The 121896-nt window shown below is 56.8% G+C and overlaps 3 protein-coding genes across 4 annotated transcripts; 1 reads left to right on the top strand and 2 right to left on the bottom strand.

Annotated features, from left to right (window-relative positions):
• Positions 1-236: 236 nt before the first annotated feature.
• On the bottom strand, positions 237-12921 carry CRAT (carnitine O-acetyltransferase). 2 transcript variants are annotated; one of them, XM_054584248.1, is made up of 15 exons: positions 12645-12921; positions 10941-11081; positions 9956-10219; positions 7739-7857; positions 6589-6642; positions 5881-6046; positions 5358-5532; positions 4709-4887; positions 4140-4240; positions 3627-3746; positions 3345-3467; positions 3113-3248; positions 2698-2760; positions 1798-1935; positions 237-1132 (listed from the first exon to the last, which is right to left on the bottom strand). In XM_054584248.1, the coding sequence occupies exons 2-15, from the start codon at positions 10965-10967 to the stop codon at positions 917-919; spliced, it is 1881 nt and encodes a 626-aa protein (XP_054440223.1). In that variant the 5' UTR covers positions 10968-11081; positions 12645-12921; the 3' UTR covers positions 237-916. The 2 variants fall into 2 exon arrangements, with proteins under 2 accessions (XP_054440223.1, XP_054440222.1); XM_054584247.1 differs by lacking the exon at positions 10941-11081.
• Positions 12922-13361: 440 nt separating this feature from the next.
• PTPA (protein phosphatase 2 phosphatase activator) lies at positions 13362-39038 on the top strand. Its single transcript, XM_054584249.1, has 10 exons — positions 13362-13668; positions 15999-16096; positions 18353-18439; positions 22761-22886; positions 24673-24790; positions 26646-26745; positions 27694-27818; positions 28777-28877; positions 33516-33623; positions 37520-39038. The coding sequence occupies exons 1-10, from the start codon at positions 13638-13640 to the stop codon at positions 37595-37597; spliced, it is 972 nt and encodes a 323-aa protein (XP_054440224.1). The 5' UTR covers positions 13362-13637; the 3' UTR covers positions 37598-39038.
• Positions 39039-59431: 20393 nt separating this feature from the next.
• Positions 59432-60986, bottom strand: IER5L (immediate early response 5 like). Its single transcript, XM_054584858.1, has one exon. It carries the CDS (start codon positions 60782-60784, stop codon positions 59570-59572), a length of 1215 nt encoding a protein of 404 aa, XP_054440833.1. The 5' UTR covers positions 60785-60986; the 3' UTR covers positions 59432-59569.
• Between the last annotated feature and the right edge of the window lie 60910 nt (positions 60987-121896).

Genomic DNA, 121896 nt, shown 5'->3' with positions numbered 1-121896 from the left:
GAGACGTCCCCATCCGCAGCCCAAGGTACTGAAGAGGCCCAAGTCACGGGTAGGTGGGAGCTGTCCTGGACTGGCCCACAGCTCCCTGGCCTAAGCCTGAGGGCTCTTCCTCGTCTCCTCTGGCCACTGGGGCCATTGGCCGCTGTGACACCAACTCCCAGACACAGGGAAAGCTGGGAGGAGGCCAGTTGTCCTCCCCCACCTGCCTGCTTCGTCGGCTGGAACATCTCTACCAACAAATTTTCCTTTTATTAATTACCTCGCATGTCACTATGATACAATCAGGAACATGGTTCAGGAAGCCAACCAAGTGGAAGCGAGTGAAGTGGGGCCCTTGAGCCGCATTCTTCAAAGAGTACAGCAGTGCCTTGGGAGATGGCCTCGTGGCGCCGGGTGGCTGACAGGCAGTCCTGGGCTTCCTCTCCCCAGTATACCTCGTGCCCCAGCCTCTCAGCCTTGGGGTGGCCCACAGTCCCTGTGCTCCAGACAGTCCTGTCTTGAGGTTTGTGGGAGTTTGAGGGCCGGGGTACAGATCTGGCCAGGCTGCGTAGCCGGCGGGGACTGGCCGGAGGTGAACCACTGAGAAAAGGATGTCCCCATCTCCCACCCTGACGTGGAGGGACTCAGCTGGTTCCTTTCCCTAGAGGAAGCCCTCTGTGGGGGATACGTGGGGCGCCCGGGCCTACGTCCTGCTCAGCCTCTGAACAGAGCCCAGGACACGGTCCCAGCAGATGCTGGGGGCAACCCACGGAAGGCACTTGGCTCGGGCCTGCTGGCCCCACTGAGAGCGTGGTGCTGGCCCTGGCTCAGTCAGATCTGCAGGGCCCAGGGGGACAAGGGACAAAGTGTGGAGCCCTGGCGGGCGACCCACCCGAAGGCGGTGCGGCGGTGGCACTGGCTGGCCCGAGCTGGGGGCTCAGAGCTTGGCCCGGGGGTGGCTCTGCAGCAGGGTGCGCATGTCCAGGAGCGCCTTCTCCAGGTAGTGCGCCAGGCGGGCGGCGTTGGTTTCGGCGCAGCTGTTGTAGGCTGATACGGAGAAGTTGATGTGGGCCTCCATGGGGTTATAGCAGATGCCGTAGCCGTCTGGGACCACGGGCCCAAAGGACATGACGCAGTCTGTCTTGGCAGGGACCTGGGGGTGGCATAGGACTAAGGCTCCCGCCCCTACCCCACCGGGTCCCCTCCAGCCCTCGGGGCACCAGCCTGCCTCCCCACATCTCTGCTCCTGCTGCGCTCTGCCTGAAATGCCCTTTCCTCTTCTCCATCAGACAGGTGACTCCCTCCGGTCCTTTGGGGTACAGTTCTGGTGTCACCCTTCCATGGAGCCTCGTTGACATTCCTGGGGGCTTTAGCTGTTCCTTCCTCGAGACTCTGCTGACCCCTCCCCCGCCCAGCACTTCCCAGGGACCATCACTAGCTCAGTCCCTGTGCTTCGGCCTATACTGTGAGCCCCTGGGGCAGGGACGCTGCTGTCCCTGCTGTGTCCCAGTACCCAGCACAGCCCGGCACGGACCAGGGGTCCCTTTGTGTCTGAGCGGGCATAAATGAAGCTGATTCTCCCCTGGGGGGCCCTGATGCCCTCACCTGCCTGCGCTGTAGTGAAGCCCCCCGCCGACCCCCTTTGCCAGAACTCGGCTGCTTTGGCGGTGGCCTGTGTGGGCCACAGCCCCACCGAGGTCTGACTGTGTCTAGACCTTGGCTCTAGTCAGCGCAGCCTTTGTCCCGCTCCTGCTCCGGGGGTTCTGCTCCGTCCTTCCCTGGGGCACCTGGGTAGGGGCCCAGAGGGCAGGGGCCCACCTGGCTGGTGGAGAGGTTGAAGTGCATGGCGATGGCGTAGGAGGTGTCCATGAAGAGATCGGGCATGCTCACCAGGTCCTCGATGGCCTGCTGCTTCAGGCCGAGCAGGTGCCGGTCGAAGGCCTCCCCGCGGATGGCCTATGGGAGGAGGTGCGGTCAGGAGCAGAGGCTGCTAGACCACAGCATGCCGCCGCCGCCCCCTTCCTCAGGGCCGTGTGGAGGCAACACATCTTTCCCTCACGGGCCTCTCGGGCCGATGAGACTAGAGCAGCCAGGCAGGAGAGCCCCCACTTCACAGATGGGGAAACTGAGACCCGGGGCCTGCCCAGGGAGGCAGCAGTGGAGGATTTAAGAGCGCAGGTCTGGAGCTGGGAGGCCTAGTCCCATCCTGGCTGTGGACCCCTGGCAGGTCATTTACATCTTGGAACCTCAGTGTCTTTATCTGTAAAATGGGGACGGTCGCTGGACTCGCCTGGTCGGGGATCTAAACAGTGCCTGTGTGCAATGCGGGCAGAGCGTGGTCCACAGGAGCTCGGATGCGGAGCCAGGAAGGGGGGCCCAGACCCCTGAGCCGCTGGCAGCAGCCTCAGCTGCCAGGTGGCAGGAGCGCTGTTGTCTGCCCGCTGTGTGTGCCCTCTGCACCCGGGGCTCTACGGCGCAGGGTGGGGCGGGCCTGACACAAGACCAGCAGCTCACCTGGGACCTGGGACCAGCGCAGTCACTGGGCCCCGCCTCAGTCTCTCTAACTTTAAAATGGGGGTGTTTAGCCTTGCTCCAGGTGCCCCACGGCTCAGGGGAGGGCTCGTTCAAGCTAAGGGTGAGCGGCCATTAGCTGTAGGGTGGACAGGCAGTGGGAGATGCCAAGGGCCAAGCGAGCAGGGACAGAAAGGCCTCGCTTACCCGGTCGGTGTAGGCTCGGTGGGTCTGCACGGCCTTCCTCAGCAGTTCCACCTTCTGGAGCTCCTGTGGGGGGAGAGGAAGAGGGAGCTGAAGCGCTGGCCCTTCCTGGCTCCTGCCACCCCTCTCAGTAGCCCAGTCCCTACTCAGTACTACATTTGTGAGGAGGAAGGGGAAATACCATCACTCTAGGGCAGCTGCTCACTGCTGCTGAGTGAAAAATGGACAAACATTCCCCCTTTCTCCTGGCCTGCCAGGAAACTCAGAGCTAAATTCCTGGCTCCACCTTCTATTACATTCCCAGTGCCCACCAAAGGGCTGGAATACAGTAGGTGCTCAATCAGCGTGTGCTGACAGAGTGAGCAGGAAGGGACACGGCTCACTCCCAGCTCACCCACCCTCACCCTGCACCCCTCACCGTCACGTTGGCGTCATCCATGGCTTGGACAAAGGCAAGCGAGTCCATGGAGGCTGAACGGATGGTGTCAGTGCGGCCCAGGTGAAACATGCGCAGGGAGGCGCTTTCGTATGTGGCACAGGCCTGCCCGTATATCCTGGAGGGACACGGGGCTGAGCACCGGCCCTGGGGCCATCCCCGCCTCTGCCCCCAGGGCCCCGCTCCCCGCAGGGGTAGGCGGGGGAGGGCACACCTGTAGTAGGCCAGCTGCAGTGCCATCTGGATGAAGGCATCCGGGCTCAGCTTCTCGGACTTGGGGAAGTCCTTCCCGAAGTGGTGGAACACTGCCACAATCATGTCCAGGTCCTGGACCATGCTGGGGGCGGGGAGGAGGGGGTGAGGGGCAGGCGCTTGGCGGCCCTGCCAACCCCCCAGGGAGGGCGGTCTCAGAACCAGCTGGGTACAAGGACGGACCTGGAACAAAAGCCGGCTGGACTCAAGGGGCCCGGGCCCCTGCCCCGCACCCGGCACTCACATGCTAAGGTTCTGCTTGGCCTTCTCGATGTCACTCTTGATTTCCGGGGTGATGTTGAACCGCAGCTTCTTGGGCATGGGCAGGGGCACCATGGGGGACCGCACGAGCTCGGCCTTCTTCCTGCACGGTTAGGCGGGCTTGGGCTCAGGCCAGTGCCCGGGGAGCCTGGGTCCACCCCCAGGGCGACGGCAGGAGGAAGGGTCCCTGGGGCTGGAGGGGGCCAGCCCAGGGACACTCTTGTGTTTACTCTTCTGAAACTACCTCCAGCTTTCAGAAGACCAAATGGAGGAGGACCGGACAGGGGACGGGACTCGACCAGGGTCGTGCGGCTGGGAAGCAGCAGGGCCAGGATCAAACCTGGTTTGTCTGGCTCTAAAGCCCATCCCCTCTTCAGGCTTCCTTTGAAGAAACAGACTCCCGGGCACAGGGAAAATGCCCTTCCCCCACAGGCTAGCCTGTCGCCTGTCTCCAAGAGCTGGGGAAACGGGCAGGGGCGGGGGGTGCCGCACTCACGTGTGCTCAATGACGTGGTCCACAAGGGTGACGATGGGGGGCCCCTCGGCGGCGGCGTGCTCATAAATGAGCCCGCAGGAGCCATCCTCTGCCACGATGAACTGCGGAGGGGAGTGGGGACGCGTCAGTCCCAGCTCCCTGGAGCCGCTCTTTGGTGGGGTCCCTCGGGAAGGGCCTGAAGTCACCTCGGGGCTCAGGTGACTTTTTACGGTTACTAATAAGAGCTGGCATACATCGGGGGCCTTGGGCCCATGCCAGGCCACACCAAGCACGTCCCATGCTCGTATACCCTGCTGCGTCCCTGCAACTATTCCAGTGGGGAGTCCTACCACGGACTCTATTTTACAGGCCCTGGGCTCCCTCTGATGTGCTGAAGGGCTGTTGGGGGTGACTGGTTTCTGGACCCCAGTAATGACAGGCTGACTGCCTGGTAATTACAGCCGCTCCCACCTACTGGCTTCCACCTGCTTTAGAAGCTGGGGTGCTGGAGGTGACTGGCAAAGGACAGGAAGTCCCGAGGCTGCAGGGGGCCAAGCGTGGGTGAGGAGGCAGCGGGGGCGGGTCCTCACCTGCAGTGTCTTGTCAAACCAGCGGTTGCCGCTGTTGAGCTTGCTGCCGCCCCCGTGCAGCATCTGCCCGGCCACCTGGCTGCGGTACTTGTCTTCCGATACTCGCGGCATGACTGCGTCCAGGCACACGGTGAAGATGCTCTTCTGGATGGAGCGCACCGAGTCCCGGTTCACCTTGTCTGCAGGCGGCATGGTGGGGAGGGGGCCCAAAATGGGGGTGTCAGGTCTGGGGTGGCCTGGGAGGCCTCCAGAACATTCGCCAAGGGCTGGGACAGGCTTTAGGGCCTTACACCCCACAGGGCACGCCCCACGCCTGGCTTGCTGGGCCCCGTTTAGAAATGAGGATGTGGAAGCCCAGGGTCTCACAGCCACAGTGGCAGTCAGGGATCCCACCCACACAGGGGTCTGACTCGGGGACAATGCCACTGACTGACACGGGGACTGTGGTGGGCTCCTCAGCCAGAGGGCTTAGGCTTTCATCCCACTGGCTACTTAACAGAGGGAAACAGATTTCGCCCAGCTGAGTTTCCTGAACTCGGGCTGACGACACCTGCTACGAGCTGAGAGGATGCAGTGAGAGCCCAGGGACCAGCGCGGGCAGAGGCCAGGCTGGGGGCCTCGCCTCGCCTGCCCCGCCCTCTGGAGGCACCTTTGATGAGGGTGTTGTACGCCTTGGCCCAGGAATTGCGGTGGTTGGAGGTGAGGATGCCCACAGGTTCTTTGTTGGTTTGCAGCGACGAGTTCCAGATCTTCTCCAGCTGCATGAAGATCTGGTCTGAGGTGAGCGGCGTCCCATCGCTGTGGTAAACGTCCAGCTCAAAAAACTGCGGGGGCAGGCAGGTGGCGGTGAGGACCTCAGATCAGCCGGAGTCACGTCCCACTCCAGCCTCCTCCTGGCCCCGGCAGCCCAGAGGTCACAGCGAGTGCCGTCCTGGGCCCAGCTGAGGGGACAGGGTCAGGCCAGCGGGGAGAGGCAGGGGAGGGTGTCCTTGTGTTTCTCTCCCAGGCTGGGCAGGCCCACAGCCCCTCTTGGCCTCCCTGAGGCTGGGGTCTAGCGGGTCGGCCCACAGTGGCGCCCGGGGCACGCCGGTTCCTGGGGTGCACGGGCCGGTGCGCTGGGGCAGCGGACTCCTGGCGCCATCCCCTTCCCCTGCTGCAGCGCGGGCCCCCACCTGGTAGTTGTGTACCACGGTGATGTGCATGGGCGGCTTCTTGGTCTTGCTGAAGTTGATGACCGTGTCCTGCTTGGGGCCCGGCACGCGGCAGGAGGACAGGATCTGATAGTACTGGTTCATGCACAGCGGCTTCCCCCCCAGGTACTCCACAGGCAGGGTCTCACTGTGGGGCAGGGGGACAGTGAGGGGCCACTGGGCAGGTCCCAGGGGAGAAGGGAAGAGGGAGCTGCTGGGTATGGCTGGGGGCTGGGCCAGGCCGAGTCAGGTTTCACGCAGGCAGTGCCTGTCACCCCCTCGTGTCCCTGCTTCCCCTTAGCCTGAGCAGGGGGCCTGGCAGAGCGGGGCTTGGGTCAGGAGGCCTGCCGTGAGTCACCCCGGAATCTCCCTTCCCTGCCCTGGGCTTTAGTTTGTGCGGGGGAGATAGAGCTGGCAGTCAACCTCTGCGGGCCTCTTTGGCTGGGACGCCAATTCCCGGGGCCTCGCGGGATAGTCACCAGGAGGAAGTCCCAACAGCTGGAGCAGAGAACGTAGGCGTCCCAATCCCCAGGCTCTGTCTCCCCAACCCCAACAGGGGCCAGGCAAACAGGAAGTGAAAGCACTGTGCTCTGGGCCAGCCCAGCACCCAGGGCTTGGGGTCAGGCTGGGCCAGGCCGGAGAGGTTGGGTTAACTAGGTAGGCAGGGCAGAGGCGGGCTGGACTGCTCACTTGTCAACCATGGCCTTGAAATCCAGCACGCCCTCGATGAATTTGGCAGCAAACCTGGAGGGACCAACGAGAGATCAGAAGCTGTGTGGACGCCCCAAGGAAGGGCACTGGGCCAGAGACACCTACAGGATGAGGGGGTGCCATTGCTTCACTGCTCACATGCCCTGCTGGCAGCTTGCCCTCCTGAGCCTGCCTTCTCAAAACCTCCAGGGCAAGACATGGAGGGGTTAGGGAGAACCTGCCGGCCAAGTGCCTGGCCAGAGTTCGGTGCTAAGGCAGGGGGCATGATTGCGGCCGGATTACGGGTCCGTGCGGCCAGTGCCACCCACCAAGGGCCCGCACCCCTGAACCGCGGGCTGGAATCTGGAAAGAGGGTGCCCTTCTCTCAGTCACCAGTTATGGAGGCACCCAGGACCGCGGGGAGCGGGCTGTGAATGTGGGGGGGCAGTGGCTTAGGGTGTTCCCTGCACTAGGTCCCCGCCCTCGTGTCTGGGCCCATCTCCCCCAGGCCCTCTTGCCGCCTCGCCTTGCTCCCCAGGCTGTCTGGGCTGCACTGACCATGTCCGAGGCCTGGGCTGCCCCTGGGCCCCAAAATGGGGATCATGAGCTGGAGCTCCTGGGCCTGAACCCCCAGACTGTCCCAGGGTGCCCTGGTGCCTTTAAAAGGAGCAGGTGGTAGCCGTGAGTGGCTGGTGCTTGGGCAGGAGATCTCTGTCACTGGTATTTTTATCTCTGGTAGGACTGGAACAGCAGCCAGGGCAAGTGACATGGACAAAAGTGGAAAAGGGAACTGTGTATAAAGGTCATCCCTATGGCCAGAGGAGAAAGGGAAGGATGGGTGGAGTGCCGAGACTGCCGTTGGGGGCGCTGGCTGGCTCAGGCTTAGGCCGAGGGCGGGGCCCGTCCACAGCGTGTCTGCGGACAGCTCTGACGCGCGGGAGCCCGGAAGACCCTGCTCCCTGCCCCAGCTCGGCCAACAGTGAAAGGTGATCTCGGGCAGTTCCCCTTGCTGCTCTGAGCCTCAGTTTTCCCATCTGTAAAATAGGGATGATGCTCCCTACTTCATAAGAAACATAACGAGCAGGGTTGGGGCCTGTCCGCCTCCAGGAGGAAGTGGCCTTCAGGGCCCTGCCCAGCCCCAGCCACTCACCGGAGCTGTCCCTGCAGATCCACGAAGTCCTGCCTGGGCAGCACTAGGGCAGGGCTGGAGTAGATGACCAGGGGCTGGCGGTACTGGAGGTAGGCCGTCTTGAGCCACCATTCGGACAGCTGGGGAAAGAACCAGAGCCTGTCAGGAGGGGTGGGTGGGGATGTGGTGACCCTTCCCCACAGGGCCAGGGGACCCTCTGTCCCCTTACACCCACCCGCAGTGCCCCATCATCTTCCCTTAACCTGAGCCACTCAGCAAGGGCAACCAGATGCCGCCACCATGGCAGAGATGTGGGGGAAAGAAGGCTGGCAGGGAGCCTAGGGCGTGGGACGGAACTGCAGAAATGGGAATCGAGTTTCTTTGTCTTACGAATTCCGGTCAATGATTTGTACTACCCTTAGTGTGCCTGATAGTAGGGAAAAGTAGAGAAAGATATAGAAAAAGAAAGTTCACTGAATGAGTTTTTGCTCATCCCAACTGAGCCCTCTCCAGGAAAGCAGGAGCCAGGGTTCCACGTAGAACTGGGGATGCTGGTCCCCTGTGGCCTGTTTTGTTGGTATCAGCCTGGGAAGTGGGCACTCCCTGGGGTCTCCAGGTCAGGGCGATCTAGGGGGAGCTGGCTGAGGATAAATCATTATATCGGTGACAAGATGTGGGCTAGATCCAGCGGGGGAGCATTGTCTCTCTGGGGACCTATCATGGACATGGTGAAGGCTCCGAGGTGACTGTCACCCTTGAGCCTGTGTGTTTGACTACAACATTGTCGGCTCTACACCGCTTCCAAGCACACGCCCAACAGGCCTCTCTCTGGCAGGTCCTTTAATCCCTGGAGACCCGGGCCCCCGCTGTGCTTCCTCATCCCCTCTCAATGGGTGCTGGGACATGCCTTTTCACCACGTCGGTCCCCCTGGGACACCGCGGGCACCGGCCATTGGCCTTGGACTGTTGGCAAGGGGTGCGGGATGTGGTGTGCCCAGGCTGCACAGCACGCCTGTGGGTGCCTTGCTGGCTGCTGACCCATAGCCTGTGTGATGGAGTTGCAGGCTCAACAAAGTCTGAACACTGCCAGACCCAGAATCCTTGTGCTCCTGACTCTGGAGTCCAAGGCCTGGACCCGTCCAGGCTCAGCGCAGCTGCCCACCAACTGCTGAGTCCCGCCTCCTCCGTGCGGCCTCCCCCTCCAAGCTGCCCCTCCTGCCCTATGGGGCCAGGCCCGGCTTTGGCTCTCTCTCACAGACCTGTCTCTCCCTCTGTCATCCCCTTCTCCGTAAGCCCCCTCTCCCTTCCTCCCCACAGTGGCTTTAGGTCAGGACTGTCCCTGCTCCCGGCATCCCCATCAGCAAGTACCACTGGCCCGAAAACGTCTTCTGGACTGAATGACTTCCCCGCCCCCTCCCTGCCAGCGTCTCCCTCAGGTGACAGTACCAGCCTTCCCACCCGTCTCTTGCTCCCACTCTTGCCTCCCCCACAGCGGCCAGGGTGGTCATTTTGAACTTTACGTTGAGGTATGAGACGCACACAGACAAGTGCACGGAGCATTGGTGTAGATACCTTGCCACAAGGTGAACGCATCTGCGTGGCAGGCTGAGACACAGAACCGGAGCAACCTGTCACTGAACGCAGATTCCCTGCTTGAAGCCACCCTGCAGCCCCCTCCCGCTGAGCTCAAGTCCCGGTTCCTTCTCCTTGCACGCCGCCTTCCACCCTTGCACTCCACTCCCGCCTCTGTCTGTTCCTGAACTCACCAGGCTGTTGCCGCCTTGGCCCGTGGCTGTCCCCTCTGTCTGTCACAGATCCAAGGCCACCTCCTGCCTGCCTTCCCTGAGCCTTCAGCATAAAGATGCTGCCATTCTCCACCCCTCTCTCATCGCTCTTTCTTATTTCTATGGAACTTCACTGCCTGAAGTGACCTCGACCCCTCACTGTGTCCTGTTGTCTCCCCTCTCCCTGCGCTATTGGAACATCAGCCCCACGAAGCCATCAGCTGTGTCTTTCTCGCTCATCCAGCACTCTGCCTGGAGCCAAGCCCAGAGGAAGGACTCCTGGAACTCTGTGCAAACAACACACCGGAGCAGCCAGCATTGGAAGGTCCTGTGTGTGGCAGGGACGGACCACACTGTGGGATGCTCACAACGACCCACGGCCTCCGGGCGGACGCCTGTCCCCCTCCTCCTCTGTGGGAACTGGGGGATTGGTGTACCCCCAGTTCTAACTCACCCAGTTCTCCATCTTCTTGGCCCTGCGTTCCAGCCCCTTCTGCAGGCGTTCTCCTACGCCCCCTGAGGCCTGAAACTCCTCCACCAGCTGCTTGGTGTGGGTCCACTCCTCCTCGCTCACGATGGGCTGCAGTGCCTTCAGGTAATGGTCCAGGGACTGCTGGAGTGAGGGCACGGGCAGCCGGGGCAGGGCATCCTGGTGCGCCTTGAAGCGGCTGACAGCCTTTGTCAAGGATGAGGGCTTGAGGAAGCCCACGGGCTTCACCTGCAGGCACCAGAACATCCTATTCATTCTCTCACCGGCTCTGGGAGGCCCTGGCAATCCCAAGGTGCAGTCCTGGGCACTTATATGTACATTTCTGGGGTCAGAGGTGGCCTCTTGGGCGGTGCCAGCCCTGGCTTCTCAGCCCTAGGGGAACAGGTGTCTCCACCTCTTCAGGGCCTAGAGATGCACGTAGGGATTAGGCAGGGCGGGGTGTGGCCACTGATCTTGGCAGGGCTCTTGGGTGAACCAAGTCAGGTCAAATGGCACCCGGCGGGGGCGGCAGAGGTGAGAGGGACCTCTTACCTGTCTCAGTGGACAGGGCCCCACCTTTCTCACCCTGGGACTATGAGCCAGCCCGCCAGCAGTGAGGCGACTGCCCCCTCCCAGAGGTCCCCACCTCCTTTTCTCCCACCCTGGCCAGGTTGACAAACAGGAGGGAAGAAGAGAAAATCAGAGTGAGCCAGATGATTACAGCATTTTTGGGTGAGGGTGAAGCCATAGGTTTTTTTCCTGTCTATGGGATGGCGATGGGGGTGGTGATGGGGGCGGCACAGGGGCAGTGCTGAGGCAAGAAAGAGCTGAGTGGCCTGGCAAGGAGGAGGAGACGGCAGAGAGAGAGAGAGAGTCCAGGAGACTCTGAGGGCGGCCAGAGAGAGACAGGAGAGCGTCCGAGGCTACTGGCAGCAGTAGGCAGGCAGGTGGCAGAGGCTCCGTTCCATACCTTCTCTTCCTGCTGCCCGTCCTCCATGGCAGGACTGAGGTTCTGAGCCCTGTCTGTCTCTGCCTTGGGCTGGATCTCTAAGCCTAACTGTGCTACCAAGTGGGTGAGCAGAGCCTAGCAAGAGGCAGCCACTTGCCTGGGCTGGAAAGAGAAGACAAGAGCCAAGATTCAGGGGGGAGGCAGAGGGGGCAGTGGCGGTGGCTGTGGTGGCACCTGGGGTTGTGGCTGTGGCAGGAGAAGCTGCTTCACCTGCCCTAGCTTCCAGAAGTGGGGTAATGGGGAACAGGTGAGAGAGTGGGAGTAGGTGGGCACTGGAGTAGGAGGAAACCTGAAAAATGTTCTCCTTTCTCCTCTGGATGGGCCCAGAGCCAGGGAGGAAGGCCAAGAGATATTAAAAAAATCCACCTGTTAGAATTTATGTGGGTCTGTTTAATGAAGGAAAACTTGGCTGGAGGGCAGAGGCTGCCCAGCTGCCAAGTACACCACATCCTGGGGATCGGTCTTGAAAACTGGGGCTGGTGCAAGGGAGCAGACACTGGGGGAGAAGAGAAGTGGACAGCGGCCACTAGGAGCCCCGATCTCCCTCTGTTTCTCTCTAGAACTCTTGGGAGTCCCTCGAGGCCACCCTTCCACCAAAGCGTGGTTCTCTCAAGTTGTGGCTCATTCAGCTGGGAGCCAAGAAGGAAGGACATCAGGCATTAAAAAAAAAAAAAAAACCCAAATGATGCTGGCTTTGACATTGGGCTAGATTCGAGTGACCACATCTAGAAGATTCTGGCCACGTCTGTCCTTGCCTCAGCTTCCCCAGCAGTAAAGTGATGATGCCGGGCCACCCAGCAGGTCCTGGAAGATGACAGCTCAGGTGGCAGTGGCAAGAGTGAGGTGGAGCCTTTGGATCGGGAAAGGTCTGGAAGAGCCTATCCACCAAAAGCCTGAGAACAGGTGCTTCTGATTTCTGTGCCTGGTATGTCTATTTGAATGTTTTTCTTGGCAAAGACAGAGAGAAATACAAACAGAAAAGCTTGGAGTAGAGAGTAAAGGAATCCAAATCAGGGTACCAGCACCTCTTGCTCCAGGCTGTCCTCTGGGGAGGACGGCAGGGGTGGTGGCTGTTATGGACCAGTTGGGGGAGGGCCTGGTGGAGAGGGAAGGCTTAGGGTCACCACCTCCTGCCAGTTCTCTGGACTTTCTGGACAGCCCAGCTTGATGCCTCCACGTGAATTTCTCTGGCCAAACACAATTCCCCAGGGACCATTTGATAAGTTCAAGGAGGCTGACCAACTGGTTGGAGTTGGAGAAGTGGCTCTAGCCTGAGCAGAGACGGCTCAGGATGAGTGTGCAAAGGGTGTGTCAGTCAGAGAATAACAGTGAGACACTCTACGTCTGCCTGCTCCCTGACTCCGAGTCTAGGGTGTGGTGCTGCCTGAAGCCGGGGTGCCACTGTTTGTTGCTGGTCGTTGAAGATTAGCGCTACAGGACATGGGTTTATCCAACCTCTGACCTTGAACCTCGGTTTCTTCCTCTGCCAAACCGGGGAAGCCCAGCTGCCATCCCCACCCCAGCGGCTTCAGTCCAGGCTGTACAGCGGCCTCCCGGCCTTGCAGCCTCATAGCCTGTTTGCCTGTTGACCCATTCGGGCGCAGTTGCGTGCGGCCCGCCCGCCCCGTCCAGGGCCCGCCAGGTCGGTTTCCCGGACGCACTTACCACTGTCCTGACCGCGAATGCCAACATCTCTTCGGCCAGCCCGAGGACACACAGTTTACTCTGCACCCCGTGCTGGGCAATGTCCGGGTCGCCGTTGCCACCGTGGGTGGATCCCCGCCAGAGCCTCCTAGCCAAGGTCGCCGAGTCACCGCCGCCAGCCGATATAACCGGCCCCGCGCCCACCCACCGGGCCGGGTGGTTGGCGGCCTGGGGGCCCAGGGAGGACTCTGGCGGCGGTCACCAGGCAGCGGCAAGGCCGAGGGGGCTAGCCGCGAGCGCTAGCCGCGAGCGCGGGGCGGAGCCACAGCGCGGGGCGTGGCCGGGGGCGCAGTTTTCAGTCCGGGGACGCCGCGAGGCGAGGGGACCCGAGAAGAGGGGCCAGGCACGCCACGCGGCCGCGGTCCAGCTGGCTCTCTCCCACCTCCAAGTGCCGTCCACGGGTTTGCAGGCACTGGTGTGCGCTCCTCTCCGTTTGGTGTTAGGTGTTCTTGAACACTACTCTTAAGAGTGGTAGTAACACAAAACTGTGTTGATAGGAGAATGTCTCCTAATATCCCTCAGGACAGGGTCAGAGCCACGCACAAAGATGACAGGTGCGAACCGCCCCGCAAAAGCATGGCTGCCTCAACAGCCCTCGCTCGTCCCGCAAAAGCATGGCGGCTGCGCTCCCAATGCCCAGCGGGGCCGTTGTCAGGTGGGGAGGCGAGCGGACCGTTGGTGCGCAGGCGCCGGGTGCCCCGCACCAACATGGCGGCGGCCTCCCAGTGAGCTCTGCTGTAGCGAGCCGACCGTTGCTGGGCATGCTCCCTGAGTGCCCCGCACAGACATGGCGGTCGTCTCCACTGGGGTGACTTTAATTCTTGGTTTTCGGTTATAGCCGGCCGGTGCTCATTTCTCTTCAGAAAGCTCTGAGCACGGGGAAAGGAAGGGTGGGTGCAGGAGTGAAAGGTGAGGGGCCTGCAGGCGTCGGGACCGGCTCCTGGCGGGAGGAAGATGGCTGAGGGCGAGCGGCAGTCGCCGCCAGGTAGGGCGCGCCGGCCCGGCGGGGCCAGGGTGGGGGTCGCGGGGGTGGTACCAGCAGTGGGGGCAGGGAAGGGGAGGGTCGGGCAATGGAGGAACTCGAGGGGGAGAGAGCTATTGAACCTTGAGGAGGAACTAGCGATAAGGGGGTCTGGGGGGAGGGCAAGAACCCGGGGCTGGTGGGTGGGGCGCAGCACCCGGACTTGGGAGCCCGGCCCGCCCGCCCGAGGGTCGGGTGGGCAGCTCAAGGCGGGAGGCCCTTGCCCGCGTCTGGGCTGCGCGCGCTGAAGTCCACTCATGATCTGAAGAGGAAAGTGTCGAGGACTGAGGCCGCCTTCTTCCTTAGACCCCGCGCAGGGTGCAGGGGCGCTACGTGGGGCGCGGCCGCCGGCCCCCAGCCCCGCCGCCTCCGCGCCCTGGCCGCCGCCCCCGGCCCCCCCCCCCGCACTGTCCCCCTCTCCGGGAAGCCAGCCCCTCCAGTTTCGGTGGTTGAGAATTAATTGCGAGAAACTGCCCTTGGTCGTCTAAACCCCTAATTTAAAAAGTCCGGTTGTGCAAGGAGATGAGAGAGTCTGCCTCAGGCATCACCGTCTCTGTAACTTTTGTTTACACCGTGGCCTGTTTTTAGTTCGTCCCAAACGCCTGGGACGGAGGTGCCAGGGACAGGATCATACAGAGAGACCTGTAACCTGGAGAACAGGAAGGCTGCTGACGCCCCGTCACCCGCCCTGAACTACGAAAACTTTAAAAATTGTGTCAGGAGCACATGGGTTGGCAAAACACAGCCGGTGCTTTGGCAGCGTCGGCGTGGGGGGCCGGCTGGGTGGAGGGGGCTCAGGGGGAAAATTGGGACAACTGTAATGGCATAAACAATAAAACATGAGAGAGAGAGAGAGAAAGGGAAAGAAAGAAAACAATGGCTATTCTTTCTGCCCTGCCTCACATGGGGTGATCCTTGGAATGTCGAAACCAGACGTTTATTTCATTATATACAGAACTTCTGTGCGTGTCCCCTTAGAGGTCTGGTAATGATGTCAGGAGATAGAAGGCCACCGGCCTCCTCAGTGAGGTGTCACCCTGATGGCAGGTGGTGGGCGCAGGGTGGGGAGAGAGCCTGGGCCCTGCGGGGGGCGGGGTGGGGGCTCAGACCTTGGTGTGGGGGTTTCTTCTCTGAAGTTGGAAGTGGGACATTTTGGGACAAGTGGAGGGAACTACTCAGCTCAGACAGGGAAGTGGTGAAAGCCTTGGATATTGGAGTCACACGGACCTGGCCCTGCCTGGCAAGTCACAGCCTCCGGGACCCTGTTCTTTTCTTTCTTAAAATGGGGCGCCTCGACCTTTGTCACAGAGCTGCAGCGTGTGGGGCGTAGGCGACTTGGGCCCGCATGGGACGTGGCAGTTCCGTCAGGGTCGAGAGCTGGTATCCTTCCCCAAGTGGGTACAAGGTAACTGCTCGGGCTGCTCCTCCACGCAATACCTTATACTCTCTGGGGCTTTTTAGGAACATGCCTAAAACTCTGCATGTTTCCATCTTATACTGAGAGGTTTCAGGGGATCCAGTTGTCTGGTGGTCCCGTTGTCAGAGGCAGAATCTGATGCTACAGAGACTGGGTCTGACTTCATTTATCACAGTCCTGAGTTTGAAGGCTTAGAAGAAAAATTCTTTTTTAAATTTAGGACTTTATGTTCTAGGGAGACCTGTGTGCTTCATCAGAGGTTGGCTGCTGACAGGGTAGGGTAACCTTTGCCCTGGAGGTTTTCCTCTGTGAAACAGCGGCAGGTGGCCTGTCCCCTTGGGGGACAGTTCTCTCCAACATGAAAAGGCTTGTGTTCAAAGAATATTTGCAAGTTGGGAAAACAGTGGTTTTCGCAATAAAAACAATGCAATAAAAACAATGCGGTTAAGTTACCAGCCTGACCTGCAAAGCTTTTTATTTTAACATCTTACTTAAAGTAGCAATTTACTGACAGTAGGGGGTTTTGGGTTCCTGAACGGGGCTTGCAGAACAGACAGGAGGAGGAAGAGAGTTGCTGGTCTCTTTCTCGGGCCTTGGTTTGAATTCTGAGTTAGAGGTTTGCCTGCCTCTTATCTCAGATGCTCTATCTTACCCCTTAGGTCTCCAGGTCTCCTGTCACTTCTCCCTTAACCCTTTTGCAGAGAAAGGAAGGGCAGGAGGCCCGGTGGATTTGGTTGGACAAGCCAATACTCTGTCCTGGGAGGCAGTGTTGGGTTTACACAGGGCTTGGGTGTTGGAGTCTTGGTTTAAAAGTGTGTGTGTGTTGAGAGGAGCGGAATTCTACTTATCTGTTTGCTTTTTCATTTTCTTTGTCAAGATTCTTCGGAGGACACCCCTCCAGCCACCCAGAACTTCATCATTCCAAAAAAGGAGATCCACACGGTTCCAGACATGGGCAAATGGAAGCGTTCTCAGGTACCAGTGGTGTCTGCACAGCAGGGTCAGAACTGGGAGGAGAAACTCAGGTTTTTTCAAAGACAGTGGTTTTCTAGGCGTGATGGGTTGAGAGTGCCTGACCCTTCTCGCCCTTGGAGCTCTTAGAAGCTAGGGAGAGAGGTGACAGAAGAGATGACTGTCCCTCCCTGTCAGGGTCAGCACTCAGGGATGCTTTAGTGGGAAGGGCTCTGGGCGCTGGGGCCAGGGTAACCCTGGAGAGTCGTGCTCCTGGTTCTCGTCCACCGTTGCGCCTTGAGCGCTGCACTGGCCGAGCACGAGCGCCCTAAAGGGTGGAGCGCGTCACTGTGATTCTTGGTTACAAGGAACTGCAAGGTGGGGAGCCAGCGTATCAAAGGGAGAAGAGGTTGTCTCATGGAAACCTAGGCCAGGGAAGTGGCTGAGCCTTAAAGCCCTGGGAACTGGAGCATGGTGGGGCAGGCCCGCTTTCTGTGCTGCTCAGGCCGCGCGGCGGGCGGAAGATAACTGCTTGTCCCCCTGGGCCGTGGTCAGGCTGTGGAAAGACTGCGACCAGGAAAAAGAGAGCCAATTTCAAATTCCCCAGGAAGATCTTGGGTCCAGCCTCAGCCAGGTGCCTATGCCTGGTCTGGTCAGCTGGGGTGCAGAGTGTCACTTGTAGAGAAGTCCTGGGAGGACTTCAGGGGTCCTGGCAAGTGTGTCAGGTTTTCTGCGAGGAGTCTGCTGTGCTTACGTTGGTCTAGGCCACAGGTCTGCAGGTGATTGCCGGCCTCAGGTGGCTCTGCCTGGTTTTGTAAATTCAGTGTTACTGGAACACAGCCATGCGCCTCTGTTTATTTGTTGTCCATGGCTGCTTTCACGCTACAAGCGCAGAGTTGAGAATATTTGAACCAGAGTGTGTGGTCCGTGGAGGCTAAAATACTTACCATCTGGCCCATTGTAGGCAAGTTTGCCAGTCCTGCTCTAGGCACCAGCACTTTTGGGGAAGCGTTGGTCACTTTCTCTTCTGATGTGCATGTTGGATGATACTTGCTACAAGCCTTTGACACTCCCTCTGAAGCTCACCAGTGAAGTCCGTGGACCTGCTGCGGCCAGAAAAGTGGCTCTGTGCTGTGGCCCACGGTGTTTCGCCAGGCAGCAGGGTGCTGTGGCCATGAGCGTGGGCTTGGGGGCAGATGGGGCAGGGCTTGAAACCCAGGCCACCGTTTTCTCTCCTTGTGACTTAGGCAAGTTGTCTAACCTGGCCAAGCCTTGGTTTTCTCCACTATGAAATGGGGTTATTTGGAGGCCTAAATGATTTAAAGCCCAAAAAGCACCTGGCCCAGTGCTAGGCATGTAGTGAGCCATGGGGAGCCTTAGTGAGCATTAGGTGTGTCTTTTACTGTTGTGACAGTGGCGATGATGACGGTGATGGCATCACTCGAGACTTTGCACACAGCCATGTTCAGAGGAATGTCCTCAGTTTTAGTCCCCAAGAGACCCAGAGCCACGTGGGAGTAGGGACTGTGGAGGGTAACACTGCCCCTTGCTGCCTCCTCTCCTTGCATCCCAGTGTATTTGCAAGGGTGACTGCAGACAGCGGCCCTAGTCAGGATGAGGGCTCGGGCTTGCCCTGGGCTTGGAGGGTTGTTCTGGGTGACCCTCTGGGTCAGCGGTGCAACCCTGCATTGCCGCGCGCCAGGGGCAGAGAACAGTCCCCGCCCCGGGGAGCAGGGCCTCTGCACTGGGGGCAGGCAGCCTGGCTTGTGTGGTGGGGAAACACCTGGAAGATTGCCTGCGGAGGGGCCCTTGCAGGCTTCCCTGGACTCTCGGGGCTACAGTGCGGTGGTCAAGTATACTCGGCCACTCTGCTTTGGAGTTTGGTTGGCTGGGTCCTACTCCACAGCTAAGGAGATCTTGGTCTTAAGAGATGTTGGGCAAATTACTTCTTCTGAAGCCTTGGTTTCCTCATCTGCAGAATGGGGACAGAGATAGTGTCTGGCTTGTGGGTTGTTGTGTTGTGTAAAGAGACGGTGGTACAATAGTGAGCACACGGTAAGCTCTGGCTGGAGGCCCAGGTGTCACTGGCTTGCCGTTGTGTTGAGTGAAGGTCCGGGTGGGGTGCTTGGCGTTATCTTTCCAGGGCTCCTGCTCCTGGGGTGGGAGTCAGGGCAGCTTGAAACAGTCTGGTAACGGGTGGAGTTGGGGGCTGGCTGGGGTGTAAAGGGTGGGGGTCTGACAGCCCTCTCCGCGTCTCACTTCCCTCCCCCCGTTTGGTAGGCATATGCCGACTACATTGGATTCATCCTTACCCTCAACGAAGGTGTGAAAGGGAAGAAGCTGACCTTGGAGTACAAAGTCTCTGAGGTAGGCCTGGGCTGGGAGCCTGCTGGGAAGGGCCTGTCCAAAAAGAGCTCCGGAGTCACATGGGCTCATTGCTCACAGCAGGGCTACTGCGGAAAGAAGATCACCCAAACACATGTGACATTTCGGTGTCTGTATTTCTAATTTTTTTTGTAATCTATGAATAGAAAATTGTAGTCAAGGTAAATATGCCATTTTATAGCATTCATTTTTGCTAACTGGCATTTTTATGTACGTTTTTAAATCAAAAGAGGTCACAAAAGAGGTAAACGTGCTCGCTGAAGAAGTTACCGATAGAAACATGTGTATCATTAGTGAAAAAGCTGCCCTCTCACTCGGTCCCCCCTTGTCCCCGACTGTTCCCAGCAGCTTGGGGAGTGCCGCCAGCCCTGCCCCGCCAGCTCCTGCGCTCGGCCCTGTGAACGGCTGCCTTGCGGAGCCGGCCCTCATTTGTTGAAACAGCCCCCAACTAGACTTTTAGGTTGTTGCCCTAAACATTGCTGCCCTGAATATCTTTGCACCTAGATCTGTGGGTGTTATTTCTTAAGGGTTCATCCCTGGAAGTGGAGCTACTGAGCTGAAGGGCACACTGCTGGGTGGGTGCTCTTTGGCTCCATTTCATGAACCGGCTTGTTTGTGGAGGAGGGCGAGAGCTGCAGGGAGCCTGATACCCGCAGGAAGGTGTGGTCCTGCCAGCTGTTTGCTCTGTGAGGTGCCATCTTCCCGTGCTGGGTCCCAGGCCTCCAGGGGCCTTTTGAATTCCTTTCGCAGTTGGTCCAGAACCACCCTGAGCCTCTTACCTGAGATGCCACGGCCTGAGGGTCTCTCTCAGTGCCCTGTCTCACTCAGTTCTCTAGCCATAGCCTTGGCCTGTTGGGTAAGGCCTAGCCCTGCCCTGGCCCAGTCTCTCCACCTGTCCTGAGGCTCGCGTTGCTCCATTAGCCTCCGTAGTCCTGAGCCCTAGCCCTAACTGGTTGGTGGGTGGGCAAGGTCCTCTTCTGTCACTTGTGGGGAGCCAGGCCTGTGCAGGGGATTGCCAGTCTTCTCTTGGGAGCTGGCCCACCAGTGACTTCCTGAATTCCTCTCAGGCCCACCCAGTGCCCTGGGACTTGGCCATGGACGCAGACGGTGTAGGAGAGGGCTTCTCCCAGAGCCTGTGGCAAGGGATGCTCGCTGTGCTCCGCGGGCTGGGGAATGTGGTAGGGAAGGCTAATTAAAGGGGAACGTTGTAATTACCCCAGGAGATTCTGAGCTGCCAAATCCCTTGCAGGCCCCTTAATTGCCTCTGAGGATATGATGGTCACTGTGCACGCGGCCCGTCACAGCGCAGGAGCTCCTCTGTTGGCAGGGTCGCAGGGTGGTTAAGTCCTTGGGTTCTGGGGTCAGGCTGAGCAGGTTTTGATAATCTCTCAATTCTGTGCTGAGTGGCCTTGTCCCCTGTGACTCTCTATGTCCTCATCTGTAGAGTGCGAAGAGCCACAGACCTACTCATGGCCCCAGGGAGGATTCGCTAGATCCCACGTGCAGGGTGTTTTTGCATAGTACCTGGTGTGTACCAGAAGGCGTGCCATCTTTATTAGCTGTAGTTAACGTGAGCGGTTTTGCAGTTCTAATGTCCAGTAGTGTTGTGGCTTCAGCTGGGGCTCTTCCTGAGCTGGGGTTCCTCCCAGCACTGGGGCAGCAGGCTGCGCCTTACTCGGCGGGCAGAGGGGACTCATCTAGTCTCCAGAGGTCTCTCAGCTGCTGCCCACTGCTGGCAGGGGCAGCAGGAGGCACGGCTCACAGCATGTGGCTTCAGCCCACGGGTGGCGGATGGGAGCTGTCTTCTGCTTGATGCATCTTGGGTCTCCTGCTGCTTCTCACTGCTGCCTTCTACTGCAGGAATTTCCCCTACTGGGGAAAGGCACAGTGGCTGTGGGTGGTGGCTTCCAGACTGCTCCTAGCGAAGGGAAGAAGCAAGGGTGATGCGGTGAGCTTGACTCTGCCAATGTTTAGAGGGTCTCCTTCATTTTGAGGTTATGCCTGTGCTTCTTTGGGGGTTAGAATTTTTAATTTTTGCAGAATAAAGATGATGGTAGATAGGAGGCTTATTTTTTATTGTTGTTGTTTGGTTTTTAAAATGGGGGCAAAATAAAAAGTTGATAGGTAAAATTTTGGAGAGAATTTTACTTGTCCATGAAATCCAAAAAGGAAACACTGGACTAGGGAGAAGGAGTGTAGGTCGAAGTATTCTTTGTGCTTTTGGGTTCCAGCCCAGTGTCCCCTCTCCTCTTACTCCTGTCCCCTAACTAGCCAAGACAATGGAGGCAGCCCCCACCCCCAATTTAAAAATCCCTCTGCAGAAAGAAGAGCTAGGAACCTTTTAATTATTCATTGGCCCTGCTAAGCTAGCAGCTGGGGCCTGGCTCCTCCGGGCTTGGAGCATCTCCTTGATCCCCCTCAGGACGTCACCAAAGGCTGGTATCTCTGGAAGGGTTGCTAGTGCTCCCTGGGGCCAGGGGTATTGCACCACCCTCCTAAGCCCCAACTGCTGTGTGGGGGCAGGTCGGCTCTGCCCTTGCAGTGTTCCTGGTGGCCTGGTTCTCCACAAAGCCAGGCTCTGGCAGCACTCTGTCACATTTCGGCAAGGCAGGCTTCTGTGCCCTGGCCCTCTGCTTCAGCCGAATATGGAGGAGCTTTCTCCTCTACAGGCGTGTTTTCCCCTCCTCCCAGACCTCCAGCAAAGGGAACGGGGAGGCGAGGGGAGGTGAGGGGAGGCGAGGGCATTGTCATGCTGCGTAATGGCAGGAGGCACTAAGCGCAGGACAGCAGCAGGATTTGTGCGCCCTGGAGCTCTGCAGCAGGGGCTCTGGCCAACACGTGTGCTGTTCGCTCAGGCCCGCCGCCCCCACCCCCATGGACATGCACAGCTCTTGGGAAGCATCTGCGTGTGGCAGACGGCCATGTCTTGCCCTCCTTGTCACCATGTTTCCTATAGGCAACACCCTGTTAGTTCCTGCCAGTGCCAGGAACTCCTGGAGGCGTCTCCTTGTACCAGCTATGCTCCGTAGACACAGGCCTGATCCGTCTCTTGGCAGGGCCCCTCCTCCCAGGGCCATCTGGCTTCAAATGTCCCGTGCACCGGACGCCCCCTGAGCCTTTGGTGCCCCTCACGCGGCCCCTTTCTGTGAGCCACATCTGGAAGGAGCACTTTTCTTGCTGTCCTCACAGAACCCTGGTTTGGATAGACAGCCTCACCTGATTTCCTCATTGAGCAACATTTTGTGTGCCAATGTTGCCCTGGCCTGTGACACCGATTCCACTCAGTCCCTGCCTCTTGTGGGAAAGGTTGGGATCATAAACACCGGCGGCCCCACAAAGCATCCACCACGTCCATGCATCTGACCTAGCATTGCCACAGAACATGATTTGCCAGGTTGTTCTTCACAGTGCAGTTTATGGTGGTGAACAACCGGAAATAACCCAAGCACGTAATAGCAAGGGATTTGGTACATCTGTAGTGCACGGGTACAATGAAATCTTAGTCACTTATTAGAGCCTGTTGTAAAATCATGTTTGCATGTTGATGGGAACGAGGTTCATGAAGGAACAGCAGGCTGCAAAGCAGCGTGTGCCCTGTGCCCCGTGTATAGAGTCTGTGCATAGCCATACACCATTACCCAGTGCCAGGCACTGTGCTAGGCATCCTTCCTGGGTTGCTGGTGGTCCTCATGACAGCCTCGAGAGGTGCTTGTCGTCATGCTCATTTTTGAGATGACAAACTAGGCCCAAAGAGTTAAAATCACTGGCTAAAGGTCTTGCAGCAACTAAATGGTGTTTCCGCTGGGATTTGAGCCCAGGTCCAGCTGCCTTCAAAATTGTCACCATGATAAGCAATAGAAAACACTAGAGAAAGGTGAGATTGAAGACTACGTTAAAATGTCAGTAGCATTTATTTCTGGGTGGCAGGGTCACGGGTCATTTCTGTTTTCTCCCCCGTACCTGTCTGTTTCCTGTGGCGAGGAGGCATTGTAGACTAAACAGAGGGCCCAGCAATTCCCCTGGAGGGGGTCAGGGCTGCAGTTCCTGCTTGTCCAGCAGCTCCTCTAGGCCAGCTGGAGGACCCTGCCACTGAAGCCACACTTGTCCCTTCGGCCTGGTGCTGGTCCCTTTCTGGGGAGCTCACCGTGCTCCCCTGGTCTTTTTCATATTCAGGGTGGTTGGGAAGAAAGGAGACAGCACGGAGGACGCCAGTTAGCTCCAGGCCTCGGGTTCAGCAACTCTGTGGCTCTGATTTGGGGCCCCTGGTCATTGTGGCTTGGCTGCCTCTATTTTGCCTCCACAGGCCATTGAGAAACTGGTCGCTCTTCTCAACACACTGGACAGGTGGATTGATGAGACTCCTCCAGTGGACCAGCCATCTCGATTTGGGAACAAGGCCTACAGGACCTGGTATGCCAGACTCGAAGAGGTGAGGTTGCCGTAGACAAGCCTGGTGGCTGGGCTGCGGGGGGGCTTTCAGGTACCTCAGAATCGCTGGGAGTGTGTCAAAATGGCAAGTCAGTTTTCCAAAAGTACAGGTGCACTTAGCTGTCTTCTGGGAATCACCATGTGGGTGCATAGTCCTCTGTACAGGGCCGTTTAGTAGGTCATTGTTAGTATTAGCAGCTGATTCAAACATCCTAGGTGTCTGTCTGCAGGGGGTCAGGTGAATAAACCACTGTAGTGCGTCCTCCCATGGAGCGCTGTGCAGCTGCGAGGAGGAATAAGGAGTCCGACTAGGGAGCTCAGGGAAGGCCTCTGCAATTTACCGTCAGGTTAAAGTGCAGCCAGGCCTATGATGCACATTGCAAGCTGCCTTTTGGTTAAAAAGAGGGAGAAATAAAAAGATATGTTTGTATTGCTTAATTTGTATAGAGAAACATCACCGCAAGGATACACAAAAGGCAAATAAAGCTGTGGTTCTTTTTGAGGGCAGGGGAAGAAGAGGATGGGTGGGGACAAGGGTAGAGTGGGACTTTACTATGCATGCCTTTTATAATGTGTTTGTTTTTGAGTCACGTGAAGGCAATACCTGTTCAAAACAAAGCAAACAAACAAAATGCAGGATTGCAACCCCATCCTTAGAAAAGCAGAGTCAGTAGGTCCCGAGTGGAGTCTGGGCATCCAGATTTTCCCCAGACCTCCAGAAGATTCTCAGGCCACGTGTCCGTAGACTGAACCTAGAGGAGCTTGGGTCCTCACTTCTCTGGCCTCATGTTTCACAGGCAGCAGAGGGGAGTTCAGGGACCCATCAAAATGCTTTCCTTTCCTCAGAGTGGCCTGGGCTGCCTCTGGATTCTAAGACGGGACGTGGGCTTGAGCTGTTTTTTTTAAAGGTTTTATTGAGTAATAACTTAAAGCTGACATACTGTAGCTGTACAGCCTAATGTGTTTTTCCCCTTGTACCCGCCACCCATAATAAACTGTAGAACATTCCAGCACTTAAGCAGGACCCTTGTGTACCCTCCTAGTTGATGTCTCCCCAGCTCTTTTTGTTTTTACTTTTTCTGTGCGCTGTTCCTGGAAGTACTGCCATACCTGGTCGATGCATGGAGTGGGCGGAGCAAGCTCCTATTCTACCTCCCAGCTCCAAAAATCTCTGCAGCTCATTTGATTTCTATCCCATAGACAGATTTTGCCTTTTTTTTGGACTTCATATAAATGTCTGGCTTCTGTTACTCAACGTTATGTCTGTGCCATTCATCTACATGGTTGTGCGTAGCAGTGGATTTTTCATTGTTGCATAATATTCCATTGTATGGAATCAGCATAGTTTATCCATTCTGCTGTTAACAGATGTTTCAGTTGTGGTTTCTTCCCACGTTTTGGCTACTGTAAGTAGCGCTGCTATGAACGTCCTTGCACACGTCTTTTGGTGGGCATAGGGCACAAGCGTCCTTGCTGGGAGTGCGAAGAAAGATGGCATATGTGGGGATGTCAGTGAGTTACCAGATGGGAGAGTTGAATGGCTTTAGATCCCTGCCCCCAGAACCTTGTCACCTGGAGGAAGGGTCAGCAAATGAAAAGCCACCCCAGGGTAGTCTCTGTTTAAAAATAAATGCCTTCCCTTCTCTTCCTTCTGTGACCAGTCAGAGCAGGGAGCCAGGCCACTTGGCCTAACAGCCTGGGTCCCAGCCAGATGCTGCCCCTAGGCGCTTGCCTCCCAGGATGCTGCATAATCTGCTGCCACCACTTTGTGTCTCTTGTGTTATCAGGAAGCAGAAAACTTGGTGGCCTCAGTGGTCCCCACCCATCTGGCAGCGGCTGTGCCTGAAGTGGCTGTTTACCTAAAGGAGTCAGTGGGGAACTCCACGCGCATCGACTATGGCACAGGTACCGGCCATTCCCGGCACTTATTTGGCTTCACTGCGGCCTTGCCTTGGGCTGCTTCCTCTTGCTTCCAGGTTGTCTCTGGGGGGCGCCCCTGAGCAAGCAGCCTGTCAGGGCCTGCTGGGGAGCAGCAAGGCTGAGTGCAAGGAGCCCTGGAGCTGCTCCTGCGGCTCTGGCTTCATCCACCAGGGGGAGCTGATGCCGCATGCATGCTGCCCAATGAGCAGAGCTGATTTCTATTCTTTCATCACCACCACCAAAATGATTTGCTGAGCACTTACTATATCTCAAGGCAACTGCTCACAGAAACCTTGAGAAATAAAAGAGCTTGGTGGCCTCTGGCAGCATTATGGCCCCCCTTTCCCTATGCCCCTTGCGCTTAGCCACACTCCCTGTGCTCTTGAGCTGTCAAGGTGGGCACCTTAACAGGGGAGTGTTCTCTGGGTCAGGGGGTGGCTGAGGAGGACCCCTGTTTTGGTAGGCCCTCCTTTCCTCTTCTTCCCACCCTGAAGCAGGCAAATGCAAGTGCTGCCGCTCTGTTGGGCCCTCCCCTTGCCTGGGTCTTGGGATCCTTAAGAGGAGCCCAGGCTACAGAGGCGGCCTGGAGAAGCGCCCCTTAGACCCAGCTCTTGGGAAAGCTTTGTGTAGGCTCCCCTTGTTGCTAGGGAACAAGTTTATTGAGTGTTTTGGTACTTTCAGGGGTGGGGCTTTGATGAAGACCCATGGTAAGACCCTAGAGAGGAGATTGGTCAGGTTAGCGGGGGCGGGTTTTTCTTCCACCCTCAGTTGCTCCCAGGTTTGCAAGAGTGATGGTCACCCCTGAATGATGGCCTGGATTCTGGCTGGTCATGATGGGAAATTGTGCAGGGGACAGTAACAGTTCACAGGCTTTCCAGGCCCCTGGAGGGACTTTCCTTCTGCAGAAATGGGACAGGAAGTCACTGAAAATACTCTCCACCTCCCTCCAAATATGTTTTCTATGACCCTGAACCATCGATTCAGTCCAAAGTCCAGTCAGTGTTTTCTGTACTGCTGACCATTCCTATTTGACGCGAGTGGGGAAGGATGAAGGAGGCCTGCCTTTCCCCTGTAATGTGACCATGCTTAGCCCGTGCCCTGCTTGGAAGCCTTCAGTGGCTCCCCATTGCTCTGAGGGTGAAGGCGCAGCTTTTCACTCTGGCCGCTAAGGCTGTCTCATCCGGCCGCGTCTCGTTGCACTTCCTCCCTTGCTCTCTGCTTTAGCCACACTGGCCTTAGGGCTCTGCAGACAGCAGGTTCTTTCCCTGCCTCACGGCCTTTGCACATGCTGTTTCTTCGGGCCAGAATGCTCTCTTTGCTTTTCTCGCTCCTGCGCCTTGCCAATTCTCATTTATATTTCAGGTTTCAGATTAAATAGTATTTCCTTAGGGAAACCTTCTTGAGCCTTTATGCCAGGGTCCCCCCGTGACATCCTGTAGTTGTCACCCTATTCTCCTCTAGAGCTAGAATCATGGACGTGATTATGTATTTAATGTCTGTCATAAATTGTCAAACAGGGCCAGGGACTATCTCTCTGGTGCTTGACATGGACAGCGACTGCCCCCGTAGTAGGTGTTCAATAAATACTGTGGAATTAGTGAGTTAAACCTACAAAATAAAACATAAATGCCTATTTGTGGGCCCATTAGGAGTAGAATTACAGTAGTAGTCGTTCTTAAAAGAGCCAAGGTCTCTCTGGGGAGGGCAGAGCGCCCCTAATCTCCATGTTGCCGCCGCCTCGGAGGGGCACGCCTCAGTGATTTGGACACTGGTGAGACCGAGAGCGATCTCACTCCTGTTTTTGGAAGACTGTCAACCCTGGCTGTTTTCACTCCCTCAGGACACGAAGCAGCCTTTGCTTCTTTCCTCTGCTGTCTCTGCAAGATTGGGGTGCTCCGGGTGGACGACCAAATAGCTATTGTCTTTAAGGTGTTCAATCGGTGAGTGCGGAGGGCGACTGCCAGTGGGAGGAGGAGGAGTGCGGGGGTCTCTTTCCTTGTCACTGTCAGACTGGGCACAGGGTGCTGATGTCTGTCCTCATCCAGCTGCGGGTGGGCTGCCCGGGAGCGCTGCTTCTAACAGATTCAAGTTCAGGCAATAGTCAGTGGAAGGAATGTTACGAAGTGATTGCTAATGCTTCCGTGGTGGTCACCATGTGGCGGCCCGGGCTCAGCGCTCTGCACACAACTCACGTGCTAGGTCTGTGTAAGCGCGCTCTGTGATGTTCGCTCGGCAGTGGAGTAACTGAACAGTGCCTTCCTCAGAACATATCCTGGTAGCAGCATGTGACTGTAATTCTCACCATCACCCTAGGAAGTAGCAACTGTCCTTTCTATTTTATAGATGAGGACGCTGAGGCAGAGAAACGAGGTCTGTTCACTGAGGTCACACTGCCAGGTGAACCCAGGTAGTCAGGCTCTGACCTGCGCCCCCTCAGCACCCAAACCACCTGGAGCACAGGTGTGTTCCAGCCACCAGAGCGTTGACAGTGCCCGTCCTGGCCCCCATGCGCACGATGCCACGATGCGGGGCTCCGTAGTGACTGGGATGCAGCCCCTGGCCACACTGGCGAGCCCGGGGAGCAGAAGCTGAGGCTCCTGCCCAGGGCCTTACCGTTGTCGGGAGTTGGTGGTACTGATGCCCTTTCCCAGGAGCTGCTTTGCCTCTTTCCTGGGCTAAAAGAAGGCTGAATGTGGGAGAGAAAAAATAAAGCAACATTATTTGGCGAGTAGCAGCTGACCATAACTTGTGTGTGTAGGTCTTCATTGAAACGGGGACCCATGACGCTCTTAGGTGGTTGCTTCCGGCCCCCTGCACTCCCACTGGCAGAGGGTTGAGGCTCTTCTTTTGCTTTTGCTCCCACCCCCTCCTCCCCCCCTCCTGGGCAGGTACCTTGAGGTGATGCGGAAACTTCAGAAAACATACAGGATGGAGCCAGCAGGCAGCCAGGGAGTGTGGGGCCTCGACGACTTCCAGTTCCTGCCCTTCATCTGGGGCAGCTCGCAGCTGATAGGTACTGAAGTGGGGCGCACACCTCCCGGCCCGCCAGAGTGTGTTCTATGTCCCTCCTCCCGGCCCCGCTCCGCCCTGCCCAGACAGTGACAGCCTGGGAGGCAGGCCTTGTCCTGGCTGTCGACAACCTGCTTGCTTTCGACCTTCTGCTACCTGCCGGTGTGGCAGGCGGGGTGGGGGCAGAGGCAGAGGTCCTCCGAGGTACTGGGAAGTGACGCGGGCTGGAGCGGGGCTCTCGCCTGGCTCATCATGGACCAGCGTGAAATGCACCCCCGCTCCTGGCAGCAGCTTGTGGGGTTTTATGCTGAAAATCAAGGGCTGTTTTACTCAGGGACCGCTGTCATCTACTGTCATCATAGAGCCTTGTGCAAGGGGCCCATCGGGGGCTGCCACCAAGTGCTAGGCCATGGGCCGCTTGCTATGGGCCCACTCTAGTGGGTCCCCCGCTTTCCCACGAGCAGGCCAAAGTGGGCGAGGGTGCAGTGATAGCTTCTGTTTCGACATAGGTGTAACTGACTACAAGATAATATTAACAAGTGACCAGTGCTGAGCACGTGCTCTATGCCAAGCACTGCTCTAAGTTCTTCGGGTAGATTATCTCCTTGAAGCTTCTCAATGACCCTGGGAATCATCGCCTAACACCTCGGCAGGCACTGTGCTGAGTGTCTTTCTGTGGTCGTGATTGTCAGGTGGTTCTCAACAGCCCTACAAGGAAGGTGCTCTTCTTATCCCCATTGCACAGATGAGGGGACTGAGTCACATGGCTAAAAAGAGGCAGACTCGAAGCTGACTGCACTAGAGTGTATGCGCCCCTGAGGCTGTTTACTGCCCCCGTGAAGTCCAGTGTCAGAGCCCTCAGGCAGGATGGCGGCCCTGGGTGGGTGCGGACCCTGCGGGTGGAGGCGCCCCTGTGGGGCGAGCGCCTGGCTCTGAACTCCGGGGCCCTCTGCTGTCCCCAGATCATCCGTACCTGGAACCCAGGCACTTCGTGGATGAGAAGGCCGTGAATGAGAACCACAAGGACTACATGTTCCTGGAGTGCATCCTGTTTATCACCGAGGTGAGAGGGAAGGACAAGGGAGAGCCCACAGCAGCGTCCCGGCTGCAGTGAACTGAGGCCAGCGGCTTCAGACAGAAGAACCGGGCTGCTGCCCAAAGATGGCAGGGCTGGCAGTCCCGGCAGTCCCGGAAGGTGGGTCACTGAAAGGGGAGCCCCACTAGGCCTCTCTGAAAGTTGAAGTCAACTTCTGATGTCCAGGATCTCCTCCCCCACATCAGTTGGTCTGGGGTTTCTGCTGGAACTGAGGGACTAAGCTCACTCACTAGTGGACTTGGTGCCTGATGCAGCAGGTCTGAAGGATGGGTGGGTGTCAGCATCTTGCAGGTGGGGCCCACAGGCCTGTATAGCTGCGTGTGTGTGTGGCTGTGTGGGGTGAAGCCATTTCAGGGGGTGGACAGACTCTGGAGTGGATGGCAGGACAGATTTCTCTGATGGGACACATTTCTGTCTGGGTCTGCGGACAGGGGCCGGCTGAAGAGCCACAGGTGAAAACAAGCAGGTCCGACCCCGCCCACCCAGAATGGGCCGCCTGCCCGGGCCTCCCACTGTGCAGCCTCAGGCCGTTCCTCAAGGTTGTCTGGGGAGCTTGTTAAAGGCAAGTTCCTGGGCCCCACCTCAGCTTTCTGAACCAGAATCTTGGGGCTGGAGAGCTAGGAACCTGTATTTAAACACACTTCTCAGGTGTCTGCCATGGAAGTCAGGGACCCGCCGCTCTCAGGGCTTTTCTTCCAGGGGACAGCCTTTCATTCTTCTTGCCTGGGAGCCGCCCCCTCGACCTTCCAAAGCTTTGTCTGGAGAGGGTCCTGTTTTCTTTCCTGACCCCCGCATGCCTGTCTGGTGACCCCAGTGTCATCCCTGGCATACCCACGGACCTCTGCCTGTGAGGTAGCTGGTGTGTCTGCCCGTTCTGAGCCCCCTGAAGACAGGGAGAAGCCTGGTTAAGCAGCTGTAGCTCCAGGCTCATCCTGGTCAGCGTTTGGCTCAGGCCTCTGCCAAACTCCAGAGGCCAGAGGGAAATGACGTGTTTTTTCCAAGTCAGCAAATGGACCTGGGACTGATGGGTGGGCGGCTACCGCTTCTTTTGCAGAGGCTGCTGCCTTCGGCAGTGTAGCGGGCCTGTGGTCAGGACTATGGGGCAGCCTGGCTCTCTGCTGTGAGAGCCAGCCTCGCTGCTCGCCCCCGAGTGGAGTGCAGGGGTCTGGGGAGCCCCGGGGCGTCCCAGGAGGCCCTGAGGGGTAGGGAGGGGAGCCAGGGTGCACGTGTTATGCTGAGCTGTGGCTTGGCTCACTTGGAGGGTAAAGGGCTAAATTGTTTTGGCTTCCCCTGGTGGCAGACCAGTCGCCTGGGTCCCTGTCAGTAACTGACGAGGAGGAGGGCCATGCCTGGCCGCGGGGAACACGGGAATTGACTCCTGGTTAAAACTTTGTATTTTAGTTTGGTTGGTTGGTTATGCTGGTATAAAAATCCTGAAGCTTTCCCAAAGTTTGGGATCCAGTTCCTCTGCTAGAGAGGAAAAAATAAAAAATAAAAATAAAATCCTACACTGGCCACTAGGTGGCACTAAAGGCACGTTGAACTTGGAGAAGGTTTTGGTTACCATTTAGTTGGGGAGACGCACGGTTGTTCCACACCCTCTCTGCAAGGCCTGGTTTTCACTTTGGGTCTAGGTGTTTGGTATGGTGGTAAACATTTGTTGCTAGGAGGGGTGTGTCTCAGAGCCGAGGTGACTGTAGAGAGGGCTCCCTTTCACCCACCTGGCCTGGCTGCTGATGGCAGCATCTAGGGTACCCCCAATCCCTGCACGCTTCCCCGAGGTCAGCGTTCTGCAGCCCCTAGTGGACGAGCGAGGGCCCTGGCTTGGCCCGCCCTGACACAGGGAGGCCCAGGGCCTTGGCCACCGGCAGGGGCCTGGAGGCCAGTGTGCAGTGCTGCGCCCTGTGGTCTGGAAGGGGGCGGTGTGCCCCCGCAGCCCTGGTGACCACTAGGGCTGGTGCGGCCAGACGAAGCAGAACAAGCTGGGAACAGCACCGAGCTTCTCCGCCTGGTCGGTCTCTCGCAGGGCTGGAGCACCAGCCTGGGCCCTGCCCCGGTAGCCCTGGGCATGCCAGAAGAGGGACCCACCTGGAAGAGCTGCCGCCGCCTCAGGAAATGCAGCCCTGGCGCCTTTAAGAGCCCAAGGCAGGCAGGAAAAGAATTTCAGTTTCAATCTGGCTTCTAAATTTGGAGTTTTGGGAAGGGAGGGATCAGATTTCAGCTGGAAGGGAAGGAGCTGACAGGAAGGCGCTGTGCAGAGCCTCCCCCACCCCCGCCCCATCCCCCTCGGTTACTGACAGAGGAACCATTTACAAAAGGCCGATTCTCCTGGGAGTGGAGAGGCAGGAACGCAGCGTCTGTGAGTAATTTCCTGCTCAACATGGCTGCTCTGACTCACTCGATTCCCCTGGGGTCACTGCGGGACTGCAGCTTGCTCGCTTGTTCTCGCTCTTTCTCTTCTCCCTTTGTGGCTAGAGTGAGCTGATATATATATATATATATATATATATTTTTTTTTTTTTGTCTTCTCCTGCCCATTCCTTTTTTCCCTTCATCTGTTTTCCTTTCCCAGAGTTGCAAAGTCTCCTTTGGAAGGACTTGGGGAGACCTTGGGACATTGAAGGCCTGGGGGTGGGAGTGGGGCAGCTGCTCTAGAGAATGAGCATCTCTGGCTTTTTCATGGGTGGGGGCAGGGACCCTGGGGCTCTGGAGCTCAGGCCTCCCCCTCGCTCCGTCAGCAGTTCAGAGAGGCCTTTTTGGGGCCCAGGAAGCAGAGCGGCTGGTTCCCTCGCGTGCGCTGGGCGCCGTCGCTGAACGGGCCCCTGGGGCTGCTGCAGTGGGATGGCGCCCGCAAGGCCCTCCTGAGCGGTGTCGGTGTGCTCTTGGCGCCCTGACCACAGGGAAACTGGTTCCGCAGCTCCCTTGATCCTGAGCTCAGGGCCTTGAAGCCTGCAAGAGAGGGCTGGAGCCAGGCCCCATCCCCTAGGGCAGGGAGCCTGGGGAAGGGGCGGGGCCCGTGGGAAGGTGGAGGTTGGGGGTGGAGCCTGCTTGAGTGGGCCTCTGGGAGCCGAGCTCCAGGAAGGCCAGGCTCCTGCAGGCTGGGGCACCTGGCTGCCCTCCTGGAGGAGGGAGCCGTGGATAGAGGAGGGGAGAGATTCTGGGTGAAGGGACTGGCCCAGGAGAAGCCCTGAGGGCACCAGGGTGGGTTTGTCTGTGTCCAATGCCTTGGGCCGTGGCCTTACTGCTGGAGGAAGGAGCCTGTTGTACTGAACCTGGGGGTTTAGACAGGTTTTGGGGGGACTTGGGCCAGGAGAGGGAGGTGACCAGTCAAAGGGCAGCTTCGGAAGAGCTGTCCTTACTGAAGAAGTGGGAAGGCCTGTGGGAATGGGCCACCTGGTGGAGACCACAGCTGGAGGGGGTGGGGGGGTTGTGGTGGTGACGTGCTCCTGGGCCTTTATTCTTGTGATACCCAGTATGCAGAGAGAGCCCTCCTTTCTCTCCGGAATAGGTCTCCCTCAGCCCCGCCTCCATGCACAGCTTCTTCTGGAACCTTCCACACTCTCAGGGTCCAAGTCTATGCTTCCTTGCCAGCTTAGCTAATTTTACTTTTCCAGCTCTTTCTTCTGAAGCCTGGGGCTCAGGGTGCTGAACCCTGTTCCCCCTGCATCAGTCCCGCTTTATCAGCCAGGGAGGCGGGCGGTGTTGAAGGGACTGTGAACTGCTTGTTCAATGTGAACGTGCCGGCCTCGTGCTGTCTGAGGGGCACGTTCAGGCACAGACTTCCCTTTCTCAGTGCGGTGGTCGCTGATGTCATGGGAACCCCACTGGACTTGCTGCAGAATTCCTTCCTTCCTGGAGGCCAGAGTTTTGGCCAGAGAGGGGCCAGGAATGGAGCTGTCCTTGGACCTGGCTGTCCCTTGCTGGTGCAGTTACCATCCTTTCACACTTCCTGGTCAGGTCAGGGGCTTTCTAAACAGACCTCCATCCTGAATGTGCTGCAGGCGCCCCCATTCCGTCTGCAGTCGGGACCTGGGTTTGGTCTTACCAACCTTGGCCCTCCTCCAAACTGGCGCCTCCCTCGGCTCCTCCAGCTCTGCCAGTGGCAGGTACAGACCAAGTGTCCCGTGGCAGAGCCCACCCTGCGTGGGGGGCTAGGCTGGAGAGAGTTGAGGTGCAGGCTGCCGCTGCTGTTCATGAGCGGGAGTGGGTCCCCGTGCTGTCAGGGCACCCCGTGGCTCTGGCGGGTCGGTGGGGGCACACAGGAGCTCGGGTAGAGAGTATTTTTTCTGAGGCGGCTAGATTTGGCAGGGTAGGAATCACAGCCCCTCCTTTTTTCGCTGTGGAAGAAAGAGGATGACTGGTGGTTATGTTTTCCCAGTGGGGCTTGCAGGCCAAGAGGGACCTTGTCCCCGGTACTTAGGTGTGCCTGTGTGTGTGTGTGCCCCGCAAGCAGATGCTGCAGCTTGGCCCCATCCACGTGTGTCTGTGTGCGCATGTATACGTGTGTGCCTGGGTATATGTGCGTGCACACTTGACCTTGTCGCAGAGGAGCAGGCGCAGGCTCCCCGGTGGCCCACCTCTCTAGCTGTGAGCTCTCTCTTCCAGATGAAGACAGGTCCGTTTGCAGAGCACTCCAACCAGCTGTGGAACATCAGTGCTGTCCCTACCTGGTCCAAAGTGAACCAGGGTCTCATCCGCATGTACAAGGCCGAGGTGAGTGGGGGACGGCTCGTGCCCTTGGCCCTGGGGCTGCTGTTCCCCCGGCCCCGCTCCATTGTTTTGCTCTGAATCTTGAGCTAGCCCCTCTGATCGCTGAGGCCTCCGAGTCTCCATCTGTGGGGTGGGCTGTCACAAGAGCCCTGGACTGAGACCCAGCTCTGCACTGTGAGGGAGGCAAATTCCTGTTACTGCTGGGGGCAGAGGGGGAATCTCCTTCCCACTTGTCAGATGGCCAGAGGTGCTGGGCGGCTCTGCCGCCCTGTGGGGGCACAGAAAGGAAGACATGCTCGGGAAAGGGCTTTATCCTTTGGAGGCATTTTCCAGAGTGGTGCTTCTCAAACTTGGGTGTCTGACCGCTGGACAGGTGGGAGCCGGCATTTTGAATGACCACTCAAGGTGGTCCTCCTCCTCCGTACAGTCAGTTTCTGAAGCGCCCCCTGCTGGGCGGTGGCTGCTGAGCTCCTGAGGGTGTCCCCTGCCCACTCTCCTTGTCCTCCTTGGCACCCTTCTCCCAGCCAAGGAGGTGGCTTTTTCTCTGGCAAGTAGGGAGGAGACCTTTTCTCTCCACTGTATCCTTACCACTAGCTCCTTCCACATCTTGGGCAGACCAGTCTGGAACTGCTAGACCTTGGCCAGAGGAGGGCCTGGGTGTGAAGTCCCTCGCCTGGAACAGTGGGTCCCCAAAGTCTCTTCTCCTCAGCCTAGGGCCTCAGATGCTGTCTGTGGGGCCCGCCCTGTGGACCCGGCCCTCCGTCTCCCTCGGTGTGAAGGGCCTCCAGGTCCGTGGCGTGGCACCCAGGGCTCCTCGGGTCCCGCCTGCAGAGGCCAGGCGCAGGGGTGGGGGACGGGGGACTGGGCTTGGCTGATTGGTTGGTTTGGTAGGATGAATGCTGGCTGAGCGTGTTCTCCGTGGCTCTGAAGGGGTTAATGATGCTGGAACTGACCGGGCCTGGCCCTCTCTTTCCCTTCCGCCCCTCCCCCTCCAGTCCTTTTCCTCTGGACTTCACATCCTGTGTTTAGGTTCCAGCCCACATACCTCTCTAATCTGAGAGGCGCTTTCGCTGGGGCCGCTCAGGCTTCCGGGCAGCCACCAGCCCTCTCCTCGCGCTCTCCTGCCTGGTCACTGCCCTCTGGGTGTCCTGTTGTTCCTGACATGCCTGCCCCCCAGCAGTCTCACAGTGGGTGCTGATGGGGAGCTCTGGCACCCTGCTGAGCCACTCCCACCCCCAACTACCCCCCACCCCCGACCCCTGGTATCACAGGCAGGACTCTTCAGTGCCTCTCCCATTTGGGGTCTTAAAATGCTGTTCTGCCTGCAGCCTTTCCTTGAGTAACTAAAGTTATCTGGACCTGGGCCCCTAAGGGCAGAACAGGAGACCCCGCCACCCTTCTGCACCTGCCTCGTAAGAGGCGAATGAACTCTGGGTTGATTCAAAATGATGATAGTGTAGTGCAGACAAACAGTCCTGTGTGACAGTTGTCAGTATGTCTGTGGGTGTCCACAGGGGGACAGGGACCAAAACTGCCTGCAGCTTGGGACCAGTTAGAGGGAGCACGAGCAGAAAACGAAGCGCCCTTCCTGAAAACAGGGAGTCCCAGCTCTGGGTGCACTCAGGCGCAGTGTGAGCCTGCAGCCCTGCCAGGTGCCGCGCAGAGGCCAGACTTCTTAGTAGGACAGCCCTGGGACTCAGCGACTTCAGGAACGCCAAGTCTCTGGTGGTTGGCACTGGGGCAGGCGGCCTGGGGTCTTTGGTCACTCAGAGTCCACAGGATCACATGCTGTCTGCCCAGAGGTCTAAAGAAAGGACTTGCTTTCCCAGACCCGTTCTCAGTCTGTGTGGCGAAGTCCACCGGTCTTGAAGTCAGGAAGGGTTTAGCAAGGCCAGTGCTGCCAGCCAGAGTTGGCTGCTGAAGGGGGTTTTGTCCCCTGAGCTGTCACAGAGGCCCCACATTAGGTGGCTTCAGGATTTGGGGCCAGCTGTCCACATCTGCAAGCTGCCTGTCCTGGCCTTCCTGAACCGAAGAACCAAATGCTTTCCGGGGCCTGCGGTGGGGGGCCTGTTGTCTTCCTGTGCCGGCATCTTCCCCTCTGGAGTCACCAGGCCCAGAAGGGCCTTCGGGCTGGTGCCTCCAGCTGGAAAGTCCGCCCGCCCGCCCAGGGACAGGCTGAGGTGTTGCTCTGAAGGGCACGGTGGCCCAGGGCACATTCAGCTGGGAGAAAGGCCCGACGTGGGGCTCTCTTGGGCTGTCACCCTGGACCATCGATGGTCCAGGCAGGGCAGCTCCCTGCTGCAGCCCAGCCCCTTGCGTTTTCTGGGGCCTGGGGAAGGTTGTTCTGGGTCCCTGAGGGCAGAGTGGCAGGAATTCTGCCCCACCCCCTCCCCAAGCCTCTAGCCTTTGCAGCGAGAAGCAGGTTGACCTTTGACCCTTTCTGGAATTCCAGGGCCCTGCCCCCCCCTTACAAACTCCCACCACTTCCTCCATGACTTAAGCACAATGGCAGCTGCCTTTGCCTCTGGCCTGGATCTGCTGCTGCTCCTCCCCCCAGGGGCCACCCCCAGCAGCTGCTCCCCGCTTTCTCTGCCCCAGGCCTGGGAGCCTGGATGTGGCCTAGGGTTCTGCTCCCACACTGAGCTTGGCTCCCCGGCCTTCTTCCACTGTACAAAAGAGTTCCCTTTTCCTGCTCACCCCCCAGCCTCCCTTCCGTCCTCGTGGCCCGCCCCCACACTTGACACGCACGCGCGGTGCACACACACAGCTGGAGGGGCCCTCCGCGTTTCTGCAGCTGGCTGCCGAGGTGTGGGGACCTGGGCCTGGCATGGCATGCCTTTGTCGCTCTTAGTTGGAAGTTGAAACCACAGTCATAGAATGGGTTCCTCACCCGCTCTGAGGCTGTAAGTTCTGTTTCACCCCAGTGAGGAGGTGCCCAACAAATTCTGGTAGTTTCTGTGAGAGGAGGCAGATCCTAGGGCGCCTGGAGCTGCTGCCGGTGAGAGCTGGCAAGTGACCAGGGCCTGTGTGCAGGGCGGCCGGGCGCTGGGCACCGCCCCCCCGGCCCTGTGGTTGTGAGGCAGTGCCCCAGCCGGAGGGCAGAGCGGAGCGGGCCTGGGATCTGGCGGCCTGGGGACCAGGCCGGCTTTGTGGTTGGTCATTTGATCTCTCCATCTTCTCTCCTTTGCCAGAGTTCTGGGGCTGAGGCCTTGGTGGGCTGGGTTTGGGGAGTAGACCGCCCCTTGCTCAGTGCTCTTGTTCTCTGCCCCACACACAGGGCTGCTGGGAATGGCCCCGGGGGTGGGGGGCTGTCAGCTGGTTCTTATTGTCTCTCTCCGAAGTGCCAAGATGCCTTTTTCAGTCCAAAGAACTGAAAATTGGAGAAAATGGACCTTGGACTCTTCTCAGACTCGTGTACCGTTGTCCTCACACCTATTGCCCAGAGCTGGGACTTGGGCTAGAGGGTCCTCCGACGATCTAGAGGGTGCTTTTTGCCTCTGGTCCCAACTCCCCCTCTGAGTCAAGTGATCTCCCTTGGCTGCCTCTTTTCTTGGCTTCTGATTTGGGGGATCGGGCTGCCTTCTCTCTCTCCCTCTCTCCCTCTCTCCCTCTCTCTCTCTCTGTCTCTCTCATTCTCATTTGGTGGGTCTGATTTTCATGGAGTGGGGGGTCTTTGGGTGGGAGGGGGTGGTCAGGAACAGGTAGGAAGCCTTGCCCTTCCCCAAAGACTGGGGGCTCACTCACTCTGAGACTGGACCTCTTCCTCGGTCCTGGGACACCTTTTGAATTGCGTTGGTCTGAGCCTCCAGAGGTGTCCAGAGGCCCCTCGGAGGCCTGAGCAGCCCTGGCAGGGTGCCGTGCAGCCCTCACCTCTCCGCTCTTCCCCTCCTCCCTCACAGTGCCTGGAGAAGTTCCCCGTGATCCAGCACTTCAAGTTTGGGAGCCTGCTGCCCATCCAGCCCGTCTCATTGTGCTAGGAGGGCTGAGCGGCCAGCACCATCCAGGCCGCAGTTCCCGTGCCTGCCCTTCCTGACCCCAGCTGCGGCCCCTCCCGCCCCCTCCCTCTATTCTTTCTGTTTGATGAGAGGCTGTTTACTGGGGTGGGTGGTGAATGTGGGGTCAAGGAAGGCTCAGGGTGTGAGGCTACAGGACCCAAGTTGGGAGAAGCGACCAAAGTGTGGCCAGTTCCGACTTCTGCCATGGTAGATGATCAAGAAGAGAGGGGCTGGGACAGGGTCTCTGGGCCCCACCCCTGCTCCTGGCCTTCCTCTTCCTCCCTCTGTCCAGTCCAGTTCTGAGACCCAGGGGGTTCTGTGCCACTCTGGGGAGGGGAGGTATTTTGCTGATTTGTTGCTTTCCGGGGATTGGGTCAATTGACAGGTGGGTCAGTTTCCCAAGCCATGTTTGGGTGGGTGTCTGGGTGTTCTGAGGGCTGAAGGCTGAGGCTGGTGGCCAGCCTGGGGTCGGGGGCAGGCAGGGAGAAGCGCTGGCTGTCCGGTGACCCTCCCAGCTCCTCCTCACAGCTGCCCCTGGGCTTTCGAGCACCTGTGTTCAGTGCCTCATCCCGGCTTTTTTGTTCTCTGGCCCTTGGCTTTTCAGAGTTTTCTGCCATAGCCACACCTGTCCTCCCTGAGAGTAGCCTCTGGAAACTGCCCTTTGGGTAGGTGCTGGGCTCCTGGGAGGGCCCTGCAGGGCTTGCTCAGGGCTCACTGGGGGAGGCCTGCCCTTCCAAAGCTGTCTCTGGCTGGGAGGGGGCAGAGACCAGGGAGGGGCTTGGGGCCTATTGTGGTTGCGGACAACCTGGGTTCCTCTTGGCACACTCTTACGGCCACCTCTGTCCCCTCCTCGCTGCTGCTTTTCCGAGGCCCTTAGCCCTGCTTCCCGCCCTGCCCAGGAGGGCTCAGAAAGCCCACTCCCTCATCTTTCCACCTCCCAGAACTCGCCTGTTGGCGTCCAGGATGAGGTGGTGATGGCCTCCCAAGCCTGGGCTTTGGTTCTGAGGATGGGCAGGACCACCCAAGGGGTGAGGGGCATTGGTAGCAGCATGTCAGTTCCAGAGTTTTCTTCTAGGGCTCCTCCTGGGCCTGACTCTTGCAGACTCCCCTGCCCAAGTCCAGGCCTGCCCTCCTCCACGAGCCCCTCCTTGTGTCTGGGTCCACATACCGTTTGGGAAAGGGGAGCCCCCGAGAAGCACAATTCAGGAGTTTGACCCTTGGATCTGGGCTGATGGTCTGGGCAGAGGCTGGGACAGGAGTCACAAGAGTTACAGAAAGACTTTCCCGAGGAGAGGCTCCCTCAGGGCCTGCTTCCCTCCCAGGAACCAGACCCCCACCTTCCCGGCCCCCGCTTCCGTGTCCCTGCAGGCCTGCTGCGCCCCTTTGCGCCTTCATTGCTGTTTGGATTAAAGCCTCTGTTTTGCACCTGTCACCTGTGTCTTTTCATGCCACGTGCTTGTTCCATCTCCACAGGACTGTTTGTCCCCCCACCAAGTCCCCTTCGCCTTGGGCCCTGGAGTCTAGGGCCCCAAGCTGTTTCCCCAGGGTCTGGGGTGAGCCTCTCCTGGGTTGTGGGAAGGCTGACCCTGCTGGATGTGTCATGGTTGCCCGAGCAGACGGGGCACAGGGACCTGGACTCGGGTCCTGGCTGTCTCCTGCCCCAGCTGTAAGGTCTTCAGTAGGTCACTGACTCTGTGCCAGGAGTGAAGATGCTCAGCCCAGGGCCCAGCGCTTGCTGTTGGCCCTCCTTGGAGAAGAGCCCCTTCGGATGCCTGGGTCAGCTCCAAACTGGTCTGGGGGAGCTCTCGGACAGGCCTTGGCTGGGAAACATGCCCCTACAGTTTTTAGGAGGCTGTCGTCTGCTCCTCCTTCTTCACCCCTTGGTCTCTGCCGTGCTGGAGTCAGGAGTCTCGGGGGCTCCTGTGCCTGACACTTCTTGGACACTTCTTTAAACACTCCTGCTCCTGGGCTCCTGTCTTCAAATGAGTCTTCTCAGAAAAGAGCACCCTCGGTCTTTTCTCCTGGCCTTAGAGGTCTCACCCAGGCCACGGGAGAGCTGCTGTCCGAGAGTCCTGCCTCTGGAGTCGGGCCGGCCTGAGCTCAGCCGCCGGCCCGCCCCTTAGCTGGTTGCTTTCATCTCTGAGCCTCAGCTTCCTGATCTGAAAAATGGGCTCAAGGATACTGAGATCACAGGTTGGGGCTGCATAATTTCACAAACAGTGGCTGCATATTGCTCATTCTGGTGTGGATGGCAGCAGCAAATCCCCAGTATGAGACTGTCAGGTAGTATGTATTATGCAGAAAAGAACAGCAATTAGGGTGGGGAAGGGGGTTTCTTGAACCACAAGGGTCAGGAAAGTCACCTTTAAGGACATGAGAGCTGAGACCTGAGGAGGAGCCGCGGAGAGAGCTAGCTGCAGGGCGGAGTGGCAGGGCAGCTGGGGCGAGCGTGGAGCGTGGGACGGCAGCGGCAGAGGCCCCTCGCCCAAGTCCAGAAGCCGGAATGTGGAGCTGGGCGGTCTGGCTGCAGAGCTGAGCTCTTGGCCTTGACATCTCACTTCCCCTTTAGGAGTTCTGTTGGGAAGGGAGAAGAGACCAGACCCAGACCCGGAGAGCGGGCGCGCGCTCGAGCTCCGGAAGGCTTTTGAAGGGAGCGATATTCAGGCCGGCTTGCCTGCTGCATTCTGTGCGCTGGGAGTGATCCAAGAGTGGGGAAAGGCTGCGAGGCGGGCGGCAGAGGGAGGGGAGAGTTGATGGGAGCGAGTCCTTGAAAGGGTGCCAGGCTGCCTGTCCATCATTCGGGAGGGAAGGCAGGCCCTCGGCACCTATTTGGCGCATTGTACTGGGTTTACTTCTCCAGAGAAGCGTGTGGCAAGGCCACGTGCCGTCTGTGGTGCAGGGCGGGGGAGGGACGGAGGGGACAGTGGGACCCCTGAGGACGTGGGCATGGGCTTCAGGGTGGGAAGCCTGCCGAGGAGCTGGGAGGTGACACTGTGGGGCGTTGCGCCTCCTGCCCACGCTCTGCTCTGCGAAGGGTGGCTGCGCTCCCGTCACCCCCAGGGCGTCGGTGGGTCCGAAGGACACCTGAGAGTGGGCCTGGGTCCTGGAACTGGACAGGGGTGTCGGTTTCTGACCTTCCTGGCTTCTGGGGGCCAGGCCACTCCCTGCTCCTGCGGGTGAGAGCAGGGAAGCCTCTTAGAGGAGAAACCCTGCAGAAAGGAGGTGAGATGGAAGGAGGGCTTGATGTGCCCCACACCACACCCAGGTTGGGGAGGCCAACGCAGATTAAATACATGTTACATACCAGACATTTGGGGGAACACAGAGATGAAATAGGTGACAGTCCTGTCTTCAAGAACCTGCCAACCTCCTGTGGACCAGCTGTGGCGGACGGGATGAGGGACTGGGGCCCAGAGGGGCAGCTGGGGGCGGGCTCTGTGGGGGAGGGAGCACTTGAGCGGGACCCTGAATGCGAGGCAGATGCAGGGCGTCCCGGAGGAGGCCTGCTGTGAGCACAAGTGGGAGGTGGGGGCCACAGCCGCAGGGCTGGCCTGTGGGGGGCTCTGTGTGGCCCCTGAGAGAGAGCCCAGTCCCGCTGCACCACGCAGTCCCCCGCACGCCACACAGCCGCCCGTGACAGCCTGCACGGTGCGTGTGGTTCCTGTCGGCGTTTGCTAGGAGACAAGCCGCAAGAGGGCAGGGACCTTGCTGCCGCGTCCCAGTGTCAGCAGAGACTGGCATGCAGCGGGCACCGGGACACGTTGGATCAGGACCAGGGAAGATGTTTGTCGGGGGCTTCTGTGTGAGCGTGAGCGTGAGTGTGTGTGAGAGAGACCTGGGATTTCGGAAGCTCGGCTGCTGCCCGGCTGCTGGGCCAGAAGCTGGTGTGGGTGATGGGGCTGGGGCCTTGGCCCAGGTAAGAGGACAAGTCCTCCTTCAGGGCAGCAGGGACCCTGTGCAGGGCAGGGGGAGGCCCAGATAGGATCTGGGGCTGAAGGAGGATGAGGAGTTCCCGACCACCTGGGGGACTCCCTGCTGTGTGCTTGGGAGGCCCCGGGGAAGGGGCGGGCCTGGAGGGGGCGACGTTCCGCCCCGCTGAGGCGCTGCGTTTCCAGAGCTCTGCTGGGCGAGTGTTTGGACCTGGTGGGCAGTGGGACTGGCAGAGCTCTGAGGCCCACACCCTGGGGGTTGAGGGGTCTGGGCCACAGGGAGGGCCCCCTGGGTCCTGCCAGGCCTGCGGCCTCAGGCTCCCTGCCTTCCCCCAGGGTCTCTGGTCTCCTCTGTTCCTCAGACTCCTGGGGCCACGGAACACTTAGGGTCTCGCCCACTCCCCCGGAGCCCTTGGTCGTTCTTCAGGGCGCAGCCTCGCTTCCTCTGCAAGCTCTCACCTGGCTCCCTAGGTCAGGGTGGCATCCTGGGTATGTCCACACTCTGTCCCTACTCCGAGCACGCAGCACACGCGGGGGGCGGGGGGGGCGGTCCGCATGTGCCTGTGTGACACCGGCGGCTCCAGGATCTTTGAGGACCGAGGTTGAGGGGCAGCCACCTAGCTGGAAGATGGGGGTGGTGGGAGCTCTTTGCAGACACGACCTCTCTTTACTTGGGGTCTCTTTTTTTAAAGACTATTTTACTTTTAGAGAGGGGGAAAGGGAGGGGGGAAAAAGAGGGAGAGAAACATCGATGTGTGAGAGAAACAGAATTGGTTGCCTCTTGCACACCCTCAACCAGGGACCTGGCCCGCAACCCAGGCATGTGCCCCAGCCAGGGATCGAACCAGCGATCCTTTGGTTTGCAGGACAACACTCAACCCACTGAGCCACACCAGTCGGGTCTGCTTGGGGGTTGCTTGATGGAGGGCTGAGGCCTGCCCCTCCACTGGCAGCATGGGCCATTGCCACTCCCTGCAGACCTGTCCTAGGAGTGTGCCCCACACGGCGGGAGCCTGGGGCACAGCGGTGAATGGCTGTGCCAGACTTCAGGGCCCCTGTCCCGGTGGGATGACGGGGCACAGGAGGCCACACCACCCACTTCTGAGGAACCCTGCAGGAGAGGAGGCTAGTGGCACCCAGCCTGGATGAAGGCAGGGAGATGCTGTGTGGTGGACGGGTGCTCGGAGTGTCACTGCTGCCCTCGGGCCAGCTGGCCAGCGCTGGAGCTGGGGCGTGCAGGGGACCTCTGAGAGCAGTTCCAAGGGCTCTCCGGTTGAGGCGGAAGTGCAGTGGGCTGGGGAGAAATGAGGGTAACGTTAGGGTGCAGAGAGGAAAGCGGCGGGAGGGAGGAGCAGGGCCCAAGGAGGGCTGTTGGCATGGCCTTGGGGAACCTGGGTGCAGCTGCAGGCTGAGGACCTAGACTCTTTGCGGGACACAGAGGGCTGGAGAGACCCAGGTCGGCACAGAGCTGGGAGGCCGCACCCTCTCGCCTGCGTGGGATCACTGGTCTGCCCGACGTCGCTGGAGCCCTCTGTGTTGAGCCCTGAGCCGGGCAGGCACTGGGGTGCAGCAGTGAACAGGAAGACGGTGCCCTCCCTCCCGGAGTCTGTGCGAGTATGACATCCTGATGAGACATCAGAAATACCCTCTGCGTCCAACAGTGGGGGTTGTTAGGGCCCGGATGGAGCGGTCATCAGATGGGTCATCAGATGACATGCTTATCTCTGTATTCTGCAAAGGCACTTGTGAACGGTTGTTAATGGAGGGAGCAGCTACCAGGTAAAGTACAACCTCTTTTGTAAAAAAGTAAAAATCTGCATTCCTGATCCGTCTTGTCTCTCTGGCCAGCCACAAAGACCAGAAGGCTGTTTTGCCAGGTGGCCGTGTGATTATCTCTTGGCGGGTGGGAGGGTTTTGGGGAAGCCCTTATTGTTTCCCCGGTTCCCAAAAGGTGGTTATAAATGTGTTAAGCTTTACTGAGCCACAGAAGAAAGAGTGATTGTGGGTAAGTTTGAACTTTGGTTTGTGGTGTTCATATTTGATTTTTAAATCTTTCTATGTCCACATTTTGTAATAAGAAAAAAGAAACGGATTAAAACACATTTCCCCCTATGGAGTCTGACATATCTCTGGCAGGGAGGCTTGCTCAGATATAATACCAGGTTGGGACAGGGACGTGAGTTCTCACTAGGAGGTTTGACTGCCTGCAAGGGATGTGGGCAGGTGGCCCAGGGTAAGAACTACTGGGGACCCAGCGATGAGGAGAGCCAGCAGTTCTGTAGTGGCCGTGGGCAGCCTCCCTGGCCTGGTGGTGACCTCTGGGACCCAGGCCCTGCTTTACGGACCCCAGCTGACACGGACTGGGTCCAGAATTAAACCCCAGAGTGAGGAGCCCTTGGTTCTGCCTAGGGCCTGAATTGCAGGAGGTGACAAACCAAGGAACGAGTGGTTCCATTTCCCCAATGCTTGCAGTCACGCAGGGGGCCGTTTCCCAAGTCCCAGCAAAGGGCGGGGCCCCTGATGGGAACTGCATCATCCACAGCCTCCTCTGGGCAAGGGGTGTTGAAGGCACTGGGCCCAGCTCCAGGGCCACCTGGGACAGCGCATGGTCTCTAGGGAACGTGGTCAGGGAAAGGACCCAGGAATCAGGCAGGCCCATGTGACCTGGGACAGGGGCTTCACCTCCTTGAGCCTCCGTCCTCTCCAAGGCGCACATGGGTGGTAGTCCAGAGCTGTGACGCTGAGCTAGAGGGTCCACGGTGCCTGGCACGGAGCTGGAGCCCCAGGAGCAGGAAGTGGGCGGTATGTTTCCTCCTGGCAGGGCAGCAAGACGTGTCCCTGGTTCCGGTCTCAGCGCTCCCACATCTGTGGCTGTCGCTGCAGGACATTTAGCACCCTCTCCAGATGGACCTTCACTGACTGTTCGATAACCCCTGGCTGTTGACACATCTCCTTCGCCCGCTAATTTACTCAGGACTAGGCCTTTTCAGAAGGGATACCTCTGGTGTCCCTTGTCGTACAGACCCCTCATCCCCAGATCACCAGAATCCAGCCTAGGTGGGAGGCCGCAGGTGGACAAAGCTGCTTGGTCCTCTACTTGGGGACGTTTGGGTTGGCTCTGTCGCCCGGACAGACCTCTGCCGGGGCAGGGACTGCTGTGGTCCAAGCACGCGTGGGCTCTGCAGTCAGCTCTTGCACTTGCCGCTGTGTGACTTGGAGCAAGTTACTACCAGCTTGAGCCTCAGTTTCCTCACGTGTAAATGGAGGATGAGTACACATGACCTTATGGGGGTATGGCATGATCCCTTGAGGGGCAGCACGCAGCACATGGCTCTGCCTGCACTGTCTCACCCTATCGGTGGGCGTGCAGTGACCGAGGCACAGAGAGGTAAGGACTTTTTGGTAAGAAGGGGCCATCAGGCCCCAACATGGACATTCTAATCATTGAGCTAAAAAATGGCCTTTAGTTCCTTATGGGGGTTTCAGAAGAACACGCGAGGGCCTGCAGGGAGCAGTGGGCACCTTGGAGGACAAGGGTGAGGGTCTTCGGGAGCCAGGATCCCTTGGGGAGGCTGCAGAGTGATGGTCCCATTGCCGGCCGCTGCCCCCACCGCCCAGCCTGCACCATGCTGGCCTGGCGGGTCCTCCTGGCTGAGCTCCTTTAGGAGTGGCTCCTCCCCCAGTCCTCGCCAGTTCCTGGCCCCTGTGTTCTCCTTTGCCACTGCTGCTCCAGGCCCCCAAAGCCGCCTGCACCCCGACCTTTGGGAGCTCCCCAGTGACCTCAGAGCTGGTGGCTCCTGAGCCCAGCCTGTGCACCTGGCCCTGAGTGAAGGCTAAAAGCATGCCTCACCTCATACCACGGGCCGGCTCTGTGCCCACTTCACACAGGAGGAAACAGGCCCAGGTGGGCCAAGTCCTTGCTGGAGAGTCTTTCCCGCTGAAGCCCACCTTCCTGCAGCCCCTCCCTGGGGCCTGACCTAAAGCCTCGGGGTGGCTGTGGCTGCCCTGTGTTGCTCCCTCTGAGGTGGCCCGAGAGGCTTGCTGCTCCTCCTGCTTCAGAGTCCCCCTGCCCAGGACTGGTCCCAGACCCGGGCCCTGTCTCAGCCGCACCTCCTACTGGAGCCTGGTTTCCTTTCAGGAGGCAGGGCCAGTCCCCGCAAAGACGAAGAGCCAGGGTAGCAGGGACAGTAAACAATTTTGGCTGACAGCAGTGTGTCAGCCTGCAAGACACACTTTCCATGTGCCCTTGTGGAGACCCCAGCACGAGCTGAGAAAGCGGCATCACTTTTCCATTGTAGGGACGAGGACACTGGGGCGTGGAGGGTCTCCGTGGCTGCCGGGGTCTCCCGCTCGTCCCCCGGCATCGGGGGCGTCTGGCCTGGGTCCTGTGTGGCTCCACAGGGCGAGGCACTGCCAGCCGGGCCGGGGAGGGCTTCCCTGCAGCAGCGGAAATCACTCACAGGTCGTGAGCCACTGGGGGTCCCCCCGGCCTCCCGGCCCACTCAGCGGACCGCCGCCGTCAGGCCCCCAATCCAGGCATCATCCCAAATTCCTTTATTCCCCATTCCCCAAGTCCAACCCGTGAGCAGGTCCTTTTGGGTCTCCCTCCAAATTATAACCCAGGTACGGTCACGTCCTTACCTGGACTGCAGCCACCTTGGTCTCAGCCACTGTCAGCTCTCACTGGGTCATCGCACAGCCTCCGCTCTGGCCTCCCAGCGCCACCCCACCGTCTGTACTCGGGCCCCACACTGAGCTGCCCATCGTGGGTCCCACCACATTCCTCAGGCAGCTTCTCACTGCCAATGGAGCAATGCGCTGTGCTCTGACCCCCGGGCCCCTTCCACTGTCCCCCAGCTCCCTGCACTCCAGTCATTCGCTCTCTCCCTGGCCCTGTAAGGTGCCAAGTTCATTGCTGCCCCAGGGCCTTTGCACCTGCACTGGTCCCTGCTTGGACTGCCTGGGCCCCAGGGCGAGTCTAGTTGTTTAGGGCTCAGCTCAGCTCAGAGGTCACCGCCTCCACGGGGCCCCCTGCTTTCGCTGGGTTGCTGCTGAGGGAGTCTCTGCCACACCAGCTCCTCTCCCTCCTGCCCCCTGTTCGAGTGGCCTTCAAGACACGCATCCCAATCAGAAAGTTTATTACCTGCTGGTTTGTTTCCCCGGTGACCATCTCCTCTCAGTAGAACGTAAGCTTGTGGAAGGCACGAAACAGGTCTCTGCGGCCACCACTGGATCTCCATGTCCCGGAGCGGCAGCTGCCCCCAGCGTAGGTGGGTGCCCAGTAACAAATGCTGAGTGAATGAGTGAATAAAACTTCCTGTCTCAGGGGTTATCCTAGCAAAAGCTGCACAACGGAAGGTGGACAGAGCCCTGGTGCCAAGTTGTCCCTCCCACCGCTCCCACGCGGGAGCTCTGGGGCCCATGGAGGGTCACACTGGCAGGGCGGCTTCCCGGTGCCCCCGCTGCTCTGAGGTTTGGTGAGTCCCTCCCAGGCTTGGGCAGTGTCCTCGATGGAGGCAGGGTGGACTGCGTGGACTGGGCTCTGAGTAAGCAGGGTTCCAGAGACCCCCCAAGGGCGGAGAGGCAGGGCTGCGAGGAGGGAGACCAAGCAGGAGCTGCTCTGCTTTTGGTAGAGATGGCACCTGCTAGAGCAGGGTAAGGTCCCAGGAGTCACCTGGCACTCGAGGCCCTCCCGGGGCAGCCGGGCCCTCTCCACATCTGCAGCCTCGCCCTGGGCCGCCTCTGTCTCACCGGCGGGCACCGGGGCTCCTTCGCAGCCATCTTCCCAGGGCCTGCCTGGCCCCAGAAAGTGGGTTCGTGCAGCCAACGAGTTTATTGAGCACCGAGTGTCAGAAGCTCCATTCTCTCCAGCTGCTGGGGACAGAGCAGTGAGCCCTTGTGGAGTTTACATGCTGGTGAGGAAGACAGACAAATGAACAAGTAAATACGCAGTAGGACATCAGGCAGGGATGAAGAAAATGAGGGCAAAGGTGATTGAGGGGTATTATTTGAGAGAGGTAGTCAGGGCGACAGTTGTGCAGAGCCCTGAGGGATGGAGTGAGCCATGAACGAGCTGAGAGAATGTTGTTGGCAGAGGGAACAGCACGTGCTAAGGCCCTGAGGTGGGAATGGTCTTGATAGTAGGAGGACAAGGAGGTCGCTGGAAGCCACTGGATGATGGCAAGAGTGGAAAGGCAGCCGGGCTGGGCCAAGTAGAGCCATGTAGGCCATGGTGAGAACTATGTATTTTGTCCCGGGAGGGACAGCAGCAGGGGTATGCTGGAGTCTCTCCAGCTGGCTCTTTGGTAGTGGCTTGTGCACATCTCTGTCCCACTCCATGTTCAGTGCTGTCACGTTGGTAGCTTGAAATTGGCCACGGTGGGAGTATTTACACCACAGAAATTGGCAGGTGCTGCAAATGAACTCCGCCCCCAATTGTTTTAAACATTCACGCTGCTGGGGAGTGAGTCAGGTTGCTAAGCTGGGAAGATGTTATCTGCTGAGCTGGGAAGTGGGATAACCTGGCTTCAACATCTTCCAATGTAAAAGAATGGCGAGAAGGAGAGTGGGCGGCAGTAGTCCAGTGGAGAGGCTGTAGGGCTGGCCCGGGGGACCAAGAGCGTTGATGGCAAGCAGAAGGCAGGTCGTGAATCTCTGCTGCAGGAGCCGCCAGGATTTGCCAATGGGCTGGATGTGGGTGTATGAAAAGAGGAGTGAAGTTGTTCTCAAGGTTTTGGGCCTGAATGACTTGCTGGATGGTGGTGCCATTGAGTGGATGGGAAAGACTTGGGCAGGCGCTGGGTTGGCTCTCAGGGGCCTGGGTTCAGGGGTCTGGGCTCAGACAGGTGAGCTCTGAGATGCCTGGTACCTCAAGTGGAGAGGGCTACATGGCTAGGACCCCTGAGCTTCGTTCCGCATAGAGGTCCCAGCTGGAGACGGAACTGTCAGTGGGTGATGGGACTGCACATGCTCCTCCAGGAGGAGGGGACAGGACGGGAGAAGGGGACCAAGGCTCGAGTCCGGATCCTCCCCAGCATTTAAGGAAGGGGAGGGGGTCCCGGAAAGGACACTGAGAAAACAGGAGCCACAGGAGTGGAACTGAATTGCTCTCTACCCCGTTGGTGTTTTTTGGCTTTTATTTTTTAAACTAAGCCTGAGGGGAGTGTAGAGGAAGGCCAGTGAGGGCTGGTGGCTGTACAGCCCCCATTTCTCTGGAAATAGAATCCCCCTTCCCTATGGAGAACCCATTAGAAGGGGCTGCGGTGGGCTGACTAGCTCCCGAGTTTTAGGGATGGACACATGCCCAGACCTGGCCAATCAGAGGGCTCCTGCTTCCTCCTCTGGTGTGACTGGTTCAGGGATAAGCGTGTGACTCAGACTGTACCAATGAGTGTTGTCCCTGGTACTTCCTGTTGGAGCTGTTGGGAATGATGGCCCTTATGCCAAGGCTGCTAAAGCTTAAGATGTTATCCCAGGGATGCCAGTGGCAGGGCCAGCTGCGTCACAGTGGAGCCCGGTGCAAAAAGGAAATGCAGGGCCCCTCGCTCAGAAAGCAGGAAAAAGAGCCACAAAAGTTGCAGAGAACATTTTTCCTTCTTTCCACAGGCTCTCTCTCAACTTGTTAGGGTGCTTCTTATTTGCTATTTAATGTCATTCTTAGTAAAAAATAATAAAATTTTACATCATTAGCACGACCTTTACTATTTGTTTTAATATTGTGCAATTCCACTTTTAAATGCAAATGTCAGAGCATCTAATTGGTGTGTCGTCACGGAAGGGACGCAATTTGTATTTTGCGACTCGTCCCTGCTCCTGCTTTGAATTGGCCAGAAAAGACTAACACAGCCAGGCTCGGAAAGGTCAGAGGAGGAGGGGAGGGCGCCCAGACACGTGGGGCCGCCACCACTGCTTCCAGGCCTGGGGGCATCGCAGACCCTCCCAGGCGCCCCTCCGCCCCGCCACGCGTGCCCACATGCGTGCTCTGCCTCTCCCTTGGGCCTGGCAGTCGCCAAGTTACTCCTGCCACCGAGCAGCAGTCTGAAGGGCTGTCCTGAACCCTGGCCCAGGGGTAGCGCCTAGGGAAGTTGACCAGGCACCTGCCCTTCCCACTGGCCCCCGCCTCAGCCTACAACGGACAGGTGGTCCGCAAGGATCTCAGGCCTCGGGTCAGGAGGAGGTGAGGGGCTCGCCCTGCCGACACACAGCCTTTGGTTGACTGTGTCAGCCAGACCGGCCATGGTGCTACCAGTCCAGGGCCACCATGCCCTGTGACACTATTGGGCCAGCCCGCCTGACCCCGGGGCTCCCTGTGCTTGTGCCCAGTGTAGAGGGGGCAGTGGTCATCGGGAAGAGGAGGCCAGGCAGGGCTGGGGTGTCAGGGGGGCACAGGGGACAGACTAGTGGGGGTCAAGAGCCTGTCCCAGGAAGGTGGGGAGGTGGCAGGAGTCAGGACGGCCCAGGCGTCAAAGCTCCAGGCTCTCGGCACAAACTCTACTGTCCCATCAGACTTCACTTACAAAACACAGATTCAAAGCCAAAATGATCATGGATTTCAAGGCAGCCTAAGCAGTAAACCCCATCAAGACGGCAGAGTAGCAGCCCCCTTCGGACGTGGGCTCTGCATGGCTGCAGTGGTCATGTGCCTGCGAAGCTGACCCTGGCTGGTGGCCATCCTGGTCGCACCAGAGAAATTCTAAGAAACCAAGGAAACACAGGAAGTGCCAAGAGACAGTGAGCAAGCCCTGGTGACATCATGTGGGCCTCTGGGCCCAGTGTGCCCGGGGCTAAAGCACCCAGGGACTGCCCAGGTCCCAAGCCAGTTAACCCCTCTCTGCTTAAGCTGAGGCCTGAACAGGGAGGGACCGAAGCGCGAGGATCCAGGCCTGGGAACCTGGACGGCCGCTTCCTTTCTTGACCTAAAGCATCGTGGAACTGTCTGTCCAATCAGAGTGTGTGCAGGTCACTTAGTGATCTCACTGCCCCTCCCCACGTGGCCCTGTTCTGTTCTCAGCCAGGTCCTTTATCTTCGGCCTCCAGGGCTTTCTGTGAACAAAGGGAAGCTTTATTCCTTAGCCTTCCCAGCGTCCCCCGGCTGGCTGATGTGAGTTTCAAAGGAGACCCTCAAGTTTCACCCTAGAGTGGGGGTGTAGGTGTGTGCATGTCCAGGGAGCTCGGGAATGAAAGTGAGAAGGTGCATGAAATGTTCAAGAAACATCAGGACATGACTGTGTTGGGGAGCAGAAGGAGGAGGAGTTAGAGATCTGGGGGAACGTGGTGGGGAAGGGCCTGACTAGGGGAGGGCAGACAGTCTCTCACCAACTGTTTCTCCTTTAAGACAACACCTGGAATGGCCAAATAGTCTATTCATTCACGCATTCATTCATTCATTCACCCATTCATTCATTCATTCACTCACTCACTCGCTCATTCATTCACTCACTCACTCACTCATTCATTCATTTACTCACTCATTTACCGAATCTTCTAGCATGTGTGTGGAATGAAATTGTGAAGTGCGCACTGATAAATGTTGACTGTCAGGCACAGCTAGGCCCTGAAAATGAACCATTCTGAAGACACAAGTGCCAGTTTATGGGAAGACAAAAAAGTCCAACCAAGTTCACAGGGCACTTCCTCCGCTCTCCCCCTAGCCCCGGAGTAAAAAGATCTCATCGGTCCCTCTGGGAAAAGGTGTACCTGTTTACTTTTTCGGTCACCAATTTTGTTTACCAGCAGAGAGGCAGAAGGAAGACTGCTCTGTATTTTGCAGTGACAAGTTATTCTCTGGGCTGCACTGACGGGTGACAATATCGCTGCTCTCGTTTATTGAGCACCTACTGTATGCCAAGTGGGCACTCACACATGTCCTTGCTTTATAGACAAGGGACCGAAGATCCCACGGGGGGAAGTGAAGAGCACATCGTCACCTAGAAAGTGGCAGAGGCTGGTTTGTGCTCAAGCCTGCGTGGCTCTGCAGACTGAGCTTGTAACCATGAGCCTGGGCTTCGGATGGGGGTCCCAAGGGAGAGTGACCCCGGGAAGCCCTCTGGTGTGCGGTCTCGTGCCTGTCGGTCCACATTCACTTGTTTGATATTAACGACTTCCAGGGAGGGATGTCGCATCATGAAGCCCCAGAACAGACCACCTATCCTCCCTTTTCGCTGAGGGCGCCTTAGGTGGCATGTCTGTGGGGATCAGTCTGTTGGGATCAGTCCACTGGGAAGAGAGACAGAGCCTGGATTGGCGTAGAGACTCAGCCCGCCCCACAGGACCAGGGAAACTGGTTGGGGCAGCTGTTCCGGAAGGTGGTTGTACTGGTTTATCCCCTCCCTCTGGCCCCGAGGCACCCTCCCCTCACTGAACAGGCACTGCGTGAAGTCCCTTCACCAGGCTGGTAGAATCCTTGTCTTCCTTTCTGGCCCTCTCTCCTGCCACTCTCCCCCTTGCCCTCAGCTGCATCAGCCTTCTTCCAATTTCTTTTTCTTTTTTTCCTTAAGAAAGGGAGAGAGACATCAATGTGTGGTTGCCTCTTGTGCGCTCCCCACCAAGGGACCTGTCCCACAACCCAAACATTTGCCCAGACTGGGAACCGAACTGGCAACCCTGTGGTTTGCAGGCTGGCACTCAATCCACTGAGCCACGCCAGTCCGGGCAGCCTTCTTCCAGTGTCTTGAACACACCAGATTAGTTACTGCATTAGTCCTTCTGCCTGGAACACTCCTCCACCATCGTTTGTCCAGCTGATACGGTAGAAATTTCTAGTGCTCACGCATTTGTGCTTCGACTCCCCTTCCTAGGCCCCCAGAAACGTTGCCCTTCCCAGGCCCCTTGCAGTTGGGTGAGTCATATGGCTACTTTTGGCCACAAGGCAGTGAGCGCGAAGAGAATCACCTCCCTTGCAGGGCTCTCTAGCTTCTGGATCACTGAGTCACCATGTGGAGGAAGGTAGCGTAGGAGAGTTGTCCGAGTTAGTCAGAATTTGCATGGTCGGAAAAAAAAAAGAAAACAATCTTTGTTGTCTTAAATTTCTGAGATTTGGGAATTAATTTGTTACTGCAGCATAGCCTATGCTATACTGACTGCTATAGCTGACCCATTCCAATCTCAGCTCAACTATCACCTTTTCCGATCACTAAGTCTCTCTAGCTTTGTTTTAATTTTTCCATAAGATTTATCTAATTATTTATTGGTTTGCTTGCTTATCATCTCCCACCCAGAATGTCAGCTTCATGAGGGCAGGGCTCTTGTCTGTCTTGTTCATGGCTGCACCCTTGATGGCTAGTAGAGTGCCTGGCATATGCCGGTACTCAGTATAGATTTGAATGAATGAGCGAGTGCGTGCATTTACTGCAGAAGTGAAACAGGCAGATGACCATGCTCATAGGCAGATGTGGAGTGTCACATCACCACCTGCATTTTTCTTACTGTGATGGGACACAAGTCTTCGATCATCAGAAGGCTGGCAGCAACAGTTGCTTTTTGACTTTTCAAGAATTGACCCAGGTCTAGGACCTTCCTTCTTTCCTAGCACCCTAGCTCTTCAGAGGAGGGGACATGGGCCTATGAGGAAAGTGACTGGTCTCAGGTCCTAAGGTGAGCCTGTGGCTGAGCCAGGACATACCCCGGGGTCTCTGGACCCCTGATCCACCGCTCTTTCTGCCAAGCTTGACCGCCTCCTCATCAGTCTCAGCCGATGTTGCTGAAAACGTTTCCCGAGCGCACGTGCCTCTTACCCTCCTCACCAGGAGAGCTGGGGACTCTGAGCGAATCATTCTGTGATGATTGATGGGTAGGACTGGGCGGAGCTGGGATGAGGGGTCAGAGGTGAGAGTGAACAAGGCTCCTTCCAGGATGTCTAGTCTACAAAGTCCCTGAGATGCGCTTGTTTGTCTTACGCTTCTTTTAACAAAGACAGAGTGCGGGAGGGTGAATTGTGGTGAATCAAAGCATTTGGGCGGGGCGTTCTGCCTCTCCAGGGTTGAGCCAGCCCCAGGCAGGTTGACTATAGTTGCCCCGCCCTCCACCCCCGCCGCCAGCTCTGTAGCACGCTGTGCATCCATCACGGCACCTGTCACGTCACAATTTTTCTCTGAAAAATATGTGTTACTTTTTCTTCTAAATATAAAAGTGATACATGCTCATTGTAGAAAATTTGGAAAATACAGAAAGGTATGAATGATAAAACCCAAGTCATCTGTAATCTCCCAGCCATTTCAACATTTTCAAGCCACTCTTCAGCCTTGAACACGCACGTGTGAATTGGTAATGTTACCCGTTCGCCGGGTGTCCCCAGACCCCACCAGCCAGGGGTGTGAAGGTGGGCGTGTTCACCCCAGCGAGGTTTCCCCCTCCGCCCTGCAGGTCAGCGCCTTGCCTCTCCTCAAAGTCTTTTCATTGTATCTGGGAGGAGCCACCGTTGAGCTCCCGCCAAGTTCTTCCACTTTGGCCTCCTTGTGGGTAATCATTGCCCTAAGTCCCCTGAGGGTGGCCCTTGTCCCTGTCCCTGCCATGGAAGCTGCTGGGGGAACCTGCCCCCTGCCCCAGGGGCTGCTGCCACCCCTCCCCCGGTGGTTCCTGAGTAGCAACCCTGGGAGGCACCAGTGACCCTGGAGCCTCAGTGTCCTGGCGAGGAGGGAGGAGCAAGGAGGACGCACCTCCCCCAGGGCCACGCTGCCTGCGCTAAATGGCCCAGGCCCTGAAGCGGCCACGCCTGGCAATGGCCTCCCCAAGTCCCCCGCGTAAAGGCCTCCGTTAGCAGCCCCTCTCTCTGGAGGACATCTTTGGCCAGTCACCCACTGCCACATTTTTCTGAGAACGTCCCTTCTCGGCAAATGAGCTTCCAGTGGGGGATACCAGCCAAGCCACCTTCCAACCATGGCCACAAGTTTGGGACGACACAGGTTTGGGACATGACAGTCTTTCCTTGAGCTTTTCTTTTTTAAAGAAATTTTATTGATTGATTTTTAGAGAAAGAAGAAGGGAGGGAGAGAAGAGGGGGGAAACATCGATGTATTGTTCCATTTATTTATGCATCCATTGTTTGATTCTTGTCTGTGCCCTGACAGGTGCATCAAACTCGCAACCTTGGTGCATCAGGACAATGCGCCAACCAAATGAGTTGTCTGGCCAGGGCTCCCTGAGGTTTTCTGAGTTGAAAATAAGAGCAGAGGCCAGTCCCTCCTGGGTGGCAAAGCTGTGAGATGGGAAGCCAGGAGCGGCCTCCTAGAGCTATAGCAAGAAGGAGGCCCACAACGGGAGAGTGGGAAGCTCAAGGGCAGAGAAGGAAGTCACAGGAGAGAGAGAGAGAGAGCGATCTGGAGATTTGTGCCTGGATCCAGTTGCACCTGAAGCCAGATACATCCCTGCCCCGTTTAGAGCAAGGAGCCCAGAAATCTCACCATTTCCACAAGCCGATTCCAGTTGGCCCGCTGTCTCTTACAATAAGAGTCCTGACAAGTACCAGGAAAAGGTCAGCCCACGCCCTGGTGGGGCGCGACATAGCTACCACTGTCCTGTGTGTCTCTTTACCCCTGGACCCTGGGACCTGGAGCATTAAGCACGGGTGGGGAGTGCTCCCGGCCTGCTCGTTCAGGTTCAGTGGGAACTTATCGATACTGCTGTTCAGACAATATCACGGTCAGTCTCCAGCCCACGCTGTAATACGTTTTAAATTCTTCCCCCACTGGACTGTAAACCCTAATGGGAAGACCTGCTGGCCCCTTCTTTGTTGTGTGACTTGGGGCAAGTTTTCTCATTTCTAAGACAAGGATGCTAATAGTATCTGTTTCAGAGAGTAGCTGGGAAAATTGAGTGAATCCATACAAAGAGGTTTACCGTTCTTTTATGTGCTGCCATTTTCCAAGGTGGTCAGCTCCGGGCTCGTACAGGCCAGGCAGCGAGTGGGCACTCTGTAAATGCGTGCTCGGAGAACGCAGACGCAGCAAGGCAGAGCTCCCGGTGGCACGCAGGGATGCCTACCAGTGCCCAGGAGACAGAAGCACTAGGGTCTTGGCGCCCGGCGCAGTGGCCCCCTGGGAGTCCGGGGCATCCCCAGCCCCTGGCTTCTCTGGAGGGCAGCCCGCAGCTCTTCCAGGCTCTGGGCTGTCATTCCAGCAGCTCGGCGGGGCTGGGAGCACAGTGTGGGGGCTGGCTTCGCCCTACACCCTGTAGCAAGGGCAGCAGGGCCTGTGCTGTTCTAGGGGCTGGAGCACGCGTGTGTGTGTTGAGGGGGTGGTTAACCTGGGGGCAGCAGGGGCCTGCTGAGCTCTGGCTTCCAGAACTGCTGTTTTCTGGAAGGTCCCCGCCATCACTCCCTGGGTCCCCCACTCTCTTCCAATCTCCCTACCTCCCCAGGCAGCACCTCCAAATCCTACCTGGGGGCTCTTGTGGGGTCTGGCTTGGCTTTTTTTACTGGAAAGGGCTTTATGTGTGGACCTTGGATCTGTGAACTCCTGGTTTGTCAGCCTGTCTGTCCCTCCTTCTTGGAAGACCTTCACGGCCAGGTATGTGCCCCCTCCCCAGTCAACTGACACCCCGCCCCCGCCCCCCCCCCCCCCGCCGCGCCCCCAGCCCTGCAGCCTTTCAGTGGTGCTATGCCCGGGAGTATTAGTCTCTGGATATTCTGGGCGGGCTTACTGCATGCTGTGCCAGGACTGGAGGAAGGGGGCGTCGAGTGGAGTGAGAATGTGACTCAGAGCGTGTGCTGGGGACAGTGCGTTTGGCAGGTGTGGCCCCCATGTGGCACACAGTGCACTGTCGGGGTTGTACTTGTGTTACTGTTTTGTGTGCAGCGCCTTAGTAAGATGCAAGTTGGGCGGTGGGTCATGTTTTGGGTCCTGTGGATTACGCTCAGGACATTAACCCTTCGTGTGGCTGCCCAAGGTCCCTGGGACCTGACAAGACACATGGGAAGGGCCCTTCTCTTCTGGGTGCTCCCAGAGCCCTCCCCTCCCTTTCACTAGCTCCCAATGAGCCTGAGTCTCTTGGCGCAGCTGAAGCTCAGAAAGCCTGGCAGAAAGGAGGAGTACCCAGGCCCGGGGTCCTGTCGAGGTCAGAGCTCTTATTTCGCACCCACAGTCCTTTGCCCTTGGGATCCGGAGAGGGTGTGGAGTTCCCAAGCCCCTACACTGGTCCCTTCCGTGCCCAGGTCCGCGCTCCCAACAAAGGCGGCCGACCACGTGCCCTTCCTCGACGCGGTCCTAGAGTGGGAACGCACGCGGCCCCAGGCTTGCGGCCAGTCGGGGCAGGATCCAGACTCTGCGTTGCGCCCCAAGTGGGCGCCAAGCAGCACCCCCTCAGTCCCACCGCCCCCGGCTTTGCCTCGCCCACTCCCGGCCTCAGTAGCTGCAGCTCCCTCGAAGCGGCACTAGGGGGAGCTCTGGCAACTGGCTTGGTGGGTTGAATCAAAACCTTCCATCCAACTGCGATTCTCTGGACTAGAAGGGAAAAAATGGGGAGGGGGGAGATACACCGTTCCCCTCCTCGGCAGCTCCCGACTCTTCCCATGGGAGGCCGAGAAAGCAGCCCCCGGGGGTTAGGTGGGTGAAGGTGCCTTTCCTTCCTGTAACTCACGCCTGCTTAGCCTCACTCTTCCCCTACCCCCAATCGCAGATCTTCACTGCCCCCCGCATTCTGGAGTGCCCCAAGAACTTCGCCTCGTGCGGCACTGGGGCCCAGAGCTGAGCAGGCCCCTGGGACTGGATCGCGTCTGCCTCTCAGTGTCTGGGGTTGAGGGGTCTCTCGGCAGCAGACTCGCCTCTCGCTGCGGGAGGCGTGAAGGCAGGGGCGGGGGGTGTGAATCGTCTTGCAGGGTGGCGCGGGCAGGAAAGGGGAGCTCAGGGGCGAGAAAGCGAGCGCGAGAGCATTGGGCAGACAGAGAGACTATCAAACAGGGCCACTTTGCTTTTTTCCTTCTTGCTCGGTTTTTTTTTTTTTTTTTTCATTCTTTCTTTTCTATCCCCTGTTTGCAAAGCTGAAACCACCCCGCGCGCCCCCGGGCCCGAGCAGCGGCTCCAGATGTGAATTTGGTTCCAGTGGGGAGAACGCGAGCTTCCTCGGGGCCTTGGCACATTCTCCCACTCTGAGGTCATTCCGTAGGTGGTCAGAGGGGAGAGCGCGCCTGGAGCCTTCCTGCCTCCATCCACTGGGGAGGGAAGAGAGGCGGGCGGGAGGGAGGGGAGAGGGAGAGGGGAGGGGCGCGAGGAGGGAGGGAGACGCCGCCAGCACACCACCAAGTGGCACCGAGCAGTGATAACAAACTCAACTTAAAAAAAAGGAAAACGAAAAAACTTCCCCAAGTTGCAGACCGAGACGTGCGAGCGGAGGCGCGGGGCGGGGAGGGTGGGTGGCCCAGAAGCCCCCGGCGTCCCGCGGCTGCTCGTCCCTGTCGCAGAGAGCTCAGACTTGGGGCCAGCCAGGCCCTGCGTTCCTGGCTGGGCAGGAAACGTGCTGGAGGCTGGCTGGGCTTTCTGCAGGAGACCCCTGGAGCGGACGGTGCCCGTGGGGGGCAGCCTCTTTTGGGAAGGAGGGCCCCCCTCGAGGGGCGCAGCACGGGCTTCTACCCCAGCAACAAGCAGCCCCCACCCAATCCCGCTCCCACTCCCGGCCCTGCAGATGTGGGCAGATCCCCGTCGGTCCGGGCCCAGGAGAACTGGGATTTGCACGGAGGTAGGGGTCTCTCCCCAACCCCCCTCTATCCTCCCCGCCACCTCCAGGCCGAGCTGAAAACAAGGCACCACTATCCTCTGTAATTGACTTTTTATTAAGATTATAAATTTAAACAAATAATCTGAACAGTTTTACCCGGTGATGTACATACAATTCGGTACGCACAAAAATACAGGGGAATGAGGGAGAGGGGCCAGGAAGGGAAGGGTTGGCAACTTGTTTTGGAGTCCACATGGTGCTGATGGCAGAGAACCAGAGGGGCTGCAGAACCCCACCTTTTTACAACAAAAGGCTTTAAATTAAACAAGATCTATTGGGCTGAGGACACAGGACGGGGTTCTCACAGGCTCGAACAATGCTGGTTTCATGAAATGCAACCGAAGGCTGAAGCAGGACAGTGCAACTTAGAAGCACACACACAAACACCACATCTGACCAGGAACTTAGTGAAAAAGTCTCCGACGCAGTCGGCGGTCCCAGCCCCTCCCTCCCTCCGGGCCGCGGGGGATCCAGGTGAAGGAATCGACTTCCTTTTTTGTTTAGTGAGGACCGCAGTGCTGGGCATGATGGGAAATGTAGTCCTTGGTGCCCGCCCCCCACCCCTTCCCCAAACAGTGTCCGAGAGTGTCGGGGTGTCCGGCGCCACCCCTGAGTCCGGGAGACGGGTGGAGGAGGGGAAGAGAGCGGAGCCAGAGGGGCGGGGAGAGGAGGGGTTCAAGACACCCGCCCGGGAAGAAAAAAAAAAAAAGTTGAAGTGTTTTCATTTCTGCCTTCTCATTTTGCGAACTTTGGAGGCCGCCCCCAGAGAGGAAATGTGACCCAAACGTCCCTTTCGGAGATAGAGTTTGCCTTTGTTTTTGCTCAGGATTTCACAAGACCCATTCCTCACCCCATGGAGGGACTCGGGAGAACCAAGCGCCGAGCTTCCTGGGTCTGACAACTGATTGGGATCGGCGTCCCCGGCCCCGCGCCCTCCTGCGCTGCGCCCCCGGCGCGCCCCGGCGCCCTGTCTCGCCCCCGGCTGCCCCGCACCTCCTCCGGGCAACAGCCCTCCCTCACGTGGCTGGCTCCTCGCTAAACACCACTGCAATCACTACAATAAAAAGAGGGGGAAAAAAAAAAAAGAGTAGGAGAAACACAAAGCATACTTAAATAGGCGCTTTTTCTCTCTGTAAAAATAAAGTCCAAGATCTTAGATTTCTCTTTTTTATTTTACAATTTATAAAACATTAGCCGCCTTCCCCTGCTCGCCCCCAGCTCAGCCCCGAGTGGCCGGGCGTCCGTTCCTTCCCTCCTCTTGCCCCTTGGCCGAGTCTTTGTCTGGCCCCAGCCCCGCGGGTCCCCGTGCCCTCGGGGGTCCCTAGAAGGCGACAATGGCTCGAGTCCAGGCGCCGAGGCTGGCGAGCGCCTGCTTGGCGCACAGCTGCCCGTTGAGCGGCGGCGGCTGCTCCGAGGAGTCCGGCTGTCGGCTCACCAGCCCCGAGAAGCCTGAGCCAAAGATGGAGATCAAGTTTGAGATGTTGGACGCGTCTGGGGACGAGTCCGGGCAGAAGTCCTCGAAGCGGGCGCGCTTGCAGGGAGCGAACGGGGCACCCCCGGGGGGCTCGGCTCCCAGGTCGCCCGCGTCCTCTTCGTCGTCGTCCTCCTCCTCTTGGCCAGGGTAATACTTGCGCTTGCAGCCGGCGGCGGACGCCAGGCCCGGTCCCGGGGCGCCCTGGCCACAGCAGGGGCAGTGGGCGGAGGCGCAGCAGTCCTGATGCAAGTAGCCGTTCTCCACCGTGGTCACCACGTGAGTGTCCAGATCCAGCACGGTGGTCTGGCTGCTGCAGTGCACGCCGAAGTCCGAGGGGGCCGGGTACGCGCCCCGGTAGAAGCCGGGGGAGGAGGCGGGGGCCGGGGAGGCGGGAGGTGAGGCGGCGGCAGCGGCCTGAGGGGCGGCCCCTGGGGGCACGGAGGGCGCGGAGCAGGCAGCCGAGGCGCGAGGGTCCCGCGGGCAGAGCGCGGCTGGCGCGGGCGGCGGCAGCGGCGCAGGACCAGGCTGCAGCGGCTCCAAGGGCTGCCCGCGGTGGGGCGCGCCGTGCGGCGGCTGGAGCGCGGCGCACCCGGGCAGCTCCGAGAGCGCCCCCGTGCCGCCCGCTGGCGCCCCGGCCGTCGCCGCCGCGCAGCTCCTGGGCGCCGGGTGCTGGTGCTGGTGCAGCTGCTGCTGGAGGTGCAGCTGGTGGAGCTGGTGAAGCTGGTGCAGCTGGTGCCGCGCGGCCGGCTCGCGCGCCTCCGCTTCTCCGCAGCCACCAAGTTGGAGCGGGCCGAAGTCGGCCGCGCTGGCCGGCATGCCCGGCGCCGCGTACGCGAGGTGCTGGTGTTGGTGCTGTTGGTGGGGCGGCTGCTGCTGTTGCTGCTGCTGGCGCCTGTAGAGCTCAGCGTAGCGCTCGCTCAGGTAGAGCTGGCGTGCGTTGCGGAGCACGTAGGATACCAGGAGGTTCTTGTGCAGCTTGATGCCGCCGCGCTGGGTCCGGGAGCTGTGGATCTTGCGCAGGGAGATGCTGATCAGGCTCTGGGCGTCCAGGGCGCACTCCATGCTCCCGCGGAGACGGCGGCGGCGGAGCAGCCGCGGCCGCTGCTGCTGTTAATGCTGCTGCTGTTTCGGCCACCAGCCGGCCGCCGGGGCGCGCTGGGCAGGGGAAACGGAGCCCGGATCAGCGGGTCGGCTGCGCTCCGAGAGGAGCCGCCACCATGCGCTGCGCGCCACCCGCAGTACCGTGCTCCCCAGACGGCGCCAAAGCAATGAGCTTCGGCCGGCCCCGGCCCCAGCTATTTAGCTGGGCGTTCGGGCTCCGCCCCACACCCGATAAGCCAATAAAAGTGCCGAGAGGCTCCCGAGTGACAGGCGCTGCCCGCCCCGGGGTTACTCGGTTGGCCAATCAGACCAAGGCGGTTCCTTTGTGCTATTCAAATACCGAACGGACCCGGGGCTTCTAACGCCGCTGCTGCCTCGAATGTTCTCCTGGGGCCGCCGCGTAGCTTGGGACTCGGAGGCGCTGAGGCCACTGTCTGCAAAGTGGGTTGCTTCTCAGCAGCCACGTTGGAGCCCACGGCCGCCTTTGGCCTAGCTCCTCGGGAGCCGGGGGTCAGCTCACCTGCGTACGGCGGTAATGGCTCCTCCCCCTTCCGCAAGCCTGGGCCCACCTGCGGCAGGTGCGCATGGCTCCCCGCTCCGGGCCAAACGACAGTTTCTTTCTCACTCTGTCGCTCCCGGGTAACCCGCGGGACCCAAGGCCTCTGCAGGAGACTAGGGGGAGCAGCCGGCTTGACCCTGAGGGACCCTCACAGGAGAAAGGTTTGGACGTACCCTCAACCGCAATGTTGGCCCCGATTCCTTGACTTTTGGCCCTAGTGCCGCAGGGAATACTCGGGAAAGGGCCATCCTACCCATTTGTCTGACGGGAAAAACAAAACCTCGTGAGTCTGGTCTCCTCTGATGGAGGAGGCTCTGAGGCATGCCCCAACGAGTGCTTGCGTGCACGCTGAGGTCCAAAGTTGCTGAGGGTCCTAATCACTGGCTCTGTAACCTTTCCTTCCTAACTACTAATAATGACAATAGAGACCATTATTCTGTTTCTCCTAGGGGACAGGCCCCTTGCCAGTAACGCCCTAAATCCCTCACTGCGCCTGCTTGCAGAGCCGGACCAGCGTCTCCGGGGAGTCGGGCGACTTGGGAATGCCACAGCTCCTGGGGGGCAGAGCAGGATTTGTGCCGGGACTGTGAACCCCAGACCCGGAGGCCAATACCGAGGGCTACGGAACGTTGCCGATTTAACTTCTGTGGATAGTCTTCCTTCTTGTCCTGAACCATTCATGGGCCACCTCCTCTCAGTGTGGGACTGAGACGATCGGAGAACAGAGAGACAGGGTTGTGATCTCTGGGGCTCTCTCGATTGGGGGCGGCGGCTGGAAGGGGAGCAGCTGCTGCTCTGAGAGGTGCGTGGGGTGGGGTCTCTTGATGTTTGCTTCAGAAGGGTTGGCTTCAGGAGGGGTCCTTGAGTTGGCCCTTGAAGGAGGAAGGGGCTTCACGGGGACTGAGTGGTCAGGGGGCCCTGGGGCGGTCAGGTGGGGGAGGTCCAGGAGCAAACTTCCTGTTGGTCCGCCCTCTCCTCCGGGTTCCTTTGGAGCCTCCTGTTTCCTTGGGCCCGATGGCCCCTGTACCAGCTTCGTCCGTTGGCGGGAGTGAAGAGTCCCAGCCAGCCCGTCCTGCAGTTCTTGGGTCTTCCTTCAGTCTTTAGAATTCTCCAGATTTAATTCCTCTAACAATTCTGCAGCATCTGCTCAGTGCCAGGCATCAGGGTTCGCACAAAGTTACAGAGCACGCACTCCATTTTTCAGATGAGGAAACAGGCCCTGAGAGCGGACGGGACTCGCTCAAGGCCTCGCAGCTCCAGGTCCCGTGGGCCGCTCTGCTCACACTGTCTGGGGACAACCTCAAGCTGGTCCGAGCCCTTCTGACCAGCAGCACCTCTTCCCACCCCGACCCAGGGAAGCCAGGATCGACACTAAGGGGACCGCAGGAGAAGGGCATCTTGATTCCATACTATGGGTGATCTGGTGATAGGGACGCCCAGGCGTGGAATGTGTCCACGTGATCATACCTGAAGGAACAAAAACAGACGGCCCTTTACTTCCCTAGAGCCCATCTTAAAAACACACAATGGCGTCATTTATTTTTGAGGCTCACTTTGGAGACATTGTTGGCACATGGATGGAGGGAAGCAGGAGATCCTACCTGGCTTTACAGTCGTGAGGACTGCATATGACAGTCTGGTCTGGGATCCACAGTGTCTGGCTCATTGCAAGAATCCAAGAATGTATTAGTGACGCTGACTTTGGCCTTCACTCTGTTCTTGCCCAGAACTTGTTGGGGGAAACGCAGACTTAGAGTTTGTGTGTCTTGTTCAATCAAGGTTACACATCCAAGGAAGGGTGGAGATAGGATTTGAACCCAGATCTGCTTCTGACTGGAACTCCCTCTAGGTTCTTCAAAAATCAGCCACTTGCTTCTGCCATCGGTGATTCTTGAGTTCAGTTCTCAGGGCTCAGCCCATGGTGAATGCAACCTCGATTTGGTTGATACCTCGCCACTTGCCCGCCAACTGCTCTGCGACCAGGGCCTGCCAGAGTCCAGGAAGAAGCCGACATCTGTCCTAGCCTCAGCTCATCATTCCCAGCCATTCTCAGGGCTGCAGCCGCACCTCTGGGGGCCAGGTGGGGAGTCGGGCTAGGCATGGAAGTGGATTCTCTAGCCACGGGTGGGGTCAGGGGTGCCAGGCCCTGGCTCCCTGCGTGGTTCCTCTTGGCACTTCCCAGGCCACCAGCTTCACTTCTGCCCCAAGGTGGGTTTGAGCTCCGCTAAGGCGCCTTCCCTCCCTGGGGCCAGCTGACAAGAGGTCAGCCCGTTGTGAGGGGCCCCAGTCTTTCTGGGGCCCAGGCTTAGTTGATCTCCCCTCCTTCTCAAGAATCAAGAGGTGGGCTAGTGGGGAGGGCTAAGCAGTTGTCTAGCTTAATAAAAACCCCTTGATCTCTTTTGGGGGTGGCCTGGGAGGGGGAGTTGCCGCAGCTGTTGTAGGGAGCACTTGCTGAAGGAGGCAGTGGAACAGCTGAGCTCTTTGGTGCCCCCGGGAACAGTGGAGCTTGGGGGACACACAGTAGGAATGCACAAGCATTTACAGAATGGGCGGGTCGCACACAAGCCTCTGATTGGATGCACAGCGACTCGGAGCAGGGCGCCGTGGACTGCGCGGGGCAGCGAGTGCGCACGTGTGGATGAGATCCTTGCGCGCACGTGTGGGGAAGAGGGGCCTTCGCACCCGCTCTGCGTCTTCAGACCTGCACCGGGGGCGCGTCTGAGTGAGACTTGGTTTCCAGGCCTGAAGGGCTGGCCTTGCTTGTCTGGGTGCCTGGGAGAGCCTGGGGCGCTCACCTTTCTCCTGGAGCGGTGAGATCACATCTGAGTGAGTCAGTGCTTCCCCTGGGACGTTAATTGATGCCTAAATATTGACGAGTGTCTGCTAGGAGAAACCCCAGGTAGTGTCAGTAGAGCCATTAACACCTCAAAAATGCCATATATGCCTTGTGGGCACCTTTTGGTCACCTCTCTTGGGGGAGGGAGGCATGGCTGGGAAGGTTGCTGGTGTGCAGTGGGATTTGGCCCCCGTGGGCTCCCAGGGATTGGCTTGGGGAAGCGAATACAGAGGCAAAAAGCTTAATTAGGGTGTTGTGTTGGGGGGAGAAGGATGGAGGAGAGGTTGGGAATTCATGTATTCATTTATTTGGCCATTTGCCCAAGAGATATTTCCAGAACCTTCCTCTGGAATCCCTGCAAGTGGGAGAAGGAACGAGACGTGACCCTGCCCTCAGGAGGCCCCATTCAGAGGGAAGCAGGCAGATAAACAGCCGGATGACCCAGCGGGGAAACAGAGCAGGGGGCTGGGGGAGGGCCAGGGAGGGGCCCAGAGCTGGCCTGGGAACCCTTCCTTGGGAAGCTGCCGCTTGGAGACCACGGAGGAGGAGCGGCCTTCCAGCAGAAAGAACAGGGAGGTGCCCAGTGCAGGGCCTGGTACACTGTAGGCACTCAGTACTTGTTGAATAAATCAGTCAATGGTGTGTAGGTACGCAGAAGCCACTGCTAGGATGGGAAGGGCCCTAGTGATCAGGCTGCCCCCATCCCTTGTTTCCAGATGGGTAAACCGAGGTCCAGAGAAAGGGAGGGATGCACCCAGGGTGCTGGCCTGGAGCTGGGGCTGGAACCCAGATGAACCTCCCGGCTCAGCCTCTGGCTGCCCCGGCTCACTGTGGTTTGGAGTTGGGGTTGCTCTGTGGAGACCTGGGACGGTGGGTGGGGTGGCAGAGAAGGGGATGGGGTACAAAAGGACGCGGTGGGGCGTGGCTGTCGAGTCCTCTCTGAGGCCCCAGGGCTGGTGGCGCTGGGACGCTCTGCAGAGCCGCACTGCGTCCCTGCAACACTCTTCTGCGGCTGGTGGGCGCTGGGCAGCTCAGCGGGGGCGCTGGAGCCCTGGCAGCCCCCTCCTCCTGCCCCGCGGAACCTGTACCCTGTCACCGTCCCAGGTGGAGGCTCATGACCCACCGACGTCTCCGCTAGCCCAGCATGGCTCTGCACATCAGGCTCAGTGCCAAGGAAGACATCATGGCGCCTGGCTCCAAGGGCCTTCAGTGCAGTGAGAAAGACTGAGGGCCGCTGGCTCTTCAGAGCTCTTGCTCTGCACCACACCCTGGGCCGGATGCTTCTCATGGTGGCCTCCTTGAACCCCGTGTCAACCTTTGAGGCATGTTCGGTTGTAATTCCCATTTTAGGGATGCGGCAGCTGAGGCACAGAGAGCTTCAGTGACTTGCCTGGGTCACACGGCAGGAAGCGGATGCGACTCCAGTCCCAGGGCCCTGGGGAAGTCTGAGCACTGGCAGCAGCAGGAGAGGGATGGAGGCCCTGCGCCTTGCAGCTGCTTCCATGTTCTGCACTTACACGGTGCGGTGCGGGGGGCAGGGGGGCGGGGGGGGGGGATGTGCCTGGAGGGCAGATGCGATCTCTCAGCCGGGGGCCTCTGCCCATGCCCCCGGCACAGGCTGGTGTCCCTTTGTTCACTCGCTCATTCGTTCACCGGTCACCCTGGACGGAAGCCTGGCCAACGTGCGGGAGCTATGCTAAGCCCTGGGGAGAACACCAGGCAGCTCACACTGCCCACAGCCCGGCTGAGGATCCTTTAAATCTCCGAGGCCAGTTCCGATTGATTGGTAGTGTCTGCCTGGAGCCCAGGGCTAGAAGGGATTTGGCACAAGCCCCAGTTGATTAGTGATGTCTGCCAAGGGCTCAGCTGGGAGCCTTTATGGCGAACCTGCTGGGTAGCTGCGGCTGGGATGAGGATACAGTGTCTGTCTGTTCAGCACTTTGGGCATCTCGAGTGGCCTCGCGGACGGAGTGGGGTCTGGGGGTCAGGAGAAATGGGCCCCAGCTCGATTGTCTTGTTTTCCCTGGGTTAGATGCATCACCTCTCGTGGGCCTCAGTTTCCTCATTTGATACATTCTAGGAGGCGTGGTGAGCATCCTATGACCTGAAACTGTTCTGAAGAGTGGAGGGGATTAGTATTGAAGTGAAATGGGGAACTTTCCCCCTCCCTCTTTTCTCCTTTCTCAAAACCCTGCCAGAGGCTGAGCATGCTGGTCAGGCCAGAGTTAACCCTGGGCCAGCCCTGGGGTGGGGTGGGGGGGTGGGGGGCAACCCAGCGCTTCCTGGCTGGGAGTTGTTTTTATAACTCACTTAGTACAGACCTTTGTCCCCACACTGGGCTCAGCTGGGTGTTTCTAAGGAGAAGCTCCTTGGATCTGAGGAACTGAGTCTTAGAATTTTTTTTTCTTCATTTGAGTGGTCGTAGCTGATGCGTGCGCCGCCTGCCTCTCCCATCTCCCCATTCAGTGAATAAAACCACAGACCATTGTGCTAGACACGAAATTATGTTTAACAGGGGTTTTTCATTAATGCTCAAAACCATCCAACTGGTGGGCAGTAACATAATTCCTCTGTTACCGTTCAGGAAACTGAGGCCCAGGGGAGGGAAGTCCTGGGGTTGCGCATCTCGGCCTCCGGTCTGAGGGAGGGAGGGATCCATCCTTGACCAGCTGTGCCTTGCCCTTGCTCTTTTGTCCATTCATGTAAGTGTTCACGTATTCCCTCAACCTTGTGTTCTTTCGCAAGTATTGAGTGCCTGCTGTGTACCAGGCTCTGCTTCAGCTTGTGGGACCATGGACCTTAGTTACATGCCAGACCAGATGGGAACCAAACAGAAGTAAGCAAGCAGATAAACAAACAAGACTGTGATGAGGGCGATAAAGGAAGTGACCAGGGGACTGGGGGGAGGGGAGAGTGGCCATTCCTGCTTCACTGGACCGGCCTCTCCCACAGTCTGTCCTGAGCTCAGGCTGTCCCTGGCTCCCTGCAACTGGTGAATTTTTAATGCTGCTTACGTGGAACAAAGCAGGGTTTTTGCTTTTGTTTTGAGAGCGTTTCTCAAAAAAAAAAAAAAAGAAAGAAAAAAGAAAAGAAAAAGTTACCTTAGGTGTGTGTGTGTGTGTGAAGAGAGAGTGAGCTAGAGGCAGCCCAGTGAGTACTGATTGTCCTCAACTTATCTCCTGAGCTCTTTTTTATTTTTTAAATTTTTTAAACATTGAGGCCAAATAGGATTTTGGTTCCGGACCACGTGCTGGCGAAAGGGCACCTGGCAGGGCCCTTGATGTCCGTGTCCTCGGTGATCTGACCCAGGCCCTTGGCGAGCCAGGGGTTATCACCTTTGTCATACAGATGAAGCAACCAAGGCACAGAAACCAGAAGCTTCTATGCAGGGTCCTCCCACTAATGGGTGGAGGAGTTGGGGGGACAAGGTTGACACTCAGGACTTCGATGCCAGCTCTCTCCCCTGCCACATGTCCTCTCCCCCATCACACACACAGCCATGCACGCAGAGGGCCAAACGCGTTGTCCAGAGTGGCAGCTCTGCCCCAGAAGGGATGGAAATGAGAAGGAGCCGGCCTGTGACCTCCCAGGGGCTGGCATTAATCTGGCTGGTAAGAGAGGGGACCTAGTAGTTTGTGCTGGGGGTGGGGGGGGGCCTTTCTCCAGAGCTGACTCCAGAATGTAGCAAAGGGATCTCTGCCTTGTGTCCTTGGTGGTGGCTCCCAGTGCCCTCCCCTTGGCCTGTTTACTGAGCACTTACTGTGGACAAGCCACTAAGTTCTTTGTACGAGGCACCTGGTTGAGTCCTCGTGACAGAGCTCTGACTGTGGCGCTCTCATTGTCATGCCCATGTTGCAGACGAGGAGGCTGAGGCCGAGAGAGGCCACGTGACTGCCAGGAAGACTTTTACATCTTCCTACTCCTTCAGTGCCGACACCTGGGGAGGCAGGTGGCAGGAGAAAGCAGGTGGCCTCCAGGCCTGAGAGCTGAGGCTTGTGAACTTCCATCCCCGGGAACCCGAGAGCCTTTGATGCTGTTCCGGCTGCCTTTTCAGCCTGGCTGCGCTGTTCCCTAGCGCTCAGGGCCTGGAGGATGGCGTGGCCTCTGGCCTTGGCCGGGCCTTGGGGTCTCATCTCCCCTTGTGCTGCTGTCATCCTGCCTCGTGGCAGGACCTCTTCTCAGTGCCTTGTTTTCCTCCTTGGCAGTGAGGACCTCTTCAGTCTCATCCATTAAAAAAATGGGAGTGACTTTTATAAATATCCATGTGAGTTAGACTATGCTCTGTTGCAGTAACAAATAACTCCTGAAATCTTAGAGAGCTGACCCAACGAAAGTTTCTTTTTTCTCATGTTGCGGTGAGGTGTGGGTTAGAGAGCTTTCCTCTAGGCTGCTCCCATTGTTGGTTCCACCATCCAAAATTTTTTTGCTTCCAGTCTTGTAGGTGTGGGAGCGGATGATGCAGCAAGTTGTTATATGATGAAGGCTGGATGGGCATTCCTCCCTTCCATTGGCCAGATTGGAGTCACATGGCACCACCTAGCTGCAAGGGAGGCTGGGAAATGTAGTCCTCAGGTGCTCCCAGGAGGCAGATGGTTAGGTTCAGTGAATATACAGTTTTGCCACTGACACAAAGGCAGTGAGGAAAGCAAAAGTGGAGCTTTGACCCATTCTGGATCGTAAAAGTAGACTCAAATGCTCGTAGCTGGTGGTGGAGTAGGGAGGGCTTCTTATCTTATGGCTAGCAAGAAAATGGGTTTTTTTTTGTTTTTGTTTTTTTAACATGTCTGTCTGTCTTCCGTGCTAAACTAAGCTCCCTGTGGGCAGGGCCGTAAGTCTCTGTGCTTGGCAGCTTCTCTGTCCCTAGCAGATAATGGATGCCCAGCTGGTATCTGTGTAATGAACAAAAATGTGTGAAAGGGTCTTGACGGACAACTGTATTAGCTTTGTGTATATCAGATACGTGCACAATTGAATTTTAACGTCTGTCTAGCATGGAAGTCCCTCCTGAAAAGAAAAATATGTTTTAACTAGTCTTGCCCTTCCCCTTGTGGGGAATACCATTTTTAAATTAGTAAGCGCCGTTCATTGTTGACTCATTCATTGATTGTTTGATGAGGGGAAAGATAGATTGAGTGACTTTCAACAGATACTCACTGAGCATCTACTATGTGCTAAACCCCTTACAGGACAGTAGAGACGGGGAAAGGACAGTCTGCTCTCCAATGGCATGCAATATACCCAGGGAGACAAGTCTTTCTGAAGGTGGTAAAATCAGACACCATTCAATTCTCTGGAAGTACATCTTAATTTCTCACCTGTAATGCCACGTACTGAATTTAACCTAAGGCACCCCTGCCCTCATATCTAACATCTCTGAAATGGGGATGTGTCTTGCCACTGATAACACCTTAGATTTGACAAAGTCTGTATTTTACTCATTGGACCATTAACATAAGGCACGTCATACAACATATTCCGTCATCCCACATTAGCGACTTATTCTGTCCCCATCACTTAGTGATGACGGCAGTCTCTTTGGTGTGTTAAGGGTCACAGAGAAGAGAAGGGAAGCTTTTTTTATTGAGCACTGAGCAAGTACTAGGGGCTGCGCTTGGTGGTCCACAGCGCAGCGTTTTATACACCCCACCCGACGGCCCGTTGTATAACCGCAATTGACAGATGAAGAGATCAAAGCTTTTCTAGACTTGCTTGCTGGAAGCACTGCGGTTCCCGCTGCTCTGTCTTATGGCCGACGCCCCCGCTGTGGTGCGGACATCAGCCCCGTGGCCCAGAGGGGGGAACTGCGGGGCACGGAGCGTACCTGCATCAGAAAGTGGCAGAGCTGGGATTGGGGCTCCACGAGCCTTTTCTTCTCCCAAACCGAAATGCTCCATGACTCTGCTCTCTTGCCTTTGGCTTTCCTGTGGTTTTGAAAATGAGGCTGGACTGATTGGGGAATTTTCCTGAGCCCAGACCTGAAAGTGAGTCTGTTTGAGCCCCTCGATCTCCAGGGTTCTGGAGGCCGATGCCCACCAGCCTGGTCTTGACCCAGGTGGACCCAACATACTGATGAGGCCGAAAAGGCAGCTGATGAAATCAGTGACGCCAGCCGTGCTCGCAGCGCTCGGGAGGCCCGGCTGGTGGGACCTCAGGAGTGGTACCTGATGGCTAACGACGTATTTAATACTGGTAGTGGGCCTTGTGGTGAAGTTCCTGACACAGGTTCCAACTCTCCTCCATCCTGGAGCGGACTTGGTTCAGGTGGCCTAGGGCCCGCCCCCAGCTCTAAGCCTGGCATCTCCATCCCACACCGAGCAGCAGTGGGACCTGACCCAAGTCCAAATCAACCAGCACAGGGTTCGGGGACGGTCAGGTTAGGGCAAAGCTGACTTTTGTTCCTGTGAGATAGGATTTTCATCAACCCCATTTTACAGACCAGGAAATGGAGGCTAAGAAAGTAGGATAGACCAGATTACTGTTCAGCAATTATTTACACCCCATGTCCCTGGGGCAGAATAAATTTTCCTGTCCCACCGCTTTGGCCTTGGCCACGTGACTTGCTTTGGCCAATGGACTCTGGGTAGAAGAGACAGCATCCTCCTTAAGTGGAGGCCCTAGGAGATAGCCTACGTTTCTGTCCAATGTCTTGCATATTTATCATGTCATGGCAAAATATATTCCATTTAGCTTCCGATCCAAAAGGAAAATGGAGACACATGGGGTGGATTGAACCCAAGCCACAGCTTGGAGCCAAGTTCGACTGACCCACAGCCGGAAACAGGACCACCTAGTTGAGTCCCGCCTAGGCCAGGCGAGGGCAGTCAACCTACAGAGCAGTGAGCATGAGAAGAAATATTTGTATAGGAAGCCTCTGAGAGTTTGAGGCTGTTTGTTCTACAGCATCATTATGGCAGATGCTGACTATTGTGGAAGTGTTAAGTGACTTGATTGAGGTCACGCAGCTAATGAACGGAAGAACCAGGGCCAAGAATTTCGGCGTCCTCACACTCCCTATCCAGTGCTGTCCTGAAGGCTTCAGGTAAAGGCAGCCAGTAACGAGGACAGAACAGGGTGTAAGGGCATCACAGACTTTTTCCAGCTTGCTTTCTTTGTCTAATGGGGGTAGTAAACTTAGTGTACATCGACACATCTCTGCTACTGCTGGCATTTCATCACCGTACATCTCCTGTTTGGAGATGGAGAGATTTGGGGAAGAAAACCATGTATTAGCAATCATTCTGTTGTATGAGCTTTAAGGAAATTTGGCAAGACAATTAGACAAAAGTTTCTCCCCTTATTGAAGGCTGATGGGTAAGCCCGTTTTCTGTTAAAAGAATCTTTTTGTTAGGAACTTAATACATTTTAGGAATATTTATGGCCATGAATTTTCCTTGGAGTATTGCTTTGGCTGCATCGTCTAAGTTTTAGTATTCAGTGCTCTCATTTTATTTAATGTCCAAATAGTACAAAATATCTAAGTTGTGTGTAATTTCCTTTGAATGTCCTCTCCAGTTTGAGTTACTTGGAAGTTTTTAAAATTTCTACCAAGTTAGATATAAAAAAAACAACACTCTAGCTATTCATTTAAAACTTTTATTTAACTGTGATGAGAATGTGTTTTACTTTGGAATTTGCTGAAATTGTCTATGCACCTGAATACCATGATCATTTTTAAAATGTCCTGTGGGATTATTTGCAAGAGTGCAAGCTTTAGGCAGCTCCAGATACTTGCAATCCAGGTAAAATTAATCACTTACCCCCCACCTCTGCTCCTTGGTATCATATACAAATCTGAAAATTGGGGTGCTTTGTTTTAAGAGAAAACTCCCCACAGTCCAGCGCAGCCAGGTGTGTGCTCTGTTGGTGACTTGGGGTTCCTCTGAAAAGATGGATTTTGTTGGTTGGCTCCTGCAGCGTTTGTTATAACAAACACGAGTGAGTCCTGCAAATGGGGGGTCCAAGTGGAAAGAGCGGTTAATTAATATTTAACTCCTGCTGGGTATGTTTGTAGGGGAGGGGGCTGATTTTTGGTTTATTCACTTTTCTGATTTCCCCACTGTTAATTACTGTCCGATTTGTTGATAACATTTGCATTAAAAAATGACCCAGGAGACACTGAATGACTCCTTGGTTACAATGAGCTGTTCACAAATAAAATGGCCTTCCAGCCGCTTGCTGTATAGGAAGCCTCTGAGAGTTGGTCACTTAACATTTCCCGGCCAATGATGAGGTCAAGGCCATCGCCTCGTTGCTGTGGCTGGTTACTGGCCCAGGGCGGCATAATGGTCACCGTCATTTCTTTGCAGGGCTCTTCCCCATGACAGGCTCTCACCCTCATCGCAGCTATGCTGTGGGGATGGGACTTCTACTCCCCCATTTCCAGATAGGGGAACTGAGGCCCGCCTAGGTTTAGTCAGTGGTTCTCAAGTGTGGCTGTGCCTCAGACCTGCCTAGGGGCTTGCTAATCATATAGAGTCTTGGGAGGGAGAGTAGAGTCACTTGGATTCTAGTGTGAGTCACGCTCTGCCCTCCCAGACTCCGCTCTGACCTCCCCCGCCAGCCGGCACTTCCTGCCTCCCAGGACAGCTGGGGATTCCCTGGGCCGGTGGGAATGTCATGGGTTCCGGTGGGAGAGGCAGGACCAGGGGGAGGCCCATCGCGGGGCGGGGGGTGGGGGGGAGCGCCTCGTGTGCCGCGCCGGGGTACTTCCGGAGTGCCGGCCCTCATCCCCTGCCCACCCCGAGGTGCCTGGGACCTGGCCGAGTCTCGTCTAGCTCCCTGACCTCCCTCCTCCTCAGTTACCTCTGCAGCAGCCAGTCTCCAGCCTCCCCGCACCCCACCCCCCACCAGCCCTGAACTGTGCCAAGTTGTGAGGAAGACTCTGGAGGGGCACGTGGTCTGATGGGGAAACCGAGTCACGAGCACACTGCCCCCGCACTCAGAGAACACAGTGGAGCGAGTGCCCAGCCCCTCTGTGGGTTCTTTGCGTGTGAACTGCAATCTCTTCAGCATGTTCCCTTCCACTGCTGCTTCCTCCATGAAGCCTTTCTGGACGTCCCCACCAGGGCCATTAACTTCTCTTTGTCCCCATGTCTCTGAGAATCTCCGCTTAGCAAATACTCAACGGGCTGGGTTCATGTGCGCGTCCATCGATCCTGTCCTCCTCCCCCATCGGTGGCCAGCTCCTTCGGGGACGGGATGCAGTGCTCGGAGGCAGAAGAACCCAGGGCCCAGCCTGTTGAACTTTTCCCTGGGGCCCTGTACCTGGGGCCTGCGGCCGTGCCTGGCTCCATCCCTTCAGCTCCTTGGTCCTTTCCTTGCCTTGAGCTCACCCTGTAGTTAGGCTGAGCTCTGTGACCCTGCACCTCAGGTTCCTCATTTGTCCCATAGGATAATAGGAACAAGCCAGTTCGGGGAGCGTGCGGATTCTGGGAGACGACGCGCAGCCCTTGGCACGGGAGGTGAGCTCCTCAAGGCCAGCCCTTCCCAGACAACCCCCGACGCAGACGCTCGTCCCTGTGCTGTCCCCTCTGGAATTTGGATTTGAAAGTGAGAGGAGCTCCTCCCTCCACAACCAGAAAGAAAAGAAAGAAGACTCGCGGGGCCACTGCCCATGAGGCGGGCTGCTCCCCTTGCAGACCGTGCCAAGGGCGCCCCAGTGCCACAGACTCGTTTTTCAGAGAGGAAAGCAGGCCCAGAGAGAGGAAGGCCCTTGCTCAGCGTCACCCGGTGTGGCCCAGGGAGGGCTGGGCCAGGAACCCAGGTCTCCTAACTCGGATGGAATTGTCTACTGCTTTTCCTTTGGGGTCAAGTGTGCAGTTCAGGTCCTGCGGTCTCAGGGCTTATAGGGCGCCTTAGAGGTCTGGCTCGCCTCCTCCATCCATTCCCTCTGCCCTTCACTCTTGTTTAGGAAGCAGCTGCTCTCTTCTGAGCACCAGGATGGTCTCTGAGGTGGCCTGGTGACGAGTCGGTTTCTGCAAGTCACAGAAAAATGACCATGGTGGCTGACACACAGAACAAGGTGGTCCTGCAGAAGGCAGTCAGAGCTGCAGCGGCCTCTTCAGAGGTCCTTTTGGTTCAAGGCTTTCATCCTTATGGCACAAAATGGCTGCTTTACCTCCAGGTGTCGTGATAGCATTCCAGGAAGGAAAATTGATACGAAGATTGGGGAAAAGGAAAGGGTGATTTCTTCTTACGATCCAGAAAAACAACGGATTTCTTGGACATTCCCAGTAGGAGACTCGTAATTCCATTTCATTGGCCAAAATTGGGTCAGGTGGCCCAGCTAGCTGCAAAGGAGCCTAGGAGATGTATACTTTTATCTCAGCATATTTTCCCATGTGAGCAAAACCAAAGTTCTGTTAAGAAGGAAGACGGGGGTGAAATGGCCACCCAGTTGGCCAACAGGGTTCTTACCCACTGAACAGGGCCTCTGTCTTCAGGGAGCCCACATTTGGGGGCCACATAGATTTGGACCTTTTCACTGTGGTAGGAAATAGGAAGCAGCCAGTATGTGCCCTGGAGAGACCCCCAGGTCTCTTTTACTGTCCTTGGAGGCAGTATCCTGTGCCCAATAGAGGCTCCATCCGTATTCGTTGGGACAAAAGGCGGGAGTTTCTAGAGAGCAGTATTTTGGTGGTTCTGTGAGCCAGGCTGGCTTTTGCAGTGGTTTACTTGCTGTTCCCGGCCTTTTAGTTCGGAGCTTTATTAAAGGCCTCTCTGTAAATGAGACAGTGTAGGATGCGGAGGTGGGGATGGCTAAGACCAGGCCCTCCCTCTGGGAGATGGCGGCCACCCCCTCCTCCTGTGGGGAGCTTCAGTGACGCACAGGACTTAGTCCTCTACATTGAGACTTGTGCCCTACCTTTGCATCAGAAGCCAGACAGGTTGGCCGCTGCCCCTTTGGCTGAGAACAATGTCAACTCCCAAGTGCTAGGAGCTTTCCACACATCATCTCCCACGCCGCTCACAGCCCACCCTCAGAGGGCCGAGGCCAGCGAGACCCCATTGTCCAGAGGGGAGACAGAGTCTCTGTCGCTCTCCCAAGGTCCCTGAGCTTGTAAGTGGCACGTCTGGGATCTGAATCCAGGTCATCCAGTCCCTCTGCACTGTACGGGGTGGCCGACACCACCTCTCCTTTACTCAGAGGGAGCGGTCGCCCGACCCCTGGGCTGTGGCTGTGGGGGTGTAGGGAGGGTGGGAGGGTGCGGAACAGCCCGGCGGTGGGAAGGCAGGGCGTCAGGAGGGAGGTGCAGGAGGTGCAGGAAGAGCTACCAGGCTGCTGGGGGTCACACTTCAGCGCTGCGCCCCCGCGGAGGGCCCAGGGCCTGGGCAGGGGGCAGAAGCTCCTGGTGGCACCTCCCTGAGCCTGGCACCCCGCGTCTCTCCTGGTTCGGGGAGCTGACGCAGGCCGGTGTTCGGCGGGGCTCGCCGGAGGCAGCGTCTCTCTCCTTCCTTCTTCCTTTTTTCTGAGACAGTGATCTTGGCCATGGTGCTGCATTCGCTCTATGGGAAAAACTTGTTTTTGTCGGTAAACTCTGGCGCTATGACTCAGAAGACACCCAGGGAGCAGCCTGCTGGTGTCAGGGGGCTGCGCCGCTAATGAGCCAATGTTTACAAAGTGCTTTGAAGACGAGAAATTCCACGCAAGGGCTGAGGGTGCGCGCAGTTATTTGGGGGAGAGGGTGAGAAGGGAGGCTGAGGTGGAGGGTAGGGGCAAAAATCTGGTTGAGAAACAGCCACGGAGCCCCCTGGGCTGTGCAGCCAGGCTGGCTTCGCGTGGCGTTGCTGATGCAGGCGCCTGTCTAGGCAGGAGCGCCAGCTGCCCCTTTGTTCAGATCTGAACCCGACACGCCGCTTTGATTTTGTTTTTCTTGTCGCAGGGGGTGGGGGCGGGGGGGAGGGACATGGGTGGTCCCTGCCCTTGAGACAGAGAGCTTTTAGGCTGGGGCAGTGGACTAAGACATCAAAGTAGCCCCTGCCTCAGTGCTTGGCACACGTTCAGTAAGTAGCTCGCTCATTCATTCATTCATTCATTCATTCAACAAACATGTCTACCTGTGCTAGACACTGGCCAGGAACAGGGAGCAAAGAAGACAGTTCCTGCCCTCCTGGAGTTTATGTTCTGGGGGGAAACGACATTGAACGGAGGAAGATATCTACTACCCTGCAGTTATGAGTGTGGAAGGGGGGAGGACGAGAGACACTGAAAGCCGTGGGCTTGGGGACTAGGCCTGTCCCAGCCCACAGCCCGGAGCCCCGGGAAGGCTTTTCCAGGAAGGGGGCGGCTGGAAGGACAAGGTGGGAATTTCCAGTTCCCAAGCAAAGAGGGGGAGAGAGCATATCAGGCAGGAGAGCAGCATTAATTAACACATGAATTAATTAATCCAATAAACCTTTAGTGAGTGTCTATTATGGGCCATGCACTGGGGATACAGAGGCAAGTGATGCAACTGAAAACCCCAACCCTCCTCTATGAAGCTCACATTCTGTATAATAAGCAAATGAAGAAATGCCTCTGAAGTACCTGACAGCGATAAGAAATTGTGGTATGAATGAACAGGTCCCCGTGGGAGAGGTGCCTGGGAGGCTGCCCCAGACGGTGCTGTGGACAGGGAGGGCCTTTTGGAGGAGGTGGCATTTAAGCTGAGACCCAAGGAATGGAAGGAGCCAGCCACAAGCAGATGCGGGCAGTGCAAAGGCCCTGAGGCAGGAATGAGCTCAGCAGGGCCAAAGGACCAAAAGAGGCCAGTACAGCGGCTGGAGGACAGTGAGAGCCAAAGAGGGCAATCAGCAGCTCGGCAGGGGCCGCTCCTGCAGGGTCATGAGGCGTCAGCATTGTGTTCATTGCCAATAAAGTCACTCTCCTACAGCAGCTTAAACAGGCAGGGGAGTTTTGACTTAGCAACAACAAGTCTGGGATGAATAGTCACCGGTCCATGTAGTGGCTTACAAATGACATCACCATGCGCCCTGGCTCTTCGTATCTTCCTTGTCACTATCCTCAGCATGGTCACTTGGAACACACATTGCTTCCTCATGGCCACACTTTGGCTGCTGAACCTCCAGGCCTCATGTCTTGTGTTCCAGGCAGGAAGAAGGGGAAAGAACACAAGGCGAAAGAGCAAAAGGTGAAAGGCCTTTTTCTCAACAGACTCTATTTTTCTGTTCAGAAAGGGAATTGCTCCCCAGGGACCTCTGTTCTATCTCCCTGGCCGGAACTGGGTTCCCCGGCCACCTCAAACTGCAAGGAAGGCTGGGAAACTCAAGTTTAAAAATTTTGCTTTTCTCTACAGTAGAGGAAGGAAAGGGAGAAGGGATTGGAATGCCTTTTGGGTTGCCAATCCACAGCTTGGACTGAAAGCTTGCAAACGCCCCTGGGGTGGGGGAGGGTTTGCTGAATTCTGGGGCAGAAGGTCAAGCAGTGGGCAGGGAGAAGGCCGAGGAGCATGGCCGCACCTGGAGGTCTTCAGGGAGCCCTGGCCGGCACTTCGGGAGGAGTGACAGGGTCCGATCTGCCCTGTCGGTCATCGCAACCAGCACCTGTGCTGTGTCTCCGAGGGCAATGCATTCCTCACTCTCCTTGGAGACTCAGCGGGGGGACTCCTCAGGGCTCAGGTGAAACTCCACCTCTGCAGAGAAAGGCTTCCAGCCCCCAGGGCCTCTTCCCTTTTCGAGCCTCCCTTCCTGGTGGCTGTCCTCCCTGTTGGCGCTCCACGGCGGTCCACGGGTAGTGGCTCCTGGCTGTCCTGCAGCACCGCGTTGAGGTGCAGAACCGGAGGTGACTCACACCAGTGCTCTCCTGCTGGTAACACGCCGGTTTCCTAGCCACTGTCTGGTTTTTCTGCTAAAGCTACACCGTGTGGTGGGTGTACAGTGTCCTTTCTTTGGCTGGAAGCAGGCTCAGGAAGGCGAGAACCCACACCAAGTATGGGCTGGGTGCTGCCACACTGAGGGAGGACACCAGGCATTAGAGGTCTTTGTCCCTGGAGCTCTTCCTCACACCCACCATGTGCAAGGCTGGGGTGTGTGTGTGTGTGTTGGAGGGGTCCCTAGAAGATATGTAAGGCCGAGGCCCTGTCTTTGAGGAGTTTAACATGTGGGGCTACCCCCTTGGACCAACTTCTTCTGAGTTGCTGTGTGACTTCGGGCAAGGACCCTCGTCCCTCTGGGCTAATCTCTTGGACATACTGAGAGGGCTGGCAGGGATAGTTTGGGATTTTTCCACTCTACCCATCAAATTCACCCTTTGAATTTCAACGATTCAGTACATTGTCTTCTCTTTGTTTGGGTCTGTCTTTGGTTCAGAAAGTGGTCACCACCACCTTCCCTGCTGTCCCTGCTGTTAATGGTTGCGTGCTGCCCTGCCTGGGACGCCGCACAAGTAATTAAGTATTTGTGCGATTAAAGGTCCCATGTCTGTCTCCCTACCTGGATTGTGTGCCAGCGAAGACGGGGACCATGTTTCTCTTTGTGTCCTCCAAGAGATTAGTTCAGGACCTGGCACATAGTAGGTGCTCAGTAAATAGAGTAGCTGTTGTTAAAATGATAATGATGACGATGATAACAAATACTGCTTGGAGAGACAGCTGCTGGAGTGAAAGGAGCTCCCGCTAGGCAGCAGACATCCAGCGTCCTCCCTACTAGCTGGCTGGAGAGGCTCCCCATTTTCCCCGTAGAGAATGTCCAGACTCCCCGGTCTTCAGGCCGCGCTTCTCTGGGGAAAACTACAATCCCCAGAAGGCCGTGAGGCTGGTGCCTCCGGAGCTCGCTCCGCCCATCTTGCCGCGGAGCACGGCATCATGGGAATTGTAGTTTAGCCCTGCGGCGCCCCACATCCGCCTCCTGCTTCCCCCCGCCCCTTGCACTGCTGTTGGTGCCGTTAAGAAGCAGCTGGGTGCCTGCGGGGCTCCTGGGGGGGGGGGCGCGTGGAACGAAGGCTTCTCTCCCCTGTGGGGTCTCTGCCCATGGAAGGCCCTTTGAATTAACCCCAAAGACTCCGGAGATCCCTGCACAGCTCCATGGAGTTCTCCTGGGAGCCCTTTAAGGGGCGGGGCCGGGTGCCTGCCCCATCCTTGATCCCATGAACGTGAGCCCCCAGCAGAGTCCGATCTCGCGCTTTAAAACCCATGATCTTGGTGAAATCTTTCCAGCCGCCGCTGGCTAAGCATCGATTGTCAACTGTGTGTCTAGCCCTTTGGGGTACAGCGCGTCCGCTCAGGGAGGGCTTGAGCCATTCAGCCATCACTAACACATCAGAGGACCCCACCAGAGTCCCGGGGAGGGCAGCGCAGGGCCCTGAACGAGGCCTGGGGACCATGACAGTTAGGGCCTGGGTTGGCTAGGTTGAGAGCCAGGAAAGGTGTTCCTGTCAGAGGGAACAGCATGAGGGAGGGCTCTGGGGCCAGGAGGACTTTGGGCTTTTGGAGAAGCAAAAGGCGGGGGTGCTGGAGGGCAGAGAGCAGTGGAGAGGAGGCCATTGAGAGAGGTGGTGAGTCCATTACCGACATCTGAAGGACCTGGAGACCTGGAGCCACAGTGACAAATGTCCGTTTGATCTCAAATGAATGGGTGACAGTTTTTCAGGCAGGATGGCTGGCCCAAGCTTGACCAGGGGTCAGTGGCAGAGCCCAGACTTAGCCCAGGGGTCCTATTTCCAGGTCTTGGCTTGTCCCTAGGAGCAGGGGATGTTCCAGTCCAGGGTTGCGGCAAACGCTGGCCCGGGGCTGGCCCAGGAGCGAGCCTGGCAGGGAGTGGGGGTGGGGGAAGGCGCCGCACCCTGGCTACTTGGAGGGAAACTGAGAGTCTTGGCAAATTTCTGCTGACTGAGCTTCTGTGTGAGACCCAAGAAAAGCCTTTTCCTCCTCAGACTGTTCAACTGTCAGGAGCCAGCCCTGGGAAATTACAGGAGGGTCAGTTTCACACCCTCCCTCTCCCAGATGTGGCAGACGCAGAAAGGATTCAGGCCAGATGTTGGGGGTCCGAAGGCCCAGCGAGTTGCCTGGAGGCGGTGGCGGCTGCGTTTGGAGTTCTGCTGTTCAAATGAGCCCTAACTGGGTCGAGGCTCTGGATTTCCCTTCCATGGCACTGATGGCCAGGAGACCCCAAGGGACATGCTCTCGGGCTCTGCTTACATCGGAAGAGAGAGGCAAGAGGCCTGGGCCTCAAGGCCGACAGCACCTGGGCTTTGCTTTCATGGGAAACATGACAAATAGTTCTCAGCCTCCTCTGCATGTCCCCTGCCTGGAACCCAGGCCCCCTACCTGGCCCCTTGGGCCTCTGGACTTCCTGGGAGTGTTCGGGGCGCTTGAGAAAGCCTGTCAGAAACGAAGCCCCCGTGCCCCGTCAGAAGCATCAGGTGTCTGTGCCCTGGATGAGGGCGGCATCTCGTGTGGCCTCGTCCCCTAGATCAGAGGCCGGGCTGTCTGTGGTTTGTCTTTGATTAATAAAAAATGGGGAAGCAAATCAATTACGCCTTCGAAAAGGCAATTCACATGGTAGGGAAAATATCTCGAAGCTTGGGGGCCTCTTCAAGAAAAGACGGGAACACACTGCAAGTGCTGGCCTGTGACCCAGCCCCCTTCCCCGTTCTGGTGGGAACCACACGTTTGTACTTGAACAAGGAGGGGACTCTGAACATCTAGCAGGAGTGTCTGACCTGTGGCCCACGGGCCACATGCGGCCCAGGATGGCTGTGAATGCGGCTCAACACAACATCGTGAATTTACTTAAAACATTATGAGATTTTTTGGTGTGATTATGTGTCGCAATGTATTTAATGTGTGGCCCAAGACAACGCTTATTCCAGTCTGGCCTGGAGATGCCAAAAGGTTGGACACCCCTGCAACGTAAACTCAGGGTGTGTGGAACCACAGGAGGGGTGGGAAGGATCAGGGGGCCCTTGTTCCTCAGGGGTCTCTTCCCCAGGGGGACTCTCAGGTGTCTGAGGATGGAATTGTCTCCACCTGAACCCTCACCCCTTTGGTGAGATCGCTGGGCTGATGCTGTGGAAACCAAATGGTTTTCCCCCAGTGCCCGCTGCTCTGGCTGTAGCGGAATCTCCCAGGAGGCTGGTTAAATGGAGATACTTGGCCCTTCCTGCCCTGAGCTCATGGGGCCGAGAGTCTGAGGAGGGGCCCCGGGACGGGGATTTTTAGGCGGGTCCTGCGGCAGTGGTTAGGGGGCGTCCGAGGACGGGGACCACCACCCTAGAGCGAAGGGGCAGCGAAGTGTGGAGGACACAGCTCAGGATCATGCAGACCTGGGTTCCAGGCCCAGCTCAACTCTTATTGTTGGACATTGGGCCAGTGACATCTCTTCTCCTGTCCCCAGGTCCTTGTCTGCAAAGTGACTATAATGCCAGCGACCTCCCCAGGGTTGCACAGGGTGTGTATAATGGTCAATACCAGGCACTTATTCTTGTTGTTATTGTCACTGTTATTGGGAGGGAAGAAGAGGAGGCGGCTGTGTTCTAATTTATCCCCACTTAAATGACTCCAGCTCCCCTCAAGTGCGTGCTATGGGATGCACGGCGCCCTCCCCTCGTGGGTGGAGGGAAGCCACCCTCCAGAACCAGGACGGCCAGAGCTGGAGGGTCCAGGCCTCCTTCTCTGGAGTCGGGGGTGTGGCTGGAAACACCTGCCCCGTGGGGCTGGGTGGGACAGGGTATGCCCTAATGGCCCTCCAAACCCTGTTGGCATCTCTTCCTTGGGACAGTCCCCCACGCCCACCCCCAGGCGGAGGAGCCGGCTTCCAACACAGACACCTTCTGCGGGCCACCTGGCCGCACACGCTGCACATGGGGCTCCCAGTGACATGCTTACTCCTCCCGGGGTCCCCAGTCCGCGCTTCCCTCTCTAGCAGCAGCCGCAGCGGGGTGCGCTCCCCCGGGCCAGCCTGCGGATCCCCCCTGGGGGTGAGCCCAGGAGCGGGGTGTGGCTGTTGTTTCTACTTCCCCCACCTCACCCTGTTTCTTGGTGCCAGTGGTTCCCTGTTCCCCGTTTTGGTGGAGCTTGTGATCCTGGCCTCACTGTGGCTGAGGGGGAGCCATCACGGGACCCAAAGCTGGCCAGCGAGAGGCAGACCTGGGACTCGGACTCAGGGACTCGGGAAATGAAGCTCCCGTTGGCTGTAGCCTTGGCTGGTAGGATGTCAGGCCAGAGTTGCCTGGGTCAAGCACGTGGACAGCTTGGGCCAGGGAGGCCCCAGCCCAGCGGAGAGCGGCTCTGGGGGGCGGGGACATGGAAGCAGAGAGGGGCCGAGCAGCTGGCTCTAGCTGTGCCTGAGCCAGTCCTCCCGCTTGGCCTCCAGCAGTTCAAATTGGGGTCTTTATTTGCCACCAGCCCTGCCTAATGCCGAAAGCTCGTTTCACCCACATGTCTGTCTGTCCACCCGCCGTCCCACGTTGGCTGAGCTCCTGCTCCACAGCAGCCTCTCTGCTGGGACCTCAGCCCTCACAATCTGAAGAGGTAGGTGACAAGGTGACACAAGCCTTTCAGCACGTGGGAAACTAGGAGCTGCCACAGATGTGAGCCTGGAGGCTGCAGGTGGGGGAGTCTGTTGTGGGGAGGGGGAATCCGGGCAGGCTTTGTGGAGGAGGTGTCGTCCGGGCTGGGCTTTGCGGTACAGGCAGGGTTTCGCAGGTTTGAGACTCAGGAAGGGGAGCTTTCAGGGCAGGAGGAAGGAGAAGGCAGGTGGATAAGGCCAGGCACGCCCGCGCCCTGTGGCCTGGGTGGAGGGCTGGGGGTTTTGTGGGCCATGGGGACAAATGCATTGGTGATACTCGGTGCCACGACTGGTGACCAGCAACCACCGCTTGCTGAGCAAGCACCGGGCTGCCTGGCGCTCATTTTCTCATTGCTTCTCCCCGCACCCCCTGCAGGGGACGCGTGTGCATTCACTCCAGTTTACAGGGAGGAAACTGAGGCCCAGAGAGGCTTTGCAAACACCAAGTGGCCCAGCCGGGCTCTCTCGCTTCCATCCCAAGTTCTTAACCGCTCAGGCCCCATGGGCTTAGCAGCAGCTCTGTGATTTTAGCCATGTCTTCCTGAACGTCTTGGCAGAAAGTTGGTGTGGAGGCCAAAGCAGCAGCCCTGGAGACTTCTAAGTTACCAGTGCTGGCGGTGGGCGGGAGGGGGCTCGCTCCCAAGATGGGGACGGAGACACTCGCTGTGATTGCCGTGGGGCCCTCTGCTCTCCTTCAGCCTGCCTCCTCCCACTTTCTAGGGCACACCTGCTCAGGTCTCTCTGTTGCTGAATAGTCTTCAATGGCTCCCTAGTGCCCTGGGGTAAAATCCAGACCCTTTTTGGACAGGGAGTCCGTTCTCTGGCCCTGCCCCCTCTCAGCCTGGTTTTGGAGCTCAGCCTCGCACTGACCCATGGCCACCCCCACGCGCTCTGAGCTTCCGGGGGCCCACCGCCCTTCAGTGTCCCCCAGGTCCGCCCAGGTCTCCCTTGCAGTGGGGTTTGGGGCCCGTTCTGGGCCGGTGCTCCCTGGGCCACGAGGCGCTCCCTGCTGCGCTGCCGTCGGAGTGTGTCTGGCTCTCCCATTAGACTGTGAACTTCTTGAGAGCAGAAGTCAGGACGTGGCCAGTTTGGGCCTCGGCACACGCAGCTCACGGTGAGCGGGTAGAACATGCCGTCCCAGCCGCCTTGGCTCTGAGGAGGAGCTGTGCCCACTGCAAGGACCACCCTCGTTTCCTGGGCATGGATGAGACAAATGAAGAGAAGGGGGCACCCCAGCTCACGCCACACCTTCGCCGACTGGGTGTTCTCCCGTCAGGGCAGAGGTGAGCCCCGAGTCTGCTGGGCCGGTCGGTGGGGCTGGCGGCCGAGGCTGCCCGACTCTGGGGCTTGGAGGAGGGCCGCAGGGAGGGGACGACGGGGTCACTTCCTGGATGGGTGCAAGACGGTGACGTTGATGGGGTGGCACAGAATGGCTCTGCTGTTGTCCTTCGCTTGGCTGGTGAGCCTGGCAAGCTTGTTACACCTGCTGCACTGCCGGAGCTCCCGAAAGCATGGGCCGAGCCCCAGTGCCCCGTGCCCTGTCCCTGTCCCCCAGAGGCCCTCTGACCGGCCTGGCCCCACGGGACAGGCAGCCCTCTAGGCCAAGGGCACACCTGTCGTGCTTATCGAGGTATCCAGAGTGTCAGGCATGTTGCTCGAGGTGCTCGACATAGTTACTTTTGAACGTTGCTGGAATGTGGGGCTATCAGTTTCCACTGGTGATTTGGAAAGGATGGCCACCGTAGTTCTCTTGGAGAAATTTTTAAAAACACCCAGATGCGTGGACACCCGTGGTGATGGCAGCATCCTTCTCAATCATCAAAGTGTGGAAGTGAACCAGGTGCCCGTTGGCGGACGCTGGATGAGCAAAGTGTGGTCCGTCCATACAATGGAACGTGTTCATCCTTGAAAAGAGAGGCGATTCGGACACATGGGATAACATGTGGACTTTGAGGATGGTACCCTAAGTAAAATAAGCCAGACGCAGAAGGATAAATACTGGATGAGTCCACTCAAGCAAGGTCCCTAAAGCCTCCATAGCCATAGAGACAGGAAGGAGCGCGGGGATGCCCGGGGGAGGGGGAGGGGGCAGGGGGTGTTGTGTGTAACGGGACGGATGTCGGTTCTGAAGATGCCAAGGTTTCTGGAGTGTACGGGGCGGGGTGCGGGGGGGGGGGGGCGGCTGCGCAGCAGCGCGAGCGCACGTGACGCGGCTGGCCGGCGCGCTCGGGAACAGCACGGCCGTGGATTTTATGTTGTGTGTATTTTACCAAATAAAAAAATAGAGGAAAAAACTTTTTAGGTTTGTTTTTTTTTTAATTATGGGAGTTATTTAGTTTTAACTTCTCACGATGGAAATGTTCAAACATTTACCAAAAATGGAGAGAACAGCATAACCAGTCCCATGTGCCCATCGCTCCGCTGTACCAAGGACCGCTCATGAGCAGCCTCCTGTACCTCCGTCCCCGCCCCGGCCCCTCCCTATTTGCTTTGAAGCAAATCCCCGACATCATACTGTTTCATCTGGAAATACTTCAGTCCGCAGCTCTGAAACATAGGGGCCTTTCAAAACGTAACAACACAAAGCTATAATGCCTACAAAAGCCAGATCAGTGTCATTACATTCCTCATAAGTGTAAGTGTATACATACATATACTTCATACAGTTATATATATGTGAAACCCATATGTAGTGTCATCAAAGTTCTAATGGTCTCAATTTATATTTGTTAGTATAAGTATATAATGTATATATAACAGATAGCTCTTAATATAATATATGGCTCTAGTAATATAAATGTAATACATAGCTCTATTATGGTTTTATTTAATACAATATTTAGTGTATTCATATGCTAGATACTTAATCTATAATTATATTTGTGTATTTGATATGATTCATATATAAAATATATAAAACACACTCTCATACGTAATTATTTCCATTGAACCAGGATATAACCAAGGGCTGCACATTGAAACTGACAGGTGTTTACAATCTCCTCTTCAACACGCTGCCTGAGCCCCGTGTCCTTCCCTTGCGACATGTGGTCCATGTTCATCCTGGAGACGCTCCCTCGGCCTGGGTTTTGCCCACCGCCTCCCGGTGGGTTTCTAGCCTCTTTCTCCACCCCCTGTATTTCCTGGAAGTCGGCCTGGGGTCTGAGGCTTATCCAGGTTCAGCCTCGCTGTCCTGGGGCGGACTTCACAGCTGTGGCGCTTTTTGCTCTGGTGGTCTCCCATATGGGGGTCAGCAGCCGATTGCCCCGATCTCTGGACACGTTTATTCACAAGGGCGGGGAGGTGCAGACGGCGCTGCTGGCCCTCCTTCCCCATCTGTCAGCCAGGACGTTCCTCCGTTAGGCTTGGGCGCCAGGTGACACGGTGTTCGGGCAGGCAGGACAATGCTCCACCCTTTCCCATTCTTCACCAGCGTCCCACTCACTTGACTGAAGTGAGGAAGCTCAGGTTCCAACGTGCCATCCGAATTCTGGATCACAGCGCAGAGGGTCCGGAGGGCCCCACTGAGCAAGGGCTAGAAGCTCACTGTTTTCCACCGGTTACTTCTGCGACCCAAGAGATGAAAGGACAGCCGTCACAGTGGAACTGACCTTGGGCCGCGGCTTTGACCGTGACTCCTGCAGCCCGCCTGACCTCACTACGGGACGTGTCACTCTCTTAGCCTCAGTGTGTGGGTGGTTGGCACAGTCCCAGCAAGCAACGGACCTGCTTCTGTCCTTACGTCTGGCTGCTCCGGGCAACTGTACTTGCTGGCTCTCGGCCTTTGGTTCTTGAGAAGAACTGGGCCTCCTCTTGGCCTCTCTGCAGTGTCACCATGTAGGCCCGGCCTCCCCGCCCGGGACCAGGCCCCGTGGAGGGCCCTGGAGCTGTCCCGGTTCTCACTGGGATGCTGAGCTCCAGCCCGCTGCTGACGTTCTTCAAGGTCAGGTCTTGCCCAGGTACTAACATTTCATTCATTAACTGATCATTTTTTTCTTTTCTTTAGAGTTCCTTTTTAAAAATAATGTAACAGTTTCATGGGATGCAATTGACATGCAATAAGCCGTACTATTTGAAATGTACACTTTAACAATGAACTGATAATTAAAAAAAAACTTTTCATTTATTTATTAGAGAGAGGGGGAGGGAGGGAGAAGGAGAGAAACACTGATCAGTTGCCTCTCACACTTGCCCCATGAGCTCCATATTGGGACTGGGCTCACAGCCCGGGCATGTGCCCTGCCCGGGAATCGAACTAACGACCTTTCAGTTTGTGGGATCACTGTGGAGGCAGAGCAGTTTTGACATCAGACCAGTCAGTGGGGTTAGAGCCCCAGCTGGAATCACATTAACCAGCATGTGACCTTGGGCCACTTATGTCCCTCTGTGAGGCTCCGATTCTCATCTATGAAACCTCTAGGGGGTAGATTGGATATTATTCTCCAGTTTTCATTCCCGCCTGTAGTAGAATTACATATGTATCCATGCTCCTTGCCATGTGACTTTGCGCCGCCTTCCCCTGCGGTAGGGAGAACAGCTTCCCCAGCCCACGGAAGTGACCCGCTTCGGCCGATGGACATTAGTGGATTTGGTAAAAAGCATCGGCTTGAAATTTGGTTGGGTTTTGGACCTGGCTGTCTGAGTTCCTGCCTTGTGCTACCGAGCAAACGTGCTCCAGGTGGCTCATGGCTCTAGGAGACACTCAGGGAGTAACCTGGATCGTTACTGTGGCTTGAAGCTAAGTCAGGGTGACCCACAGAATGAAGTGGAATCACCCCAGTTGACCTACAGACCTGCGAGAGAGGAAGAGAAGAAATGTGGCAAGTCCCTGAATTGGTGGGGCTGTTTGTCACAAGCAGGATTGTACACAGACTAACCCACATGTATAATAATAGTACCCACTACACAGGATTGTTGTGCAAATTAAATGTACTATATTTCAAAAATACATTTCATATATTAAAATACTTGTGTTAGAGCCTGGCATGTAATAACTCCATGAAATAGTTGATATTATTAACCTAAGCTTTTCTCATGTGAAAAAGAGTGTTTCTCCATGTATCACACGACATGTTGATACAGTTATTTAACTCATTAGGGTGTTTTCTTTTTTTTTAATCCCTAAGCTGTGAAACAGAGCTATAGTGTTGCTTAGAGAAGCCCTGACTCGTAGCTCACAGCCTGAGGTGTGCGGCGCAAAAGTCAGCCAAAAGCCCCCCCGACGACAGGGTGCAGGAGCCCTGCTAGTCTGTCCCCCCCGAGGGTATGCGGCCTGTGCCTGATTATTTCCGGTGATGTGGAGCTCCTGGCTGCGAACACCAGCCTGTTTGATTTCGGAATCTTCCCCACGGTGACGGAAACTTCCCTCTCTCTCTCTCTGCCCCGGTGCAGGATGGGTCTCTCGGACAGTGCCGGGGACTGTCAACTGATTATTAATAGTGAGAGTCAGGCTCTGGGGCCAGACCTGGGCTGGAATTCTGGGTCCCACACTGAGTACTGTGTGCCCTTGGGCAAGTGTACTGCCCTCTCTGAGCCTCAGTGCCCTCTGTCAAGTGAGGTAGGGGAGAGGGTCAAAGATCCACCCTCCCAGGGCGTTGAGAGGCTCAAAGGGGATGCCCAGTGGGTTCCCCGCTAAGGAGGGAGGTTGGAGGTCCGTGTTTAAATGAAGCCTTCGTAGGTGCAAAGCTTCGCTCTGCCTGTGCCTCGCATCTTCCTCTTCCACTCCGCGTTTCCCGTCCTGACCTTTTCGTGTCGCCCAATGTTGCTCATGCCTCAGTGGTGGTTCGTCAGGCATCATGATGGGACAGGCGCAGGTCTAGACTCTGAATGCCGAAGCCAATGTCCTCATGGAGCCCATACTCCGGGGCGAGAGGGCGACAGGCATTAAACCACCACCGTGGCATTGAACGGGAGCACTGAGGAGAAGAGGGAGCCTCAAGGGGCATCGCAGGGAATGGGTGGCCGGAAGCCTTGGGGAATTGCCCTTGGGTTACACTCGGAGAAATGCAGTCTGGGAATGAGGAGGGGAAGAGGGTTCCCCTCTATCCCTGCTCAGGGGCGTGGGGCTGTGTTATGAGCATCGGTTGCCCCACAGGGACGACAGACATAAAGGGGCATAGGTCCAGGGAGGGGAGACCTGGGTAGAGAAGGGACAGGGGTCAGTACTTCCACAACGATCAGTTTCAGGCTACCAAAGGAAATGTCGTGGGGACAAAAGTGACAGGACCTGGTGTTGATCAGGACTAAAGGGAGTTGAACGGGCTCCAGATCCGAGGGCTCTGGGGACAGGGGAGGACCCCTTGGAATCCTAACCTGCCATTCCTTTGCAAATGTTCACTGAGCTCTTGCAAAGATGCAGCTTGTTCCAGGCCCTGGGACCTCTGCCCGCTGGTGCTCCTGCCTGGAAGCGCGGTCTCAGAGGTGGTCCTCAGTCACGCCCAGCACAGCGGACTGTCTCCAAGGTCCGGACAGGGCAGGTGACATTGGGAGCCAGGGCCCTGACCCACTGAAGAGCCTGGACTGACCCACACACACCTAGCTTGGAGCCCCAGTCCTGCCGCTCACAACCATGTGATCTTGGGCGTGACCTCCGCCCTCTCCGCACCTCAGTTTCTCTGTCAGTCACTGCACAGCTGGGGCAGCTGAGCTGGGAGGCCCTCCGGCTTGGGCTCGGGCCTTCCCGTCTCAGAGCCGAGTGCCGGAACCCAGCGCCACGCGCTCCCGCCGCATTCGCTCTGCTGCCTCTGCTGCCTTTTCTCGCGCTGCTTTGCTATTTAAAGTGGTGGTGGTTTAGCTCACTCTTTTTTTAAAAACCATTCCCGTACTCAAGCGAGTTCCACAAGGCCAGCTGTCACCACTAAAAATGTCTGTCGTGTGACAGCCACCAGTGAGGCGGTAGGAGGAGGCAGGAGGCCCCGGATGGGACCACGGAGTGGCTGCTTAAAAAAAAAACAACCCTAAAACCAACACCACAAGAAAGAAACAAAAGAGGGGAAGGGGTTGCTTTCCCCTTTGCTCCCACCCTTCCTAGGCTGGCTCCTCCCTGTCCCGCTGGAGAGCTGGTAGCGGCAGGCGCTCTGGGGCGCTGGCTGTGGCGACCTGGGTGCACGGCGCAGCCTCTGCTGCTGGCCGGCCCCAGCCCCTCCCTGCGCCTGGCTTGGTGTGCCCTGCGACCCCCTCTGTGCCTCCCCCCAACCTCATCCCGCTCACCGGGACACATAGCAAGGACCCGTCCAAGGCTGTCATCCCAGTGAGGGGCTGACGCAGGGCTTCCTCAGGGAGGGACAGGGAACATTTGAGGAGCCCTTCCTGGGTCAAACCCGGGAGACCCATTTTTTTTTCCTTGTGAAACACTTGTTAAGGGCATCAGTGTTCACAGTAAACTTGAATAGGAGCCTCTGCTCCCTCAAATTCACAGGTAGGGAAACTGAGGCTCGTGGGGTGGCGCCCCTGGCCTATGGCTATGCTGTGAGCTGGTGGGGGGGGGGGTGCCCAGGCAGGTGAGGCGTGACTCCTGGCTGGGGACACTCTTGCAGTGTTACCTTGAGCAAGTGACTCTCTGACCTCAACCTCCCCAGCCATGTGATGGGGCGATAACACCACTGCTTCCCAAAGATGTCATGAGGATGAAATACGACCAGGTGTGTCAAGGTGACTGCGGCAGAGAACGTGCCGGGAGGTTGGGACCCAGGGCTGTCAGATTCCAGAGGCTGAGTCCTTTCCATCCTGTGTTGGTGACCTCTCGGGGCTGCGGGGCGGGCCTAAAGGAGCCCCACACTGAGTGGGGGCGGGAGGGGGTTACTCCCTGCTCTCCCCGCCCCCCAGGACCTAGATGTGGCCCAGCTGGACCCTAGGGGGCTGGGGGCTATCTGGCCACTGGCCTGATGAGGGCTCCGGCCCTCAGACTGTCTGGGGCAACTTGTAGCGGGGGGAACAGTGAAGCAGAGACGCCGCCTCCGGCCATGGACCCAGACTTTTTATATAGAAAAAGGAAATTATCCAATTATTGGAGAAACACCCCAAAGAAGACTTCCGTGTGTCTGAAATCGTTTCCCCCTCTCTCCTCAGGGCTCTCGCGGCCTCGCTTCCGCCTGCTCAGAGGAGGAGGTCCGGGTAAGTCACTTACACTTTAGTCATAATTAGAGCAGCTACTACGTATTGAGCAGGTACTTTACGCCAGCAGATCTGCCGGCTGTTTTCATCTTGAAAAGCTTTGCTTGTCCCTCTGGAAGGTATAAGTTCATCTACTGAAAGGTTTTTAGACCTTTTTAGACCACTGCTTTGTTTACTGAAACATTTACTGAGCACCCGTGGTGCACCGGGCTGAACGCCCGCTGCAGCCTCGGTGAGTCCCGGGCAGTGGGGGCAGGCGCCCTCAGGCGGGCAGGTGGGAGTAGCCATGGTTGCTTTCACTCATTCCTGGGGATCTATTAAGGACCTCTGCCATGGCGCTGGGGCAGGACAGGGCCCTCTGCTCACAAGGTGACATTCCAGTGGGAGGAGCACACGCTGATCCATCAAACACGCACTGAAGATGACGGCAGCTGGCGAGAGGGTTGCGGATGGAAATAGAGCAGGCGAGGGTGGCGCGCGAGGGCAAGAGGCCGCGCGCATGCGTGCGGGAGCCCAGGCGGGGCGCCCGTCCGTTCCTTGGTACGTCTCCGGTGAATATAGAGCGTCCATGTGTTCAAAACGTAGACTAGAGAAAAAGCTACCAGGGGAAGGAAGCTGCTGTCTCCCCTCTGCTCCTCTCTACCTGGTTCCCCATCGCCATACTCCCTGCTGTTAGTTTCTGAAGAATCTCTCAGAGGTTCGTTAGGCAGATACAAGCAGATAGAAATATTCTGTTCAAACGAGGAAGTCAGTGCACAGCGGGTCCCAACATTTCGACAGAGACCCGAATGAGAAGGAGTCACACCAGGGCAGCGAGCTAGAGGCCCGGGGGCGGGCGGAGCTGAGGGCAGGGGCCAGGGAGCCACGGTGGGAGACGCGGCCACCGGCCAGGGGGCCACTGCTGGTGGTCAGTCGGGGTGTGGCCCGATAGGGTTTAACGGGATCCCTGGCTGCTGTGGGGGCAGGGACAGGTGCAGGGAGCCCGCTGGGAAGCCGGGGGTGCATGCGCAGAGCTCCAGGGCGCTGGGTGTGTGGCGGGTTCATTTTCCATGATCGCCCTGGGGGGCAGGGGCTGTTGTCACCTCCCCGTGCAGATGGAGGGACTTTGGTATGAAGGGGCTAGTTCGCCCGCGGAAGGTCGCACAGCAGCCAGCGGCCGAGGAGGGAGGGAAGTTCAGGTGGCCTCACCGGGGCACCCACTGTCGGCCGCAGGAGGCACGAGCGGAAGGAGGGCCGGAGTCCGCTGGCAGGGACAGCGTGGAGGTGAGGCTCGCCCTCGGGGCGGCCGGGCTCCAGGCTGGAGCTGTCCTCTCCAGCCCTGGGCAGTGACCCCCTGCCCGACCTGCCGTGCCAGAGTCACGCGGGCTGCTGGTCAAATGCAGATTCCTGGGCCCGGGCCCAGGCGAATAGAATCAGAGCCTCTGGGGTGGGACCTGGGAACCGGCATTTAAACCAGGACTTACCCCCTCATCCCACTCTACGCCCTGTTTACATTCTGGAACCCACCCTCTTACCCGGCTCGGGCCTTTCGCTTCTGGAGGGGGGTAGGCGAGGTGGTCTGTTGGCCTGGCACTGCCCTTCTATCCCCTAGCTGATTCCGGTGCTCGGTTCCCTCCTCCCTGGGCTGCCAGCCCCGCCCGCCAGGCACGCAGCCCCTGCCGCGTCCACCTCGAAGGAGGCCCCTTCTTCGCTCACTTCTCCCACTTTGAATCCTCAAGGGCAGGGACCCTGGCCTTACCCCACTCTGAACCCCACTCCCCGCCAGGGCCACCTGAAATGAACCTAAGTCACAGTGGCCTGGACTGAAGCATGTTTAGGCTCTCGGGCCTGTGCGTAAAACCTGTCACCAACTGCCCTTCTGACTCTGACATGCCCACTACCTCCCCGCGACGTGCTGCTTTTCCTTGACAGGAAAAAATGGGGGTGAGAGTGCCTCGCTCGGGGCGTCCTGGCTCTCAATCAACTCGTGTCGCCTCGTCTCAGCTCCCAGCGCAGCTGCCCTCGGACACTCGCCCGCTCGCCTCCCTCAGCGTTGGGTGGGTGCCTTTGCTTCTGTCCCTCTCCTTCTGCTGCCAGGGCTCAGAACTCGCTCATATCTTCTGGCTGAGCTTGCTCCATCCCACCCTGCCTTCTTCCCCCACCTCTGTTGGGTGCGGGGGGTGGGACAGTGGGCTCCCCGATGAGGACGGGGGGCCACGTGCGCCAAAGGCTGTGGGTGTCCTCACCGTGGCGGCGGCTTAGCCCAGGTTCAGGCTCGGGCTGCGCTGCTCCTTCCGCGTCTGCCTGATTTCAGTTTTTAGTGTTCGTTTCCCTCTCTAAACTGGGACCTGTCGCTCTACCTCTGTGCACCTCAGTTTTCTCATGTGTGAAACAGGGTCACAAGTGTGGTATCACTTATGGGTCACATGGGGTGGAAAAGGCCTTGGCATAGACCAGGCACTCGGTGGGTGCTGAGCAAATGGTGAGTGGTCTCATTCTGGCTGTCAGGGCCCTGGGCCCTCAGGCCCCCGGGAGAGAAGGTGCCTCAGGCGCCCTGCAAGCCTCACACCCCGGGCTGGGCGGCCTGGCGGGGTCTTGAGGTCAGGTCTGCTTCTCCAGACCCTGTGTTTCTTCCTGCAGTGCTGGGCTCAGAAGGAGCTTCCTCGTTGGCTGGTTTGTTCGTTCGTTCATTCGTTCGTTCATTCATTCATTCAACAGGTGTTTATTGAGGACCTTCTTTGTGCTTTTGCCCAGTGGGGACAGATGGCCCTGAGCGAGTCACGCCCCCTCTGTGCCTTCTGTGTTCCAGGGCCTAGGGCAAGCCTTTAGCTCCACATCCGGGTGGGTGGACTCCTGAGAGGGACCTAGAACTGACCAGGGCGCACACAGGACACGGGGGCCTCTCTCTGCTCAGGGTGCACCCTGTGTTAATTCCCTGGTCCTTTCGTGCAGGTGTCTGAACACCCAGCGGGTCTTCACTTGCGCATTTATGGTGAATTCTGGTCCCCGCTGTTTCTCTGGAACACCGTGTGCGCCAGGCTCAGGGCGCCCAGGTCGCAGAGCCCACCCTGGCCCTCGCTCCGGTGGGTGGGGCGGGGCGGCCCCCAGACTGTGGCTGCACAGGCAGCGGGGCTCTGTGGGAGGCGGGGGCGGGGAGCCCTGGACGCCTCCCATTTCTCCTGGGGACAGGGAAGGCTTCACAAAGGAGGTGACATTGGGCTGAAGTCTTATAAGAGGACCAGGAACCTGCCTGGTGCCGGTGCCCGACTGAGTGATAAGAAGGTGCCAGGGCCTGGGGACACTTTGGCCATGGCGGGTAGAGGAGGACGGGGAGGCCGTAGGGGAGGCAGGGCTGGGAGGCCAGCCGGGTGCCCAGGGCTGGCAGGACAGACAGAGCAGAGCGGAGACTTGGGGGCCTGGTGGAGGCTGTAGGGCCAGGAGCTGGCACAGGCTCGGTGCCACCTGGCTCTAATTCTGTCCCCTGATGGGGCCCCTCTGCTGCCTGGGCCCAGGGGCTCCTGGGTGGCCCAGGCCTGTCCCTTGGTCTAGGACACTGGCCAGCCCTCCTGTCCCCAGGGACGCAGCTTTGGGGCAGGGCAGGGCCAGACCAGGACGCAGCTTGGAAGACAGGCCCCCGGGAGCCAGCTCGACAGCAGACTCAGCCCCTCGCCTCTGGGAGCTCCCCTCAATCGCGACATAAATTAGGCAGAATCAAAATCAGACCTTCTTCATCAGGAGAAATTACTCATTTCAAATATTTGCAGCCGCGTGAACTGAAATTTAGCAAGAAGAGGACTCAGATGAATAATCTGGGGCCTTTTCAAAGACAGTTTTTACTCAGCAGTTTTCCTGATTTCAGAGCCCCCTCCCCCCAGCCCCTCCCCAGCAGGAGCCCCGCCATCCTCGCTCAGGCTCCCTCCTGCCACCCCCAGTCCTGGCCCATTTCTCCTCCTTTCAGCTCTTCTTGATTTCTTTTGCTAAATCCACAAATGTTTGCTGAGCGCCTCCTCCTGCCCGGCTCCGAGCTTGACCTGGGCACCCAGCAGCGACAATACTGTCTGGCCCCTGGCCACGTGGCGGGCAGAGTTCTCCGGCTGAGGCCCTGTCCAGTCCATGGGCAGGGACTGCACCCCGTTATTTGCCCTGCGTGGCACTTCTTAATATTTGCAAAAATTTCCTTTCCACACTTTAAAAAAAGAAACCTTATGTAACCGCCTCTCTGGAGGCCCTTCGGAGGCTGGGAGAAAATCTGGAGAATTCCGCCTCCTCCTGTGACCCCTTCGTCCTCGCCATCGGCTGGTGGCCTTCGGGGCGGGTGGCGTTTGACGGAAGCCAGGCCCGAGCTGGACCGCCTGGAGCCCTGCCAGAAGTGGACAGGCACGCGGGGGTGCCCCGAGGGAGGGGCGTGGGGAGAAGGCAGGAGAGAAGACAGGCCATGTGCCCCTCCCTCAGCAAAGTGGGGGGCAGACCTTGAACCCATCATTCCCCACGGAACTAAATGAAAACTGTGTGCTGCCCCAGGGAGGGGACGGAAGCACAGGGTGCTCAGGGTCCCCTGGGGGCCTGGCTTGTTCTGAGTTGGTGGCGAGTGGAGGTCTGCTTGGCACTGAGCACATAGCCGCCCTTAACGTTCCTTGTTGCTGCCCATGTCCCCTCTTTCGGGGCCTCATCCCTCAGTGCCCACCCGCCCCGTCGCCCCCAAGCTGGTCTGTGGGCCGCCTGAAGGCAGAGAGGCCTGTGGTGGCGCCGTTTCTGGGCAGCGAGTGTTTCTCCTGCTTCCTCCCCTGGCCTAGAGGTGAAGGCAGGGCCGCTGTGCCGAGTGACGCTCTTGGGGACTCTCTGAGGCAATGGTTCAGCTGCTGGTTCAACTTGAAATGCCATGTGAAGTTTTGGGTCCTTTTGATCTGAAACCAGGGGTTTCCCACCCATGAAGAGAAGGAAGTTGGGAGGAGGCAGGGGCTTAAAACAAAAAGAAATGGCTTTCTGGCCAGAGGCCTGTGATGGAGATGAGGTTCGTGGAGGAGCCCTTGGGCAGCCACAGCGAGCCATCCCCGGTCCCCAGCCCCCAGCGCGGGGCCTGGCAGAGAGCTGGGCTTGGTCACAGGAAGTGAACGGAGGGTGCGCTCCACTGTCTTTCACGTCAGCCAGGCGCCTCCTGCTGAGACTGGCTCAGAGGCAGGAGCCACACCATGCAGGCTCTGTGTCCCCTGTTCAGCCGCTGGATGTTGGCCTCAGGCCCTGGGGAGCCATGGAGGGATCTTAAGGGAGGACCTGACATAAGGACATAATGGGATTAGGGTTGCCACACAAAGTCCGGTACACTCAGTCCAATGTGGGTTTCAGATAAACAATGAAGCCTTTTTTTTAGTATAAATATGTCCCACATATTGTACTGGACCTGCTTGCACTAACATTTGGTTTGTTGTTTATCAGAAATTCCGGCGTCCCGAGACACCCTACATTTTTACCTGCCAAACCTAGCAGCGGCCAGCAGGCTGCGAAATGGCGCTGTGTGCGCGGTCCTCTGGCTGAAGTGCTCCCTTCCCTGTTGCCTCCTCCCCTATCTTTTGGTGCCTTAGGCAGCCGTAGTTCTAGGTGGGGAACTCCACCATGTGGGAGCCCTGCCTGGCCCGGGGCCCTGAGAGACCGTGTGGAGCCGAGCGGTGGCCGTGCAGCGGTCAGAACAGAGAAGGCCCATTGCAAGGAGCCACTGAGGTCCGGGCTGTCTGTCCCCATGGCAGAGCATAGCCTTGCGGGACTAACACACGCCCCCACCTCCTAGGCCCCTGCACTCCTAGGGGTGAGAGGATAGGTGAGCATTGTTCCACCTCCCCGCCTGAAGGGAGGCTGGGGGAGGCACCCAGCCATCGCTCCCTAGAGTGGCCGGCGCGACGCTGAGCCGCCTGCACGGGATGCCCCGGCCTTTGCGGATGTGGCCTCTTGTCCCCTGCCGGGGCACATCGGCAGGGCCTGCAGCTCGAGGCTGGTTCGGGGCAGCATCCCTTCTCCATTGAGCCTTTCTGGACTTGGCAGAGCCACAGAGAACCTGGGCACAGCCGGGGTCCTTCCAGGGAGCGCCCCTCTGGAGCCAGGCCCTTCTGCAAAAGCCCAGCTGCCGCCGGCCTGGCAGGAGGGCGTCTGCGCCGCACTAGCCCGGTGCTCCCGTCAGTCCCAGGAGCCGGACGTCAGCCCTGCGCCACGGAAGGCCTGGCTGGCAGGGACTGGGTCTGCTGGGAGCTCAGGGCCCTGGCCCTCCGCAGCCTCCTCCCTGCCGGTCCCCTCCAGCTTCTCTCGCCTGACAGCATCCCCGGCTGGGGGCCCGTCTCGCCTTGTCTGCCTGGGAAGCACTGACGCCTCCTCTGCCACAGCCAGACACCGCCCCCCACCCCCCATGCAGCGCAGGGACATCCTCCCGTCTTTTCCCACTCACTTCTGCCACTTGCATATGGCCCCTGTCCCTTGGCTTTACACCCCTCAGTGGACCTGTCCGTCTGCCAAGGAGACTGTAGCCCTTGGGGGTTGGCACAGAGCCATGGCTGGGGCTCTGGCTCGGCAGGTATGGACGCGCTCTCAGCCGGCGGGAGTGGGTGAGTGGACACCCGTGCTGCCCTGTGAATTGAGCAGCTGCTACGTTCTGGCCCCTTGCATACCCTCTGTACTCGGCTCCATGTGGCCAGTCAGCTATGTGGTCAACGCATATGCTTAGAAGGCCACTGTTACTTCGTCCCTGTCTGAGCCTGGGTTGCATGGTTTGTTGGGAAGGGATCCAGGAGGCTGGTGGGCGAGGGAGACAGAGAGGCCCATGTGAGGGAGGTTCATGGCCTCATCACTGCTGAGGGCAGCTGGGCCTCCGTCCTCCCCCTCGGGCACCTTCCCCGCGAGCCCCCTGCCCCCACTGGTGGAGGGCAGCCTTGGAGGGGCGGTGAGAAGGTCCCGCCCTCCCGCGACGCATGCCTTCTGGAGGGCTCCCGTGGGAGGGGTCACAGAAAGTGAGCTGGAGGGCGCACACCGGTGCAGCGCGGAGGTGCGAGTCTAAGCCTGCCTGCATCTGCCCCCCGACCCCCGGCGGCTCCCCTGGAGCAGAGAGGAGGCGCAGGGACGTGACGTGGGCCCAAGAGGCACCTGATTCAATTCCCACTTTCAGACTAACTGACGCCCAGAGAGGGCTGTCACCTGCCTGTTTCCTGCCTGTCGCTTAATGGAGACACTCGGAAAACTGTAACCCTCGTTCTCCCATCCTTCCGTACAGCATCCCGGCTGGCGGGCTCTGGGCTCTTGGCCGCACGTGGGGTATATGATGACTGAGATGCACTCACACTGGCCCGACAGCGGCTTTGGGCCCGGGGGTGGGATTGCTCATAGTTCCCAAAGCCCGAGGCGTCCCTGCTCAGGGGTTGGGCAGCCCCATGTGGGACGCTGGCTCCGCCTTTCTGATCCGATCCATCGGTAACACAGGCACATCATGGTCCTCCCCTCCCCCAGCTGTCTGGGGGACGATCCCGTGGGCCAGATCACAGATGCCCCAGATTCAACAAGGAAACTCCCAGGCGCTGGTGGGTCTTCGCTCAGAGATGCGTGTGTGGTCCTGCTTTTCTGGAGGCTGTGCGGTCTTGGGACTGGCAGTGGGGGTGGGGGAGGGGAGGATGCGGGGGGGGGGGGGGCCGGCAGGCTGAGAGGGCAGGCCCTATGCTGAGGTCTTTTCACACTTTCATGTCACCTTTCCAGCCACCCTAGGAAGCACGCACGTTATTATCCCATTTTGCAGATGAAAAGTGTTAAGACTCAGAAGAATCGGCCACCTGCCCGAGGTCATGCAGCCGGCGGCTGCGGCGGAGCTGGGGTGAGAGCCAGGTCGGTTTGCCCTTGACCATCCCAGGGCAGATGGACCACGAAGTCCTGTGATGGAGGCCCCAGTGCCCAGCACGGTTCCCAGGACTCAGTGGATTATGAGTGAACCGGTACCTCTTTGGGGTTAGGGTACCGGTGGCAAGGGGAAGCCAGGGGCCCCACCCAAAGCCAGGCCTGTGTGCGAGCCGCCTCAGCAGCTGCCGGACCCCAAGTCCTCCCAACAGCTATATCCCGCTTCCCTGGCTCCAGCCTGCTGTGGAACCCGACCCCACGTCCACCATATCCCTGCTCGCCCTCCAGGAGCCAGCAAAGAGGCTGCTTCTAGCCCGGTACCCACAGGGTCAGCGTTTGACCAGGACCCAGGCTGAGGGGATCTTCTCAGCCCCTTCCCTCTCAGAAACTGGGGTTTCTCTTCTGAGTGCTAGAGGGGTTTGGGGCTTGATAGTGGGGCTTCTAGCCCACCGCCCTGCCTCTCCAGCCCTTTCCCTGCCTGGGTAGTGAAATTTTAAACAGGCTCATTTCCTGCTGCCCAATTTTCATTAATTGGATCTAAAAGGGTTTCTATTTTCTCCCCAAATGCTGATTGATCAAGCCGAGGTAAACAGCACCGCCAAAAATGGGGGGGGTGCTGCTGAGGGAAACGGGATAACTAATATTACTTGACATTTACTCAGAGAGGAAGGGAGGGAGGGAGGGAGGTGAGTCACACGCCCGAGCCTCAGCCCACAGATTGTGTAGAAATGAGCAGCCGCAGGCAGGTGGGAGCAGGAGGGCTTTGAGAAGCTTCAGTTCCCCGATTTCACAGGCTTTGGGGACCCCTGGGGGTTCTTCTCTGGCTCCCGGGAGGAGAGGCTTTCTGTGTCCTTGAATGGCTGTGCATTTAGCTCTGGAGGTGGGACCCCTGAGGATGCCAGCGAGGCTGAGTGGATGGCTTTCTTGTTTGTGACAGGGAAGGATGGGAACACGCACACAATCTCTGTGGAAGCACTTTGCGGGGTATGGGGTGCGGGGTGCAGGGTGGGGGTGGCAGGGAGTCAGGCAGGAGGGGCTGGGTGTTTGATTTCTTCACCTACCGGTCTTCCCTGCTGACTGCCTCAGTTTCCCAACTCAGTGCCGCACCCGCCGGAGTTTGCAGGAGGCACAGTGAGGGTTTGGGAATCGCAGGTGTGGTGCCCGGTGCCGGGGCGGCCCAGGGAAACCAGGCGAAGTGCTGGCCTCAGCTGACTGCCAGCCACGGTCACCGGCAGTCCTTATATTCGTCCAGCAGGTGTTGGCTGAGTGCGTGTTATGAGCCAAGCGCTGCTGGTCCCGGCGCCCAGAGGGGAGCAGCCTGCCTGCTTGGCCTCCGCGGCCTCCCGTCACCTCGCGTGCATCCCGGAGCTCCGGGTGCTGTGCTCCGCGGATCTGTGGCCTTCCTGCCACCTGCCCGGAGGAGGGGATCCTGTTATCTCCTCCTTTGGGAGCCTGTCCTGTCTTCTGCCCAGGAGACTCTCTGTTCTTTGTGTACCAATGGCTTTGATTTTCTTGATGACCACGTTCAAAACTAGACTCACCTCCTTCCCAGACCTGCTTCTCGTCTTCCATCTCATCTCAGTGGGGCCCCTTTGAGCCAGATCACACCTCGCCCTTGTCGCCTCCCTCCTCTCACCCATCATAAGCAGTCAGCACCCACCAGGCCATCCTGGTTCTGCCTCCTCAGCGTCTCTCATGCTCGTCCACCCCTCGTCCCCATTGCCACTCATCCGGCCGGGCTGCTGTCATCTCAGCTTCTGGCTGCTTTCTGGGCCTCTGGTCTGGCCCCGGCGCTTCCTTCTCCGCTCAGTAGCACACACAGCTCTCCAGGTGGGCAGTTTCCACGGCTTGTGGCTTCCATTGCTGCCGTGAAGAAGTCAGCTGTCAGTCTGAGTGGGGTTCCCCAGAGCGCAAATCTGTCTCTTTTTCAAACCGCTGTTAGGCATGTCCTCTCCTTCCCTTTGGGTTGAAGCTCCACTATGATGGATTGAGGTGTGGATTCTTTTTATTACCTTTCTGGGGACTCTCTGAGTGTCTTGAAGCTATGGGTTGGTATCTTTGATCACTTCTGGAAAATTTTTGGTTTCCATCTCTTAAATGTTGCCTCTGCCCATTTCTGTCTCTCCTGGTGAAACTCTTTTCTGCTCTCTCTGTCTCTTACCCTCTCCCTTTTCCCATCTTTGTGTCTCTCAGCAATGCATTCTGGATGTTTTCTTTGGACCTAATTCTTTGGCTGCATGTAATCCATTGTTAAACCCATCCACTGAGTGCCTTTTTCACACTATTATTCTGAAATATACCACACATGTAGTTTAATGAATGATTAAAAACCAAACATGGATGAAACCATCACCAACAGGTCAAGAAATAAAGTCTCTGAATTTTAAATTTCACTCATTGTCATGTTCATTCCTAGAGCTTCTGTTTGGTTCTTCTGTCCATTTGTTGTGTTATGGTTTATAGTTTTATATTCTCCGGTGATGTTACATGCTTGTCTTTTTTTTTTTTTTTTTAAACAGTAAACATAGTTGTTTTATGCTAATTCCAACATCTGAAACATCCTCTGCATGTATGTTTCTGGTGTTGTTGTTGTTTTTCCCTCATGGTGTCTTACTTCCCTGTGGGCTTAATTTTCTTCATGCATTGGTCACAATATTTGAAAAGTTAAGTGCAGGAATAATCGAAGGCATGGCTGAAGTCTCTTCCCTCAGGAGCGGAGTTCAGCTGCGTTGGCCGCCCCCTGGGACGGACTGTCGGCATAGGTCCGCCGTCACCCAAGCCTGAGGGTCCCTGAAAGCCTGGAGTCACTCAGTCCCTGCACACAAATTCCTCAGAAGGGCTGGTCTGCCTCTGATCGCCCTCTCCCTGAGGAGGTAGCCCTTGGGGTCCCCGCTAATTGTGGGAAGGGTCTCCTGTCAGGCAGTGAGCCCTGTGCTCTCGCCTTTGCCCCTTTCTTCCTCCCGGCTGGCAGGGGCAGACCCCCCCCCCCCCCAGCTTCCACAGCTCCTACGGCACGGGGCGGGGGGCGGGGCCCTCCACGTGCACTCCCTTCTCTGAGTTCCTCTTTTCCCTTTTGTTTTGTTTGGAAGTCCCTTCCTCTCTTGTCAACTTGTAATACTTTTGCAAATATATCTCTGTCTTTATAGTAGACATAGATATTTCACCCTGTTATCTTCAGCTAGAAGCATGTTTGGGATAACCCAGCCCACCTTTACCTCTCTAAACAGGACGCTGCGTCTCCCCTCCATTTAGGAGTCTCCGCGAGCTCCCCCCGCCTTCCGACAGAGATCCCACTCTCGATGGTGTCTCTCAAGGCCCTGGCAAATCTGGCACCAGCCACCCTCCTCTGCAGATGCACCCCCTCCCTCCCCCCGATGCCTTCTGCTTCAGCCACAGTGAGCTGCTCTTGTCCCTAAAGGCTGCTCCCTCTGGCTGTTCGGTCCCTTCAGGCTGAGGTGCTTTCCTCCTCCTCTTGGCCTGGCGAGGTCCTGCTTGCCCTCTAGGGCTCAGGGCAGACACCGTCTTCCAGGAAGCCTTCCCCGACTGCCCCATTCCAACCTCTCGTCAAGTCGGGTGCCTCCTCTGGGCTCCCGCAGTGCCCTGAAATCCCCTGTGACAACACTGGCCACGCCGGACTGAAGTTACCTGCTCCCCTGGCTGTAACCCCATTAGACTCTGGGCTCGTCAGAGTTGGTTGAGTGAGGGGTTGGATGCTGAATGGATGGATGGGTGGGTGGTGGATGGGCGGATGATGGATGGCCCTTCTCACGTCTGCGCTGACATTGTCGCCTGTCCTGGCCCTTTGGGAACCCATCCTTTACTTCCTAACTGAGCTGGCAGTGTCTGGCCAGAAGGGCTGTCCCTTCCTCATCCCCCCACCCCCTGCCAGCCCGTTGCACAGAGCAGCTCCAGGCTCCTTCTGGAACACTCTTCCCTGAGGCTCATGCCCTCTCCCTGGCCCCAAATCAAGAACTGGGGCTGTAGGTCCCAGGCATAGGAGAATGTACCAGAGGGGCCAGTTTTAATGCAAACTCCAGAAATCCCTATTCCATATAAAGTTCATTCCTCTGCACACAAATCCCAAACCTGCTGCTAAGAGACAGCCAGGCGGGGAGGTGTCCTGTCCAGCGGTGACACCCCAGAGCTTTGGGTCTCTGACTTGGGTTAGACCCCTGACTGTGGGACTTCGATGAAACAATTTAACCATTTACTGCTTCAGCCTACCCATCTGTAACATCGGAGAAACTGTGTCATTTATTTCAGAGCCTGGGTGGGGGCTGGGCGGATGGGACATTCTGATTAGAGTCTAACTACTGTCTTTCCAAATACCCTGCCCCGCCCTCCCTGTCCCTTCCTGCCCCTCTGCCTTTGCTGACACTGTGCCCCTCTTCCAGCACGTCCTTTTTCCTCCCACCAACCGTCACATCCCTCTTGTCCTGTAAGGCCAGGCTCTGCCTCCTCAGGGAAGTGCGCGCTGACCGCCCTGGTCCGCGCAGGCCTCTGCGGGCATCACCCTCAGCGGTTCGAGGAGCAGCTGGTGGGCGGGGCGTCACCATTCATTTGGAGCATTGATTGTGCACCTCCTGTGTGCAGGGCCCAGGGCTGGGAACGAAGCGGTGAGAACTTCAGGGGTCCCTTGGTGTCCCAAACTCAGCAGAACAAGAGCTCTTATAAAAGCTGCTTGTCTCGGCGGTTCCCGCCTCCCGCTACCTGGCTGTCTCTCCGGGGAGGGTGGCAGAGGAGCGCGGTTTCCTGCCGGGATTTGTGAGAGTGATGGTGACGTTCCTGAATATTGTAAAGTGCTTTAAACTATAGGTGAGAGTGCTGCTCTTTCCTTGTCGTTCCAAATCTCAGTTACAGACAGCAGGGCAGGCTGATGGTCTTAGAAACAAGGAGACCCGAGGCCTGAGAGGGACAGAGACTGCCCAGGGTCACACAGCTAGCTGGCTTCACGTGACCCAGGCTTCCTAGCCGGAGAGCCCTGCTCCGCAGAGCCCCTGGACTGGCAGGCCCCTTCCCCTGGGTTTCCCTTCCCCTGAGGCTGCAGCGCACAGCCAGCCCTTCTGGAGGCCCTGGACGTGGTCTCCCTGGTGCCCAGCTTGGGACCTGGCGAGCTGGGTGGGCGGGGACCGTTTCGGGGGCGGAGCCCAGGAAGAGTCTGCAGCCAGGAAAGGACAGCGTCTGATGAGGCTGGAGTTGAGGAGGAGGCTGTGGACACGGAGACAAAGGGAGACATTTGAGAGGCATCTAGGCGTCGCTTGGGCCTGGTAACTGCTGGGCGCGAGGTGCTGTGGGTTACGGAGGCCTTGAGGCTCCGAGAGGACAGCAGAGAGGATGGTGGAGTCACAGGCAGGGCAGGGGCTCTTGGGGAGGAACCTGTGCAACGGGGGACACAGGAGGGCAAGACAACGAGGAATCGGGTTTTGGTCGAGGTGTGTTTGGGGCATCCAAGTGGGGACATCCCTGGTCCCTGCAGTGGCTGAGACTGAGGGGTGCGCGGTGACCGGTGGAGCCCCCGCAGCCCCTGGCACTGCGACCAGGGGCCTGGTCCTTGGAGCATCAGGAGCACACAGACCTCATTTCCTCCCCAGCAGCTTCCCAGGAAGGAAAACACCCAGGGACTTGGTTGAACCTTGGAATTAATTTCACTCAAAGTGTAGCCCGGGTGTCGGATCATGTGGGACTTTAATAATAAAATTACTTAATCACACACTTACTCAGGAGGAGGGCGGCACGGCCCTGGGCTGGTGGGAGGGCTCCGCGGCCCACCTGCGGGCCCCGCGGCCTGCCCCACCCGGTGGCAACGTTTTGGGTCAAGTCCCACGGAGCTCCAGGCCGCCTCGGTTTCTCCCCCGTCTTGGGAACCCAGCCAGTCGTGGCAAGAGGGAGGGAGGCTGGAGCAGTAGATGCAGATGACCCCGATCTCTTAGTTGCAACAACCACGAAGTGTTGACTGTTCCCGTTCCCATGGTGCGATGCTTGGGGGCAAGAGGGGCCGTGAGCTTGGCCTCCTTGGTGTCTCACGTTTTCCTCGCTCGTTGTCATCTCCGCACTAGGGTGGGGGCCCCGCGAGGGCGGGAGTGTGTGTGTTTGGCTCAGCAGTGCCCAGCGCGTGCCTGGTCCACGGCTGGTGCTGTGGGAGCTGAGCGAACGAATGACTTCCCGTTTGTCTAAGCCCAGGGTGGGCCGTCCGCTTCTTTCCGCGTCTGACCCGAGGTTCCGTGGACGGCTGCCCCTGGCCCGCCTTCCCATAGCACAGAGCTAATGGCTCTGAACCCTCCAGGGCAGGGCTCTTGTGGGGATGAGATGCCACAATCCATGTAGGACCCTGGGGGCGGACCCGGGCACAGCGAGCGCCTGGGAGTGCTGTTTGGGGGGTTACTCCCACCCCGATTTTGGTGAGACTTCAGGCTGACCATGTTGTGATTGTGCCTCAGTTTCCCTTCTGGAAGATGAGAACGTGATGCGGCCATGTGCCGAAGAAGTCGTTTTCTGCTCAGGTCTGCAGAACGATGAACAGTCTTGCACATTGTAAAGTGCTGTGAAGTAGAGTAAATGTTTCCTCTACATTCTCACACGGGGTCTCACTTATGGAAGACAGGGTGGGGTGGGTCACTTTACTGACCCCCGTCCAGAGAAGGACCGTGGCTGTTCAAGGTCAAGCAGCTCGTGGGCGGACCAGAAGCCCATTTCCTGCCCACGTCCCCCGCCCCGTGGGGCAGCGGGCAGGAACGGCCCGGGGAAGGGTTTGCATGCTCATCGTCATTGTTGGGGGCGCACGTGGCCCAAAGCTTCGGAAGCATCTCTCAAAAGAGAAAGAGAGACCATTGGAGCCGAGGAGTTTGTTCTAAGATTCGGCTGTCACTCAGTCGCAGACCTGTGGCCATCTCTGCTTCCTCTCCTTTCCTCTCCCTGCACATTCCAACCACAGCCTGTGGGTTCTGTCCACGTTGGCCCACATCGCTCTCTGTCCTTGTGGCCACTACCTAGGAGGGTCATCATGATCACCCCTTATGCAGTGGCCCAAGTGACTGTCTTAAACGGACAGCAGAGCATGTCATGCCTCTGCTTAAACCCCCAGTGGCCCCTGCCCGCTCTGGCCTTCAGCCCGGGCCCCCCACCCTGGCCCTCCTGGCCTCGCTGGCCCTGACCCGGGGCCCTGGTCACAGCACCCCAGCCACGCCAGCCTGTTGTCCAGCTCCCAGCTCAGGGCCGCGCGCTGGTGGTTCCACCCCCGCAATGCTTTTCCATGTGTTCTGCGTGGCTGGCTCCTCCACCCTGAGGCTCCCTCCCTGCTCAATGCACCTAATGTGGGTCCCTCCTGTTATTTCTCTTCTGTGTTGTCACCCACAGCGTTCACAGCACTCTCTGACCACGTCTTCCCTTCCTTGTCTCTCTTCTCTTCTTCAGCATCTGCCTCTCCCACTGAGGGAGTCTTCCCAGGAGGCAGGGACCTGGGAAATCTTTGTCATCGTTGCGCATCCGCTCCCTTGGCCTGGCCAGGCCCCCAGCAGAGGCTCGATGCATATTTTTCGGACAAAGAAACACATTTGTCTGTGCAGCGGTGATAGATCAGTGTACATCATGGTGGCGGTCAGAGCTGTCAGGGCGACAGCACCCTAAAGCCCGAAGCACGCAGCGCGCACGGTGGCTCGCGTCACCCACCGAGTCGCAGTCCTCACCACACCAGGCCCGGCACACAGCTAGGCGGTCAGTCTGCTTCGTGCTTCGGTAAGAGATTTACAAGACAGAGGAATAGGGTTAGAGTCATTGTGCTCAGCCATTGTCTTTGTTGCCTAGGAACCGCCACCCCCAGCCTCCGAGGTGAGTGACTTGGTGGGTGGAAAACAAGCAGCGAGTGACCGCCCCGGAGGACAGCCTGCGCCACCGCCGGTGGGGGAGGGGCTGGGGGCGGGCGGGGCGCCAGCTCTGCAGGGCCCAGGCCTGGGGGAGGTGCCGGGTCTCCGTTTGGGCAGAATTAAGGTTTGCAAAGATGTCAGATTTTCCTGGTATCTACAACCTGCTAAAAGAGTTCAGCATAAGGAATGTTAACTTCCGTGTTTTGGCTCCAGGTCAGCTGGAGGGTGGGGGTCGACAGTCCTCAGGAGCTCCGGGGTGCTCGGGTTGGCTACAGAATAGTATGGGCCCCCAGAGGCACCCAGATGATCCCTGAGCCCCTGAGAGCCACCCAGGGCAGGGTCTCTGGGGGTGCTGGGGTCAGAACTCATATCCTTAAGGCCGAATACAGTATTCCTACTGCAACACGGCTCTGCTTTGCTGGCCTGGGGCCCCCCGGAAGCACTCCTGGACATCTCCCTGGGCCCCTCCTCCTTGTCCCAAGGTGACCTCTTGAATTTTCCAACTAGGCTGGTGGCTGGGGAGCAGGGTGTAGCCCAGGAGGTAAGAGCCATGACCGAGGTTCAAATCCCGTCTCCATCTCTTATAAGCAGTGGGACCTTAGATGATTGAAGAACTTCTCTGATCTCACTTCTCTGAGGGACAAGAATGATCGTCCTTTCCTAACGTGTTGAGCATTTCATGAGGCAACACCTCTGGAACGCCTTGCACAGTCCCCCCGGGGTCTTTGGGTGCCTTCTGAGAGGATAAAGCAATTACTCTCGTGGAGAAAGCAGTGGGGCTCCCTCTCTCAAGCTGGGTGCCCCATGGGGTGCGGTGCGAACAGGAGCTCAGGAGCCCGAGGGGCCACTGGGAGTCACCAAACAAAGCCTAAACACCCAGAAAGGTTCTTTCTCCCGTGGGGATGCGGGAGATCCACCATCATGTTGGCGGCAGTGGTATAGATGGCAGTCAGAGTAACAATGACAATAACAAAGGCAACAATCACCAGACTTTATGGAGAACCAAGAATATGCTTTATGCTGTGCCGGGCACCTTACGAGACTTGCCGTCATCCTCACAGTGGCCCTCGGCAGTGGACTTTGTCATTATCCCTATGTTGCAATCAGAAGCCTCACACTCAGGGAGCTGGAATGACTTGCCCGCGGCCATCCTGTTGGTGCACAGCGCAGGGGAAGGGCAGGCTTGAACCCGGAAGTCCAGCTCCCAGGTCTGTGCTCTTGAACTCTCACCTGGCTGACTCCTTTCCGTCCATCTCCCCCCTCCTCCCTGTGTCGTGTCCACTTTCCTTTCCCGAGGGCGTTCTGCCTCCAGGCAGGGTGAAAGGGGGGTGGTCAGGCGGGGCTGGCGAGTGAACTGAGCAATGGTGAGGCCGTGGGCGGCTGTGACCCTGAGCTTCTCACCCTTGTTCTGCCTGGTGGGGAGCTGTCTGTGCTACAGGGCCGGCGCGGCCAGGGCTCGCCAGCGGTGGGGCTCGGTATGTCCTGATGGAACCAACCCATCCCAAGTCATCCAGACCTTCCAAGCCCACCTTGAGTTTGGACAGCTTTCTGAACCTCCCCCTTGCAGCTTCCCTGACCGGGCCTTGCCTCTCGCCTCCTAGGTTAACAAGAAAGTCAGGGCTATGGAGCCCCTCAGTCTGGATGAAAAGTCTGCTAGGCCCCTCGATCTATGAAAAGCCCATAGCTACCATCATACTTAATGGTGGGAGACTGAAAGCTTTCCCTCTAAGACCAGGAGCAAGGCAGGGCTGCTCGCCACTCCTCTTCAGTGTTGTACTGGAGGTTCTAGCCGGGGCACTTAGGCAAGAAAAAGGAAGAAAAATCATTTAGGAAGGGAAAAGTAAAACTGCCTATTTGCAGCTGACATGATCTTGTATATTGAGAACTATAAGGGATCCACTAAGACACAGAATGTGTAATTGAGCAAGATTGCAGGATACACTAGCAATGAACATTCTGAAAATGAAATTAAGGAAATAATTCCATTTACGTTTGCATCCAAAGAATGAAATACTTAAGAATAAAATTAACAAAACAAAAAAGTGAAGGCTATGAAAAGTAGAATAAAGCAAAATATACAGGGAACCAACAGTGAAGGGAAGGAAATGAGACTCAAATCAATGATTTGGAACAAAAGGAAGAAATAAACATTCAACTGGAACAAAATGAAGAAAGAAGAATTCAAAAAAAGTGAAGAGAGGATTAGGAACCTCTGGGACAACATTAAATGTTCTAACATCCCAGTCATAGGGGAGCCAGGAGAAGAAGAAGAAGAGCAAGAAATTGGAGGCTTATTTGAAAGAATAATGAAGGAAAACTTCCCGAATCTGGCAAAGGAAACAGACTTCCAGGAAGTCCAGGAAGCTCAGAGAGTCCCAAAGAAATTGAACCCAAGGAGGAACATATCAAGAGACATCATAATTACATTACCCAAGATTAAAGATAGGGAGAGAACCTTAAAATCAGCAGGAGAAAAGAAAAGAGGTACCTACAAAGGAGTTCCCATAAGACTATCAGCTGATTTCTCAAAAGAAACCTTACCGGTATGAAGGGGCTAGAAAGAAATATACAAAGTCATGAAAGGCGAAGACCTACACCCAAGATTACTCTGTCCAGCAAAGCTATCATTTAGAATGGAAGGGCAGATAAAGTGCTTCCCAGATAAGGTGAAGTTAAAGGAGGTCATCATCACCAAGCCCTTATTATATGAAATGTTAAAGGGACTTATCTAAGAAAAAGAAGATCAAAACTATGAACAGTAAAATGAGAACAAACTTAAAACCATCAACAACTGAACCTAAAAAACAAAAACAAAAACAAACTAAGCAAACAACTAGAACAGGAACAGAATCAAAGAAATAGAGATCACATGGAGGGTTATCAGTGGGGAGGGGAGGGGGGAGAAAGGGGGAAAAGGTACAGGGAATAAGCAGCATAAATGGTAGGCACAAAATAGACAGGGGGAGGTTAAGAATAGTATAGGAAATGGAGAAGGCAAAAAACTTATGTACAACCCATTGACCTGAACTCAGGGGTGGGGAATGCTGATGGGGGGAGTGAAGAGTGGAGGGGGATAAAGGGGAGACAAAAATGGGACAACTGTAATAGCATAATCAATAAAATACACTTAAAAATAAGAATAAGCAAAACAACTGCAAGATTTGTATACTGAAAACTACAAGATATTGTTGAAAGAACTTAAAAGAAGACCTAAACAAATAGCTAAACATTTCTAATCTATATTCGGGGATTAAAAGACAATATTGTTACAATAGCAATACCAACCAAAGTGATCAATAGATTTAATGCCATCCCTATCAAAATTCCAGTTGGCGCTTTTGCAGAAATTGACACGTTAATCCTAAAATTGATACAGAAATGTGAGAGACTTCTGAATGGCCAAATGATCTTGAAAAAGAAGAACAAAACTGGAGAACTCATACCTTCTGATTTCAAAACTTACTACACAACTACAGGAATTAAGACTGTGTGGGACTGGCATAAAGACAAACTAGATCAAAGGAATAAAATTGGGAATCTAGGAATAAACCCATACATTTAGGTTAAATTGACTTTTGACAAGTGTGCCAAGACCATTCAATGGGGGAAGAATAGTCTTTTCAGTAAATGGAGTGGACAAGATATACACATTGAAAGAATGCAGCTGGATCCCTACCTCACACCATATACAAAAGTTAACTTGAAAAGATTCATTGACTTAAATATAAGAACTAAAACTTACAGGCCTCTTAGAATAAGACATAGGAATAAATTTTGGTGGCCTTGGATTGGGCATATAACATTAAAAACATAGGGACAAAAGAATAAGTAGTTAAATGGGGCTTCATCGAAATTTAAAACTTTGTACTTCAGAGGACACTAAGATAGTGGAAAGACAACCCACAGAATGGGAGACACATCTTGGAAATCATATCTGATAATGGGTTGGTGTCCAAAATATAGAGAGAACTCTTATAACTCAATGATGAAAGACAAATAATCCAATTGAAAAGTAGGCAAAGGATTTGAATAGGCATTTTCCCAAAGAAGGCACACAAATTGCAACAAACATATGAAAAGATGCTGAACACCACCAGTCATTAGGGAAATGTAAATCAAAACCACAGCGAGATCTCATTTCACCCCCCACTAGGATGGCCAAAAAAAAGATGGACAATAACAAGTGTTGGTAAGAAGGTAGAGAAATTGGAACCCTCATACAATGCTGGTAGGAATGTAAAGTGGTGTACTTTGGAACACATTTTGGTGCTTCCTCAAAATGTTAAATATGGAGTTACATATGACCCAGCAATTCCACTCCTAGGAGTCTACCCAAGAGAATTGAAAACATGTATTCACACACACACTTGGACACTTGGCTCTTATTCACAAGAGCCAAAAAGTGGAAACAATCTTCATGTCCATCAGCTGATGAATGGATAAACAGTATGGTGCATTGATACAATGCACCATGATTTGTCAGTCCAAAGGAACGAAGTACTGTTGCATGCTGTAACATGGATGACCTGTAAAAATACTATGCTAAGTAAAAGCAGCCAGTGACAAAAAGCCACATATTTTATGATTCCATTTATATGAAATGTCCAGAATAGGCAAATCCATAGAGACAGGAAGTCGATTGGTGGCAGCTAGGGGCGGGGGGCAGGGCCGGATGGGGGCGACTGCTCATGGAATCAGGGTTTCCTTTTGGGGCGACGGAACAGTTGGATGGTGATGAAAGTTGCACAAATCTGTGAATATCCTAAAAATCATCGAATCGCACACTTGGAAAGGGTGAATTTTATGGTATGTGAATTATATCTTAAAGTTATTTTACAAGGAAGGGACTCAATTTCTTGTTCACAAGAAATACAGGGATAGAGAAACAAGCTCAGTGAGACCACAAGGAAGCACATAGACAAAGCCGGGATGGATGGGACACTCGACAGGACAACTGACTCCTTTTCTCCGATGAGTCAGTGGCATGAAAATGAATTTCTTTCAAAAGTAATGGGACAGGACACCCGAATGCCATGCGGCGGTCATACCTGGATCCCAATTCAAACGCATGTCCCAGAAACGGCTTGGGGGACAGCAGGAAAGCCAGCCCCTGCCCTGGGCGTGTGGGCGACGGCACGGGGCTGCTGTTAGTTGTGCCAGGTGTGAGGTGTGAGGCTGGCATTGTGATTCTATAGAGAGAGCGTGTCCGGGTCCTCAGGGAGGCTGGAATATGGGAGATGAAATGCCATGTCCAAGATTGGCTCTAAATTTGCTTCAATGGCAACGACAACAAAGGAATCCAAAGGGGTCGATAAAACAGGTATGGCAAAAAAAAAAATCTCCAGGATTATTGATTTGAATGATGGACGATGGGAATTTATTATCATGTACTTACTTGTGTACGTTTGAAACTATTCCTGATAAACCTTTTCAATGTTAAAAAAAAAATCCTGCCTGCGTGGCCTCAGGCAAGCCACCTCTTTGCAGCTAGGTTCGCTGTCTGTGAAGTGGGGGCGGCTTCTGCCCCATTTTGCCGATGAGGAGACGGGGGCGCAGAGAGGCGGCCCACACCGCCCAGGCCTTACGGCCGGCACTGACGGAGTCGGCGTTAGAATCCCAACCTAGCCTCTCTCTACCCCGACTCTCACCCCTTTGCTTCCCAGCGGTGGCTGTCCCCAGCCTTTGTCACCTCCAGAGTGCGTGCGTGTGTTTTTGTGTCACCTTGGGGCCTGAGGCCAGCTGGAGGCCCTGCCGAGGTGGAGCCTGTTTTCCTTCTCGGGCGGCCGGTGACTCTGGGACACGCTTTGAGCCGGCTGCAGCTCGAGTATAGGCCCCTCAGCCCGCCCCGCCCGAGGTCGCCCTCTGCCCCGACTCCGGATGTCCAGGAGCCAGGCTCGGCGGGCGCAGGCAGCCGGACAATGGGCTCTTTGGAGGCTGGGCCAGGGCCTCGGCCTGGGCTGTGGGCTGTGGCCGGGGCCACCACAGAAGGCCGCTTGTGGCCGGCCCAGGGCTGCCGCCAGAAATAGGTCCTGCTGGGCACGGAGCTCCTGAGGGCCCCGCCCTGGGCTCGGCCTGGGAACGTGGGTATTTGCAGAGCTGAGGGGAGGGGACCTCCATTAGGAAAGCAGGTCTATTTTGGGGCCTTTGGGAGGCAGGGAAGAAAACTGACCCCGGGCCCTGAGCTCCCACCTTCAGGCCATCGTGTCAATGCAGAGGCTGGGAGCACAGGCCCTAAGGCCCCCGGGTTCAAATCCTGGCTCTGCCCCTGCTGGCTGCGTGCCCTGCTCGCCTTGGGCTGCGTCATTTCCCTCTCTGAGCCTCGCTTCCCTCATCTGTCTGACGCAGACAACAGGCGATAAGTCCTCCGTGGGGGTGTAAGGATTCCGGGCGATGCGCACCCGCACGGGGCCTGTGCGCCCAGTAAGCCTGTTACTAAACTGCTTCTTCCTCTTACTCCTCCTCCCCCACCCCTGCCCTGGAGGTGTTTCCTGCCGCCCCGGTCTCATCTGTCCCCAGGGCTGGGCTCTGCAGGGCCTGGTTTGAGGGGCACATCTGCATCAGCACTGTTTGGGGCAATCAAAGCGCTGGAGACCCTGTGTTGGGCAGCCCCCTCCCAGGCCTCCCCTGCCCTGCAGGCTCCCCAGCTGCGGTCCCCGCTGAGCCTTCCGGTCCTTCTTCACGCCACAGCCCTGCAGGAGTGGCGCTGGTCGCTGGCAGTGGGCTGATCTCAGCTATTTCCCCCCAGGAATGCCATATCTTCCCCTCTTTGCCCAAAGCGGGGGGGCGGGGGGCGTGGCGGGCGTGCACTGGCTGAGGAGCCCTCTGAGTTTAGGCCGGTGGCTCCAACACAGGTACAGGCCCAGGTTCCAATCCGGAGCTGTCGGGGTGGCCGCTGGCGCTGGGAGAGGGAGAGATGGGAGTCACGGGAGTAGTTCGTATCTAGATCTTCTGGCAGCGGGGGCCGGGCCTCCCCCCTCCTGCCCCCTGTATGTCCTTGGAGCTATTTTTATGTGCTGCTGGAGACCAAAATTACTGCCAGAGCCAAGAGCACTGGGAGGTTTCCCGTGCGCCGCGGGGCTTGCCCAGGGGAGCACGGGCCATTCCCAGCAGACTGGTGGAGGCCGGCCAGCTGCTCTGCGTGTGGGGGGAGGGGCCTGCCGCCCCCCACCCCAGCCTGGAGGTCACTGTTGACAGGTTTGTGACCTGTGGGCTCCAAAGTGAGCAACAAGGACTGAGAGGCTGTGGTAAGTGTATAGTTGTCCCGGGGTCCGCGAGGCCTGCATGGAAACCCAGAACGTTCACGAAGCTCAGTAATCCAACCTTCCCTCCGTCCATCCATTCACTCCTCGCTGCCCTTCACTCATCCCATATTTAACTGGGATCCTAGGCGCTGGCGAGGCATCATCCACAAGCACAGAATCCTGCTTCCAAGGAGCTCAAAGATCTGACTGCTTCAACCCCCGCCCCCACTCCCCACTGCGCACTGGAGATGGTGAAGTCTTTATGCTGTGACAGACCCAAGTGGACAAATCATGGGACATCCCCCGCTCACCGAGGTTTCCCCAGTGAGAACCTTGGCCTTGCCTGTTCGGCTCTCCCTTCTGCCCTCTGTGGAGAGCTCCGTCCTCCTCAGCCTGGTTCCAGGGTGCGGCAGGATGGCAGGATGGGGCAGGGGGGCAGGGGCGTGCCCTGGCTGGGTCAGTCCCAGGCTGTTCTTCTGGGGGCTACGCAATGCAGTGCGGGGAGAACAGAGAGGAAACAAAGAACTGGAGTCCCCGAGGCTGACTCGGGCTGTGTAATGAAGAACTGAGCAAGCAGAGAGGGGGCAGCAGGCGAGGGCTTCTGTAGTAGACAGGAGACCGGAGCTCTGGAGAGAGTGGTCAGGGCATTGAGAAGTGTGGCTGGGGGTCAGCAGTTGGATCCTCCCTAATATTCTTTTCAAGACAAAAAATTGTGGGAATTCCCATAAATAATTTGTGATTGCTGTCCCAAGATTTTCTTTTTTTTCTTTTTTCTTTTTTTAAATCCTCACCCAAGGACATGCTTATTGATTTTAGAGAGAGGGAAAGGGAAGGAGAAGGATGGGGAGAGAAACATGGATGTAAGAGAGAAACATCGCCCCGATGAACTGGCGACCTAGGTATGTGCCCTGACCAGGAATCAAACCCGTGACCTTTTGGTTTACAGGATGATGGTCCAACCGACTGAGCCACAGTGATCAGGCTCCAAGCTGCTTTTAATGAGACTCTGAAGGGATGGGGCCTCACGGGCCCCATGAGTCACTCTGGTTGCATTTACACGGCTTACGAGGCCTTCTGTCATGTGTGGTCTGCCCACATTTTTTAGCTTTATTGGTCATCTCTTTACCTTTTTCTTCCCCGATTCCTCATCAAAACCTCACCTTCTGGGCTGATCTAGTTCCACCCGCCCCCGCCCTGGCCTTGCTGTGACTTCTGCTCGAACCCGCCTCCATCCCCACGCCCCAGCTGTTTCCAAGTGTTGGGTCTTCTAGGCTCCCCGTTCACCTCTCTTGATCACTGGCTCAAACGTGCAGACTGTTTTCCTCTTGTCTCCTACATTGGAATGATTTTAGTGCAGTCTTAAAAAGAGGAATATAAAATTAGTGCCTGGTGAGCTTTACCAGTCTGTTCACACTTAGCAAAACACAGACAAATAACCAGAATGTCCAGGGAAGTGACGCTGTCTGGCTACTTTGTCTTTTGGCTTTGCGATAAACTACAAATTAATTCATTAAAAATATTCACTGGGCACCTACTATGTCCCGGATTGTCTGTTGGGTGCTAGTGTATATTTTACGGAGCTTAAGTCTACAGTCCAAACCCCAACCAGCCCCAACCCTAAGTCCAACGCTAACTGCAATGCCAACCCTAATTTTGAACCCAACACTAATCCTAATCTAACCTCAACGTTATGGTAGCCCAAACCCAACACCACTCTACTCCTAACCAAAACCCAACCCGAACTGAAAACTCAGCGTTTAATGCCAAACCCAACTATAGCCCCAAACCCAGCCCTAACCAAAACTCAACATCTAACCCAGAGCTCAGCCATAGCTGCAAATCCATCCCTAACCCCAAACCCAAACCCAAGCCTAATTCTAACCTTGGTGTCAAAAATCTTTCAATGCGGGTGCTTCTCCTTTCCTGTCACTGTCAGTGGAGCGCGCTGAGCAATGATGAACCTTACCCGACTCCACATCGTCCAGTGCCCTCAGACAGGAAAAGGAAGAAAGCAGGTGGGACCACATTGAGTATGAGCCGAACCAAGGGGATACCTTGGAAAACCGGGTGTACGTTTCACTGTAAATCTCCATGAAACTATTTTGTGGCCATTTTCTAAAACCGAGACCCTCAGCCAGCACCTCCTCCCCTTGCTGGCCTCTGAGCCACACAGGCCCTCTCTTCCGAGAATGCCTGAAGCCTCAAGGCACACTGGTCGCTTCGCCTGGAATACCTTTCGTCCCCCCTCCTCCCACCAGGCTGACTCCGGCTCCATCCGTAGGCCCCTCCGAAATACCACTTCCTCAGGGAGGCCCGCCCTGCCTGCCCTCTTCCCCAGACTCGTATTTTATTTCCTTCATTCTCACAGCTCCCGCACTTGCCCCTCAGGGCACTCATGGATATTCGTGGCCATGTGTTTGTTTGCATGTTTATTTCTTTAATGCCTGTCTCCCCAGCCAGATGACTTCATTCAGGGCAGGGACAGTGTTTTGTTCTCTGCTGTAGCCCCAGTCCCTAGCAGAGTACCTGGCACACAGCAGACCTACAGAAAACTTTGTTGAATGGACAAATGAATGAATGAACCAATGAATGAGGGGAGAATGCATTTCCACTTCTTCATATGCGGGAAAGGAACATGTCAGCTAACTGATGCTCCCGGCTGGCGGGGGCGTTTGTCCCAGACCCTATGCTGGGCCCTGGGGAAGCCAGGCAAGAGGAGCCAGGTCTCTCCCAGCACCGTTTGCCATCTGTTTCTGCTTCCACTGATCTCTCCCGCTTACCTGGAAACAAACAGGTTTTTCTGAGACTCCATTTCCTCATTTCACATTCTCCACCACACTGAGTGGAGGTCAGCAGGTACCGTCCTCACTGTTTCACAAGATGCTTTTGCCCAGAGAGGTAAAAACGCTGTGTGGTCGCCCGGCCCAGACCCTGTTTACAGGCCCCCAGCTCTTAGTATCGAAACTGCCTTTCTTTCTGCCCCTGCTCCTCGGGGTGCTCGGCTCTGTGTCTGCTTCCAGGAGCTCGGGATACTGACAGTCTCCAAGCCCACATTCCCATTTTGTTGACAGGCACGTTGAGGTCGGCATTGAAACAGACCTTGGGCAAATCAGTCAGAGGTCAACACCCTGGGAACCTCCAAATGAGAGAGTGGATTCTTCACACCCATCTGGGTCCTCCTTCCTGGAAGGTCAGGAGAAGGACCTTTGTCATAGGGTCACTGCTGTTTGCTGAGCACCTACTCAGCAGGCTTGCGCGAATTGCTATTATCTCGCTGGAGCTTTACAATGACCTTGTGCCCAATTCCCCAAATGAAGAAACCGAGGCAGAGAAAGGTTCAGCTACTTGTACAAGGCACACAGCCAAGTGCTTCTGGTAGGATCTGAACCCAGACCTGCTGGATTCTAGAATCTTAACCTTAAAGGTAAAGAAAATCCCAGGAGTGACAAGTAAACGCTGTCAAGATGTTAGCAAAACTGCGCGGTACAGGTAACACCGAGAGTGCCCTGGGCTCTGTGAACTCCCGTGAGTGAGACCTGGCCCCGCCCTCGACGCCGCGGCTCCGCCCCGCCCCGCCCCGCCCTCCGGTTCCGGCGAGCTCGGCTCCGCCCCCGCGGGCAGCTCTGGCTTCCCATTGGCCGCCGTTTCCATGGTTACGCGGGACTGTAGAGCTGCCAGCTTCCCGACACGTGTTCCCTGGAGCGGCCCAGAATTTGACAGGGGACCATGTGCGCCGCAGCGCGGGAGCCAGACAAAAGGCCGGGGGAGGCGGGGGACGAAGCCGGAGGAGAGGCCGGCGCAGCCCGGGCGGGGAAGGGCCCTGAGCCCCTCCTGCTAGCCGCTCCCCCCCACCCCATGCCCGCCTTTTGTATTTTGAAGAAAAGGAACAACAATGAAGAATTGCTGTGGAAAACAAGGTGGGAAAGGTTTCCAGCCAGCCCCCCCAGCTCTCCCTCCTCCAGGAAGAGCCTGGTACGCGGGCATCTTTTCCCACCAGAGAGCCCGCGGTGTCCTTGTTTATGTCCTGGGCTTCTAACCCAAACTTGACCCTGGTCTTTCAAGTTTAAATCCTCTTTCTCTGGCTTGTTCAGGAAAGCTTATTAAGTGTGATTGTTTTGATGCTTGAGAAACGAGACCCAAGACGTTGTGGGGGATCTCTCCATCCATCCATCCGACAATGGCTACTGCATCCCCAAATGTGATGATGGAAGAGCCATTCCCCCTCACTGGGGCCCCTGGGCTCTGTGCCCAGCGAGGGCCTGGGCTGGGCTGTTCAGGTCAGTGGACAGATTTTGCCTGTCTCACATATTTATCCTGTGGCCTCTCATGGTTGGTGGCCTTGCCATCCTTCCCATCCCCAAGCCAGATGTGCTTAACACCCCCTCCCCCCCCATTTCCACCAATAGTTGGATCAGTTTCCTATTGCTGCTAAAACAGCTCACCACAAACTTAGTGGCTTAAAACAACACAAATTTATTCTCTTGCACAGGTCTTACTGGGCTAAATTCCAGGTGTGGGGAGCCTCTCCGTCCTTCTGGAGGCCCTGAGGGGAGAACCATTTTTGCCTTTTCCAGGTGTAGAGGCCGCACGCATCCCCTGGCTGGTGACACCTTTCATCTTCAAAGCCAGGAGTGGCCAGGCAAGTTTTTCTTCACTGTGACACCAACTCTTCTTCCCACTTCCACATTTGAAAACCCTTATGATTCTACCTTGGCCCTCCCAGATGAATCCAAATAATCTCCCCATCTCAAAGTCAGCCGATCAGCAACTTCGATTCCATCTGCAACCTTAATTCTCTCCTGCCATGTAACATAACAGTCACGTATTTGGGGATGAGGACGTGGCATCTTTGGGGGCATGATTCCGCCCACCACACCGGTCCTAACAGTTTTATCTCCAACATTTCTTCGCAGTCCACCTCCTCTCTCCTCCCTTTTTGGCTGCCCACGACACTCCCAAGGCACTCACGGTCACCGCCTGGCCATTGTTCTCTTCTTTCTCACCCCGCTCTGTCCATGGCTCTAGTTACCTGCTGGGTAAAGTCCAAACCCTGTGTTTGGGCACATAGGCCCCCGACCTGCCTGCTGACTCTCTCTACCCCATCTCCTCCCTCCTCCCACCCCATCTCCTCTGCTACGGTTAATACCAAATCACTCCTGGTTCTCTTTATTCCCCAGGGCATTTGACACCTCCTGGCTTCTCCTGTGTGGTTCCTGCTCTCTGCCTGAACTTGTACTTGTACTGATCTCTCCCAGAAAGCCTTCCTTGACCCCTAGGTTGAGTTAAGGACCCCTCATGTCCTTCCCCCGAACCCAGATGTGATCATAGCTGACCACTGGGATTCAAAAAGATCCCCACTCACATCTGCCTCCTCGTGTTCCACAACAAAGAGCCCTCTGTTGTGGGCACTGGGTCTCGCTCACCTTTTTGACCACTCTGCTCTGCATGGGATTGTGCAGAGGCTTGGCCTGCATTTGGTGAGGAGACTCGTCACAAAAGGACAAATAGTGTACGACTCTGCTTACTTGAGGAACCTAGAGTTGTCAAATTCATAGACAGAATGTACAAGGGTGGTTACCAGAGGCTTGGGGATGGGAAATAGGGAGTTAGTGTTTTACTTGTACAGTTTCAATGTTGCAAAAAGAAAAGAGCTCTGTGAGTGGATGGTGGTGATGGTTACATGACAATGTGACAGTACTTAATGTCAGAGAACTGAACACTTTAAAATGATTATGACGGTGAATTTGCCCTGACTGGTGTGGCTCAGTGGACTGAGCACCAGCCTGCAAAGCAAGGGGCTGCTGGTTTGATTCCCGGTCAGGGCACAGGCCTGGGATGCGGGCCAGGTCCCCAGTTGGGGGCACATGAGAGGCAACCACACATTGATGTTTCTCTTCCTCTCTTTCTCAAAAAATAAATAAATAATCTTTTAAAAAAATGATTAAGATGGTAAATTTTATATCTTATATATGTTTCCATAATTAAAAAGAAAGATAATCTAAAAAATTTTTTGGTTATACTTTTTGTTTACTTTGGGTGGCATGAAGGATAAATAAAGATGATAATTTGGTCATTCATTTTTCTGAGGTATAATTGATATATAACATGATATTAGTTTTGGGTGTATAACATAATGATTTGATATTTGTATACATCGTAAAATAATCACTACAGTAAGTACAGACAACATCTGTCACGATACAATGCAAGGATGTCCAACCTTTTGGCATCTCTGTGCCACATTGGAAGAAGAGTTGTCTTGGGCCACATATTAAATACATTGTGACGTGTAATCATCACACACACAAAAAATCTCATAATGTTTTAAGTAAATTCACGATGTTGTGTTGGGCCACATTCACAGCCATTCTGGGCTGCATGTGGCCTGTGGGTCCACAGGTTGGACATCCCTGCCATACATAATTATAGAATTTTGTTTTCTTGTGATGAGAACTTCTAAGATCTATTTTCTTAGCAACTTTCAAATATGCAATAGAGTATTATTAACTATAGTCACTAATTTCTTTTAATAAATAAAATTTTAAAGATATGTGGAAGTCCTACCCCCAGTACAACAGAATGTGACCTTCTTTGGTAGGAGGGTGGTTGCTGACGTAATTTGTTAAGATGAAGTCACACATGAGTAGGGTGGGCCTTTATCCAACATGACTGGTGTCCTTCTAAGAAGAGGACAGAGACACACAGGGAGAACGCCAGGTGATGGCAGGGTGATGCAGCTGCAAGCCACGGACTGCTAGCCACCGCCAGGGAAGGATTGTCTCACGGACTTGGAGAAAGCGTGGACCCGCTGACATCTCGACTTCAGACTTTTAGTCTCCTTAACTGTGAGAGGATAAATGTCTTTTGTGTGAAGCCACCAGTATATTTTTATTTTCCATTTACAGATGTGGAGACTTTAAGGCTGAAGAAGGTGATGATATAACTTGCCTTAGATCATATAACCTGTAGGTCTGACCCTAAAGCCTAACAACACACAAGCCTGTCGAAATCCTGAAGGAAGCCTGGAGAATATTCTGTCAATGATTAAATTACAGTTTTTGGTCTCTGCAAAGGTACTAGATATTTATTACCGAATGTTTGAAAATTCAAAGTAACATAAATAAGAAAAAATTTTGAATATCCATACTTTCACCACCCAGAAGTAATTACTGTTAAAATGCGATTTCTTTGCAGTATTTTTTTCTATACATATTAACTGTGGCTGATATGATGTGTTCAGCAAGTCCTGTTTCTCTTCTCTGTCTGGCACACAGCTGGACTGCATTTCCCAGCTTCCCCTGTGGTTGGTGGCATGTGGTTGGGTTCTGACCAACCTAACGTGGGAGGAAGCGATGCCACCCACTTCCGGGCCTGGCTCATAAAATCTTCTAATCCTTCATGCGCCTGTCTCTTTGCTTGATGCTCACTGGATGAGAAAGACTCAGTAAGGTACTCAGTGATGACCCTGGGAAGAAGCCAAGTCATTCTTCTGGAGCCTGGGTTCCCGAATGACCCTGTGGAGTAGAGGCCTCGCCTTCCCCGGATAGTTGAAATAAACCTTTGTGGTGCCGCCATGGAACTCTGGGAGTTTGTTGAAGCAGTTCGGCTGATACAGTAACATCACATACAAAGTGGAGTCATACTGGAGATAGGGTTTTTAGGCTGATCTATTATGATTACATAGCATTTATCATAACCTTCCCCCCATATTATTAAACACTTTCAACAGCATGGTTTTAACAGTATTTATTTACCCTGTCTCATATGGTTGAGTATTTAGGTTGCTTCCAACATTTTGTTTTTCTGTCATGCTCTGGTGAACATCTGCGTGGAAAATCGGGTCCCCCCATCTGGAGACGCGCCAGTCCACCCCACCTCGATTTCCTGCCTCTGAAGCGGCCCTCTGTTGGTCCTTAAAGAGGCGCCCATTTCCACAGAGACTGTTTATAAAAACAAGCGCTGTAGGATGAAACGGACATTCTTGGGCCAAGGGGTACAAACTACCTTGATTTTCTGTAAGTGGTCTCATTTTTCTCATGTGCCCCCTTTCTGGCTGATGTCTTGGCGGTGGGGGACAGGGAGGTAACAGAACAGGAAGTCAATCCCTTTCTTTGTAAAACAGC

The sequence above is a fragment of the Pteronotus mesoamericanus genome, unplaced genomic scaffold, assembly GCF_021234165.1.
Source record: "Pteronotus mesoamericanus isolate MK-2021 breed Mesoamerican mustached bat unplaced genomic scaffold, CSHL_Meso_final contig_78, whole genome shotgun sequence".
NCBI lineage: Eukaryota > Metazoa > Chordata > Mammalia > Chiroptera > Mormoopidae > Pteronotus > Pteronotus mesoamericanus.
Note: the sequence above shows the minus strand (reverse complement) of the source record. Positions and strands in the feature narration are given on the sequence as shown.

What these genes read in the sequence shown, in the direction of transcription:
- CRAT (XM_054584248.1), bottom strand. Translation starts at nt 10,967, where the DNA reads ATGGAGGACGGGCAGCAGGAAGAGAAG. An exon ending in GCCAAGCAGAACCTTAGCAT is followed by an intron (nt 3,468 to 3,626) that starts GTGAGTGCCGGG and finishes CCCCGCCCCCAG; the next exon opens with CATGGTCCAGGACCTGGACA. An exon ending in TCAACCTCTCCACCAGCCAG is followed by an intron (nt 1,133 to 1,797) that starts GTGGGCCCCTGC and finishes TGCCACCCCCAG; the next exon opens with GTCCCTGCCAAGACAGACTG.
- PTPA (XM_054584249.1), top strand. Translation starts at nt 13,638, where the DNA reads ATGGCTGAGGGCGAGCGGCAGTCGCCGCCAG. An exon ending in GCGCATCGACTATGGCACAG is followed by an intron (nt 24,791 to 26,645) that starts GTACCGGCCATT and finishes TCACTCCCTCAG; the next exon opens with GACACGAAGCAGCCTTTGCT. An exon ending in GGGCAGCTCGCAGCTGATAG is followed by an intron (nt 27,819 to 28,776) that starts GTACTGAAGTGG and finishes TGCTGTCCCCAG; the next exon opens with ATCATCCGTACCTGGAACCC.
- IER5L (XM_054584858.1), bottom strand. Translation starts at nt 60,784, where the DNA reads ATGGAGTGCGCCCTGGACGCCCAGAGCCTGATCAGCATCTCCCTGCGC.